The 144,179-nt window shown below is 42.7% G+C and overlaps 4 protein-coding genes across 4 annotated transcripts in view; 1 reads left to right on the top strand and 3 right to left on the bottom strand.

The window, feature by feature from the left end:
• Positions 1 to 2,283: 2,283 nt before the first annotated feature.
• GSC2 (goosecoid homeobox 2) lies at positions 2,284 to 11,525 on the bottom strand (the record flags this gene model as incomplete). The annotated part of the gene is made up of 4 exons (XM_063456423.1): positions 11,201 to 11,525; positions 8,962 to 9,206; positions 8,027 to 8,083; positions 2,284 to 2,313 (listed from the first exon to the last, which is right to left on the bottom strand). Coding segments are annotated over exons 1-4 (657 nt in total), but the record flags the coding sequence as incomplete, so codon positions are not given.
• A 16,110-nt stretch (positions 11,526 to 27,635) lies between these two features.
• On the top strand, positions 27,636 to 66,535 carry LOC134611005 (tRNA (32-2'-O)-methyltransferase regulator THADA-like). The gene is made up of 30 exons (XM_063454480.1): positions 27,636 to 27,795; positions 28,001 to 28,178; positions 29,479 to 29,565; positions 31,389 to 31,416; positions 32,659 to 32,807; positions 37,205 to 37,327; positions 44,724 to 44,844; positions 44,985 to 45,130; positions 45,808 to 45,889; positions 45,992 to 46,128; positions 47,566 to 47,763; positions 48,370 to 49,039; positions 50,507 to 50,659; positions 51,172 to 51,281; positions 51,775 to 51,932; positions 52,646 to 52,788; positions 54,462 to 54,641; positions 57,904 to 58,049; positions 58,174 to 58,302; positions 58,747 to 58,851; positions 58,936 to 59,130; positions 59,221 to 59,371; positions 59,500 to 59,725; positions 59,847 to 60,074; positions 61,722 to 61,926; positions 62,040 to 62,234; positions 62,319 to 62,551; positions 63,387 to 64,066; positions 65,791 to 65,999; positions 66,191 to 66,535. The coding sequence occupies exons 1-28, from the start codon at positions 27,668 to 27,670 to the stop codon at positions 63,712 to 63,714; spliced, it is 4,932 nt and encodes a 1,643-aa protein (XP_063310550.1). The 5' UTR covers positions 27,636 to 27,667; the 3' UTR covers positions 63,715 to 64,066; positions 65,791 to 65,999; positions 66,191 to 66,535.
• A 6,413-nt stretch (positions 66,536 to 72,948) lies between these two features.
• LOC134612636 (somatomedin-B and thrombospondin type-1 domain-containing protein-like) lies at positions 72,949 to 123,376 on the bottom strand. Its single transcript, XM_063457046.1, has 5 exons — positions 122,908 to 123,376; positions 82,258 to 82,440; positions 82,073 to 82,163; positions 74,716 to 74,874; positions 72,949 to 73,525 (listed from the first exon to the last, which is right to left on the bottom strand). Exons 1-5 carry the CDS (start codon positions 123,134 to 123,136, stop codon positions 73,420 to 73,422), a joined length of 768 nt encoding a protein of 255 aa, XP_063313116.1. The 5' UTR covers positions 123,137 to 123,376; the 3' UTR covers positions 72,949 to 73,419.
• Positions 123,377 to 143,891: 20,515 nt separating this feature from the next.
• The window catches only part of SLC25A1 (solute carrier family 25 member 1), a 22,078-nt gene continuing 21,790 nt past the window's right edge, over positions 143,892 to 144,179 (bottom strand). Inside the window, exon 9 of the mRNA XM_063454479.1 lies at positions 143,892 to 144,041. Coding sequence (XP_063310549.1) covers positions 143,927 to 144,041 — 115 coding nt within the window. The 3' untranslated portion in view covers positions 143,892 to 143,926. The remainder of the gene's footprint in view (positions 144,042 to 144,179) is intronic.

Below are 144,179 nucleotides of genomic sequence, written 5' to 3'. Positions count from 1 at the left end.
TAAGAAGAAAATGGTGAGGAAAAATGTAACCCTAAAATGACTGTAGAAATAAGAGGACAGAGTCTTGGTACTTACACCAGAAGAAATATAAAATCAAGAAGTTTTTACAATGTTCCTCTTTTCATATAGTTTATCTGTTACAATGTGGCTGTGGAGCCCAATACGTGGGCAGAACAACACGCAAACTGCATATTAGAATACGGGAACATTTTAACAAGAAAATTGATCACAGTGTCCCCAGACACTGTAATGCATGTCCAGCTTTTCAGTGGCACAATTTTATAGCCATAGGGATAGATAAGATGACAATAAATTGGAGAGGAGGCAATAGATCTTTAGGGCTTGCTAAAAAAGAAGCTCACTGGATCTTTAATTTAAAAACTCTCAAATCAGGTCTGAATATGGATATAGATTTGGCTGGTTTCATTTAACTCTTTTCTCTTTTGTCTGATTTCTGTTTATATAACTTTTTTACTGTATATGGATGGATTACCACCTGGCATTTTCAAGGATAGTCTATATTTTATATATATATATATATGAAACAAGGGGTTTTGGCTGCACTCACCTGAACATGCATAAATGGGGGTGCTGCTGGGGGCCAAATTATACAATACACAAGATCCAGCGCACTCACCTATCCACTAAACAGCAACTTCAATGTTGAAAGATTTTTTTATTTTTTTTTAAAACACCTAATCTAGGGAAAAATAATGGGGGTTTAGTTACATTATATGATCATACATTGTTTTGTTTTGTTTTTTTAAAAAGCAGAAAATCTCAAAAACAAATAAAATCTTTCAACATTGAAGTTGCTGTTTAGTGGATAGGTGAGTGCGCTGGATCTTGTGTATTGTATAATTTGGCCCCCAGCAGCACCCCCATTTATGCATGTTCAAGTGAGTGCAGCCAACCCCCCCTTGTTTCATATATATATATATATTTGGGAGTCTAGCCAACTCCTTGGTTTTGTACCCCTCCCTGTCACAGGTGCCTCATCCCAGGGCCCTATTTAGCCTCGTACTGCAGAGAGCCCCAGATGGATCTTTTTCCCCAAGTAAGTGGGTTAATCTCATAAGAGCAGACATTAGGCTGTTAGTGTAGGACCTGCCAAAGATGGGGTACATTGACGTTGTGGCAGGCTTATGCAATGTATGATCATATAATGTAACTAAACCCCCATTATTTTTGCCTAGATTAGGTGTTTTAAAAAAAAATCTTTCAACATTGAAGTTGCTGTTTAGTGGATAGGTGAGTGCGCTGGATCGTGTGTATTGTATACAGTTGCAAGAAAAAGTATGTGAACCCTTTGGAATGATATAGATTTCTGCACAAATTGGTCATAAAATGTGATCTGATCATCATCTAAGTCACAACAATAGACAATCACAGTCTGCTTAAACTAATAACAGACAAAGAATGAAATGTTGCCATGTTTTTATTGAACACACCATGTAAACATTCACAGTGCAGGTGGAAAAATGATGTGAACCCTTGGATTTCATAACTGGTTGAACCTCCTTTGGCAGCAAAAACTTCAACCAAACGTTTCCTGTAGTTGCAGATCAGACGTGCACAACGGTCAGGAGTTTCTTGACCATTCCTCTTTACAGAACTGTTTCAGTTCAGCAATATTCTTGGGATGTCTGGTGTGAATCGCTTTCTTGAGGTCATGCCACAGCATCTCAATCGGGTTGAGGTCAGGACTCTGACTGGGCCACTTCAGAAGGCGTATTTTCTTCTGTTTAAGCCATTCTGTTGTTGATTTACTTCTATGCTTTGGGTCATTGTCCTGTTGCAACACCCATCTTCTGTTGAGCTTCAGCTGGTAGACAGATGGCCTTAAGTTCTCCTGCAAAATGTCTTGATAAACTTGGGAATTCATTTTCCTTCAATTATAGCAATCCGTCCAGGCCCTGACGCAGCAAAGCAGCCCGAAACCATGATGCCCCCACCACCATACTTCACAGTTGGGATGAGGTTTTGATGTTGGTGTGCTGTGCCTCTTTTTCGCCACACATAGTGTTGTGTGTTTCTTCCAAACAACTCAACTTTGGTTTCATCTGTCCACAGAATATTTTGCCAGTACTGCTGTGGAACATCCAGGTGCTCTTGTGCAAACTGTAAACGTGCAGCAATGTTTTGTTTGGACAGCAGTGGCTTCCTCTGTGGTATCCTCCCATGAAATCCATTCTTGTTTAGTGTTTTACGTATTGTAGATTCGCTAACAGGGATGTTAGCATTTGCCAGTGACTTTTGTAAGTCTTTAGCTGACACTCTAGGATTCTTCTTCACCTCATTGAGCAGTCTGCACTGTGCTCTTGCAGTCATCTTTAAAGGGCCACTCCTAGGGAGAGTAGCAGCAGTGCTGAACTTTTTCAAATTTGTCTTACCGTGCACTGATGAACAGCAAGGCTTTTGGAGATATTTTTATAACCCTTTCCAGCTTTATGCAAGTCAACAATTCTTAATCGTAGGGCAGGGCAGCTGTAAGCAACACCTCCAATCTCATCTCATTGATTGGACTTCAGTTGGCTGACATCTCACTCCAATTAGCTCTTGGAGATGTCATTAGTCTAGGGGTTCACATACTTTTTCCACCTGCACTGTGAATGTTTACATGGTGTGTTCAATAAAAACATGGCAACGTTTCATTCTTTGTGTGTTATTAGTTTAAGCAGACTGATTGTCTATTGTTGTGACTTAGATGATGATCAGATCACATTTTATGACCAATTTGTGCAGAAATCCATATCATTCCAAAGGGTTCACATACTTTTTCTTGCAACTGTATCTATCTCTATCTCTATATATATATATATATATATATATATATATATATATACATTTTTATACAAATATTTTGTATATATCGTTTCAATTTTTTTCGATATATATAGTTTTTATGCCCATGTGTTCATGTATATTTGTAATTTTTTTAGCCATATACATACTCCCCATGATTCATATGCCTGTTTATAATCCGTTCATAGCCTGTACATATTTGTTAAGTGAACTGGAACACACAATAGAATGTATCTTTGTGCATGTCTGTTTATATTTAGGTTGTTTGTTTTAAGTTAGAAGTAGTTCGTGTGCATGTGCAATCTGATCCGCACGTACACATGCGCAAGTTTTATTCAGTGTGTCAGACAGATATAGCCGAAAGCTGGAAATTACACCAGTCTACAGGAAGTGAATATTGTGTTCCACGGTGGAACACACTCGACTGCCAGCTGATCGAATGTCTGAAATTAGGAGGTATATATAAACTGAGAAGCGGTTACAGTGTCCCAGATCCCTGAGGACGAAACGCGTTAGATGTTTATTTGGGACTATTACTTGTTTTATTTGTTTTACTATTTTCACTTATTGGCTATTGTTCCTGCTCCATCAAGCCCATACGAGTGTGCTGTTTTCAAGGTCCACCTTGGGTGGAGATATGTCTGAACATACTGCCATCTTGTAAGTGCATTTTTAATCATTAAAAGCGTTGTTTTTACTTTATCACGCTATTGGCTTTCCTCCTTTCTATAATCTACAGCTGCAAGTTAAAGCACAACCAGACGTACGTTTACCCCTTTTTTAGGGAGACAAGCTTGAATTTACCAACGTCTTATATGCTATTTATATAACCAGGTGGTATTTATCTTCTTAAAGTGTGGAGCTTGTCCTTTTCTTTTACTTTGTATAAGTGTATGTTAATCTGTTTGGCCGAGGAGACTGAGGCTCCAGGCTTCCCTCTCCTTCATGTGTGTGTGTCCATTCCTGCCTCCCAGCAAGGCGCTCAGCAAAGTCAGCATGGAGGAAGTAACCTGAACTCACTTCCTTCCAGCAGGCCATGGGAGAAAACAAATGCTGTGACTGGGGCCCGGCCCTGAATCTTTGACAGACCTGGTGTATGTAGTTTTAATGCTAAATAGAGTCTCCAGCAGCCCGTCCTCCACTTCATACCTCCTAATTTTCAAATGGACAAAGAGGGACACACGTTAATGTAGGGGTGGGGCTATCTTGAGAAATATATGCAACTAAAATGTAATTTAGAACAAGAATAATGTGTCATATACACAGACTGATTTCTGAACACATTTGTCATAGTTTAATTGCTGTGGAACTCTAATATACACACGTAGTTACCTAATGAGGAAGCATTAGCCTGTGCAGCAATGCTAGGCTGTATTTGGCTGAGAGTGCCACGTGACTCTTAAACCAATTCAATGAGATGAAATAGAGTTCCTACACAGTATGCCTTTAATCATTATTTCAGATATTAATATATTATTTCTGATACTTAAAAAACATGTTTGAAAAAATAATGAAATTTTTCCTTTTGACAGCATTTAATCTTTGAACTAATCCACTGCTGCAGACTTGCAGAAATATATTTTCCCTTATATTTTCTAGATCAATGAGGTAGAAGGTTAACTACAATGCAAAATAAAAGATTGTGATTATGCCACTGGCCCATTCCATGTACTATAGGAATTAATTCATATTTGCCATTTCATGTAAAATAAAATATAACACTGATTTATACAAAGCAAATCTGTGTTTATTTTCTTTATATTAAAGGGACACTATAGTCACTAGACCAACCACAGCTTAATGTAGTTATTCTGGTGAGTATAATCATTCCCTTCACGCATTTTCATGCAAACACTTTTTCAGAGAAAAGGCAGTGTTTACATTGCCTCCTAGGGACACCTCCAAGTGGTCACAACTCAGATGGCCACTGGAGGTGCTTCTTGGGGCAGTGCTGCACAGTAGGCAGCACTGCAGTTCAGCATCTCCACGATCTGCATGGAGATGCTGAATTTTCTTAATAGAGATGCATTGATTAAATGCATCTCTATAAGGAGGTGCTGAAGGGCCAAAACGGTGTTTAGCCCCGCCCCCATCCAACCTCCTTGTCGATTTCAGCCAATCCAATGCTTTCGCTATGGGACGCATTAGACTCCATTATAATCTTTAATGGGGCCATGAGAGGACTCTTACTAACATACAGTTTACAAGTGTGTGCAATAAATATTCTTGAAAACATTTTAAAAAATTGCGGGTGTTTTTTTACATTTTAAAGGTGGGGGAGGGCCAAAACAGGATCCACCCCGGGGGTCAAATGCTCCAGGTACTCCCCTGTGTGTATCTGTGTATGTGTCAATGTGTTTCTGTGTGTGTGTGTCATAGGCGTGCGCAGCCCATTGCATTAGGGTGTGCACCCTAAAGCACAAGCACACGCGGCGTGTATATATATATATATATATATATATATATATATATACACACACACACACACACAGCTGTGTGTGTGCTGTGTGAGGGTGCTGTTAGTGCGATGTGTGTGTGAGGGTGCTGGTAGTGTACTATGTGGGTGAGGGTGTTTGTGTGTGCGTGCTTGTGAGGGTGCTGTGAATGTACTGTGTGTCAGGGTGCTGTTTGTGTGTGTGTGTGTGCACTTGTGAGGGTGCTGTAAATGTACTGTGTGTGAGGGTGCTGTTTGTGTGTGAGGGTACTGGTAGTGTGCTGTGTGTGTGTTTGTTAGGGTCCTGTTTGTGTTTGTGAGGGTGCTGTTTGTGTAATGAGTGTGAGAGTACTTTGTGTTTGTGAGGCTGCTGTGTGTGTTGGTGCTGTGTATGTGTGTGGGTGATGTGTATGTCTGTGGGTGCTGTATGTGTGTGGGGGCTGTATGTGTGTGGGGGCTGTATGTGTGTAGGTGCTGTATGTGTGTAGGTGCTGTGTATGTGTGTGGGTGCTGTGTATGTGTTTTGGTACTGTGTATTTGTATTGGTGCTGTGTATGTGTGTGGGTGCTGTATGTGTGTGGGTGCTGTATGTGTGTGAGTGCTGTGTATGTGTGTGGGTGCTGTGTATGTCTGTGAGTGCTGTGTATGTCTGTGGGTGCTGTGTATGTCTGTGGGTGCTGTGTATGTCTGTGGGTGCTGTGTATGTCTATGGGTGCTGTGTATGTGTATGGGTGCTGTGTATGTGTGTGTGTGCTGTGTATGTCTGTGGGTGCTGTGTATGTCTATGGGTGCTGTGTATGTCTGTGGGTGCTGTGTATGTGTGTGTGTGCTGTGTATGTCTATGGGTGCTGTGTATGTGTGTAGGTGCTGTATGTGTGTTGGTGCTGTGTATGTGTGTGTGTGGGTGATTGTGGGGGGTGGAGGTGGGGGTGATTACTTAATATCCCCCCTCCCTTCTTACTTTATGTAGGGAGGGGGGATCTTTCCTTGCTGCTTTCCCTGGTGGTCCAGTGGAGGTGGGGGCAGATCAGTTATCCCCCCCTCCCTTCTTACCTTATGCCTGGGAGGGGGGATCCTGCGGCTGCCATCCATCCCTGGTGGTCCAGTGGAGAGTGAACTCTAGCCCCGCAGGGCTAGAGTTCACTCACGCGAGATCTGAGCGTTGCCGCGGCAATGCTCAGATCTCGCGAGAGGAACCCGGCGGAGCTGCTGGCAAGAGCTCCGCTGGTCCTCTCCTGCCTCCCTCCCTGCATGTGAGCCGGTGAGGGGAGGCTGAGAGCAGAGCCGGCGCTATCCGAGCGCCGGCTCTGCATGAGCCGGCAGGGGAGATCCTGAGATCTCCCCTGCCGGTCTCAATACATAGCGCGTGCCGCGGGGATTAGGGTGTGCCCAGGCACACCCGGCACACCCCGTGCACACGCCTATGGTGTGTGTGTGTATCTGTGTCAGTCAGTGTGTATTGTTGTGTATCAGTGTGTATGTGTATCAGTGTCAGAATATGTGTGTATCTTTGTGTGTGTCAGTTTGTATGTGGCCTTAATAATGTGCTGTTTATTTATTTTTATATTTTTGCCTGCTCAAATCTTTATAGTTTTTGCATTAAAAAAATGTTTTTGCAGAATGCTGCAACATAAGCCAGCCTATTTTGCTCCGCCCCTTCACTCCAGAAGAAGATTACCTTATCATTTGCATGCATACAGCTCAGCCACTGATAGTACTGAATGATCTGAACAACGAACCAACCCACATTAGAAGAAGAGGACATGCAGGAAAGCGTATAGTAAGGATATCACTACCTGTTTATAGTTTCTTTGACTGTCTACAGTCAGGTTGTGAATTAAATGACCAGGATAGATAGGCATAGCTTTACTTGGAGGATAAACCACACCTCTGCTTACCTCTACTCCTCCATCCTTGTTCTGAGCTCCCTGCTTTGCCTCTAGTCCCTCTTCTCTGATCCCTTCCTGTTTTCCCACTTCTTTAGTTATCACACTTGTATTTCTCATTTTTGTCTTTTTTTGTCCCCCCCCCCCGAAAACTCATCTAGGGTCTATTAACATTAAAAAAAAAAAGTTTGTTCATGGATTTCAAACCATGCCCTTATTAAAGTTTTTGTTCATATTTTTTTCTCTTAATTTGACTGATACCTACCTGCATGCCCAATGACGAGTGAGGAACTTCTGAAATTATATGTAGCCACACGATTTGTGATTTATTATCCATTGTAGCGACACGCTGTACTTTTTGTTTGTACTTGACTTTATTAAGAAAGCATGATTGATACGCACAAAACTAAATAAGGAAAAACTGTATTCAAAACACTTTGGCCTTTTACACATATCTTGCCACCATAATGTGAAATTACGAATTTAATTAAAATAACTATTTTATTCAAGACTTTAGCATTTCTTATGCTGAACAAATTGTGTAGTTTGAATAGATGCATGGACAGAAGGATCAACAACATTGAAGGCTTGTATGGTTAGTAAGGTGAGTAAGAAAAATATGCAGTTAAACATTTTGCTTGCTGGTCATACAATTCTAACAAAGACGGTTTTGCACAAAGAGAAATTGTGGATCCGAGTTCTAAAAGTGGGTAAGTGCTCCTCTTTCAGCACTTTAATCCAGAATTGCTTTCTGTACAAAACATTTCTGCTCTCTGTTAACAGCTACAACTAGATTGTATAATTCTGCACAGATCCATTTGTTGAATTTATATCTTTGACTGATGCTTTAGAGTCATTAGCAGGACTCGTTCCTGTCCGTTGTTCCTTGAAGGATGATTACCGAAGAAGTCACTCTCTTTTGTCTTCTCCATTTGGCTCTGCGGTTCTTAAACCATACCTGAAAATGTGAAGATGTAATTATGCACACTATCACATCACAGTTGTCATAACTAGACTTTTAAATCCCTTTAAACTTTAATTAATGACATGTTACAACCTCCTAGCCATCTGGTTTTATTGTCTACAAAAACAAAAACAACAAAAAAAAGGAAATAGAGGACCATTAGAAGTATAAAATACATATACAGCTGCAATCATGTAACAACAGTATTGCTGTTGCCTATAAAAACAAAAAAATTATAAATTCATGGCACTGGTGACAAACTAGAATTAAAAGAGAGATCCTTTTATTTTTTAATCTTTGGTGAACAATACAAATATTTTGAGGATTACATCCTTTCCATATTGAAAATGGACAAGGATACTGAGACATTTCTACAAGGTCAACTTAGGTCTTTATTACCAGACTGGACTCTTGCTGCCATCACTGTTGAGGACTTAAAAAATAAAACTTGCTTAACGGGTTACTCCAAGCACCATGACCACTTCAGTGATTTGAAGTGGTGATGCTGTCTGGTGTCTGTACGTGCAGAGTTTCACTCTGAAATGCTGTACAAACTGAGTTTAACTCCTCTGCTATTGAAGGTGTAACTCCATATCCGGCAGTGTTATTGGAATGTCATCAAAAAGCGTGTCACTGGACCACCAGGGAGTTTTGGAGCCCAGCAGGGACCCACATATTGTGGCAAGCCAGTTCGGTAATGTGGCTAAATGGTTTGTCCCATTACTGGAAAACCAGGCCAGGGTCATTGAACTCTTCCACACTTCATCCAAATCTCCCCTTTTTCTCTATGTTTACAAATATTCTTTATTTTCATTTTTACAATAAGCAGACTCTCACTCTCATTTCCTTGTTACAATCTATCATCCGTGTACCTCCACTCTCTCTTCTCTGAGCTGAATCCTGCCAGCCAGCTGTTCTCGAGCAATCACATCTGGATACTGGTTGTGGTGGAACGTTTCTTCCAGTGCCTGCAGCTGCTCCTCTGTGAAGATAGTACGATGTCGCCGTGTCCGACGCTGAGCTAGTGGCTGTGTGGGGAATATTGTGGATCTGTCATGGACTATTTCATTGCCAGGAATAGTGTGTAGCATTCTCAGAGGCCAATTTAGCTTTGAGGCTGAAAGACAGGTTTAGGGAGTAAGGAAGGAGACTGGCAGGAAGGAGACTGGCTCAAGAGTATTGCACTATTATAGTCATTCAACCGTACAAAAGTTAGTAGGCAGAGATGTTCAACAATACAGAAGAAAAGGGGCAAAATTACATGGAGATACATGTTGGGATAAATACAGAGATATTGGTACAATGTAAAAATCTGAATCTGACCACTTGATTGTGAGTCAACAATAGTAAGCTACAGAAGAAATAAGATAATATTGGAAAGACAACATTATAAAAGACAAAATATTAAGGAGCCTGTTCACATAAGGCTGATTTAACCTGAAATTGAATCCAAACAAATGTGATAATTATCATTTGACATTATTTTTTTTAACATATCTCTTTAGAAATGTACACACCTATCATTGAGATGAAGTGATTATGGTGCCCAGAGTGGTCCTTGCAGCTCTGGAGACCTGCAGAAGCCTGATGACAATCACCTCAACACTCATGTGATAATGAATGACTTAGAAATATGCACAAAATTGACATTAGCCATTATAGAAGTCTTGTTCTGATACCCAAATGACGCTGCCGGAGTTGGAGTTACACCTCTGGCAACAAACAGGTTAAATAGTGAAATGCTGCAAATACAGACTCCAGGCACTGTGACCAATTGAAATCACTGAAGTGATCATGGTGCTTGGTGTAGCCTTTTAAGAAGCCGGGGAAATGAATCATATATTTATGTAAAAGCCTGGCAAATAGACTACACAGTAGTTAGACATTTTTTTTTTAGTTTGTGTTGCCCATTAAGTCATATATGTGAGGCAGTTAACACTTAATTTAAATATATAACTTTTTCAATTAGAGAGCTCTGTCTTACGCTAAAAAGTAAAGCAAATAAGTATGAGAAATAGCCCAATGACGGATATAAAAATTAATTAGATGTCCTTAATTAGATGTCCTGGAAAAAATATAGCCTTCATTTGGTTTTTAAGATTTTCCTAGCCATTTGACTTTGCATATTTGCAATCTGTAATTTTGCAATCTGTAATCAAGTACTATAAACCTACCCAATAATTTCTTCAGCTGTCAGAATGGATGTGGCAGGCTTGTGATTGACATTTAGACAAAGGAACTCATTTTGACTGACGACATTTAGACAAAGGAATTAATTTGCTAAGCAGAGAATTGGGGGCAAATTGAAAAAAGGTGTTTCAAAATACAGAATAGAATAAACGCGTTTTCTCATCCTAGCAAATGTGTCCTAAACAAAGTAATTCCTTTGTCAATTCATAACAATTCACTGTTTAGTAAATAAACCCCATATGACCAGAGAAAATGAGAAGGATACTAAACCAGTTAAAACAGTGACTATGTAACAACTGAACAATGATTCAAGTCATTATTTTTGCTACAGAGCTCATCCTGATGGTTCAATATCACTAGATGATGGAATTTTCACACTCAAACCTCTGTCCCAATAATGAATAAACCATGCATAAACACAGCTACATACACAAGTTAACATTTCTCAAATTTACCTTTAATTTGAACTTCTACTGCAAACTAAAACTGTCCAACAAGCAGAAAAGAACTATGTGAATGGATAAGGTTATTCACTAAAGTAAGAATTGTCAGGAATTCAAAGTGAATTGCACGTGTAAGGCAAACATATTAAAAATGGGAAAATTTGCAAATTTCGCTGTGCTTTCACTTTGGCTATTTTGCCCTAAATTGGAAGTTAAGGACAGTTCTCACTTTCATAAAAACCCTGTAAGTGTTATACTCTCCATTATAATTTTACTGAGATGTCCAACACTTCTAGGCAATAACTATCCAGGGATAGGCAACCTTCGGCTCTCCAGATGTTGTGGACTACATCCCCCATAATGCTCTTACACACATAATGCTGGCAAAGCATCATGGGAGGTGTAGTCCAAAACATCTGGAGAGCCGAAGGTTGCCTATCCCTGAACTATACAGATTTAAGAAGGTTCCTGTACTCACCAAACCATGCTGTTTCCTGTGCAGAGCGATGGTTCGAGTGTGAGCAACAGCAACAGTTGCAGACAGTTACCACTGGCTCATTGTTGGGGGCAAGATCTCCCAAACACTGCTCCTTCTGAACCCACGAAGACTGTTTTGGGCCGCCTGTTGGATCCTCTGTCTTTTCAGGTGAGGGAAGTGACAGAATACTTTCAATGGAAAAGGAACGCTGAATTCGTTTTTTAACACTGTCCTTGGTGGGTGACATGGTGAAAGTCTGATACTTCACTCCACCTTCTGGACCATGTCTCTGTGGTTGAACACCAGGCCTTTTAAAACACCTCATCCCTGTTGCTCACCAAGAGACCCCGTTTACCAATAATACTTTCAGCTTAAAGCATTTTCTTTTCATGCCCTGACTTTCCTGTATTTTAAATACCTTCCCCCTTATTCTCCTAAAGCCTCTGTGTTATAACTCAGACCATTTTATGAAAGTAAAAAAAAATAAAAAGAAAAAATGAAAGCTTCCATAATCCCCCGGACAGAAATGCTAAACCCCTGTGAATACGATAACTGGCCTTCTAATCTCAGCGCGTTTTGTTCGCTGTGAGTTGTGAATCTGAGATCTTGTTAATCCAAACGGAGGTGGGAAAAAAATAAAAATCTGCTCTCTGCATCTGGAGCACCAGGCAGATTGTGTGATGGCCATTGTGTGCGGGGAAAAGGGCTGATATCAGAACTGCTTCTACACAACAGAAAAGGATTACATGGAACAATTATCCCATCTCAGCTCCGCACTGAAATACCTGTGCAATCAGACAGGCCTGTCTTATCAGACTCTGTAATAAAGAGCAGGACTGATTTTAGCACAAACTGGAGACATTGGACTGTTTTCAGTATTACTAGATATTTACTGCTCAATATATACAGTTATATTTTCTTTTTCACTTGTTTGCATTGTGTTTTCCAAAACCTCTGCAGCAGTGTGACTGTATGGCAATTATCTTGGATCTTATGACCAGGATCTTGGTGACAACTGGAACATAAGGCCATCTATTTAAACCACTGTTTTGGTGCAAAATCAAAGGGATAAACACAGCACATGAAATGTATGAGTCTGTGCTAGCCAAGGGTTGTCCATACATTGTCTTGAATAATCTTAATAATCTTGACCTAAGGCCGGTTTTGCAAACCACTATGTCTAAAAACAGAAAGTGTAAGTATATATACACACACACACACACATTTATATAACACAAATAGCAATTAATATAAGGCCAATTAATACAATATACAAGATGCAGCACATTCACTTACTCACTAAACACCAACTTTAAAGTTCAGAAAATGTAATAGTTATTTTAAACTATTACATTTTCAGAGCTTTGCGGTTAATGTTTAGTGAATGAGTGAGTGCATTGGCTCTCATATCTTGTATTAATTGGCCCAGCATCAGCCTTATAATGTATGCATGTTCAGCTGAGTTTCAATATGTAAATATATTTTAGTCCAGGCCAACTCCCTGTTTTTGCACCCCTTCCTGTCACATGTGCCTCGTTCTAGGGCATTCTAGATTGCAAGGATAGGACCTGCCACGAATGGGGTAGATTGACGTTGTGGCTGGCTTATGAAATGTTTGATCATATACTGTAACTAAACTCCCATTATTTTTACCAAGTCAGGTGTTTAAAATAAAAAAATAAAAACGTAATCTTTGGGAGCTTTGTACTTGGTATTCAATTGGATTCATTAATGCGGCTATTTGGGGTAGGATTGAATGGCGAATGAAACTTGCTGGGTGGTTGGATGATAAATGGGACAGTGCTGTGAGAGGGTGTGTGTCTATGTTTGTGAAGGCTGTTTTAAGTGTTTTTTTTATTTTATTTGTGGGGATGCTGTTTGTGGTGTTGTGTATGTGTGCCAGGCTGCTTGTATAGTGACTTACATGCTGCCAAATTACTTCCACATACAGGGAGTGCAGAATTATTAGGCAAATGAGTATTTTGACCACATCATCCTCTTTATGCATGTTGTCTTACTCCAAGCTGTATAGGCTCGAAAGCCTACTACCAATTAAGCATATTAGGTGATGTGCATCTCTGTAATGAGAAGGGGTGTGGTCTAATGACATCAACACCCTATATCAGGTGTGCATAATTATTAGGCAACTTCCTTTCCTTTGGCAAAATGGGTCAAAAGAAGGACTTGACAGGCTCAGAAAAGTCAAAAATAGTGAGATATATTGCAGAGGGATGCAGCACTCTTAAAATTGCAAAGCTTCTGAAGCGTGATCATCGAACAATCAAGCGTTTCATTCAAAATAGTCAACAGGGTCGCAAGAAGCGTGTGGAAAAACCAAGGCGCAAAATAACTGCCCATGAACTGAGAAAAGTCAAGCGTGCAGCTGCCAAGATGCCAGTTGCCACCAGTTTGGCCATATTTCAGAGCTGCAACATCACTGGAGTGCCCAAAAGCACAAGGTGTGCAATACTCAGAGACATGGCCAAGGTAAGAAAGGCTGAAAGACGACCACCACTGAACAAGACACACAAGCTGAAACGTCAAGACTGAGCCAAGAAATATCTCAAGACTGATTTTTCTAAGGTTTTATGGACTGATGAAATGAGAGTGAGTCTTGATGGGCCAGATGGATGGATTGGTAAAGGGCAGAGAGCTCCAGTCCGACTCAGACGCCAGCAAGGTGGAGGTGGAGTACTGGTTTGGGCTGGTATCATCAAAGATGAGCTTGTGGGGCCTTTTCGGGTTGAGGATGGAGTCAAGCTCAACTCCCAGTCCTACTGCCAGTTTCTGAAAGACACCTTCTTCAAGCAGTGGTACAAGAAGAAGTCTGCATCCTTCAAGAAAAACATGATTTTCATTCAGGACAATGCTCCATCACTCCCGTCCAAGTACTCCACAGCGTGGCTGGCAAGAAAGGGTATAAAAGAAGAAAATCTAATGACATGGCCTCCTTGTTCACCTGATCTGAACCCCATTGAGAACCTGTGGTCCATCATCAAATGTGAGATTTACAAGGAGGGAAAACAGTACACCTCTCTGAACAGTGTCTGGGAGGCTGTGGTTGCTGCTGCACGCAATGTTGATGGTGAACAGATCAAAACACTGACAGAATCCACGGATGGCAGGCTTTTGAGTGTCCTTGCAAAGAAAGGTGGCTATATTGGTCACTGATTTGTTTTTGTTATGTTTTTGAATGTCAGAAATGTATATTTGTGAATGTTGAGATGTTATATTGGTTTCACTGGTAAAAATAAATAATTGAAATTGGTATATATTTGTTTTTTGTTAAGTTGCCTAATAATTATGCACAGTAATAGTCACCTGCACACACAGATATCCCCCTAAAATAGCTATAACTAAAAACAAACTAAAAACTACTTCCAAAAATATTCAGCTTTGATATTAATGAGTTTTTTGGGTTCATTGAGAACATGGTTGTTGTTCAATAATAAAATTAATCCTCAAAAATACAACTTGCCTAATAATTCTGCACTCCCTGTATATCAAGATGTTTATGTTTTGTTTATAAACCACTCTGCAATGATTAAAAAAACATTGGTAATATGCCCAATGATATTCAACATATTAATTATGCATAATATGGAATTTTGTATGTAAAACACTCAGAAGAGGAAGATTATTTTTATTATTATTATTATTGATATTTATATAGCACCAACTAATTTCACAGCGCTTTACAATAATATGAAAGGTGGGGAAATTTACAATAAATGAGACAATTACACAGTGACACAGGAACAATAGGTAGATGAGGACCCTGCTCAAACGAGCTTACAGTCTAGATGAGGTGGGGTACAAATACACAACAGGGCAGCAAGGGTGACAGCCACCAAACAAGGTGAAAAAGTAGCAGAGTTGGAGGTGAGAGTGGAGTATGACTCTTTTAGGAGAGCAAGAGACAGATTTGGACAAGTATAGATAAGTTACTTTAGGAGTCCATAAGCATTTCTGAACATATGTGTTTTGACTTCTTAAACAAATTGGAGACTAGGGGAGAGTCTGATGGGGTAGATAGGCTGTTCCAAAAAAAGGGAGCCGCCCGTGAGAAGTTCTGCAAGCGTGAGTTAGCAGTAAGGGTGCGAGCAGCGGACAGAAGTAGGTCACCGGCAGAGCGGAGAGACCGAGAATAAGGGAAGAAATGTAAGAGGGGCTAAAGTTGGTTAGAGCTTTATAAGTAAGGGTTACTATTTTGAATTGACACCTATAGGATACAGGAAGCCAGTGTAAGGATTGACAGAGGGGAGAGGTATGGGAGGAGCGACGGGTGAGAAAGATCAGCCTGGCAACAGCCTTCATTACAGATTGTAGCAGGGCAGTTTGGCTTTTGGGGAGACCAGCTAAGAGAGAATTACAGTAATCCATTCAAGAGATTACCTGAGCATGAACAAGCTCCTTGGCAGCATTTTGCGTGAGAAAGGGGCGAATGCGGGCAATATTTTTAAGGACTGGATAAAGATAACAGTTTAAATACATAACCATTATATTAATATAAATGTACCAAGTTTATTTTCTTATTGCAGAAATACGTATGTTTTCAAATAAAGAGAGAAATTATATTTGATAGTTCATTGAACTGCTTCCCAGTAATCATTTGGACAGCATGAGTTCAAGTTGTGCAATGAGTTGATAATAGGATTTGGCCACGCCAAATCACTGCAACCATGTTTGCACAACCAAATCGCCACTTGTGAAAAATAGGAATGGAGAGAAATTCCTAATTTTAATTGTCAAATATTTTAATATAGTCTAACAAATAGACTGCACCCATGGTTTCCAAGAAGGTGAAGTGGTTATGGTTTATTGGAGTGCCCTTTTTTTTTTTTTTCTTTTTTATTCTTTATTTTTCATGCAATAGGGTTAACATACAAGCCTGCAGTGCCATAACAGCATCAACAAGCATATTAAAGCTTACATTGTTATAACATGGTTATATTGCACATTTTTCTTTTTAAACAGGTAACATTTGTATGGGCAGCCAGAAAAGAGTATGTGTAACGTCGTTTTTGCTAAATATGTTAGTGAATAATAAACGATTATAAGCTGTGTTATTCTTGTAGCAAGAGTGGGTTAGCATAATATTGAAATTGTGCTTTTTGCTGTTCTTCCTAGGTGCGAGTACATATTTACGAAGTTACAGAGTGATGCAGTAGTGGAGTGTAGGCTACTCTCGCTGTCAGTAGTGCAGTGTGAGTTAGGTATTTTTAACAGCTTAACGGGTGTGATGAGAGTTATATTCACTGTATGCTCGTGGCAAGTTGATAGAGGCAAAAGTAAAATTCCACAGTGTGTGATAGGTTATTGAAACAGCTTAACAGTAGCGGTTAAGGTAGTATGTGCACTGTGCATGCCTATAGCGAAGAAATAATAAGAGCTCAGTGCATAATAGAGTATGCAAACAACGTGACAGTAAACTAGCTAGCAAGAAGGCTAACTCAGGGGCAGGCACTGGTTGAGTGTACACCCTCTGTTAGGAAGACGGTGTAGCGTCCATTTTATGTGCCGTGCAGTTCAGGTTATATAGTTTAACCGATCCCTGTCTGCCTCAGTGCTGGTGTCTGGCGTGGTAGCCAGTGGGGGTTCGGGTGCGTAGCGGGCCAGGTCCCCTGTTTCAAGGTGAGTGCGTCAGGTGCCTTTTGTCTGATGTGGGGGTCATGCTGCTCGCATCGGATGGAGGCCTCCGCTGAGGTGAGTGGATGGGTGTAACGAGGTCCCCCCTTACCCCCTAGTGCCTGTTGGTGACAGTATCGGGCTGATTTGTGCTCGGGAGTCGGTGGGCCATGGTATGTTCGCTCATGAGGGGTAGCGAGCTTCGTGGGGGGAGGGGGGATTTGGGCTGATAGTCCCAGGTTTTGTCGCTGTTTCGTCAGTGGACTCACCGCTGGTGGTCTGATGCTGACCTGCTGAGGTGTGTGTCTGGTCTCCCGTCTTCTCCTCCCCGCCTTCCATGCTGTAGTGAGGTCCCTTCGTGGGGCAGCAGGCTGTAGTGTGGCAGCCCATGGGGTGGGTGTCGATGGTGCCTCTGCTGGAGAACTCTTGTGGGCTGAAAGCTTGGCCCAGAATTCGGGCAACAGGCGGTCTAGCCGTTCTGAGAGTGGTGGCAGTGGGGGACTGCGTTCTGGCTGGCACGTGGCGCCCGCCATATTGCGCTGCGCAGAGCTTTCAATGCTGGTGCTCTTGGGTTGGGGCCTCACCCCTGAGTCGCGAGCCGTGTGCCGGGATATCCCTCACCGGCAGGGGTGGGGGGAGAGTGTGTATCTGGGAGACCTCCAACTTGGTTGGCTGCAGGTAGCAGAGGGATCGGCCGCTTCCCCCGTGCCGTCTGAGTAGGCCTATGGGCCTCAGGTCGATCCCCGGGATGTCTTCGCCTTTTTGGCCGCTTGTTTGTTTCCACCTTGTCTCCGTGGTAAGCTCTCGTCCCAGAGGTCGGGGAGCAGGCGATTTTATTATTTAGTTTAGTTTTTTGTTGGTTTCAGTCGATTTTAGTAAGGAGCTCCTCTGATGTGCGGCCATTCAGCTTGGCTGCTAGGCTCCGCCCCCTGGAGTGCCCTTTTAAAACCACGTAGAATGTACTTGTAATAAGTATATGGGCATAGGTATATGCAAACAAATAACCTTTATTGTATTTTCTGGTTTCAAACGCAAGATATATTCTATTTACACAGACAAAATCAGTCCAGCTGCAGGTTCTCAAAGTATCTGTATTCTGTATCTCAAAAATAGGAAGAATGAGACCTGTAATTTCTTTTCTTTTTTTTTTATAATTCTTTATTTTTGCAGTGCAAGAATTAATGTTGGTTAACTTGTAAGAATAACATGAAGAGTTAACTGTTGAGACCTGTAATTTCAAATGACTTTTTGGTTTTGTTATTGGCACTGACAGCTGATCTGAAATTACAGACAATGCTGTAGATTTATTTTCATTATAATTGAGACATCATATACCATGTTTACATATACTTTCTGTCCATCTGTCCCTTTCTCTCTCACCTCTATTCATACTCTCTAAAAAGCCCATTTCCCACATGACCTGCTTGCAAAATACAAGGAAGGCTACTAAAGGGTTACAATCCACAAAACAAATAGGTGAGCAAAGATCATTCTCACTCAGAGAGATCTCAGCCCCAGAAAAAAAAGAACAAATGTCTCTCCTTTTCTACAAAGAATTATGGGATTTAGAGGCAGATCTATCAGAAGGATTTGAGTTATCTCGGGGTAATAAAAGCAGGGAGGAGGGGGCAGGATTAGGCTGGGAACTGTTTACTTTGATAAGATCATTGTAATATTCCATCAAAACAAGAATGATGTGAAGTCAGGTAGCAATATTATTTTATTTCTACAGCATCAGTATTTTCCGCAGTTCTCAGTTTGTTAAGACCATTGTAATATTCCATCAAAACAAGAATGATGGGATAAGATCAATTTAATAAGATCATTGTAATATTCTATCAAACCAAGAATGATGGAAGGCCAGGTAGCAATATTGTTTTATTTCTACAGCATCAGTTCTCAGTTGGTGTATACTCTTGAGCTGAGCTTCCGTCTATGTATATAAGCCCATATCTATGTGGCATTTTTTTTATAGAAAAAATAAATAAATATTTGTTTTCAGCTTAAATATGAATAAGAAGGGTAACAAATAAGGTAAATGCCATACATGGAGATTGACAGATCAAGTGGCATCCTGAGGTAATTGGAAACGTCACGTCAGGCACCCAACATTGTTCCACTATATGAAAGAAAACAAAAGGATTCTGCATGGCCAATCCATTGGGGTTCATCGTGAGAACTGGGATAGGTTGATGTGTCTTTTCAAAGAAAACATTTTGTTTATTATTACATTGTAGGTAACACAGAATTACCATGATGAAACTTAATCATGAAACACACAAAAAGGCAATGGACGAGTTATTTTTTGTTTAGTCATTCAAAGTTCATCTATAGCTCCAATTTGCACACCCTTTTGGCTTATCAAAAAAAAAATTTTCCTGGAAAAATTAGTCTGAACCAAAACGTCACGTGGACAAACTTTGGTCCAAGCAAATCGTGTGATGTCTCTTTTTTGGGTTCAAACAAATCGATTCAGCCAACCAAATTTTTCTCACATACAGAAAGACACACAGACACATGCAGACACAAACACACACACAGACAAACATATACACAGCCACATATATACACATACAGATGAAATGATAGATACAGACACACCAGCAGATACACAGACAGACAGACAGATAGACACATATACAGATACACAGACAGACAGATACACATACAGACACACACACAGATAGATACACAGACACACCAGCAGATACACAGACACACAGAGGCGTAACTAGAAACCACAGGGCCCCGGTGCGAAAATTGCCCTGGGGCCCCCCCATACATCTATCTCCTACCCCACACATGTAGACAAACAGATACACATACAGACACACACACACACACAGAGACCCATGCATACAGTCACATGTAGAGACACAAACACACATACACTCATAAACTCACAGACACACACACTCAGACACACACACTTACAGACACACACACTTACAGAGACACACACTTACAGAGACACACACATACACTCAGACACACACACTCACGGACAAATACATACACACACTCAGACACACACATACACTTACAGACACATACACACACACACATAAAGAAACATACACTTACAGACACACACATACACACTATCAGGCACACATACACTTACAGACACACACACTGAGACACACATACACTTACAGACACACACACATACACGCACACTCACATACACACACACACACACACACATACACATTCAGACACACACAAATTATTAATACCAGACAAGAGCGTTTTGGGGGCATGGCCTTAAAGCAAAAGACGCTTCCTTACAAAAGTCTTGTTCCTTGCTCTATTGTGGTTCCTTGTGGTCCCTTTAGTGCTAGTTTGATCTTCTTATATTCTTATAATTGTTATTCCTGTGTTCTGACCGGACTTGGCTTTATTGACGTTCCTGTTTTCTGGTTCCCTGACTCGGTTCGACTTTTAACCTCCTGATCTCTGGTATCCTGACCCGGCTACTCTTACTCACTCTCCAGATTTCTGGTATCCTGACTTTTGGCCATTGGCTATTTTTGGACTATTCTTTTCTCTTACGTTAAATCTGACCATTCTAAGGTTCAGTAATACATATTGGGTTTTCTGCGTTGTGGGATATCACACGAACGTGAAACAAAGACAAAATGAGGCAAAGATTAGGTTTGTCCAAAAAGGACATTTGAAAAGCAATTTTGTTAAGTTCTTTGTACGACAAGAGATGTCAAACCCAATACCCTCCAAAACAAAAGACCATACATTGAAATCCAGAACCCACACATTCTTTTACATGAAATTACGCAAAACAACATAAGTAATGTAGCTGACAGCGGTTTCAAAGAAAGATCTGAATTCAGATGGCGATGCCAAGAATCCAAAAACATAGAACCATATTGACATTCAAAAAGGCCAAGTATCGAGGAGCAGGAGGCCTAGAGAAGTGAATGCCTTTAAGCAATCTCCAAGCTGACAACCAACAGGAACATCATCTAGACCGTGGTGACGAGCTGAAATTGCCGACCTATAAAGATTAACCATCCAATAAGCTCTACCATTTTGCAAGAGGATAGTCAGGAATTCAATAACTGCAGCTAAGCTGACATGGGATCCAAGTTCCTTCCCATGGAGGAGCTAGATCAGGTATTCTAAACCAATCAATAAGATCAAAAAAACGCTATTGTGCAAATGCATGCCAAATAGTGCAAAATGTGGAGCGCTTTAACAATAAAGTAAACACTTACTCCTGGAATTCTCAGGAGATATAGGTAGATAATAAGGAGGTCCTTATTAGTCCATGATAGGTAGAAAACCTTGTCAGGAGCCAATAACTGGGCTCCAAGTATGCAGATGTAGTGTCAAATAAAGAGTGACACAGCCCTTCTTTGCAGCAGCATAAATATATCACTAGTCCACTTGAATGAAAAATATAACATTTATTGTAAATATAACTTTAAAACAATAAAATCAATATACTCAAGTGCTAGCGCTTGGTCCAAGACGCGTTTCGCCTATGTGAATCAGCTTTATCAATTGGTAAATAAATGCTGCCAATACAAATTTTAAATATCCCCTAGTGGGAGCTAATTGGAGGATGGCGTCCGTGATACATCCAATCACACGCGGAAGTAAACCCTTCGTATAAGTCCGTCCCACATCAGTGATGCTTCCGAAGAGTATTGCGCTTGTCTGAAATGTCCAGAATGTCCCCTCCAGCTTCCAGTCGTGACGTGGGCGTTTTGCTTCTCATGATAAAAGTTCGCCATTTTTCTTAAGGGCAATGTATTGAAAATCAATGTCCATGTATAGTCCGATGTTAATCCAGTGTCAGAAGATATTCCTAGATGTTATTAGTTCTCCAAAGAACGTACCGTATTCATAATAAAAAATGGAAAAGGAATTATACATTATCTATAAATATAAGATTGTACAAAAAATGACATCCTGTATACATATAGCAAATTAATAAATGAACATCTAGGAACATCTTCTGACACTGGATTAACACCGGACTATACATGGACATTGATTTTCAATACATTGCCCTTAAGAAAAATGGTGGACTTTTATTGTGAGAAGCAAAATGCCCACTTCACGACTGGAAGCTGGAGGGGACATTCCGGACATTTCAGACAAGCGCAATACTCTTCGGAAGCATCACTGATGTGGGACGGACTTATACGAAGGGTTTACTTCCGCGTGTGATTGGATGTATCACGGACGCCATCCTCCAATTAGCTCCCACTAGGGGATATTTAAAATTTGTATTGGCAGCATTTATTTACCAATTGATAAAGCCGATTCACATAGGCGAAACGCGTCTTGGACCAAGCACTAGCACTTGAGTATATTGATTTTATTGTTTTAAAGTTATATTTACAATAAATGTTATATTTTTCATTCAAGTGGACTAGTGATATATTTATGCTGCTGCAAAGAAGGGCTGTGTCACTCTATATTTGACACTACATCTGCATACTTGGAGCCCAGTTATTGGCTCCTGACTGTAACGAAAATATACCCCAACTCGCATGATTCGACTCAACAAAAGACAACACAGAGAGATATGTCTACCGGACCTTAGAATGGCCGGACTCGACGTATATGAGAGGAGACAGAGTCAGGAAAAATCCGAGGTGAAGGGCACAAAGAGACAGCGTAAACTAGGACTAGCCGGAGTCTGGTACACAGTAAACAGCAAGCCGGCAAACAGAACAGATAAGGATAAAGAGATAACGTAGTCAGAAACAAAGCCAAGGTCAATACGAAGGAACACAACTGAACACAACAAGCGCTAAAGGGAACTGCAACAGAAACCACGATAGGGCAAGGACTAAGGGAAAAAGGTAGGGGGGTGGAGGGGCTGTGACAGGGGGAGGGGATTCATAAATACCTTCCCTGGTGGTCCGGCCGGCGCCCTCTCTCTCTCCGGTCTGCAGCTCTGCCGGGAGTGAGCTGCAGACCACGTTGTAAATCTCGCGATCTCCAGTCAGAGCGTTGCCGTGGTAACCCGCGACAACGCTCTGACAGGCGGGAGATCGTGAGACACTTTAGTCTGCAGCTAACTCCCGGCTACAGATTGGATGCTGGCTCTCTCCCGGGCAGACTGACAGGAGGAGCCTCACACCCGGCGGCATTAGGGGCACGCCGCCGGGCCCCCTCCTAGAAGCCAACTAAAAAAGTTAGGAGTCAATTTACTTTTTCAAAATAACAAAAATACAATTATTAAAAGAACACTATAGTCACCAGAGTTACTACAACTTAAGGTAGTGGCCCTGGTGACTATAGATTGTTGCTGCAAGCTTTTCAATGTAAACTCTGAATTTTCAGAGAAAAGGCAGTGTTTACATTAGTGCATAGTAACACACTCACTCACACACACACTGACATACACACACTGACTGACTGACACACATTGATTAATTGACACACACACACACACACACACACACTGACTGACACACACACTGATTGACAAACACACTGACTGAAAAACACACAGACTGATTGATTGACACACACACACACACTGACTGCCACACACACTGACTGACACACACTCTGACTGACTGCCACACACACACACACTTTCTCTCACACACTCACAATGTATTTATTTATTATTTGATACAGTCAAATAGATACACACACACAAAGATTCATGGAGACACACATAAATGTCACACACATGACAGATACACAAAGAAATAAAAAACAAACATATTATTAGCCACCCTCCTGTTTCCTACCTTTTAGGCTCAGGAGGGTGACTTCCCTGTGGTCCTGTGGGACTGGGCTGCATGTGACATTAGATTAGTGGGTGATGGGAGATGGCTGCGGCTGGTCCAGACCCCCTCTCCTCGCATTTCTCCAGCCCCTTCCAGATCTCTATGCGCGAGGAGTAACTGATGGGAACTGTAATCACTTCCTCCTGGCGCTGAGGCAGAGCAGGGGAATGGGCAGGTGAGCGAGGTCTGAGGAATGGGCAGTGGGCTGGAGGCCGGCACAGTGGAATGGGCGGGTGAGCTTAGAGGAATGCGGGCGGGTTGGAGGCCGGCTCTGTGGAATGGGGGCGGTCAGCATGCAGAACAGACTTTACCTTATGCCCGGCTAGCTTGCCATTCCCCTGCGTGGCCTCAGCGCCAGGAGTAAGAAATTACAGATCCATTCACTTCCTCCTGGTGCACAGGCACACAGAGAGCTGCACGGGGATTGAGGAGGAAATAGGTCAACCAAACCCAGGGGACCTGGCGCCTGGGATTTGCCAAGCACTGACCTACCTTTAAGTGATTAGAAATAATTACCCCTAAATCCCTTTTCTCAGGTGTTGAGGTTAGGAAGGACTCAAATATTCTATACCCTGCCCTTGGGTTTTACGCCCAGGATGTATTATCTTGCACTTATCCAACATATATATCTGTAGAAATGCTAATCTAATGATTGTTAACCTTGACACTGCACAGGTTTATGACTTATCATCATGGGAAATACATCTGCAGCGCCAGGGTATGCCATCACTCATATATAACCATCCACTGACTGCACACCTCTGAAAATATTGCATTACATATTAGTGGCATAATTGTGCCCTCTAGTGTTTATTTAGCTGTTCATTATACAGTACTACTTTAAAAGTAGGTCTGCATTGATAGGTATTCCACATACATACACATGTAACCTGATTTCAAAAAACAACATGGATAATTAATCTCAGATCAGCATGACAGGTACAAAACAGGTGTGTGTGTGAGGGTGCTGTGAGTGTCAGGGGTGCAGTGTGTGTGTGTGTGAGGGTGCTGTGAGTGTCAGGGGTGCAGTGTGTGTGAGTGAGGGTGCTGTGAGTGTCAGGGGTGCAGTGTGTGTGTGTGGAGGTTCTGTGAGTGTCAGGGGTGCAGTGTGTGTGTGTGTGAGTGAGGGTGCTGTGAGTGTCAGGGGTGCAGTGTGTGTGAGTGTGCTGTGAGTGTCAGGGGTGCAATGTGTGTGTGTGCTGTGAGTGTCAGGGGTGCAGTGCGTGTGAGTGTGTGAGTGAGGGTGCTGTGAGTGTCAGGGGTGCAGTGTGTTGTGAGTGTCAAGGGTGCAGTGTGTGTGTGTGTGTGTGTGCTGTAAGTGTCAGAATGCAGTGTGCGTGTGTTGTGAGTGTCAGGGGTGCAGTGTGTTTGTGTGAGTGAGGGTGCTGTGAGTGTTAGGGGTGCAGTGTGTGTGAGTGAGGGTGCTGTGAGTGTCAGGGGTGCAGTGTGTGTGTTTGTGTGTGCTGTGAGTGTCAGGGTTGCAGTGTTTGTGTGAGTGAGGGTGCTGTGAGTGTCAGGGGTGCAGTGTGTGTAAGTGTGTGAGTGAGGGTGCTGGGAGTGATAGTGCCGGCCCTGCAAAGCCATTTGCCCGGTGTGCCCGGTGTGCCCGGTGTGCCCGATCTGTAACCTACCCTTAGCAACAGAGTAAGTTGTCCTTACATCTGTGGCGCAGTGTTGTTTCTCTTATAAAATGGATTCATCTAACTTTTTTCCTCAGTTTTTTTTTTTTTAATCAGGTTTCATTTTTTTTATTATTATTAGTGGAGTCGGTTATTATGGACTTTTATTTTTCCTTTTTAGGGGCTGAAGATAAGAAAAATTAGAAAAAGATTTCTGATGGTAACTATAATTTGTATAACCCATTTATTTACCATTCCTCACTAATATTAGGGTGAGGTGACTGGGGACCTCATTATTTGATGGTGTGGACAATAGCATAATTGAATTAATTAGAGCCCTCAATTAATTAGTGGCAATTGGTAGGGCTGGGGTTGGGGCACTAGGTCCTTCCCTCTTTAATATTAGAATTAGGGCCCCTACCCACCACAAATGGATGGGTGCCAGGGGCAGTAACAGACTGACAGTGGCCTGGGCCCCCGGACAAAATTAGGACCTCGGACACCTGCAGACCAATATACATGGAGGTGTAGATGTACCGTGTATTTGATTTGAGTGAATATGTTTGTGAACATATATATGTCTGTGTGTGTAGTATCACCATATTATTATTATTTTATTATTTATATAGTGCCATCACATTCCGTAGCGCTGCACCATATGTGGATTCAGAGTATATTTAAATACATTTAAATACAAATGTGTATTTCTGACACTATAGGTTAACAATAGCCCATAGGAAAGCATTGGAAGGCTATTGCACATGAACTGCAAAATGCCATACTGTGCCAATCAGCATCTCCTCACAGAGATACATTGAATTAATGTATCTCTATGAGGATAGTTCACTGTCTCCATGCAGAGGGTGGAGACCCTGAACGTCAGTGCTGCACATTGTCCAGCACTGACCCAGGAAGCACCTCTAGTGGCCCTCTGAGTTACTGCCACTAGATTTCTTCCTAAGCAGCAACATAAACACTGAGCAGTGTTTACATTAAAAAGCCTGAAGGGACAGGCAGTAGATACCAGAACAATTACATTAAGCTGTAGTAGTTCTGGGGACTATAGTGACCCTTTAAAGGATTGTGAGTGGTTTAGTTTTTTTTTAATTCATTCAAGTATGTCCATGACATCAGAGTGTGTATGCAGGGACATATTTGAGGGTCTGTATGTGGGTAAAGGCAAGGCCATATCTGCATGTAGTTTGTGTGTGTGAGTACAGGTTTGCATGTGTGCAGGGTCAGAGTGCATGAACACCAGGCTATAAGTGTCTGAATGCAGGGTGATGTGTGTGCACAGTGTGTAAATGCAGGGTGTATATGTGCAGAGAGTGAATGTGCTTGAATGCAGGGGAGTAGGTGTGAATAAACACCACCACTAAATCACATTAGTGGTAATCGCAGGGGGGATAGTGTAGGAGAGGGTTAGGAAAGTGTGGACAGGAGTTAATGGGGTCTGTAGAAGGGGCAAGGGGTAATCGGGGCTGCAGTGGGTGCATGGGGATAGGGTCTGTAGTTGGTGCAGGGGGAAGGGGCTGTAGTAGGTGCAGGATTATAGGGGCTGTGGTTGGTGCAGGGGGTAGGGACTGTAATGAGCGCAAGAGGCAGGCATTGTTGATGCAGGGGCTATAGTTGATGCAGTGGGTAAAAGGGCTGTAATGGGTGCATTGGGATATGGTCTGTAGTGGGTGCAGGGACTTTAGAAGGTGCATGGGGGTAGTGGGTGCAGAGAGTAGGGGCTGTAGTAAGGAGCTGTAAAGGGTGCAGGGGGTTACGGGCTCCTAGTGGATGCAGGGGGATATAGGCTGCATGGGGGTAGTGGGTGCCTGGGGGAATAGGAGTTGTAGGGTTTTAGGGTTGTTTTAGGGTTTTAGTTGGTAAGGGGGATGGAGGAATACAAACTGTGAAAGGGCAGTATTTGGGAAGATTAGATACTAAATATGTATATATATATATTTTTTTTTATTGTTATTATTATTTTTTAAATGCCCTCTCCATAGGAAGTAAATAATTCAATGGTTTTCTATGGGGGGAATTTCAACACTAGAGGCAGTCTTAACCCTTTAATGTAAACATTACATTAAAACATATTTTACAATGCAAGCTTAAGGGGACAGGGACTGTGCACCCAGACCACTCCACTGCAATGAAGTGGAGTGTGTGCCTAAAGTGTCCATTTTATCCAAAAACCTCATGCATTCTGAGGATTGCTGAAATATTTCTCCTGCCGACTGAATTCTGACCGCTTTAGTAAATATGAGAATTGCCAATGCGGTCGGAATTCAGTCATTTTCATCCGGTGTTTACTGAATAACCCTCTTTACTGAAGTCAGCCTTTGGTTATTACACAGTTTACGTGTGTAGCTATCCTCCCATCAGCAGGTGGCGCTCTGTTCTAATGAAGTAATCTTGACATCTCTCTTGTGGCATCTGAAAGTGAGCCCATGGCTGCTCCCACGGTGGCACATGTGGAGAAGATGTTGAAAAAGGCTGAGCAATGTGCCCGTTACTACCAAGACCAGCAGCTCAACATACTGGGCTCGATGATGGCAAAGCTGCAGCTATTTACAGAGTGGGTGATTCAGAGTGCTATTTCTGTATTATTGAGATATAGATTGGCAGACCTGTCACCATGGTAACATGGATACCACCTATTACATATAGTCTCAGATCATTTGTATAAACCGCAATGTAGTATGCATTCACCAATACCACATACCATGTTAAAGCTCTTCGTTTACAGTCCCCCTATTCTTGCTTTCATCTTTTTCTCCCAGTACCTCGGCAAAACGCTGTAAGGATAAACATCTTGATGAAGCTGCACAGTTATTAGGGTCTCCAGAGCACGTTTTGGGGCAACTGTCTGATGGCGACATCCTTCCCTTGCTTTGTTATATATTTAAGTGCCAGCTTGATTCATGCAATAGCACCTGCTCGTTCCAGAAATTGGAAAAGGTAAGTTAATTTGTACTTCTTGGAGCTGGCAGTGTGGACCTCGGTTTCTTGAAGTCCCTAATAATGTATTCTATTTGAAGGGGAAAACAATTCTTTTTCTCAAGAGGTTTCTGTTTGGGAGGATACTTGTTTATAATTTTTAATAGTATTACTTATGTTCTAAAAGGATTCACTGTTAAAATATTAGAGTTTAATCTTTAAACAGTGACCTGCAAAATGTTGGATCGAATAGCTAATTATGAAATAAACTCTACTATAGTAATTGATTGACCACTTTATCCTACATTTTGCAAGTCAGCTTTCAGTTCACCAAAATTCACAGTTTACTGAATATACCCTGTTATTGTAAAAAAGCAACAAAACAACAACAACAACAAATAACCTTTACAACACATTATTGCAGCACCATGGGACTTGTTTTATTATACTCCAGCTAGTATTAAGGATGTATGTGAATGGTTAAATGGGAAAACAAAATGTCCCCTACTCATATTGCAGATAAAGCCAGCACTCATTAAAGCACTTAAAAAATACCCCTACTTATTAAATATAAGACACTTGGAACTCCCACTACTCTTAACCCTGCAAGTGTAATTATTGCAGTTTTTTATAAACTGCAATAATTACCTTGCAGGGTAAACTCCACCTCTAGCATGCGCATTAGGTCTCCTCGGTCGGTGGGCGGGATCAGTCTTGCCCACCGGCCGACGGAGTAAGAAGGAGGAGGAGACAGCGACGAGGGACATCGTCGCTGTCTCAGGTAAGTGACTGAAGGGGTTTTCACCTCTTCAGTAACCGGGGATTGGGGGGTGAGAGGTAACCTCCAGTGCCAGGAAAACTGATTGTTTTCCTGGCACTGGAGATTCCCTTTAACCAAAGGTAAGCACTAAAGAGGTGGTGCTTTGTTACAGTGCACAGCAACTTGGAAAGCACGTCACTCTCTGTCCATGAATTGAGCCAATGCATTGTAGGACTTGGCTTAGGAGAGTTAGAAAAAGCTGTTGTGGTTATGGTGGATGAGTGTTCCTTTAAAGGTTAAAACCCTAGAGTTGTTTTTAGAGAGGACGGCAGTGCATGCTTGTCCCTTTTTGGTCGTACATGTACACAGATTTACAACCCACCACTGATTTGAAGGATCAAATCATAAGGTCAGAATCTTAAATGAGAAAAGAAAACTTAATTAGCAACCACATTTACAGTAACTGCCAGTGAGGCTGGGTTTTCATGCACAGTCCTGCTTTTCTACGTTTTAAAGTTTGAATATTACTCCTAGTATTTACATTTTTCTCTTCCTTTTTAGCTTCTTTTGAAGTTCTCCCAGGTTAGGCCACACTTGGTGTCACAAGAACGAGAATCCTTGTTGACCAGTCTGTTACAGGGTGTAGAGGTGAGTGTGCAAATGGCGGCAGTTGCTAAACATTTAGTACAGGACAAATGATAACGCTGTACTTTTCTTATTATAGCAACAGGAGTGCATAAGATTTTGCATCTTCCATTTCCAGAAACTGAAATGATTAAAGGAACACTCCAAGCACCCTAACCGAGCTATAGGGATTATGGTGCTAAGAGTGTCTTTATGCCTGTTGTTGTATGTAGTCAAACCAATTTTACAATCGTTTGATTTCTTACCTGTGGGCCATCTTCACTTAAGTCCTGCACTGTCAGATGTGGCTCAGAGAGCTTCCGGGTCTCCATATAAAAGCAGTTCCCAGCAGACCCCAGGTAAGAAGTCAAACATTTCAAAAACTTTTTGACTAGTTACATTGTGGCAGCGCCGGGGCACTCTTGGCACCATAACCATTACAGCTCACTGTAGTGGCTTTTGTGCATGGAGTGTTTCTATAAACAATGTTTGCAAAATATTGGAATAGGAGAAACAATCTAATGAATGTAGTGCTGTATCAAACACTCTATTATCCCCCCAGTACAATCAAACTTGAATAATTGACAAAAGTTTACATGGTGTCTGAAAATACATTTAAAGGGACACTGTAGCACTTGTAACTGCTTTTTCTCATTGAACTGGTTACAGAGTCTGCAGTCTCCTGGTGCCATCCTTTTATTCGAAGTTAAACTTTTTTTTTTTTTTTTAAATGCTAAACGAGAGTCCCCAGCAGCCCATTCTCTCTGTGCTACTTTGGACAATGAGGAAGCATCAGTGAGCAATCTATAAGCCACACCTCCAGTGGGGAATGGGCTGTGGGTTGCCAGGGACCCTTATCTAGTGTTCAACTGCTTAAAAATGTTTTAATATGGAATGGAGGGACAGTGGCAGGGAACTCTTGGCACTATAACCCATTCCTTGAGAAGAAATGTTTATAGTGCTTACAGTCTCTGAAAAGGCAGTGTTTACATTGAAAAGCCTGTAGAGACAAGCTGTAGACACCAGAACCACTACATTATGCTGTAGTGGTTCTGCTGACTATAGCCTGTCCCTTTTTTAATTATGTATTTATTTATTTTTTGTTGAAAATAAAGCTTTGTTAGTTTGAAAAAAAACAAACAAACAAACTGACTACTAACTTTTTTAACTGTCTCCCTACATTGAAGACAAATGTGTCAAGCTCTGGCATATTCAATGGAAAATACAAATATTTACTCACTTTTCCTCCATTCCAGAACCACCATCTTCTTGTTATATGGGTGTTACTCTTTGTGTAACACCCACCTCTGGACCGTCCTCCACTCCATCTTTGTTCTTCTTTGCTTTGCCCTTTTTGGGACGGATCCACAAGCAGGGAAAATGTCCTCAGTGATGTCGGTACACTTGCTTCGTTGCCATTGTCGGAATGGAATGAAGTCCGGCTAGGGAGTTTCCATTGCAACCACAACTGCATGCTCTGTGGTTGCTATGAGAGGAGAGTAGTGGGACCTCCTGTGGGAGGTCTTTTCTGCTCTCTCTTGCCAGTCAATACCTTGGCACTCCGATGCATTGATGGACAGCTGGGAGAAAAATCTGTTTTTAAATAGGTTTTTCTCCTAATCTATACATTTGTTAGCAAAACTGCTAGCACAATGTATAAAATCATATGCCTAATCTAATGAGCATAAGTTGTTTGGGGCAAGACAGGTGTCCTTTAAGGGTATAACCCCAGTGGGTAAATCCATGAAGGATACAATCTAACAGGAAGAGTGAATGCAACTATTGCTGCAGCCGATATTATCATTTTATCCTCCCATACAAGCACTCCTCTGTATTTTTGTCTACAGGTGTTACAACTCAGAGATCTTCAGACAGGTATGTCTTACTGCGTGTATCACAGTTTTCTATTTAACATATTTCTATATAGCTTTAACTAATTCTCTCCTAACTCATTTCTCTTAAATAATTGGATCTTATTTTCTTTTGCTGGCTTGTGTGTTTTCAGTGTACGCTTGTTTCAATTTCACTGTTTCAGATGTATAGAGCTAAACACACATACAGATAGTGGATGTGTATTAAATACAAGCTAAAACTATTCACTAAAAACCCATTTTAGTCCTGTGATGGACATATTTTTTTTGTAAATGATAGGATTCTGACTAAATATGAAATTCTCATGTGTACTAAAGGCAAATACCATTGAAATTCAGTCATTCATAAAATGATGTGTCTGGTTTGAAATCACTTTATTAAATATCAGAATCCTATATTTTATATAGAAATCACATGTGAAAATGACCGGATGTAAGCCAGAATATTCTTGGACACCAAAAAAAAAAAAAAGAGATTTAAATAGTTTAACTTACTATTTAGCAAGTTCATTTTAGAAATCTTGACTATATGCCCACTGACAGCACTAGTACCCAGTGTGCAAGCAGCTAAAAATAACTCTTGGCAGCATGGGATGGGGCTTTTTTAGGAAGTGAGCAGTAATTGCTTCCAAGCCCAGTTTAACAGATAGGGCCAACATTATGGGAAATAATTCCCACTATGGTTAGATGGAAATCATATTGACGCCTGTATGCTTTTATTTTTATTTTTTTTATTTATTATTTATTATTTTTTGTGGCAGCTGGCCAGTTGTTGCATACGAAACCATTGCACTGCTGTTGATTATTTTGAACTACTGCAGCTAGAACTACCAGTGGTAAAGTAAATTGGATATTTTAAAAAACATTTTACATCTGGGCCCAGATTTCAACCATCCGGTATCATAAGAACAGGACGAAAACCAGATACAATTCTGGTTTGCTCAAAGCCAAAATCACAAAATCCAGACATTGTTAAATATTGTGAGCCTGATGACTTTTGTCCAGTTCGATTTTTCTTAGATTCTTTGGAGAAAAAAGTTCAGGCACGGAAATTCCGTCATTTGCCAATTCAGGAGCAAACATCATTGCACCAAAATTACTTAATTAGGTTAAGTGGTTTTAGTGCTTAGATTGTCCCTTTAATATACAATGTATCTATTATTTTTATCCCTCTGTTACTCTCTCACTCCACTCACCCTTGCCACATGATATATATATTTTTTTTTATTCTTCGTCCTCTATTTAGTATGTATGTATCTGGAAGGGAGCCCGGCAAGCCAGAATTACTTTAAGGAGCACATCCACTCTGTACTTTCTGTAGTACAATCTACTTTTTCTGTAGTTCTTCAAGACAAAACTACCAAGGGCAGTGAGCAGTGCTATCTGACTGTCAAGGTAAGATGTTAGGATTGGGGTGGACAGGCATTTAGTGAAAATAATAGGATAATTCATTAAAATGCCAATAGTTGTAAATTCAAACTGAATTTCTAAATGTAGGCCCAAATAAACACCACTTACAAGAACATTTATCTAGTCACCATTGACATTACGAGGCGGAGATTGACTTATACACCTGTATATACAGTATATTGACTTCTTATATCATAAGAAGTATATAGTATAATTCAATTAAAGTCAGAGGTTTTGTGTGTATTCGTTTGGCAGGTAGAATAGCATATACTTTTATTATTTTTTTTTTTTATTAATTCTTTATTTTTGTTGTGCATGTAAATATGTTGCAAAAGCAAAACGCCACAACAGCGTACAAGTTGTATACAGGTTATACAGTGGCAAGAGTTCATGCACAATTTTAGTTTTTATAGTATGTAGACAATCTTATCTCACCCTGTGACTATACATAATAAAATAAAGTATATGTTCAGTATATTGAGATAACCAAGAGGTTATGCAGATGAACCCTCGTTAGGTACAAACTAATAATAAGTAGCGCAGTCGTTTAACTTTGATAACAGGCAATAGTATAGCATCACATTCATTGCGTTTTGCAAAAGTTTATACATGTCGCGACCCAGTCAGGCAGGCCTACATATTATTTCTCGCGATAAACACCCCTGGGCCTTCCCATCGTATCGTAGCATGTGGCTTGGAAAATGTATGCATTCAGGGAAAATTAAGCAGATATGTGATGCACATTTAACATTTATGAATTAACGTAGACTAACAGTTATGAACTTTTTTAAATAAAACAAAATAGAATAAAATAAAATAAAATAAAATAAACACGCTTGGTGTAGCTGGATAGGCATGTTAACCGTAAAGTGGCCAATGTGTTCTAAAATATACGCTCCTGCCAACGGTTATGGATAAGTCTTGTGACCCCTGGTATTTGTCAGGCTGGTTAGAGCTATCTGTTCTGCTGGCATATGTGCTGCGGGGTTAATCCCCTAATGCTGGAAAGAGCATTTCTAGGAGGTGTGGGGTCAAGGAGTGCTGTGTTTAGCTCTGCGGTGTACCCACCGTTCCCATCAGTAGGTATTAATATGGCTCGGTAGGTGTCTGGGTCCCGGGTGTGTTATAATCTCGCTCGTCTGCCGTGTGGGGTGCTGTAGTGCCTTATTTCTGCCTGGGGTAGACTTAATGGGGGGGGGGGGGGTGTGAGCTGCAGAACCTGATATGAGGCGGTCCTGTGTGTGTCTGACAGGTAGCTAACTAGCAACGTTTACTGGTAAAGTAATAAATTTACGAATAATAATACACGTAGAGAAACAGTATAAAGCGAAGTTATAAGGTCACGGGCTATGTCCGTGGTAATGTGATCTTACAGTCCCGGCAAGTGTCTTGTTGGGATTTGTTTTAACATAAGTAGCTTCTAGGTGCGGCGGCTACCTTTTTACACTGGTGCACGCTTTGTCAGGCTAAAAATGCCCTGTTGTGAAACATAATAAATCTGGCTGGGTATTACTGAGCATTTGACAGACTTAGGTTCCAGATGAAATTTAGCTAAACATGCAATTAACACTTAAGTTACACAGAGAGGTGAGGGAGAACGCTTCATGAGAAATAAGATAAAGAGGAAAGACATATTGTACACTTGAGAGATAAATCTGGTATTAGTTGCTGGCGTACCAGGTCGGCAGATGGCATTTCAGGATTTGTAGTTCCATCGTTAACATCGATCAAGAAGTAGCCAAGCTAAACTATTGATTACAGGCAGAGAGAAAGTGTAGTGTATGAGTAGTGCATGAGCCTATGGTCCTGCCTGTGTCGGTGTTGTTGCCTGTACAGGCGACTAAGGGAGACGGCTATTCTCAGTGTGACTGAGTGCCGGCGAAGCATAAATTTGTAAATTGGTTGCGAGAGGGTGAAAGAATGTATGGGTATTCATGTGTTGCATAAGTAATTGTATGTCGTTGCCTGTGTAGCTAAAGCTGCGTTTGGTCCTGATCAGGAGATCTTGGCTGGAGATATAAGTGTGAAAACATAATAGAATGAAAACATAAATAATAAAGGGATGGAACAGATCAGTATTTGCTTAGGGAAGATTCACGGATGTCCGTAACATTTATAAAATGTACATATTATGGGCTAGTATTGGCGTTTGAGCGGCCGTCCATAGTGTGGAGAAGTCCGCTGTGCTTCTCGGTGTCGGCCATTGATGCTGATCTGTTGGCGTGGAATGCTGTCACCCCTGAAGGTAGAAACCCTGGCAGTGTCCTGAGGGGAGAGACATGCAGTGTGTCCCGGGTGGTTTAGGATGTAGACACATCGGTCAGTCCAACCAGGGGACAGCTTGGGAAAGAGCGTGAGGGCCAAGCATAAAGAGAAAAGAAAAAGAAAAAAAAAAAAAAAAAAAAAAGAAGGTCCTGTGCTCCATCGGGAGCGGTGTCTGTGGGGCCGTCTGGCTGATGGTTCCGTTAGGCAGATATGTCTGCTGGGCAAGGAAGGAGGGTAATCCTGTAGGGTCAATCCGGAGGTGTCATAGCGGGTGGGCAACATTCCCCGCGTGTCTGTTTAGGTAGTGACAGATGCGTATGAAATTGGTGTGGTATTCCGCGGTATGAATGGGGCCGTTCCTGCCGGATCCCAGTTGTGGGTCTGGGGGTTGGGGGTCAGGGGTTCCCCTTGTGAGATCGAGTCTCGAGGCAGTCCTAAGGTATGTAGGAGGTTGGTAGCGTCCTGTATGCCCAGGATTTGGTGCGTTTTCCCATCATGTTGCACAAATAATGTGGTGGAGGCTCGCCAGCGATATTGTATACTATGGCGTTGGAGTATGGAGGTGAACGGCCGGAGAGATCTGCGCCAGGCCAGAGTACCCTGAGACAGGTCAGTGTAGAAGGTGATCTCCGAGTTCTCGAACCGCACGGGAGTTTTTCCCTTGAGGGCGGTGAGGACCGTTGTTTTGTCTGTGCTGTTCTGAAAGATCAGTATGGTGTCTTTTGTGGCTGTTGGCGGTGCTCTAGGGGATTTCGGTATCCGGAACATGGCTGTGGGCGCAATAGCCTTGGCGGGGCCTGGGGGTAACACAGCGTGTAGAATGCGGGTAATCACTCGTGGCAGTTCCCCCTCCGGTATCCCATCCGGGATCCCCCTAACCTTGATGTTGAGCCTCCGGCTCGCGTCTTCCTGGGCGGCGAACTTTCTGTCATGCAGCGCATTTTGGTGCCGCAGGTCCTGGATTTCTTTATGCAGCGAGGCTATGGTCCGCTGCTGTTCCTGGGAGGTTTCCTCAAGAGTTGTTAGGCGGCTTGTGAGGCCTCGTAGTTCTTCCCGGAGAGCAGTGACATCCGTAAGGATGTTCTTCTGGAGTTCCGCCAGCAGTCCTTTAAGCACCCCAGTGGTCACCAAATTTGTATCGGGGTCTGCTGTGCTTTTCCCAGACTTCGTTCTCGGTGTCGGGTCTGGAGCTTGGAGGTAGTCATCTTCGGCTCCCCCTGAGCCGTTATCCGAGAAGTCCGAGCAGCCTCCATGGAGCGCCGCCATATTGGCTCCGCTCAGGCCGCGTGCGTGTTGCCACATTTCACCGATTGTGAGCCCCGGGGCCGTTTTTTCTGGGTGTTTTTTGTGTTTGCGACCCATGAGGTGTTCCCACAGATGATCGTTGGCGTTTGGGGGTGGTAATGGCTATTTATGCGCCGATTTTCGTTGTTTGCAGCTCGGAGCTTCTGGATCATGCGTCCGCTCTCCTTGGTTGTCAGGCTCCGCCCCCTCCATACTTTTATTATTTAATGTGATTCTACATTTCTTTTTTTTATTTACATTGAAATGAAAACATGGCTAACTTGGAGAATTTTTCCAATTCACATGTTGTGACTTAAAATTTTAAATTTATTTTTTAGGGTTGTTTACTAACTTGAGAATTGTCGGAAATTCAGTGTGAATTTAGACATTTAATCTATACAAACTGAATTAGAAGATTTCTCCAAGTCAAGTCTGTGTTCAGTTTAGTTTTTTTGGCTCTAAATTTAAAAAATCACTTTGAACTCTCACTTTAGTGAATAACCCTCTAAGACTTCCTAACATTAATGAATACATCTTTTTGATTAAGGCCTCGATTTAATTATCTTTCTAAATGGTTTGATACCATTTTTGAAGAATATTCCAAATTCTTTATAATCATTTATTTAAAAATATTCTAACCACATTATATCACTTTGGGAAACTTATTAAATTGAAAACTAAGTTGTGTACCTATTTGATCATTATTAGATAAACTTACATGTTGAAGAGTATTCGCCCGTTATGTTATGCATGGTTCTGTTTTGTGATTAGAATTGTAAAGAATATTGGTATTATATAGAGCCTGAACTGTTTTCATCATGTTTTCTCTCCAGATATGTCTTCAGATATTCAGGGAACTGGCAGAAGAGATCATTCCACAGATTTGGACCCCTGCTTCTAGTCCAAACTCCATCCAAACCATCCTGGAATTCTTGGTGCAAGTCATGATAGCTCAAGTAGGTATTGCATTTGAAACCTTTTTTGTGTTTATATAAGATTATCAGTTTGTTCACTTTCATCAGTTTATACTAGAGCGTTGTCCCTTCATCTCACTAGTCTTTGTGATGCTGGGTGCTTGCCTGCCATGTCATTATTTTTTATTTTTTTTTGTAAATATAATTTTTATTTTTGTTTTGGTTACGTTCAAAGTTTGGAGACTCGCAGGTCTCTAGTCAAGTTAGAATATGCAGACAGGTTTAACGATCAGTATCAAAAAGATCTCGGGCTCGCAGGCCCTCATGGGTAAGTAAACAGGTTGATACAGTGTCACAGGTGTTTGAGCAAGAGCATAATGTGTGCCCTGTCCCTTGTTGAGGGCAGTACTTTTGCATGTTCAGTTGGGCTCGCAGGCCCCTTGTAATGTCTGGCTCGCAGGTCCCGTATAACATGTGGGCATGCAGCGTTATGTTAGTCAAGTTGCGTGTGCTTGGATTATTTGCATCCCTAGTGTGTGTTCGAGGCTCATGGTAGTATGCACCTTCTGGGAGGAGTGTTGCAGTACTTGGTATTGGGTCTCCTTCCCGTTCGGGATCTGTTAGCTATGTGTGCCACAGCGGGGCGTTGCGTGTGACCGCTGTGGTATACTTAAACCTGTGTCTGAAAGCGTGATATGTTGAGTGCTGCTGTGTAGGTAGCAGCGCAGAATGAACGTGTCTTTATTTTAGTAGAGTGGAGGTGCGCATTGGAGCTCCAGGGTGGGCCGGTCCTGGGTTCCAGTCTCGAGTCGCGTTCAGTCTAAGCCGTGGTGGGGGGGGGAGGGGGGGGTCGGGGTCCAGTCGTGTCTCTGTCTTTGAGCTTGTCCAGGAAGGTGTCCTTGGCGGTTTCAAGGAGCCACAATGTCCAGGTCTCAGCGTATGTCTGGGGTTTGTCTGAGGCTGACATGAGCAGGTTTTCTGTGGCCCTAAGTTCTTCCATCTTGGCAAACCATACCCTCAGCGGGGGTGCGGTCTTTTGTTTCCAGTAGAGGGGGACTATCTGTTTAGCTACGTTTAGGATCCTAACCGTCATAGACCTCTTGTATTTGGATTTAGATACTGTGGTGTGGTGAAGGAGCATTGCTGCCGGTTCCAGGGGGGGGGGGGCGTCCGAGAACATCTTTACAATTTTGTGTATGTCTTCCCAGTATGGTCTAATTATTTCGCATTCCCACCATACGTGGATTGCGGTCCCTGTTTCCTTCTCGCACCTCCAGCAGAGATTGGTGTGTTCTGGGTCTATGTTGTGGAGGAGGTGTGGGGTGCGGTACCAGTTTGTCAGGAGTTTGAATGCTGTCTCCTGGGTCTTGCTGTGTGTCGAGCAGTGGTGGGTGAGGTAGCATATCTGCTCCCATTCTGCGTCTGTGAATGTCGTGTTCAGCGCCGCTTCCCATTTCCCCATGAATAAAGGTTTAGCAGTAGGTGTCCCTGTTAGTAATAATGTGTATATGAGGGAGACCCCGTGTGTCGTTGGGTCTGGGCTATCGCACAGTGTCTCGAACGCTGTCCGGGTCCTGGTGAGTGCGGTGCCTTGCGGTAGGGTGCGTATGAAGGCGGTAAGTTGAGCGTGTTTGAAGCATTGTGTGAAGGTGGGTGTCTCACCTCCTAGCATGGATGTTAGTGGTATGCATTTGCCGTTGGTGAGGACGTGGTGCAGTCTCGGAATCGGGGTCTGGGGGGTGTTTTGAAAGGCTTTCGGGTCGAAGCCCGGTTGGAAGTCTGCGTTATGTACCAGAGGTGTCAGGGGGGATGGGTAGGGTGCCAAGCTATGTGTTTTCGCCGTTTTGCGCCAGATGTCCAGAGTGGATTTAATGTACGGGGACATGGCTCGGGTGTCTGGGTCCTTCCTGCCCCAGGGTATGGTTGCGAGCGGCATGCTCGCTTCCGATTCCTCCGCTATTTTCCACATTTTATGGACTCCGCTTTTCGTCCATTCCATCACCCTCTGGAGATGTGTGGCCGTGTGGTATGAGCGGAAGTCCGGCAGTGCTAGGCCCCCCATGTTTTTCGGTTTCATTAGGGTGGTGGTTTTCATCCTGGGACGTCTACCGTCCCAGATGTATTTGATCATGGCTGTGTTTAGTGTGGCAAAAAACGCCCCGGGGAGTTTAATTGGGATGGTTTGAAAGAGGTATAGTAGGCGTGGGAGGAAATTCATTTTGATGACCTGGACTCTCCCGAGCCAGGATATGTGTGGGTGTGCCCATTCTTTCATGTCTTTCTGGAAGGTGGTGAGTGTGGTGGCGAAGTTGGCTTGGAAGAGGTCTTTGCTGTCCCTAGTCAGCCAGGTTCCTAGGTACCTGATTTTTTGGTCTGCCCATTGGAATGGGAAGCTCTGGCGTAGGGGGTCAGCGCGTCTTTTGGGGATATTGACGTTCAGGATGTGGGATTTAGCATAGTTGATTTTTAAGTTGGAGATCTCTCCGAATTCCTTAAAGGCCTGTTGGATGTTGGGCAAGGTTATTTCTGGGTTGGTGATAAAGAATAACAGGTCGTCTGCGAAGGCGGCCACTTTATGGTGGACGTCGCCCGTCGTGATGCCTGTGATGTCAATGTTGCTTCTGATATGTGTCAGGAATGGTTCTAAGGCAAGGACAAACAAAAGTGGGGATAAGGGGCAGCCCTGTCTGGTGCCGTTGTGTATTGTGAGTTCGGGGGTCAGCGCGCCGTTAACCAGGACGTGTGCCGTCGGCTCATGGTATAGGGCGGTGATCCAGCGCATCATGTGGGTTCCCAGGCCCGCGTGTGTCAGGGTGTCGAAAAGGTATGTCCAACCGACTCTGTCGAAGGCCTTCTCCGCGTCCGTGGATAGCAGGAGAAGGCCCCCGGCTCCCGCCCCCCTGCCGTGCATGAGGGTGAGTGTGCGAATGGTGTTGTCCCTGGCCTCACGACCTCCCACAAACCCGACCTGGTCTGGGTGGACCAGCCTGGGGATGTGCGATTGTAGCCGCGACGCCAGGATCTTTGCAAGGAGTTTGACATCGCAATTGATGAGGGAGATTGGCCTGTAATTCCCGCAGTGTTCCCCATCCTTGCCCTCCTTGGGGATTATGGTGATGTGGGCTGTCAGGGCTTGTTTGGGGATGTGTTGGCCCTCTCTCACCGCGTTAAAGGAGTCTACTAGTGGCTGGTATAAACTGTCCGAGAAGGTCTTGTAGTATTTTAATGGGAGGCCGTCAGGGCCTGGGCTCTTGCCCGGTTTGGTTTGTTTGATCGCCTGTGCCAGCTCTGACAGAGTGATAGGTTCGTCTAGCATTGCTGCAGTTGTGTCATCTATAGTCGGGGATGTGTGGGTGGTGAGATATGTGCGTATTTTGTCTCGTAGTCGTGTTTTCGCCGTCTCTGTGTGTGGTTGTGGCAGGGAGTAAAGGTCCGCGTAGTACGTCCTTATAGTGGTCAGTATGTCGGTCGGGAGGCGATGGAGTTTACCGCTTTTATCTCTGATTTTGTCGATGTATGTGAGCTGTCTCTTTTTGGTAAGCATCTTGGCCAAAAGTTTTCCGCTCTTGTTCCCGTGTATGGAAAAGAACGCTTTGTGTCTTATCGCGTCCCTGTGGAATTTAGAGTGGAGCAGCGAGGTTAACTCGCGTCTCAGCTGTAGGAGTTTCGTTTGGTGTGTGGAGTGTTGTGAGTGTTTGTTTAGGTCTTCCTCGTGTTGGATGTCCGTCAGGATCTGGGTCAGGCGGGCCTCGGAGCGTTTCTTGAGTAGGGCCCCTTGTTGTATAAAGTGTCCCCGAATCACGCATTTGTGGGCTTCCCATCTAAGCGTCGGGGACGTCTCTGTTGGGGGGTTGTCTAGGAAATAGTCCTTGATTTTTCCTCCGATGTGGTTTGTGAGGTCTGTTCTGGTCAGGAGATACTCATTGAGTCTCCATTTAGTGATGGAGGGGCGGTAGAGCGGGGATTTTAAGCGTAGGGTAACGGGTGCGTGGTCCGACCACGTCGCCACACCAATCGTCGCGTCTTCCACTAGAGGTAGCGCGTGTTGTGTGGTGTAGAAGTGATCTATTCTGGAGTATGTCTGGTGGGGGTGGGAGAAGTGTGTGTAGTCTTTTTCGTCGGGATGATGAGCTCTCCAGCAGTCTACCAGCCGGTGTGATCTAAGGAGTGACTTGAGGGAGTGTAGCTGTTGTGGTGGGGTATGGGACGTGCCGGAGGAGCAGTCCCAGGTTGGGTCCAGTGTGATGTTAAAGTCCCCCCCTAGTACCAGTGTCCCTTCAGCGAACGTGTGGAGTTTGCGTAGTGTCTGGAGTAGGAAGCGGCACTGACGTCTGTTAGGGGCGTAGATGGTTGCAAATGTGTAAGTCTGCTCGGCTATCTTGCCCTTGAGGAAAAGGTATCTACCTTCGTCGTCGGTGAGGCACCCCCCCTCCTGGAACGGCACTCGTTTGTTAATGAGGATGGCAGTCCCTCTAGATTTGCCTCCTTGGAAGTCGCTAAAGTATCCGTGCGGGTAGTGGTGGTCCGTCAGTTTCGGTCTGTCACCTTTCCTGAAGTGTGTCTCCTGGATCATGACCACTGAGGCCCTGCGGGCATGGAAGTCCCTCAGGGCTCCAGTCCGTTTTTCGGGCTGGTTGAGTCCCCTGGCGTTGACAGTCATGATAGTGAGGGGGGCGGGGGTCAGTGCCATGTTTTGCCTAGTGGGGTCTCTCCGTCAGTAGTGGGGGGGGGTGCGGGGTGAGGGAGGGGGTATAGGGGCGTGGTGTAGGGGGAGGTGTCAGGGGTAAGGGGGTGTATAGGTCTCGTCACCTTACGGTGGCGTCTGGGTGTAGGCGTCGGGGAGCTGCGGCGCACGGTTCCACTTGAGACCCGTGTGGGCAGCCCACCTTGGATTGACGCCTTGTCCCGTGGGGTAGTGAAAGGAGGTCAGGGCTCACCTAGCGGGCACGTCTGAGTCCGGTCCGTAACCGTCGGATCTCTCCTTGGTCACCTACTGCCGTCACAGACCCGTGTCGATCCCCTGTGGCTCCAATGCGCGTCTCGTATGTGGCTGGTGTCGTAATCCTCGCCCGAGGTTGTGTGGCCTCGTGGCCTGTGTGGGAGTAAAGTCAACGAAATTTAGCAATATCATCGAGAACATCATTAAAACATTAACATTAACATTGCATACATTAGACAACGAGTCTATCAAAACGATAACAAAGTTTTGGCCAACTAGCTGTGGACATCGTGAAGCTTGCCTGTAGAGGCCTATTACTCTATGTCATGACCCGGATCCCTCCCTCGCCTCCCCCTCCCGTTCAATCCCCCCCGTCCATTTGGTCTCTATTTCAGCGGGTAGTGTGCGTTGTGCGCTCCCTGTCTGTCAGTGGTCTGTCCGCTTCGTCTTGGCTCCGGGGTGTGCTTAGTGAGTGGGCTTGAGGTCACCCCCGGTGTCGTCGCCCCTCTGTGTGCGTTGGCCCCGTGGGTCCCTGTCGTCACTCCATCAATGTTTGTCAAGTCTGCGATCTGGCTACCCCGGGTTCCAGTATCTCCGGGCCACCCCGGAACCCTCTCCCCAGGTGTGGCCCGCCGGCACCACCCCTCCCGGTCAGCTCGCCGAGGGTCATTACTGGCCGGGTGGGTGGCGGCGACAGGCCCCAGCCAGGGAGTCAGGTCCCCCCCCTCCCCCCCTCCACCCCCCTCCTTAACGGCCCTGGGGTACTTGCGAGCATGTGCTCTCAGCAGTTCTGTATGCCCGGTCTGGCAGTATTAGTAGTAGCCAGGGCTCACAGCAGTTCTGTATGCCAGGTCTGGCAGTGTTAGTATTAGTCCACCAGCGTTAGTCCATCTCAGTTCTCGGTGGTTCCGCTGGTGTGGTGGCTCGGCCCGTCAGGGGGGTCGCTTGCGGTAACAGTTCCACATTGCTGTGCTGGTTCCGTGTGGTAAACAGTTCAGGCAGTGTCTCGGGAAGGCATGTGGTCGGGGGTGTTCAGGAGGGCCGTGCAGGGTTAGGCCAAGTCTTTCACAATGTCCAGTCTCGGGTAATATCCACTTCGGGCCGTTAGTGTGGTGCGCCAGACGGTCTCGTAGCTTGCTGTCGGGGCCTCCTCACTCGTTGCTGTTGGCTTGGGGCTGGGGGGTTCGGCCCCTGTGGAAAGGAGTAAAAGTTCAGAGGGTCTGGCCAGGTCATTTGGACCGGCGTGAGGTGTAGCTCCCTCAGGAGGTCTTCCATGTCCTCTTCGCTTCTCACAGTGAAAGGACCGTTCTGTGTGGTTGCTTGTAGGCCCGTAGGGAAGTTCCATCTGTAGCGGACCTTGTTGGTCTGCAGTGCCCGTGTGAGAGGGCGCATCGCTCTCCTGTAGGCAAGTGTCGCTGGTGATAGGTCGGGGAACAGTTGTACCTCTACCCCATTGGAGATCACTTGTTTGGTGTCTCTGGCTTTGTGTAGGATGTCTTCCTTTGTCTGGAAGTGGGCAAGGCAGCAAATGATGTCTCTAGGAGGGGCGTCAGGGGGTCCTCTCGGCCTGAGGGCCCGATGTGCCCTAATAAATTCTATGTGGGTGGTTGGCGGTCGGCCGAGGAGGTTGTTAAAGAGCTCTGACAACGTGTCCCTGATAGGGGTGGTGTGGTCTAAGTCCTCTGGCATACCTCTGATCCGTATGTTTTGCCGCCGCCCACGGTTATCAAGGTCTTCAATGTGCTGCGCCATTTGCCGTAGTTGGACCCCCTGCTGTTGGAGTTTGCAGGTGGTTGCGGATTGCGCCGCTGCCATGTGGTCGCAGTCGGCTTCCAATTGGGCCACCTTCTGTTGGGTGCCCTGAATGTCTTCCCGCATGGTGCGCAGTTCCTCTGAGAGGGACTTGTGTAGGGCGGCGTTGGCCTCTTTCAGGTCGGCTTTAGTGGGTAGGTTTCGGATCATCTCGATCCATTCAGGCTGGGGGTGATGAGTGCTGTTTCCCCCTGGGTGCTCAACATGTGGTGAGGTCGGGCGGGAGAGGCCTGAGGCCTCGGAGTCATTTGAGGCCTGGGCTGGCGGCTCGGCCGGCGGCACGAGAAATTGCCTCATGGCTGGTTGTTGTGCCCCCTTCGGGGTGCTGGAGGGCTGACTGGCCTGCGATGTCCGATGGTTTCTTCCCATTTATGCGGTCGTTATCGCTTGTCGGGCGAGGATTTGTGCTGAGCCTTTGGGGAGCTCCCGGTTTACGCCGCCATTAGCCTCGGCGTCCAAGCCACGCCCCCGCCATGTCATTATTTTAGCCACCATTATGTTGTCCCATTGAAGATGGTGTCAGTCCCGCTTTTGGACAGAAGCATAGTCTCAGATGTGTTGGCATGTGTGCATTACAGTTTAAAATGTAATTTTATACCCGGTAATACATTAAACCACCGAGATACATATAAAACTTCTCAAAAATGTCTATGCTTACAGTGTGTTGCGAACATTTGTCTTTTATAGGATGCAAGTAGAGATACCAGGCTATTGGCTGGAACCGCAATGGCTTCACTAGTAAACACATCACCCTCGACGGAGTTAGGAGCCCAAGCTGGATTGAATCTGGTCCTGTGGCTAAGAGACTGTGAGTCACCTGCTTACTTCTGGCAGAGAATGTAGCAACTTGCTTTTTAAAGGATTGGTACTTTTTTGGTTTAGAAGAGATTCTGTAGTATAATTCAAATTCTAGGATTTAGAAAGTGACTAATGACTTGTTTCTGGCAGGTACTGGAAAGGTGAGATTTGGGGGGCTGTCTGTGTCCATGCCATGCTCCCCCACAGATGAAGTTGGACTACTGGCTTTGATCCGTGGACTGCTGACATGTAGCCGTGCAGATCTCCTTTCCTATGTGCTATTGGCTTTTAGCCAGGTTAGAATACTAGAATTATCCTTGTATATGCTAGTTAAATTAATAACTCGTGCATAAATACATTTTTCCCCAAGTTATGTATTTAATTTGTATATTAGCATACGTAAAAATACTATAAATGGGGACATCAGAGTTGTGGTGGGAAAGGTTTCATTGTGTTTTTTTTTTAGTTTTTTTTTTTAATTTGTTTTTTTAAATCATCTGGAATCATCGAAACAAAAAAAAAAAAAAAAGAACTCCAGCAAGATTTTATGCATGATACATTAGAGACATACATCTTTTATTCATGGAGGGTCACTTTAAAGGGTTACCTCAAGCATCATGACCATTTCATTGATTAGAAATGGTCATGGTACCCAAGTCTGTATGTGCAGTGTTTTGCATTTAAAAGCTATACACAGGTAGATTAATTTTTAAGCTGCCAGATGTGTAACTCCATCTCTGTTAGTATAATTTGGCAGCCCAGAACAAAGGTTCGGGCTGCTAATGTCAGTGCTGTTCAAAATTTGCATTGGATTCTATTCTAGGCATGCTGGCACCAGAGAGCCATATAACAATCCAAATCCTCGTTTCAGTACATTAGCTGTAATGATCATGGTGCTTAGAGGTTTCCTTCAATGAATATTTCTTACGTATTGCCTGTTATTGGAACTGAGTCAGTTTTGTTTATTGCTCAGGAAAAGACCATGCTGGAACATCTCTTTCCTGCTATTAGCTCTATATGTAGGGGACAAACCGAAGAATATTACAGCTTCCAAGGTGAGCAGCCAATGTTTTTAATATATAGAAACATTTTTTTTTTTGAGTTATTTGAATTTAGGTTAGATAAGATGTACTGACCTGGCTCCGTCATTTTTGCAGTTTTGTGCCTCTGGTTACAGCGCGTGCGTGACCATATAGCTGAGATCCTGCTTGTACGGAATGGATTATTGGTGGCAAACAATGGGGAGATCCTTTCTGAAGTTACTCTGCTGCTTTGGGCTGGTGCTGAAATGCCCGTAAGTTTAACTTATTTATTTTTCTCTTTTGCTGTAAATTTGCAATATCCTTATTTAGCTTTGCATTTACCATTCTAGGTTGCATGTAATCTGCACAAAACCATTAAGAGGAGCAACATATTAAAGGAACACTATAGTCACTTAAATTACTTTAGCTAAATAAAGCAGTTTTAGTGTATAGATCATTCCCCTGCAATTTCACTGCTCAATACACTGTCATTTAGGAGTTAAATCACTTTGTTTCTGTTTATGCAGCCCTAGCCACACCTCTCCTGGCTATGATTGACAGAGCCTGCATGAAAAAAAAAAACTGGTTTCACTTTCAAACAGATGTAATTTACCTTAAATAATTGTATCTCAATCTCTAAATTAAACTTTAATCTCATACAGGAGGCTCTTGCAGGGTCTAGCAAACTATTAACATAGCAGGGGATAAGAACATCTTAATTAAACAGAACTTGCAATAAAGAAAGCCTAAATAGGGCTCTCTTTACAGGAAGTGTTTATGGAAGGCTGTGCAAGTCACATGCAGGGAGGTGTGACCAGGGTTCATAAACAAAGGGATTTAACTCCTAAATGGCAGAGGATTGAGCTGTGAGGTTGCAGGGGCATGTTCTATACACCAAAACTGCTTCATTAAGTTAAAGTTGTTCAGGTGATTATAGTGTCCCTTTAAACATATCAGAATCAATATACTGCTTATTAATAACCACTGTAGCTCATATTATAGTTAAAGGGAATGTCAAATATCTGAAATGTACACACATGACTTATGTTAGACTTTTAGCAAAGTACATCATGATCTAGTTCAGAGAAGGTAAAGCCAGGGGAAACATTGCAAATGAAGAAAAGAAACATCGTTTAACGGGATATTGTAGTCACCAGATCAACTACAGCTTAATATAGTTGTTCTGGTGTGTATAGTGTGTCCCTGCAAGATTTTCAATGTAAACCCTTAGAAAAGGCAATGTTTACATTGCTGTCTAGTGACACCTCCAGTGGCAGTCACTAAGATGAACACTAGAGGTGCTTCCTGGATCAGTGCTTTCCAATGGGAAAGCATTGGATTGGCTGAGATCTTAAATTCTGATTAACTCAGCAAAGGAGGCTAATAAGGAGCGAAGTCAGTGCCGACAGACCCACGCAGCACTGGAATAAAGGTACGTTTTACAGCTTTTTAAGGGGGACGGCCACCTAAATACAACCTGACCTCATAGTGTTCCTTCAATTTCTCCTCTTCTTTGTACATTTCCTCTCTGCCAGGTGCAAAGGACAGAGCTGTGGATTTATGTATTTAATTTTATTTTTTCACAACTTACTAATGCATATTTGATAAATATAGGAATAGGTAAAAATAACTATAAACTGTCCATAGGATTTTTAAGTCTGCTTTTTTCTTACTCCCACATTCAAACTATTGTCTTGCACATTTGCCAGATTGATGGTATGTCTGGATTGATCCTCAGCTGCTTCCAACATTGCCTGCATATTTACCACACAGAATGTCAGCTCATGGAGTTATCAGAGGATGTGTTTCTTCAGGATATGCTGCAGAAGATCATGAAAACCTCATGGCAGTCCCGGTCAAGATATACTCCGCTCTGTGCATTGATACCCTTCCTAGGACCTAATCTAGTAGGATCCTAGATTTGGATAAATAAAAATTAATGGAAAATAATGTAAAGGAACCTGGCGGAAGCATTAATCTGCTAGATGCTGTATTTTTATTGTCTATGCCTTTAATGACTAATGGTACTCTTTCCAGCAAACATTTTTCATAGTGAATCATGTCTGGTTTTCGAATTTTGAAATTGACCATTGACTGTATTTCCACTCTGAAAACCTTAAAAACCCATGTTCATTGAACACGTTAAGGCTCCCAGATTTCCCTTGTCAATATGTCACTGTGTCCCTGCATTCTGTGACTGGAGACTGCAGTAGGTAGTAAATGTTGCTGATGATATAGAACTGCCCCCTTCCCCTGTGACGTCAGTGGATGACATTTACTTTTCCTTCTTTGCTGACCAAGATCCATCCAGATTTTTACTAAGTGAGGGCATGCGCATCAAATCGGCTTACTGTGCAGTTCCACTGATGACTGGGGATTGAACCCTTTTAAACCCTACTGAACAATAGTTTATGGGATAGGAAAAAACATAGACCAACATGCAACTAGTCTGTATTATTTTTAGTAGTGTTATTGGATGTCAGATGCTCAGTAATATTCTGTTTTTTTTACAGACCCTCACTATGTACCCAAATCTCCCAGCTCACCTGTTCAATTGCCTTTCCACAAACTATTTGTGTCCTCCTGCTTCAGAGACCTATCGTATCCTCATAACACTGCAACGGAAGGAGTGGAGCCTAGAGGTCCAGCAGGATGAGAAGGAGTTGGGCAGATGCTGGGCAATGACCTGGCTTATTCATCTTTGTGATGCACTTAGATCCACGGAAAGCTCCCTACAAAGTAATGCTGCCACACACCTTCTGCCTTGCACCCTTAGCTGCTTCTCAGAGTCTTTTACTTTGCTGTCAGAGCAACTCAGTGGTCCTAGTCCTTCAGATCTGTGTGGGTGGATCTGCCTCCTACGTGCACAGAAAGTGGTTTTGGGTGGAGTGACTGAAGATGTGGAGAAGAGGTTGCAAGCATGCCTGGAGTCTGCTGATGATGGAGTTCGTCTAAATGCTCTGAGTTTCCTCTGCTGTGGTACTCGAACCAGCCAGCCCCTTTCTCCACAGGAGCTCCGTCTTCTCAGAACCTTTCTCCCATATAACCTGGGATGTGACAATTCTGGTTTCAGGCAGCAGCTACAGGCAGCTCTTCGCAGAGCCATTGAAAGACTACGAGATGGAGCTTTGACTGCTCTTCGCAAAGGACAGAGCCAAGAAATAAGCCTTTGCCAAGCGATAGGTACAAGCTGCACCCTCACAACAATTAACCGTTCTTTTTTATTTGGCCAAACTTGTTGGATGCACTACAGTGTAACTCTAACATCACCCATACGATGAATAAATGGAAGACTAGTAGATAAAGGTGATCAGAAGCTAGCTTTTATAGGATCATGTAATATTAGGGTATATTGAGTTTATTAACAACCCCACAAACCATTAGATGGTATGTTAGTGTTTTAAAAATGAATTATTTTTTTTACAACCATTTTACATGAATTGCTGCCACTCACACATCCTAGAGTAGGAATGTTCAGGAGATGTAGAGCTATATCGATCTCTGCTATTTTATTTAATTCTGTATTTTATAAATATGTCTACTTATTGCTACACTTTTAGGATTGTCAGGAATTTATTTTAATTTCATAATTTGCATATAGCATGATGGTGCTATATTTTAATTTCATCATTTGCATATAGGGATGATATGTGCAAGAATAAAATGAATTTCCTGCGCTGGTTTATTTAGGGCTTCTCCAACCAAAAACCAATGTTTTCATAAAACACTGTTTTTTGATTAGAGAACTTTTTTTTAACTGGTAAGCCCCCAAACTTTTTTTATTTTTTCTAAAGGAAGACTTGCCAGGTTCTCCCTGAAGCCCAATCCCCCATTGCTATCCTCACTCCCTGCGCTGGAGAAGTAGGGAGGTCAGAAAGAATGGACTGGAGGGGGGGCATGCCAAATTTGACTCTCTGATGCCAGCATGCCTAGGATAGCATACAATACCAATTTTGCACAGCACTGACATTAGCAGCCCAAACCTTTGTTCTGGGCTGCCAAATTATGCTAACAGAGGTGGAGTTACACATCTGGCATCTTATAAGTTAATCTACCTGTGTGTAGCTTTTAAAAGCAAAACACTGCACATACAGACTTCAGGCACCATGATCATTTCAAATCAATGAAATGGTCATGATGCTTGAGAACCCTTTTAAAGCGACCCTCGATGAATAAAAGGTGTATGAATGTCTCTGATGTATCATGCATAAAATCATGCTGGAGTTTTTTTTTTTTTGGTTTTTTTTTTTTTTTTGGTTTCGATGATTCCAGATGATTTAAAAAACAAAGCAAAACATTTTTCATTCACGTTTTCCCCCCAATACCAAGAGGAAGCTTATGAGACTCTTAACAGGAAATGTACAGCCATATATTTTACATACAACCGCATAAAGCTTCCCCCAAATCAGCTGAAAGAGAAATTGTGTATAATGTCATACATGTGAGCGTTCTCGGTAATTCTCAGTGGAATGCTAGAAGGTTATAATTGACTCTGTCATTTTATAGTAAACCATGTTTATTTCATACATTATCTCCATACCATATGACGTAAATCTACTATGGCCTGTCTCCTTAATGCAGTGAAATTGAAACCTGAATCTGAATAGCATGCCGGGTCATGTGACCTTTTCTCTCTTATAACCTAATCAGATTTTTTGGAGTGGTTGCTTCAATTAAGTGTCTCTACAATCTCCACTGCTGGAAATTACCAACGCCGCTGCAGTGGTCTGCTCACTTTCTCTGCTTTGCTAGAAAGCTGCTCTGACTGCTGGACCCCCCAGAAGAAGAAAGGACAACCTCCCCGTGAGTAATTTTCAATACAAAAGTATGTTAGGATCCCGAATAATTTAATAGTCCATAGATGCAGCTGTAAGATCCAGATTAATTGAAATTGTTCATGATGCCCCGTGAACGGTCACTCAATGTACCTACCTGCATAATTAGGAGCTGAAGTGGACTGTCACATTTAAATGTAATTCTTACACTTTATTAGCAACTGGGTGCCTGCTTTCATTGTCTTTCTCAACAGATGCAGAATGGAGTGTGCGGTGTTGTTTACAAGGCATTCTGTTCTTTATTAGTGTGTATTTTGGGAGTGCCCACACACACACACACACACATACATTTAATACGCAGAATAAAAATCGCACATAAATAGTATATAACTTTTAACCGGTACTTATGCAGATTACTAATTTTCAATCACATTGGATGAATGCAGTGTTTTTAGCACCAACAAACAAATTGTATCTGCTTCAGATGCATTTTGACACAACTGCCCACAACTTTCTCCATTTTTCCCTATCTTTTAATAGGCGATATGTCTGTATTGCTCACCTATGCAAGACAGAGAGGATGCTGGGATTTTTTCTCTGTGTCCAACATGAAGGCACTTCTTGGATGCATTCAAGATAGCACTAATGAGGTAAACAGGCCAATGCTTTTCTTATTTTTTTTAACATCAAAATACATTGTTCTATTTGCATGTTTTGAGGGTAAAATCTTTCAAAACAGAAAAGAGTGTCGCATGTATAATACTGCTGTTTTTAGGCTGTGTCTCCCAAAAGGACTTTATTAAAATGCGCCTGATCAAAAAAAGCTTTTTTTTTTTCTTTTTTTTTATATTATTATTCTATGTATAATGTGTCCCCCAGCAAGCTTTAAGTGCATGGATAAAAAACAAAAATCACAAGCTGGCAGTTTTTTAGATTGTCACGCAATCTAGCACAATTTCCTCTATTCTTTATCTTTAGCAGACATATAAATATTTTCATATTTTAAAAAAATAGGTTGTTTAACCTTTTTTCTTATTTGAATATGGTCCATTACCACTGCTCACTTCTATTTTAAACGTTGCAATATGTCGAGTGAAGGTTTGCCCTGTAACTATTGTTTTGGCACTGTTACCCATTTAACAGATCCGCGAGATGGCATCTGATTTGTTGGTGCGTTTTTTCCTTCCTGCCCCAGAGCCTGTTTTCCTCCCACTATATGAGTTGGGCAAAGCCATTCTATGCAGTCCCAGGGTGCCTTTAGCTGAAGTTGGTGCTCTCATAATGAAGACGCTGATGCAGAGGTATGTAGTAAATGGAGAAGAACAGCAGGATTTCTGTAACATAGAGTGCACTTGTCTTAATTTTTATTTTATTTTAACTCTAAATTAACATAGATGTGAAGGCTCCTACATGTCAGTTTATGACTTACCTTACTTTAATGCAGGGGTTGACATCCTTCAGTATTCTACATGGTGCTGACTCCCATAATGTTCTTACAGACATCATGCTGGCAAAAGTTAAGGGAGATGTAGTCCTACTTTAATTTCATCTACGGTTTTACAAAATTCAAAGGGTCACTCCAACATTGACCATAAATATACCTGTTCTGAACATTGAAGTGGTGCTTTTGTAATTAAGATTGAGCCCTCATTGTCCGAATAGAAAAGTAGGACCGTTTCCTCCCAGCAGCTACTCCACCCGCAATAAGATCAGAATTGGTGATCTCTGGTGCAATCCAACGCTTGTCATAGAGAAGTACTGTCAATCAACGGTGCATGCGCAGCTATTGCCAAATCATTGACATGTTCAGTATTATCTTGCTATGTGTGATGAGGCTGAATGTGGAAACCTTCAAAAACTTAAGGTGTTAAGAAAGATGTATCTCTAGTGGTTGTCAATCAGTGTGTTTTTTTTGTTTTCTTGGGCAAATGTAGGCATTGCCATCTGCTTAGTGTGTCCCTTTATGTCATGACATTTTAAGTAGTGACTAATTATTGTTACCACTTTGGTACAGTCCACAGGGAGTGGTGGTGTCGCCAGGAAATGAACCGGTCACCATGCTGCGCCTTGTGACCTTTCTTACAGAGATGTTACAGGAGCACTACAACTGTGCCCGGGACAATCTTCTTCTGGCTGCAACATCCAAGCCACTTCATGGTGAGCATAGATTAAAGGAAATGCTAATGACATGCTACACACTAGAAAATGGTAAACTATAATTCACAAATGTAAACAAGCCAATCAAATGTATAAAGGCTAATTATAATACAAGAACGAGCCACTGTAGACTAATGACTTCACAAGATGAAGATTTACGTGTGTTTTGGATCACTGGTTTCAACTGCTTAATCAGGTTAGCAGCAGCTAGCAGACCACATATTTGTCTAATACGTGGTTGAATTCATTGCACATATAGAGTTTAGTATTCTGTATGCTTTTATATACATTCTAAAAATTGTTTTAGTAAATACATCTTGAAATTCTTTAGCACTGACAGTATATCTATCTATCTTAAAACCTGTATCATCTATACATCACAGGGCTAGTAGATGCTTTCTACAAACTGTATATCGTTTCTAGTCTAGTTGAGCAAGGTTCAGTGACATGTGAGGCAACCACTATTTGTAACTGCCCATTGATATCAAATTCCATAATTATGATTATGGAGGAACACTGTAATCTGCAAATACTGACAATTGATTATTGATGTCTACTTCAAGATAATTTATAAAAGGATGAAAGAGAAGTGGACCCAGAACAGAACCCTGAGGGACACCACTTACCATTTTTGTCCAATTTGAAAATGTTTCATTTACAACTACTCTCTACACTCTGTTGTGTTCTATCTAAGAACACGATTTTTCATCTAAACCAAATGATTTCAGTTTTACTAGTAACCTTTTGTGTGGAACTGTATCACGTGCCATGGCAAAATCCAAGTAGAGCACACCTACTGGAACATCCTGATCTATATTTCTACTTACTTCTTCATAAAATGCAATTAAGATAGTTTGGTATGACATGTCTTTCAAAAAACCTTATTGATTCCTGCTAATTATATTTTGGTTTAAAAGCAATTCTTGAATATTCTCCCTTAACAGTCATTCAAATAAGTTTCCAACCACAGACTTTAAGCTCATGGGTCTGTAGTTTTCTGTTGAGCTTTGAACCGTTTTTAAATATAGGCACCACACACACCCTTTTTTCCCAATCCTCTGGTACAATTCCTGAAGGAAACAAATCCTGAAAAGTCAAAAGCAGTGTTATGGCTATATCTATGCTAATCTCCCAAAGCACATGTGGGTGAATACCATTGAGCCCCTGTAGTTTTTTTTACATTAACTTTATTTAGTTTCTAAAGCACTTTTATTCTATGTTACCTGATCACCTGTTCATTGAAAGGCCTTTGTAAAATATATTTTCAAATCTACAGCCACAGATTTTTTTCTTCCCTATGTGCTGAAGAAAAATGTAATTATTTAGAATCCTCCTTGATTAACTCACCCATCACACTTTCCTATAGACCAACATTTTAACTCTTTTAACCTTTTTAGTATTAAAAATACTTTTTGGGGTTGGTCTTGCTCTCTTTGTCTACTAGCTTTTCATTATCAAGTTTATCTAATCTTTCTCATGCAAACCCTATTGGCATATATTTGTTGTAGGATGCAATCAACCCATCTGATTTTAAATGTTTGGAATGCCTTTTTCCTACCTTTTTACATTTGACTGATCCTTGTACTTGGACACATTGGATTTAGTTTTGCTTCTTTTATATTTGTTTGCATATCTTCTCTAATTCTAACAGCCAACCCTCTCTTCCTGTGTAGGGGTGCTTTCAGCTCTACGTCTGTGTTTGCTAGAGGTGCCCGCTGTGTCGCAATCCTTTTCACAGTCTAACCTGACTCCCAGTTGGCGCCCCCTCCTTTCGTGCTTGGTGAGCACTTTGCAAGAGATCGCATCCTTTATCCTGAGTGCTCTGCAAAAAGCATGGGATGAGGACATTCCAGGTGAGAGATGGGCACCTAATGCTCATTGTTTGTATCTCAAACTCCAACTTATCCAGACATCACACTGAGGTGTGTCATGTTTCACAGACAGAAACTTTACTTTAATACACCTAAGAAGCCACAACATATTAGATTTACATAATTATCCTGTTATTTATATATATTTTAAAGACTGTAAGGTTTCTCAACATTTGCATGTTATGTGAATTCCTTGATTAGTTTTAGATATAGAGTTGATGGCATCTACCACATTTTATTTTTCAAGCATTAATGAATAACAAAATACATGTATAATCCCATTCACCCCTGGCACTTCTCTGTGTCCAATAATGAGGTCCCCAGTCTATCCAAGAGCCAAATCCCTCAGTCTAAGTATTGAATCTAGCCATAACCACTGGTGACATTTTTAAGAAGTGATGTTAACAAGCTCAGACATGTAAGCACACCTTTGCAAAACATTACAGGTTAGACCTACAAGTCTTTGAAAATACTGTTATTGGGCACAAGGTGTGCTTCGAGCTGTTCTTTTCCTGCCCTTAAGGATTGATTTGTTTATCCCTATTGTTGCACTGCCTCTAATTTGGGGGTACTAACTGTAAATCTCCTTTTGCTTAAGATTAGAGGCAGTGCACATCTAATTCCCTCCCATGTTTAATACATTTCTACTTTTTCAAGAGTTTGGCTTGTGTATTTTCTGGGGGCATAATGGTGAGTTAGAAGGTGGAGGATGAGGAGGGGCTTAATCTTTTTAAAGCGGCACTGTCATGCCGAATCCCGTTTTTTTTTTTTTTTTTAACCCCCCTCCTGCCTCCACTACATCCAATTGACCTCCTAGTCACCCCCAAATGCCCCTAAGCCCCCCATATTACCTATTTTTTATTCTTTATTTTCTGCCCCGATCTTTATTCAGGGCGCCGCCATCTTTGTGTGAGTAGATGAAGTCCCTGTGGGACACGTCATCTACCCACACTACACAAACTGTGAGATTCCCGCACATGCCCAGTGAAACACCTGGACATGCGAACGGGAATTTCACCTATTCATTCATTCATTCATCAGACAGACGAATGAATGAATAGAAAAAATCAGACGAACAAACTAACACTGAGTATCAGTGTTAGTTTGTTCCTTCAGTTTATTACAAGGAGGGAGCTACCGGTGTGCAGCTCCCTCCTTGTAATATGTAAAGACAGAAGCCCCCACTTCATTAGCCCCCAGATCCTCCCCTCACTCTATGGGGGTCAATATGACCCCCATAATAGCATAAGGGAGATTCAAATCTCCCCAATGCCCCTACTCGCTATACCGCGAGTAGGGGCATGTCCACTAAACAGTGAGCAGCCTGTGGCTGCTCACTGTAAAAAAAAAAAGAAAGGGTAATAAGGGGGGGGGACCTACTGTGGCGGGTGGGGGCCATAATGGGATGAGGGGGGGGGGGTACCTACTGTCCGCCCCCACCCCTGGGCGGCGGGTGGGGGCCATAATAGTAATAGGGAGGGGGGACCTACTGTCCTCCCCCACGGCCCCCACCCCTGGGCGGCGGGTGGGGGCCGTAATAGGGAGGGGGGGACCTACTGTCCTCCCCCGGCCCCCACCCCTGGGCGGCGGGTGGGGGCCATAACGATAATGGGCGGGGGGGGCCTACTGTCCTCCCCCCGCCCCGACCCCTGGGCGGCGGGTGGGGCCACTAAGTAAATTCCCCCCTCCCATTAAGGTGACTAGGGGTCCCCAAGCCCCTAGTCACCCACCCCCCACCCAAATAAAAATGCCCCTACCTACCCCCCTCACCCTAAAAAATAGTGAGGGGGGAATAAAATTGCTAACCTGTAAAGTAAAATTAAACTTGCCATTCGACGTCTTCTTTTTTCTAAAATCTTCATTTTTCAGCCCCGAAAAAGGCCAAATAAAAAACCATCATACCCGTCGAACTAAAAATAAAATAAAAAACCCGAGTAGGTCCCCCCCCCCCCTTATTACTATTATGGCCCCCACCCGCCGCCCAGGGGTGGGGGCCGGGGGGGGAGGACAGTAGGTCCACCACCCCCCTATTACCATTATTGCCCCCACCCGCCGCCCAGGGGTGGGAGCCGGGGGGGAGGACAGTAGGTTTCCCCCCCCCCCCCTTATTACTATTATGGCCCCCACCCGCCGCCCAGGGGTGGGGGCCGGGGGGGAGGACAGTAGGTCCCCCCACCCCCTCATTATCTCTATGGCCCCCACCCACCGCCACAGGCGGCTCACTGCTTACAAGACATGCCCCTACTCGCGGTATAGCGAGTAGGGGCAGATTATTTACGAATACTAAGTCATCTTTACTTAGTGTTGGTAAATGTGGTTGAAAGACCAATTTAGGTCTTTCACCCTTTTAGTATATAACTCCCTAATTCCCACGGTATCAGGGAGCTATCTACTAAGCGGCTGCAAGATGCAGCCACAGCACAAATAGGATCGGAGTGTCATTCATTAGAATGAAATTCCGATCCGAACAAAGTGCCGAATTGCATCCTAACACCAATGGAGAAACTCTTCTCATTCTGTTAGGATGCAATTCGGCAGTTTCGTCTAAAATGACAGGAAGCATCGCGGGAACACAGAGGAAAGGTAAGGATTATGGGAAAATTGCTCTGACCAGCGGAAATGAAGCACACTTTGCTCCTCCGCTGGTCAGAGCTGGTCAAGCGGAGGAATCCTCCATAAGGCAAAGAGTCCCTACTTTGTCTTATGATTTTAAAGAAAACTAAAGAAGACAGGAAGAAAAGAATAACAGATCCCGAGAGAGGGGGAGAAGAGGAAGAGATTGAGGAAAGGTAAGTTCGGCATGACAGTGCCGCTTTAAGTTGTTTACAGTTCTGCTTGCCTATTTTGCTGCAAAATTTTAAAAAATGTCTTTCTTTTATAGCCCTATTCCCGTAATTGATATGCAATAAATAATTCTGGAAGAGTAGGCCTCTTTTTGTGTGGTCAGCCCCTAAAAAGTCCATGCAGAATATATGATAATGGAGCATCTGCCAGGGTTCATTTTACTTGTTTGAATTTGTTGGCAATTGTGTACAAATTAGTCATAAAAGAAACAAACAAAGTACCCTACAATACTTGTGTCTCCTATTCATGTCAAATGAAATATATAATAGCAGTGGCTATGGCAATAAGGCTGCAGTTCTTTATGGTGCTAGAGAAGGCAATTATTGCAATCCTTTTTTTTGTATTTTTTTTTCGTAAGTTTCTTATTCTAAATTTTAATATTGTGTTTGTGTGTTTGTAGATGCAGTTGCACCATCTTTTGAGGATATGGGGAAGGCAGTGAATGCTTTGATTGCACAGGGATGTGGTCTGGATGAAGTACATGGATCAGTTCTTATATCAGAAGAGCACAGTCTCATCATGACTTGCTGTTGGGTCTCATTAAAGGTGAATATTGATTGCACGTATACAAAAATATTTTATTTTTCTGTAAGTGAATTTGGTAACATGATACTTGAAATGTGTTTTCACGTGTGGGATTTATTTAATTTTTTTTTTTCTGCTGTCCCAGGAAATCGGAGTGCTATTGGGACCTCTAGTGGAGAGATTGATTTCTTCCCCAGTTCCTTTATTGTCTGTCTCTGCAGTACAAGAATCTGTTGCAACTTATCAGGATATATTTATGCGATGCCGTCACTGGGTGAGTTATGAAAACGTCTTGCAGCAGAGAGATGGCAGCCTTTGACATTGCCATGCAAATGTAATTGGTCAAAACCGTATGAGGATATTTTCACATTCTTTCCATAGATCGAATTGTCTGAAATGTTATTATTCATTGATACAACCAAATACATAGGATTTTACAAGTGGCTAATCCGAAAACATTGCTTTTAATATATTGTCTTAGAAAGGTCTGAGTGTGAATTGCACATATATCCTATTGCAGATCAGAATTGCAATCCCTTTATTTATATTATAAATTACTTTTATCTTACAATAGATATATGTAAAGTAATAAAAAGGTGATGTAATTTTCTCATTTATTTAGATATAAAGGCAAAACTATGGAAAGTGGAGATGGCTGTTCTGTGTTTTTAATCTTTTATAACCGGATTAATAGTGTAATTTTATTTGCATCCTTTAGGGTGCAGTAGAGGGCTGCATTGCAGGATTTACTAAGCTTTGCTGTGCGTTGCTTTGCAATGAAGATCAAAAACTGAGCACTATCCCTGGAAACATAATGGAACAGGTGCATGATACTTTTGTACAAATTTATCCCATTTTAGAAATTTTTCCTCTCTGACTTTTATTTTCACTCCATCATTTTGCCCAGGGCCTGGCTGAATGTCGCTCTCAGCACTCTGTCTCTGTCACACGTAGAGGTGCTGGTTTCCCTGTTCTCCTCCAGAGCATTCTGTGTGCAGAAGGGTCACCGCACACCTTGTTAGTATCCTGTGTGAGTTCTTTATTAGAACTGGCCAAGGAACCACTGCCTTCTGACTGGGATCTGACCAGAGATCTTCCACAGGTAACTTCTCTATAAGGCATAAGCATATTATTGAAGCCTGTTTGAGCACACTACCACCAGGTTTTGTTTTTTTATTTATTTTTTTAACAGGTTTCTGCAGTGCACGCTCTTCAAACGATGCTGCGTTCTTCTGTCCTTCGATCTAATCTGCTCACCCATGCTGTTAAACTGATGTCTCTTGCTCTCCACAATCTGAGGAGCCCATGCTGGTCCATGCGTAATGCAGCTTTACAACTTTTCAGTAAGTCTTGTGTTCGAGTTGCAGTATTCTCCAGACATCGCCAATGGACATTTGAAAGTTGCATTATAATTTGCATGTTTTTCATCTAATCTGTTTGTTCAGTCTGGTATTTTGTGTTGCCACCACAGGTGCCTTGACAGGGGGTATGCTGGGCTTGTCTCGCAGTCATGGGGACAGTTCAGTGAAGAGCACTGTGTCTGTGGGTGCTTTGCTGAGAAGGTTCCCAGGACTTAAGAATGTGCTCCGGCAGGAGCTACAAGACTCTCAGCAGTCAGGGAAGGTGCTACACCCCAGTTTACATCCAGTCCTAACACTTCTTGCCAGACTGCAGCCAGGAGGAGACAACGAGGCTGAGTAATTCTGGGTTATCCAACTAGTTGGGAGGTTCTGGATTTAAAAGTTCTATAGTACAAGTTGTTTGCAGCCTATGTGCTGCTTATTGATGGATATTTTATTTATTTATTTATTTATTTAGCTGTTTTCTGGATCCTCTGCTGTGCCTGGCTGGAAATCCTATATATGCAGTACGAGTCATAGCGGCTCGTGCAATTGTACCCATTGTCCAAGAGGACAATTATCATCATCTGCTATTACAGTTGGCTCAGAGCATACCCAAATCAAGTGGAGTAGTGTCCCACAATGCACTACATGGCTGTCTTCTACAAATCCATGCTCTGCTGGCTGAAACATTGAAAGAAAACCGGTAAGGGAGAAATAAGACAAATACAGCTAATGTAGCACGCAATCATGTGTCTTTATATGTACAAGCAACTTAAAAAACAGTTATGTCATGGTGTTTCATTACCTTTATTGGGAATGTCTGAACTAAAATGGATTTGCTGCCACCTTACCAAGATGTTTCTAGTGAAGAGCTGGATCCCTGATAATGTTGTAGGCTTTGACCACACATTGTGGACAATGGGGCAAATGGCGCAATTAATTGGGTTTTGTGGAGATGTCTTCCTAGTAAGAGGAAATTTGTGTTCCTTGTGAACAATAACTTTTTTGTTTAGTTTTCATTTTTAGTGCAACAACCTCTGCTTGTAGGATAGTTTCCCCATGTGATAATTTCCGTATGTATTATTGGTACGGATTCACAGCATTAAATAGATACTTTAAGCACCAAAACCACTATATCTTAATGCAGTGGTTTTAATGAAAAAACCCTGTCCTTGCATTCCATTTGGGCGAAAATTGCCATTTGCTGAACATGTCCAGTAAGTCCCCAATGCTTTTCTATGAGAAGCATTAGCTTGGAGATCGTCTGTCGCAACTTCCACTGCAGGACCGGGACAAATTTGTTTTAGGCGGTTTTTGAGGGGCTTTAATATATTCTATGAATGGGAGGGACACTTGAACCTATAAAAATATATATAATTAAAGGGTTAGCTCAGACACAATATCCACCACAATGCAATGTAGTGGCTATGGTGCAGAAAGTCCCTCAGCACTGACCCACAGTAAGTAACTAAACTATTTTAAATGGATTGACACCTGAGTCTCCTGGGTACCTGCAATCTGGTCCGTTTCTCTGATCTAGCCAAAGCAAAAGAGTGTGTCGTCCTACAAATTCCATACAAATACGGGCAGAACTGATGACAGTAATGCAAAAGTCAGAACATTTGCTTTAGTCATATATGAAGAGAGGCTGAAATGTGAGTGCTTTGGAAACCCAGGTAAGTGTTGAAAAAAGCTGTAGTAGTTATGATGGCTAAACTCACCCTTAAACCCATCGGTCACTGAATCATACAGTGACCATGGGGTTGGTTTATGTATTCATTTATTTTGGGAGGGGTTGGGGTGTATGGCGAGGTGTAGGCTCTGGATTATAGTCCAAGCCTCTCTGATCACTGAGAGTGACGAGAAGCTGTAGAGCATACAAACACAGCATTTGCTAACTGTATGTGTCCGGGCAGCATCTCCTCACATGCTTTCACTCTCTGAAATTGATTGCATGTCAGGAAATGCCTTTAAATGGCTGAGACTGCTGCTCCTCTTCCTGAACCGTCCATATTAATATTAAGCTGCAGGCCCTGGCATGCATGTGGGGCCAGGACGTCGCTCATCTTCAAGAGACCATTTTTGTGATTATCCGAGCAAGTCTCATGGCGTGAAGAGGATAATTACGAATTATTGGTGTGTCTGACTATATCTGATTTTGAAAATGCAAACACAAAAGAAGTTGTAGTGCAAAAATCTAGGTAGTTGATTTTAATCTGATTATGAGTCTGTGATAAAAATGAAACTAATCTGAATATATTCAGTCTTCTTACGAGCTTTACCTTTCTTTCATTTCCCTTGTGTTTCCTCCTTCTCCCATCGTCTTGCTTTTTCAATCTTCCCTTGTCAGCCTACCAGAGAGTTTTGGATGTGACTTTGCCCAGAGGTTGCTTCCAGCCCTTTGGCTGCTTTCTCCAAGTCAAAAATGTCCTTTGATTCGAGCCTCATTCCTTGATGTGCTTTCTCTGTTGGTGCCAATGAATGGTGCGGAGTATGCACGACTGGTGGATGAGGCTGTTTGCACAGCACTCAAAGCACAGGATTTCGATAAACAGGTAGATATATACGTGAAATGTTTTGTTTGTTTAGTTTTCTTTTCATTCTCTGTAGACCTTTTCCTTTTTTCCCTCTCTTCTCATCTATATTTTTTTGCTCCCTTGCCTTACAGGTGGGCTCTGATGTTTTCCATGAGGCATGTGTTCTGTATATGTGCAAAGAGTCTGACCGGTTGTCTGATCATGTCAACCAAGTTGTGCTCCAACTTCTTCAGGATGGCGATCCTGCTCTGTACAAATGGCTCAAGGGGAAAATTAATTGTGATATGTCTTCAGCAATGGGCAAGGCTGTGAGAGATGCCCTTCAGGTAAAGTTATGCAAAGATATTCTCACTAACTAAAGTGTTTTCATGGCGCTGTTCTTCACATTCAAGGTGTTTTTTTTTTTTTAGGACAAATTCTGTTCAGTGCTGCTTTCTGGTAGTGCCCCTGAGGATCTAACACCGTGCCTGGAGGCTTTTGTTCATGTGCACAGTGTGTGCTTTCCATCATATGTTCTCAACTTGCCTGAAAAGCAGGAGATACGCTGTGCACACATTCTTCTTGGTCTTCTGGAATCTGGTAGAGAAGGACCTCAGCTTCAGGGCCAGGCCCTGCGTGCCGTCGGCTTGTTGCTAAAACATGGGTAAATTTAATATCTTGTAGCTGAGTATTACAAGAGAAATTAAAAATGTTAATGTTTACCGTACAATCGTTTTTGGGGTGGGGGGCGCATGTAATTTTGCTAAATTATCAAAGTTTCAGGTGTGTTTTGCCATGCAGAAAACTGGTTTAGACCTGTATGACGTCCGCATGGTGATGAAGTATTATAATATTTTGTAAAGATCGCAAAAGTGGAAACTTTGGTCTATGTTAATAGCCAGAGCCAATTATGATATTACTGGGGTTTTCTCTGACCTATTGAATGTAGAGAGTGTTGATTTCAGCTGACATGAAACACTTTATGTGACTTAGAGTTTGTGTTATTCAGAGAGTAGGTTTTTGTGTGTCTTGTTGGCTTACATCCCTTAACCCCTTAAGGACACATGACATGTGTGACATGTCATGATTCCCTTTTATTCCAGAAGTTTGGTCCTTAAGGGGTTAAAGGGACACTCTAAACACCAAAACCACTACAGTATGCTGTAGTAGTTTTTGTGCCAGGAGTCTCCTAGTGTTGTTGAAAAGGGTTTGACACTTTGCCACATGGTCTGGCTCTTCTTCAGATATCAATGCAGAAGTTCCTACTGAAACCTTCTCCAATTCGTAATATCCAACATTAGTATGCTAATATGTAAGAATAAACCTGCGCTTTAGCATAGCTATGCAGACTGGAAGGCTAGAAAGTCAGGTAAGTGTCAAATTATTAATAAACCGTTTGGCAGCTTACCCTGGGATGACACTAAGGGACTTCTGGCATTGCGCTGTTGTGAATTTTAGTTTTAGAGTATTCCTTTTAGTAATTCCTGTATCCCAATCAGGACCATGCTACAGGACATCTCGGTTTGCTCAAGATGGCTGGATGTTCTCTCATCTTGTGCTGACCCGGTTTCATCCTGCGAGGAGCTAAGGCTGGCTGCTGCACATGCTCTACACGTTGGCGGAGCTGACCTAGTGAGACAAGCACTTGGTGACAGTACCTATGGGTTGACACAACTGGCTGTAAGGCAAGAAGGGTCTATACTATGGATGTCAATATTTCAAAGTTTTTCTCTAGGCATGCTTACATATTCCATTCTCCACCTCTTTTTCCTGTTCCAATTTGTGTGTGCTTGGATTTTCTTGGTTCTCTCTCCTTTAAAGACTTAATTCCTTTTAGCTGTTTCTCCACATTTATATAGTTTAAATCTTTCTCTCATCCTGTAACTGTCACTTCACTTTAGTATTTTCCACAAAACTTTACTTTTTTTATTAGGGCCCTAAGCAATGGAGTTGATCTCTTGCAAGATGAAGAACGGAGTGTAAGAGATACTGCTGCCAGATTTGCTGTTGTTGCCCTTGGTAAGCCAGTTGAGATGACTTTGCAGAGTGATCGGGCTCTCCTGCATCTCCTCCAGCTCTTGAGGGACCACTTCTGGGATTGTGAGGAAACGTTTCATTCACTTTTACTTAGATTGCCTCCCTGTGATCTTCACACAGCACTTACAACTCTCCAAGACAGGTAAATGAGTGAGGAAACATGCTTTACTATAACACACAGACTGTGCTAAATACTTAATCATTGATGAAAATTACATGTGGTTGCATGTCTGTTACATCCTGCCTATCCATGTTCAGTGATGCATCTGTACATTTTTTTATGAGAGAGCCCTGATTTGATATATTTTTCCAACTGTTTCCTTAATACTTGTGCTAAGGTGACCAGCAGTGTGGGGCAACATCTGCACAGGTCAGCATTTTTTTTATATTTATATACAGTACATTGATCAGCCACTCCATTAAAACCACTGACCGGTGAAGTGAGTAACATTGGTTATATTGTACAATGGCACCTGTCAAGGGGTGGGATATATTAGGCAGCAAGTGAACAGTCAGTTCTTAAAGGACCACTATAGGCACCCAGACCACTTCAGCTTAATGAAGTGGTCTGGGTGCCAGGTCCATCTAGGATTAACCCTGCCTGCTGTAAACAGCAGTTTCAGAGAAACTGCTATGTTTACAAATGGGTTAATCCAGCCTCTAGTGGCTGTCTCATTGACAGCCGCTAGAGGTGCTTCCGCGCCTCTCACTGTGATTTTCACAGTGAGAAGATGCCAGCGTCCATAGGAAAGCATTGAGAATGCTTTCCTATGGACTGGCTGAATGGTACGCGGCTCTGGCCGCGCATGCGCATTCAGCCGATGACTGCCAAAGGAGGAGGAGAGTTCCCAGCGTCGAGGGAGCCTGGCGCTGGAGAAAGGTGAGTTTTTAACCCCCTTCAGCCCGGTGGGAGGGAGGCCCTGATGGTGGGGGCACCCTCAGGGCACTATAGTGCCAGGAAAATGAGTTTGTTTTCCTGGCACTATAGTGGTCCTTTAAATTTCATGTGAATTTCTGGTGAATTAGAGTACCCAAGGCTCATTGATGCACATTGGGAACAAAGGCTAGCCCGTCTGGTCTGATCACACAGAAGAGCTACTGTAGCTCAAATTGCTGAAAAACGTAATGATGGCCTTGATAGAAATGTGTCCAAATACACAGTGCATCACCGTTTGCTGCATAGCCGCAGACTGGTCAAAGTGCCCATGATGACTCCTGTCCACCGCAGAAAGCACCTACATTGGGAACCTGAGCATCAGAACTGGACCATGGAGCAATGGAAGATGGTTGACTAGTCTGATGAATCACATTTTATTTTCGGTCAGGTGAATGGCCGCGTTTGTGTGCATTATTTACTTGGGGATGCAGTATGGGGAGAAGACAGACCGGCAGAGGCAGTGTTATGCTTTAGACAATATTCTGCTGGGAAACCTATGGTCCTGGCATTCATGTGGATTTTACTTTCATACGTACCTACTACCTAGAGATAGTTGCAGATCACGCGTACCCTTTCATGTTCCCTGCTGGCAGTGGCATCGTGCAACAGAATAATGCACTCTGCCACAGTGCAAAAATAGTTCAGGAATGGTTTGAAGAACATGACAAAGAGTTCAAGGTGTTATGGAGTCCATGCCTCGACGCATCAGAGCTTTTTTGGAAGCACGAGGAAGACATACACGATATTGGCAAAGTGGTTTTAATGTTGTGGTTGATCAGTGTGCGTGTGTATATATAGCTACATTATTCATTTTGTGTGCTTTTATTTATCTTCCAAAAGCAATAAAATTCAGTGTGGGGAAACTCCAGCCTGCATAGACTTTTAATATTAATTTTTTTTTTTTTTGGTTCACCTTACATCCCTTGTAGGTCAGTCAGCCTATATGAAGAGGATGAGCCCAATGTGTTTGCAGATCCATTGTTTCTTTCATCGCTAGTATCCCCAATACTACGTAGTCTGCTTTGCTCTATGTCCACCAACTCCTCATTGTGTTCAGTCGGGCTGCAGTGGGTGACACACACTTTCCCTATTGTGCAAGAGCAGATCCAACTCTGTCTTCATTGGGTGCAAGCACAAGGTAGGTGCCACTTACAATTCGTGTTATATTCTGTATGTCACTATCTACTGCTCACAGTTACATTTTTGTATATGTCCTTCTGAGTTGATTCTGTGTGCTTGCTCGCTTTTGTAAGTGTAGAGAGTGATGCTGTTATAATGCAGGAATTCTGAATATCACCAAATAAATGACATGGGTTCTCTATGTTGCAGGGTCTGCCTCCCAGCTCATGTTGAAGGCCTCTGGGTGCCCACGTGTGCAGGCTGCTGTTCTGGGATTGCTGGAGCATGGGCAGATACTTCTAAAAGCTATGGAAATATTAACCCCTCTGCAAACTGCACAGCTAGGAACGAGGTCAGACTGTCTTCATGAAAGACTTGCAGTGCTGCAGGCAGAATTCAGACCACAGAGGATTTTACTCCCATTTATGGAGGCAGCAGAATGAACTGAACTATGTTTTTGTTCTACCATTGGTATATGGAATCTTGATCATCTGATTTGATCCTTGATTTGGGCCCCTCATGCTGCAATGCTAGCAGATATTTATTCATCTATGTTTATATTTTTTTTTACTTTCCTTACCTGATATGAACAATGTCAAAAAATAAGATATTTGCAACATACTGTATTTTATAATGGAAGCATTTATGTAATTACATGTGATTCAGTTGCCACATAGCTGCAGTCTTGTAAATATATTTATTTTTGAAAAGGTTTACACAAATATTGCTCATGATTGTAAAAGGGAACATGTTTCATTTACTTTCTGACGTGTATTAAAATATTGTGTCTTGGGAGGGTCACTGTTGTATATATCCACTGGTTATTGTATGACTTCAAAAAATGATTATAGCTTGGCATAGAAACTAGTTTGTGAGTAGCGATTAGCGGCTCCCATTAATCTCTATGAGAAACATTAGAACTTTCATCAGCTGCTTCTTAGCAGGTACCAAACATTCGATTATTGCAGCATGGAAACGGCTAGTAGTTGCTAACCTTAGTGCATCCATTTTGATTACCAGCATATTGGTTAATGATTGCAACAATCATGGAAATGAGCCCTCGGACGGCGTTTATTAGCAACAACTCCTTTTATCAGGGACTATGGGAAAAAATGCATCTTTAGTGTCAAGAAATAAGCCATTGTACATATTATAATACATCTTTATTCATGTAATTCTCTATTTTCTATTAAAATGCATTTAGCAGTTGGTATTTGTGTTCCCTCCACCCACCCACACTATGCAAGTGAAGAGGAGAAACATGATATTCCAAATTTTAACTAGGGCCAGATTTGAACATCCATTAATGTTCCTCCTTATATAATGAGTTATCTATAATGGTAGACGTAGGTCAACCCCTTTCTTTCAATCTATGCCTGCTAGGCTTCAGTCCCAGTCATGGTCTAAAATGTTAAACTTACTTTCAAGGCACATGGATTCTCACTTTATTGAATATCCTTTCTTTTTAATCAATGCTGCTCTCATGAATCAATGAGACCCCATACATATGTGGTATAAAATGTTGCTTAACATTCCCATTTCTGGCAGATTTTTATCTTGTGACTTCTTAGCACATTAAGGAGCCAGGACAATCATTATGAATTGTAATGGGAAATTAGAGTTTGACTAATATTCACAGTGTCAGAGGTCCTTCAGTGAGCTTTGTCTGCATATTAAGTTCATTAACCTACAGGGTGGGGACTCTGAGGTCAGTCCCTCCTTTCTCTCCAGAATTTACCTTCTTGACCAATGATTTAAAAGCTGCTTTTCTCAAAATCCCTGCAAACCCTGTTGACTACCAGTTCGTCCAATTTGCATTCTTGGGCCATTGTTACCCCTACCCCCTCTAGAGTCCCTATGCCAAATCCTTATTGGATGCAGGCAGCGCCTTCCAGCTGGTGCAGGGGCGTGTATCCGATCATTGCCATCGCTTTGATATGTTAAAAGGAGGAAAACCAAGTTCTTCCACGGCATCCGTCTAGCCTGAAAATCTAATTCACCGGACAAAGAATATGACAGAACATCAGCCATCAAATTACTGATGGTGGGGGGCCTTGTGGAACACTCTTGAGATAATGCCTGTACTACTGATCAGAGTAGCACTGCACTTTGACTCACTTTTTTTTTTCCCCCTGTTGCAAGGGTCATTGCATGTAGTTTTAATTTATTTAAAAAAATTATTTTTTTTTTAATTCTTTCTTTTATTCGTGCACAAATAGGTGTACAAGTATACACTGCCACAACAGCAGGTGCTTACATAACATCAGGTAGAGTATAACAGTTGTGTGACAAGCAGGGCAATGCACTTTTTGTATTGTTGCCGATAGGTCTGGTTTTATTTATACAGTATGCGGTTACTTTCGTTGTACATGTTATACATTGTGCGGTTGAGTTTGTTGTATGTACTAAGCGTTATACGTCTAAGCTCATTGTACTTTTAACTTGTTACATATACTAAACATTCTATGTTTAGACTCGTTGAGTCTAGTTGATTATGTTGAGTGAGGCCCCCCCCACTGTCAGGAGTGAAGCTGGGTGCGTAGTTAATGACCTAATATATAAAACAGGCATGTGGACAAACATTTCATAATACAATCACTTAACTGAGGTGGACGTTCAGGTATTATGAGGTACCCCCGGGCCATGTAATAGCCTCTTGTGTATCAATAGGGATTAAGGGGATGCTTTGGCAGGGTACGTATAGGTACTTGGCAAATATACAGTAGGTTATGGTATGAAGGTAATATACCCTGAGTGACTTTAGTAGTAGACGCTAGTGTGGGAAAATTTGGGACAAGTGGTGCGGTCAGCGGGTGAGGGGGACAATCGTAAGGAATGTTGATCGTAGCTTGCGATTAGGTGGGGAGGGGTGATTTCTCCTGGCTGTGTCTAATGCAATAATGGGTATAATGTCCCTCTGTGCGGATGGCTTATGCCCTTTGTGGCCTAGTGCATTCCCCGGTATTGGGGTGAGTTAAGGCAGTTAGGGCCAGTGTCGCTGGGTGGGGATGGGATATAAGGCTTTGCTGTCCTGGTATCGTGGGTGTTTGTGGTTGCGTGGGGATTGTGTGTGGCTCGTTGCTGTTAAGCAGCCGAGGTATCTCATTTAGTGTATGGGGGCTTCATTGTGGAGGGTGCAAACAGAAATAAACGGGAAACTTCACCATAACTGTTCAGCAGCAGAGGTATCACATCTAGTGTGTGTGAGCTGCATTGATGAGGATGCAAGCAGGAATAAATGAAAAAATTAACCGTAGCACATATTCTATTTTGTAACGGCACTAAGACAATGGTAAGAGTGGGTGACTTGGCCCTGCGGGTCCACAAGGGGTACTCAGGCCGGGGCCATTTTCTGAGAGTCGTGGGTGGACCCTCTTGGGACAAATGTCTCGGAGGTAGCCGGGTTCCACTCATGGGGCTTAGAGGATAAGCGGGGTTGCTGTAAAGAGTCTTGTGGTAGGCCCACGGTTGATAGGTGTCTTCTCGCCTCCTGCAGGTCTGCTATTGAGTACGCGGTGTCTCCGTGGAGTACGTGAAGCTTATAGGATGAGCGCCATTGGTATTTGATATTGTGTGCGCGGAGCAGGGTGGTGAAGGGCCTCAGGGCTGTGTGCGCCTTGCCATAGTTCCTCTAGATAAGTCTGTATAAAATGTAAGGGCCATGCCCTCAAAGATGTACGGTGTGCTGCCCCTGATGGCTGTCATTACTGCTTCTTTGTCCTGTAATTTCTGAAATTTAACAATTCGGTCCCGTGGTGCTGCCGCTGGGGCCGTTGTTGGCTTGGGGATTCGAAACATGCCATCCAGGCACACTCCCTTGACCTGCTTCGGTGGGATTATTGTGCTCACCAGGCGCCTCATGAAGTGAGGCAGTTCGGTGTCCGGGACCGCTTCTGCTATGCCTCTTATTTAGATATTCTGAGCGCGGTGCAAGTCCTCCAATGCCGCCATCTTTTGCTCCATAAGCAGGTGCTGCTGTTGCAGCGATTTTAGTTCCTGCTGTATTGTGGACACCTGCCGTGTGTGGCTGCGGGAGTCTTGCTCCAGGGTTTCAGTGCGGCTTGCCAGGCCCCGGATGTCTTTTCGCATGTCCGCCACATCAGCCTTGATGTTCCGGCGGAGGTCCGCCAGCAGTTCCTGCATGACTGCTTTCGTGACCAGGGCCGAGTCCGGTTGCGGTTTGGGTTGTGCTGGTGCCTGTGTTGTGGGTAGGCCAGTTTCTTCGGGGTCCGAGATTTGTTCATCGGAGTCGTCGAAGTCGTCCATGTAGGCGGCTATGTCAGGCTCCAGGGCGCCATGTGCTCGCCGCCATAGATCCCCAATGCTTGTGCCAGGTCGTGGTTGGTCTGTTTTTTGCTTTTCCTGCCCATTTCTGTCTTGTTTGCCAGGTAGGGTCAGCTTCGTTTTTCTAATTGGGGGTGAATTTGAAAGTTTTTGTCTGTGTTTTATGCTGAAGAATCACAGAGCTCTCAGTGCATGCGACCAGTCTGTTCAGCTGTCGGCTCTGCCCCCCAATTTATTTTTAAATTTACTTCAATCCTGTTCAATTGCAATGTTGGATACATATATTACTCTCTAAAGCTCAATAAAATCACTTATTGAAAGAAAGAAAAAATGCAAACAGCTGCTTAATTTGGAAGAGAATTTTTGCTTTATCAACAACACCCAGTTCCGAGATTTATTTCAAATCATTTTACATTAGTAGACACTGTTTGCATTACAAGATTAGACAGCATAAAATCAAACCTGTTTTGGCACATAAGAACCTCACTTCAGTGTTTTTATACTTTAATATTGTGTTTAATAAGCACCATATTTAAAGGAAGAAAATAAAATGAAGTTTAGTTTCCTGTTATGCAGCCAATGTAATGTAATATCCTGAAAATAAACAAACACATGCAATTTTTTTTTAATTTTTTTTTTAAATGACCAGTATTGAATTCATTTTACCACAGTTATGAAAAACAAGAGGTGATACAGATTTGGGAATATATATATTTACATGCAATGTATATACTTATAGAGCAAATAAAACGCTAACATGATGAGCAGCTGGGAGTCTACATTGAGGTCCTGTGGTTAAGCTAGGAATGAGTTTAAATGTTGGTTAGAATATAGCAGGGTTGGCCTTAGGGGTAGTGTATTTAAAGGGACACTTGAGCCACCAGAACCACTACAGATTAATGTAGTGGTTATGGTGGCTATAGCTTGTGTCTGGAGGCTGAGCACTGTCAATGCTGCGTTTTCAAAAGGAAAAGGCTGTTTTTACTTGGCAGTCTGAATGACTAGAGGTGTTACTAGGCAGCTATTAGTGGTACTTCCCAGTCCAGCACTAGCGTTTAGCACTGAACGTTCCCTATAGAGATGCTGATTGGCGCAGGGAGGCATTTTGCCCTGTGTGTGCAATAGTCTCCCAATGTGTTTCTATAGATTGATGATCTTAGCCATGGAGGTTGAGCCAGCAGTCTTGAGAAAAGAGAAAAATAAACTCCCCCCCCCCTTGTGATCAAAGGGGGACCAGGACTTAAATGGTTAGTTAAACACTATAGTGACAGGAAAACATAAACATGTCTGTATTTCTGACATAGTGTTTATTTACTATTACTTGGTTGGACTGCTTACTTTAATATAAAACAATGTTATTGTTATTGACACACCCTAATGCTGGCCTGGTGTGTCCATTTCATGTGACCACCATGTATGTTATCTGCACATCATAAAATAGCAATAAAACAGACAAACTTATTTAAATCTTGTAGTAAAAGTGACTGAAACTTTAATAATTCACATTATAAGAAGTGAAACTTTTTTCCTGACATCAAAATTGGGATGATTTAATTAAAGAACTGACACCGTAGAAGTAAGGGGGCATTCTAACAGCCAATAAATATTTAATGCATTTGCTAGATTTTGGTCTCATAAATATGCTGTATTCTTTGCATGCTCAAATCTTTATAGATTTGCACAAACTAAAAAAGCAGAATGCTACAACATAAGCCTGCCTCCATAACCACACACCCTCATTCCAAGAAAATATTTGTTAATCAGGTGTATGCACACAGCTCAGCCACTAATAGTACTGAATGATCTGAACTCCAAAACAACCTTCATTACCGTGTTTCCCATGGAAAAAGACATCCCCCGAAAATATGCCCTAGCTTATTTTTGGGGGATACTCGTAATATAAGCCCTACCCTGAAAATAAGCCCTAGTCGCTAGCTCACTAATCTATGTTCGGGGAAGATTCCCCAAACAGATTTGCAGGATTCCATTCGTGAGTAAGCTAATCTATGTTTTGGAAAGTTTCCCTGAACATAGACTTGCATGATTCCATGAACTGGTCTATGTTCGGAGGTATTTCCCCAAACGTAGACCTACTTTGTAGCACTTGCTTGCTACCGTTTTTCGTTAAAAAAAAGACATCTCCCAAAAATAAGCCCTAGTGCGTCTTTCGGGGGAAATATATAAGACCCAATCTTATTTTCAGGGAAAGTCAGTAGAGAGAGAGGACACCCACCAAGGCAAATAGCATCAGGCCTCCTAACAGTTCCGATTTCAGGGTCCTGTGCCGCATCTCAGAACCCCAGGTGATTGACCTCGCCAGAACAGATTGAGCGCGTAATTAGACACGCTTGCACTGTGAACAGGCACTAAAATGCTGCAGCAACAATCTCTGCAAGGTCCTGTAAGTTGGGGGCTGGCCAAACAGGTCCCTTTAGTGAGCAGCTGCCCCTTTTCCAAGCAGGCCAAGCCATACTGGGCATCAGCTCACATCACTGGAAACGCCTCCCCTCACAGCCTGGCCCAATGTTGGCAGATATGTTGTATGAATATCAATACCCGGTTTTATTTTCCCAATGGGCTAAGAACTTCAGCTCTTCCTGCTCTGTATAGAAGTTACACAAGAAACTTTTCAAATTATATTTATATTAATACATAATCTTCTTAATACTTATAAAATAAATTCCGGCCTGGTGTGTCCATTTCATGTGACCACCAGTGCTTCCCCATTTGTGATGTCATGACATCTCCAGCATTCTATAAAGCTACCTAATTGCAGTTACTAAATTAATTTGCATATATGTTTTGTGAAGTACATCTTGACATACATTTTCAGGGGAAAAAAGCAAAAACATGCTGCAAAGACTCCCGAGAGTGAAGTTGCCAGCCACCTCAAACACTAGACCAGAGATATCCATAGCTAGAAATACATTTCACACAACATGGAAATAATCATTTTTAAAAATGTAAGGATGTTTCCTCCTGGAAGCATATTGCAGAGGTAGATATCTGAGAGGTAAGTAATCTAGCTTTGTGCTTTACTAAACATGGTGGCTTCTGGTGCCCTGTGCATTAGAGATTATTGGTCAGCCTGGTGTGCATTATCACTAGCACTAAGGCAGTCCACTGCATTCCTTAGTCTTTAGGGCTCTGCATCATCATACAAAGAGGAAGGAAAGCAGTTGGCATGTACAGTCCTCACGTAGATCCTCTTGCACCCAGGATCCCTGGCAGCCCGGAAGAGAGGCAGCAGTCCAGAATGTCCTGTATATCGATGAAAAATAGTATATTTTTAGTTATTTACAAAACACCAGATTTGTATGGATGTGCAAAATCCGTTGAAAATAAAAGAATTCTCAGAATGCCAATTCTCAGATTTGCTAAAGCAAAAATACGATTAGAATTCAGTCTCTGAGTGAATCTGCAGCAAACGCCAGATGCATTTGGTGCATGGACAAAATTCTGTTATTAGGCAACTGAATACTATACAAAGTATAAGATTCAGATTGTTCACAAAGCACCAATTTCAAACTGAATAGGGACGAAATGCATTCAGCAGGATGCACATTTGCAAATTATCATTCACTTGTTTTCATGCAAGTGAACGATAATTTTAAGTACGGTTTGCAAGCACAATTTTAATATTTAGGTGGACGAACTAGTGTCCATCCATGGACCACATTCATTGGTGGCATGTGTCCAGTCAAATAATAACAAGAAGAAGAATTAGGGCAGAAGACCTATGTCCTCTCCCCGGCCCCCTCTCATGTGGGGTGGGGGCTCTAATTAAATAATGGGCGGCGAACATGCTATTGACCACCCCCAAACAACTGCACTATTTAAAACTGTAATTAGTTCCCCACCCACCACCAATGGATGGGACTGTGTCCCCCTTGTTAATCACATGCCCCATTGGCTGCCCAGTCGCTTTAGTGGATATCCTGCCACCTGGCAGCTGTGTTTATAGGGAGGTCTAATTATTCTCCATAGCACTGCCAGCAGGCAAATAGTTTATTTGGGTTTTTAAAATTTAGGCCTGGATTGAAGCCTCCAGCCCACATTTAATAATTAGGTCTGGATTTCATTAATTTATTCGGTCTAGCAGTGTTCGGCTGAAATCCAGACCGAATTCAGTCCTGTTCAAGGCCTGATTTGCAAATTCCAGATATTGTTAAATAGTGTGAACAATGTCTGAATTTTGCAGTCCGAATGGTACTGTACAGCAGTAAATGGTTTTGTCCCATTCGGTCTGGGGCCATTCGGACTTAAGTGAATAATCCGTACAACATCAAAATAACTAGTGGAAATGGTTCTTTAACCCCTTTGTGACATAAAAACAGTCTGATCACATAATTTTTATATATTGGCATTTAATTGGTAATAACGGGCACAGCAAAGGTTTCCTAAATGCGGAGAGCCAGTTAACCCACCAGCTCACAACAAGAAATCCCTACCTGGTTCCAGCCAATCCATCCCCCAAGCATCGACCATTGCTCGCCACAGCTTCGGCCTGGCATTCCACACACACCAATTGTTCTTGCATCAACTGTCTGCTCCACCCTTGAAGGCGACAGACCGGGCCCACATGCTTCATACGGAAATACACACAGTAACTGGACAGAGAGAGGAACAAAACCAAAATCTATAAAAGAGGATCAGTATCATCAGGACAAAGCAACACATTCAGAAAAGCTTGACATGTGTTTTTAACAACTGTATAGGGGAACTGGAATAAAAGTGGCTGAAAAACAGCAATCCAAAAGTGGTTTACTGACTAAATGAATGGTGGTGCATTAAAAGTCAAGTTGCAAAATTTAGGCCAAAGTGGTCTGACAAATAGCAAACAAAAAAGGACATTATGGTCTAAATATTGCAATTTAGTTTTCATTCACCATTCCTTATATTAATATCAGAATATAATGACTTCTGGCAAAAAATGTGTTGCCTATGCTACATGTGCTATTTCAGTCTTGGCCACCTCTCTGGTGTGGAGAACATTCCTTTTGAACTCATAAGAAAATTCCTAATTTGAGTGAAGTCCTTCCTATTTCTTCCTGAATGGCTGAGTGCTGGGTTCTTAAAAGCGGTCAAAATGACTAAAAGTGGTGAAATCACCATGGAAACCAGTTGAACTAGCAAGAACATTCCATTGATGACTTCAGACCTTTTGCATCTTTGCACCAGTTTTCAAATCATAACACTTTGTATACACAACTCCCCATGGTATCAGTAGTGGGATGAGGTAGGTGGCATTAGAAGTATGGCAAGGGATGTGAGCATGACATGCACTGTTAAATGCCAAGTGCACTAAGGAGATATGGAACTGGTGCCTGTGGAAAATGGAGTCTGCTAAACTGTCTACTTTTATTATACAAAAAAAATAAATAAGAAATACATTTTCTGTGTGTACACTAATGAAAAGTGTGGTGCAAAGCAATGCAATGGAACGACAATGTTTGTGATGATTGTGAAGATTCCAGTCATACTGCACAGAATGCAGTGTAACATGTTCATTATCAGTGTGTGTTTATACAAGAGGCAGCTGTTTCCCCCCCTGATTATTAGCAGCACATTTTTCCTCACTCGCTGGGGAGCACAGCAGGCGATATTGGCAGCGAGCATGGAATATGTTTTGCATGCGGAGGAGGTGTAGCAAAACATGAAGGATTGGGTCAGTTGAGAATAGCAAGTCAGAAACGGTACAATGCCATCTGTACTGTGACCTCACACACTGGCACAGCCAGATGACAGAACATGCCATTCTGTGGCATTTACCAGCACGAACACAATGCGGAGATTTACATTTACATCATGCAGAACGGTCCCTGTGAATATTTGATAAGCAGAACCTTTCACAGCAATTTACAGAGCTGTTAAATGGCTTTCAGAGGCTGGTCTCAAATTAGAATTCTAATAACGTTATAACATTGCAGCCATACAGGGAGTGCAGAATTATTAGGCAAGTTGTATTTTTGAGGATTAATTTTATTATTGAACAACAACCATGTTCTCAATGAAACCAAAAAACTCATTAATATCAAAGCTGAATATTTTTGGAAGTAGTTTTTAGTTTGTTTTTAGTTATAGCTATTTTAGGGGGATATCTGTGTGTGCAGGTGACTATTACTGTGCATAATTATTAGGCAACTTAACAAAAAACAAATATATACCCATTTCAATTATTTATTTTTACCAGTGAAACCAATATAACATCTCAACATTCACAAATATACATTTCTGACATTCAAAAACATAACAAAAACAAATCAGTGACCAATATAGCCACCTTTCTTTGCAAGGACACTCAAAAGCCTGCCATCCATGGATTCTGTCAGTGTTTTGATCTGTTCACCATCAACATTGCGTGCAGAAGCAACCACAGCCTCCCAGACACTGTTCAGAGAGGTGTACTGTTTTCCCTCCTTGTAAATCTCACATTTGATGATGGACCACAGGTTCTCAATGGGTTTCAGATCAGGTGAACAAGGAGGCCATGTCATTAGATTTTCTTCTTTTATACCCTTTCTTGCCAGCCACGCTGTGGAGTACTTGGACGCGTGTGATGGAGCATTGTCCTGCATGAAAATCATGCTTTTCTTGAAGGATGCAGACTTCTTCCTGTACCACTGCTTGAAGAAGGTGTCTTCCAGAAACTGGCAGTAGGACTGGGAGTTGAGCTTGACTCCATCCTCAACCCGAAAAGGCCCCACAAGCTCATCTTTGATGATACCAGCCCAAACCAGTACTCCACCTCCACCACCTTGCTGGCGTCTGAGTCGGACTGGAGCTCTCTGTCCTTTACCAATCCAGCCACGGGCCCATCCATCTGACCCATCAAGACTCACTCTCATTTCATCAGTCCATAAAACCTTAGAAAAATCAGTCTTGAGATATTTCTTGGCCCAGTCTTGACGTTTCAGCTTGTGTGTCTTGTTCAGTGGTGGTCGTCTTTCAGCCTTTCTTACCTTGGCCATGTCGCTGAGTATTGCACACCTTGTGCTTTTGGGCACTCCAGTGATGTTGCAGCTCTGAAATATGGCCAAACTGGTGGCAAGTGGCATCTTGGCTGCTGCACGCTTGACTTTTCTCAGTTCATGGGCAGTTATTTTGCGCCTTGGTTTTTCCACACGCTTCTTGCGACCCTGTTGACTATTTTGAATGAAACGCTTGATTGTTCGATGATCACGCTTCAGAAGCTTTGCAATTTTAAGAGTGCTGCATCCCTCTGCAAAATATATCACTATTTTTGACTTTTTCTGAGCCTGTCAAGTCCTTCTTTTGACCCATTTTGCCAAAGGAAAGGAAGTTGCCTAATAATTATGCACACCTGATATAGGGTGTTGATGTCATTAGACCACACCCCTTCTCATTACAGAGATGCACATCACCTAATATGCTTAATTGGTAGTAGGCTTTCGAGCCTATACAGCTTGGAGTAAGACAACATGCATAAAGAGGATGATGTGGTCAAAATACTCATTTGCCTAATAATTCTGCACTCCCTGTAGGGTTATTCACTGAAGTCCGAATCGTCTCTTACCGAATGGGGCAAAATCTTTCGCTGCTATACAGGCCCATTCTGACTGAAAAATCTGGAAACTGTTGATGAAATTCACCAATATTTGTATTTCTTAAATCAGGCTCCGAACGGGCTTGAATTTGGTCCTTATTTCCGTATGACCAAAACGCCACAGAACATGCCGTTCTGTGGCATTTAGCAGCACGAACACAATGTGGAGATTTACATCATGCAGAACGGTCCCTGTGAATATGTGATAAGCAGAACCTTTCACAGCAATTTACAGAGCTGTTAAATGGCCTTCAGAGGCTGGTCTCAAATTAGAATTCTAATAACGTTATAACATTGCAGCCCTATATTTGTTGGTTAATTTACTAAACAATAACAGGGTTATTCACTGAAGTCCGAATCGTCTCTTACCAAATGGGGCAAAATCATTCGCTGCTATACAGGGCCATTCTGACTGAAAAATCTGGAAACTGTTGATGAAATTAACCAATATCTGTATTTCATAAATCAGGCTCCGAACGGGCTTGGATTTGGTACTTATTTCAGTATGACCAAAACGCTGCCAGACACCTGAACTCTGGACCGAATTTATTAAATTCGGGCACGGAGGCTTCAACTAATTAATGAAATGTGATTGTAAATTAACTGTGAATAACCCAATTAGACAAATTATATGGAGATTTGGCTGATTACAACTGGAGCAGAATGGAAGTGCAAATTTGCCTGAAATCTCCAAATTAGCTTTTTATGATAAATCATGTGTGTCAAAACAGCCAAACTGTCAGAACTAAATGGCATTCGGCTGAATTCTTCCATTTAGTGAATGGAATCCTTACTTACTGTATACTAGTTTTAGCAAATACGTTTTCAATTCCTTATTTACTGTATAGTGAATATAAATAAATTGAGTTTACTCACTAAACGGCAAATTGTAGTCAATCAAAAACCAAATAAAAAAATGTTGACAAAATAAACGCATTTGGAAAGTCCCCACTAAAGTCAGTTTGTTATTTTAATTTAATTTTGCAATTCAGTTAGCAATTCACCGTTTACTGAATAAACCCAAATGTGTCATTCAAGTATGTTTGGCCTTAGGGAAGAAATAAGGTAGCACAAGGGAACACTGATATCTAAGGTGAGTAGGATCACCAGGAACTCCAAATAGAGGGCCTTAATCTAGTTTTCTCTGTGTGGATTCTCCTTTGAACGTACTGTAGGGAATACAAACCAAATTAAACTGTAGAATGCAGGTAATAACGAAACTGTGACTAGATTGGTGAAGGAGAATTGTTCTACATTTTGTAATTTAGTTTTCAATGGATACATTGTCGCGATGATAAAATAAGAGAGAATGTACAGTTGTTCTACAGAGGGTAATTTGATTTATTTCAAAAGGCATATATTTTATTCAGAGCAGTTTGCATACATTTGCAGTAGGAGATGCAGACATGTTACAGTATAAGCTGGTGTACGACAATAGTGTTGTATTACAATGCGGTAAGATTAGTCGTGGTTGCAATAATGTGACTGCAGAACTTAAAGATATTGCAGCAATAAAAGTAAACTACGGAGAACGTATCAATTTGCTGACATTTGCAGTTGATAATGTGAACGTATTGCATTAATATATGACATACAAAAATATTACCATAGGTTATTGCGTGTATGAGGGGTGAACGCAATTACATTTAACTTAAGAATAATGGTACCTCATTGTGGTTGTGCGTACAGTAACCAAAAGAGTAAGATATGCATCACTAACAGTGGTAACTTCAGGTACTGGCAGAAATACTCATTTAAATACACAAAAATTATATGAGCGCATACATTGTAGGTTTAGCGAAAAACGGGAAGAAAGTCCTATTACTAGGACTCGATACTGCGTAAGATGTCATACAGGTTGAATGCCAAGTTAACATTGGAAGCGTGTACCATTCTACGGTGTATTGCTGATTGGTATGTCTAAATAAAAAGTGTAACACTAAGAACTAAATCAATATATGAGATTACAGCTATAAACATTGAGCCTTTAATGTGCGGGAAAGCAAGTACAGAGCATAAGTAGCTCGTGTGGTAGTTAATATCTGTGAGCCAGTGATGGCTTGTGATGTATCGTGTACCAGAAGCGGTGTCATCGACTAGGCTGTATAATCTACCCTATTCTGTTGCTAGGGTTGTGGATCTACGGCTCGAACTGTGTGTCAGGTTTGTAGCGGTGCATATCTCCCGCAAAAGATCGGTACAGTTATAATGCGATTGACTAAAAATAAAAAAAAAGGAAAAAGGGAGAAAAAAAAAAAAGGGGAAGGGGGGTGCCCCCAAGAATGAGGGGGGCCTGAGGGATAGGGCCCAACGTGAAGATCCCTAGCCGAGTCCTCTCATGGACTCCAGGGATCTTGGCCATGCACGTGCCGCCAGGTTGTATATGAAAATTAAAAATAAATAAATAAAAATATAAGTAAATAATATTGTGGGGGGGGGGGATAATTACGGGAGGATAACTGACCGTCTGAGGTGGAAGCTATCACTGCGTAAGAATGTGTCTCGTGCCTCCCCTCATGCCTCTGTTCCCAGATGAGACTTAAAAGTAGCATAGAGCCTCTATAGGGCCATACTCGATGCATCAATAACTAGCACCCGGGGGTACTGACATATGCAGTGTCGCCCGACATCAGGTAAAGCCCCCCACCATGAGCTTCTCGGCACAGCGGGCATTCAAGGTACCCCCCAGTCCGTAAGACCCCCCTCTCCTAGAGTCCACCAACTGAACGGCCTCTGCACCTCCACTGTCCCGGCAGAGTCTCGGTGTTTCAGATAGGGCGCCTCCATGAGCCCCCTCTATCGCCGGCCACTCCTCCGAAGCATGGACCACACGACCCGCAGGCCCCCCAAAGTCCACCACGGCCGGGCTCACAGCAACGGGGAGCAGCACCCTCCAGGCCTCCAGATAACCTAGAGGTAGAGGTCACCGCTGTCCAACCCGAGACAGCCTGGTTCTCCTGGCGCCACCGCTTCCTGCAGTCCCCCGAGGCACCTGAGTGATGCCTGGGCAGTTTCTTAGGTAAGTATGTTGAGTCATCTCATCCGTTCCCTGGTAAGGCAAGAAGGGAGTGTTCACGGTGAGCACGCTGCCTCTCGGTCTGCGGTTGGGGACATAGGGGCAAAGCTGTATCCAACGTCCAGCAAATGCAGGCTGAGAACTATAAACTCATAAGTGGAAACTTGCAATTCAGAACCAGTAAACAGATGACCGGGGGGGGGGGGGGGGCCGCAGCATGGCCTCTTTGGTCGCTGTTTGCAAATTGGGGAAGACAGGTCCCCTCAGATTATGTTAGTTCATGAAGCGTGTGTCGAGCCTTTCCAGCTTCAGTAATAGGCCACAGGCTTATGCCATCAAGTAGGCCCAAGGCTTCAGATTCCTTATATTTGTGGAGTCTTCAGCTACCGTTTGGTCTTTTTATAATGCTTACTGGTTCCCCTGTTCATATATATTAATTTGAGGGAAAGACGGTCGGTTTATGAGCGATAAATCAGTGTTTTTTTCAGGCTCAGGACCGGAGCTGCATGAGATGGCTTCATTTCAGCTCGATGGTCCTGCCCGCCCCTTCAGAGGGTAATTTGGACATCTACAGTATATTGCATTGTAAAATGTACGCATTTTAAAGTATTCTTTCTTTGATGTAAATATTCCTAACTACTTAAGCAAAGTATATTCAAAAATGGATCAAGCAATAGCCCCCAATGCTAGAAAAAGCATTATTTCATGATCACTCTGTGGTTATTGCTAGTGTGGTCCTAATTCAGAGTTGCTCTTCCTTTCTATTTTTTTTTAATGTTTTTTTTTTGGGGGGGGGGGGGGGGGGGTGAGAGCAAGCTCTTCCTTTCCTGCCAGATGTTATTACCACTCAGCGTGCTTGTTAAGATTTCCACTGCTAGAGAGTCCTCCCCTGGCCATCAGATGAAAGGATTGGAAGTGGAGCTGCTCAGACATCTCCTGTGGCTACAGAACATGGGTTCCTGATTAAAAGAGCTCACTCTAACACTTTAGAACAGGACAAGTGACCCCTCACACTTCCCACTTCTGCTCACTTTGGGTGATATTTAGAAGAAGTAAAATGTTGAAGAAATGTCACTCCTACAGATTATTGTGAGATTCACAAACAAGCAGACTAGTATGCTTCATAGAATTACAGTGCAGCCTGCAAAAGAGATCTTGGGTCATCATAATAAATCTAACCCTTGCTATCATATTATGCACCCTTTGCTTTAGTGAAGATTTGTACCTTGAGGTTCTCGCTGGTGTTTTGGCATGATGTCTTCTCCAGGGGTCCCTGAAATCCCTTTTGAAGGAGTCTGGTAAAATCTTGGCCACCTCTGTGAAGTGCAAGTAACAGCAATATGAGTACTTTCAGTAGAAAGTTCCAAAAATATTATTTTCCCAAATATTCAATAAGAGTTCCATAATAACCTTTAGAAGTATGACAAGAGGGATCCTCTCCATAGCAGCCACGCCGCTGCCTAAGGTCTGGACAGGGGTTTCTTCCACTTCTAGGGGGCACAATCACCTGCCGTGCACGTTCCCTGCTCCCAATCCCACAGCGGGAATTGCACTCGCTCCACATGCCCCAAGGGCCTACTACACAGTTGGAAACTGCAGGGGAGAGGAGAAAGAGAGAATGTAAACAAAGTTACTATAAAAATGCAACTTCATCTGACTACTAATGTATTTAAACTATGGGCTACCTGAGGCTTGACCAAGCCAATGCATAGATCATCATAAACATTTATCAGAATATTTATACCCTCTCCCCTTAATTCCACACTACCGACAGTCATAAGCCATATACTCCACCAGGTCACTGTGTCAACTAGACATGAGCATTATTTTTTGATCAAATTTGTCCATGCAATTATTTTATACATATTTACTTGCATTTATTACAAGAAGGAAGGTACAGGCTTCCTCGTTATAATTAGTGGCTGGGGGACGTGTAACCTCTTCACTACTGAGCACTCTTTGACTGAAAATATTATTAGCATAATATTTATTTCAAGCAATGAATGCATAGCTTGCACAAAAATACAAAACCACAATTTTGTTTGCAGTCTACTTGTCAGACATACATTCAATTTATGTAAATGTGCAATTTTTTTATTTTTCACTGATTCATTCAGCATTACACCCAACTCTGCACACAGGGCTACCATCAGAAATTTTGGGCCTCCGACACAGCCCAAGGTCTGGCCCCCTGGGGTAAACTCAGGGGTGGCCCTATGGGCATGCTAGGGCCACTCACTAGCACGCCCATAGGGTCACCCAGAGTCCGCCCACAGTGCCGCAGTGTGTATACTGAATGTAGTGTGTGTTTAGTGGATGTAAAATGTGTGTAGTTGATGCAGAGTGCGTTTGCAACGCAGTATGTATAATGGATACAGATTAAACGTTTGTGTAATGTATGTAGTGTATATTAGAAGCAGAGTGTGTGTTTGTGTAGTGGATGTAGTGTGTGTATACTGAATGCAGAGTGTGTTTGTATAGTGGATAAAGTGTGTGTCTAGTGAATTCAAAGTGTGTTTGTGTGTATTAGATGCAGTTTGTGTAGTTGATGTAGTGTGTATATAGTGAATGCAGAGTGTGTAGTGTGTAGTGAATGCAGAGTGTGTGTTTGTGTGCAGTAAATTCAGAGTGTGTGTTTGTGTAGCGATTGTAGTGTGTGTATAGTGAATGCGGTGTGTTTGTTTGTGTAGGCATGATGGCAGCCCTGTCTGCACATCCTGAGTTAGGCAAACTGGGGCAAAGCCAGTGATCTGAATCTCGTCACTGCTGCCACAAAAAAGGGGACAGATTCACCCTTGTTTCAACCTAAATGCATATGAATGCACACTAGGTTGCCTATCAATCATACAGGCCAGCCAATGAGGGCAGATAATGCACAGAGCACTGTTTTAGCAGTCTCTGCATGGCCCTTGTGCCCTTAGCGTAGCATGAGTGAAACTATGTGATGTGCTCCTGCTACAGTTTGTGGGGACAGCTCCCTGGTGTGGAGAAACAAAGCCAGAACGTCAGGACATTGGGTCTGTCCCATTGAAATTGGGATGATTGGGAGCCATGGTTCAGCCTTTATAAAAATATTTAGGAAATTAAAAAGCTCTAAACAATATACAGTGTCCTTTATATTACACACATACAATACATGTGACAAAATAGATATATAAAAATGGTCAAATACTTTGCCTATATGTACTAGCAGTACAGACAAAGTGGCAACATAAAATAAATAGAATATATTTTAACATTATTACGATTAAAAAATATATTACTGAAATAAAAGATATCTAAAACTGTAAGAATGATATGACCCTTTGAAGCTTTCTTTACTGTTTGAAATCATGAGGTGAGCTTACATTTTCAGCACAAATGCAACCATTAAATTATTGACTAGTGACTTCTGGCAGAAAAATGTGCTCCTCTACAGGCTAATAATTATTCCTAGAGTATATATATGCATATGTAAGTATATATAAGTGAGGCTTTATTTACTTAAATTAATTCTGCAAAGTACATGAAAGTTAAAATATTTCTATTTGATTCTGGAAGTGAAGTAATTAATAATGGGAGTTTGACTTTGCAATTGAGTGCTATTTGTTTATATTTGTGGAACCAGGTAGAGTGCCCTCTCCGTGCCCCTCAACTTGCGTTGCTGGGAGGTGAGAGGTTAAAAATGGAAGTGGCAGGCAGACAGGCTACCCACCACTTCCTCCCCTCAATCATGTGTTTAGCAATGGGGTACTTAGTTTATTGGGAGTTGGGGACCTGTAATAGTTCCCTCCTCTTAATTTTAAAATACCAAGGAGGCTGCAGCAATGTCCTCTCATCCATTGCCTTTACCCCTACGCGATGAGGGCATATGGCAAGGGTGGCTTGTAATAACCCCACTCATGCCCCTCAGCAATTAGTCGGTTTTGGAAGTTAAAGTGCTATTTAAAACATAATAACCACTACAGCCTGCTGTAGTGGTTTTGTTGCCAGGGGACTGTGGCCCAGTTCCCTGGTAATGGGTCAAAGAGGTTAGCAATGGTTTGCCCCCTTACCTGGGTCCCAGTCTGGCTCTATTATCCCCTGGGTGGTCCAGTGACACACTTTCATCTTATGCAGAGTTACAGAAGCCATGGCGGTTGCCATTCATTGGCTGAGAACATCAATTGACTGCGCTCAGCCAATGACTGATTTTCTGTGCAAGAAAGTTGTATTGACAGGGCATTAGCTAACCCAGAACTATAGTTTAATGCTAGCTGTGGGTGCTGCCAGAGGTAGAGTTATGCCTCTGGCAGCTAGGGGGTAAATCTTTGTATGTACAGAGTTTCATAGTGAAACGCTGCACATAAATACTCCTGCCACAAATCACTGAAGTGGTCACTACTTGGACTACAATGAGTGAGTGGGCTGCCCCTAATACCCTTTTGGTCTGATCCCATCCCTGGGCTGTGGATGAGGCCAATAATGTAAATTTGCTCCACTCCTTCCTGTTTAGGACTAAAACACACTTTGACTGACAGACAGAAACTGACACAACAACTCAGTTAAAGTTAAAATACACACCCTCTCAGATATACATACACTCACAGATGCACACTGACAGACACACATTCACAGACATACACTGACAGACACACACTGATACTGACACACTCACATACATTGCCTCACATACTCTCAAATTGTTTTTTTAAATTAAAATCCACCCAGCCTCCCTACATTTTGGGAGAGCTGGAGTGACTTATTTACCTGTTGGTCCAGAGGGGCTGATGTCCCTGGGATCCAGTGTAGGTGCTGGGCTGGATGGTCGACTGTGCAAGCTCCTGTGCTCCTCAGTGGATAGACAGGCCGGAAGGTGTTCGGTCAATGATGGCGGCGAGGGAGCTTTGATCCTCCTGCTCAGCTTCCTCGCGCGCCACTTAGTGATGCTGGGAGCCGGATGTGACGTCATATTCCGGCTCTGATATCATTGCTGGGCGCGCGAGGGAACTGAGCAGGAAGAGCTCAGTGGACTGTGCTCCCTTGCCGCCCGTAATATTTGCAGCCGCCCAACTCGAGTGGCCCCCCATGAAAGAGGCTGACATGACATCTGCCAGGGCGCTTGGGGGCGGTGTTTTTTGCCACCCCCCTGAAAGTGCCTCTCAAGGCAAATGCCATGTCAGCATCGCAGAAGATACAGCCCTGCTGCCAGTTGCACTGTGCCCCTCATCATATTGGGGTTGGATAAGCATTAATAGAATTGTAGTTTTGTAACAGCAGGGGACCAGGGACCTTATTTCCATGCAGGCAGCAGATTTCCACATGGAAAGAAATATATAACATAGAAAATCCAGCACACTCACTCATTCACTAAACAACAATATCAAAGTTCACAGAATGTAATTTAAAAAAAAAAATATTTAAAACACCTAATCTAGGCGAAAATAATGGGGGTTTAGTTACAGTATATGATCATGCATTGCATAAGCCTTCCATAACGTCAATGTACCCCACTCTTGGCAGGTCCTACTCTAGCATCCTAATGCCTGCTCATTCTGGGTTCTTATAAGTAAAAGTATGCAGAAATTATGGAGATGCAACAGCACCAAAAGTGATAATGGCAGCTTTTGCCTGTGTCACCGTGACACACAGTAGGGATGCAGTGATTGTGGTGGCACTGAGGGGAGTAGGCAGGATGTTTTGTTTGCACTCCATGTTTCTGTTTGCACTCTGTGTTTCAAATCCGGCTGGACACTCTTTCTCACACGGGTCCTGTCTGCGTATTTAAACATGCTTCGGCGCCTCTCTCAGCTGTTATTTTTGGCCTGGGGCCAGCACCTCGCAGCAATGCAAACACAATTCTTCACTACATATAAAACAGGTGATAATAAATACTGCAAGCATGGAATAGCCTTTCAGCAGAGGTGGCACATAGTAATTATTTATGGTATGCTAGAACTGCACCAGTCTAATATGTGCCATTCAAAGATTAGCAGTGTAATTAATAACTGGTAATCTATGATGGAATGCATGCTCATTAAAGTTAAAATTGGCTTGTTTGAAATCATGGTAATTATAGATCACCTTAACAAAAGTCCCCATTAACATCTGCTGAGAGATAATCAGGGGAGCACTGTAAATATTTGGCCGGAGTGAGGGGGATGGGGGGAGAGTAGAAAAGAATGGCCTTTTTTCCTCACAAATGTATTTCAATGTGGATAGAGTTGTGATCTCATATATCCCTGAACCCACCGAAAAAAATGCCGTAGAAGGAAAAAAAAAGTCTGGCAAATAACAGGGTAAAATAAGGCAAACAATATGAAGGCTCCAAAATATTAGCAGTAGAAAACTTTGTACCCATAATGCCTACTGTTGCAAAAGGCATCATTATGTAAAGAAACTACACTCTTGGTTATGGGCATTTATGAGTATCTATTTATTTAAGTTATGGGCATTTCAGAGTATCATTCAAAAGATGCTCTGCATTTTTAAACTATACCATTCCAACATATACCTTTACATAATGGTAGCCACAGTCAATTCTTTCCCACATCCACCTAACTCAATAACAATCTATACTAAATAATTCTAAAACCATTAGACTTGCTTTGTAGCTGAAAACATCAAACTAGTATCTAAAGGTTAAACCTACCAGTCAGAAAATAATAATAATAATAATAATAATAATAATAATAAAAAAGCTAATACTCAATTAAATTAAAATTAAGTATAAAAATGGTATGTCTCACTGCAATAGGTTGCTGGCTATATGAAATCTGGATAGAACCCACCCACTCACACATATTACACCAGAGATGTTTCTTTTTTGACATTAAAGTGGCATGTTTTGGTTCTCAGGTTCCGTAAATGTTGAAGTGACCAGATAACTACAACAGAGGAAACCAGATACACAACAAAGGGGGTTGGCATTGGCTAAAGCAGAGCATGTTTCTGTCACACAATAAGCTTGGCACGTGGAGCCTGACTGTAATGCCCTAAAATTCATGAGCACAAACTGTCCCATGCCATACAATGACACTGCTGCCAGGGCACGAGAACATTTGGCCAAAGCTGTTCTCGCCCTCATTATGCGATGTGAAACAGACACAGACAAAAACAACGTGATATTCAAGACCGGTCACAGGTCTGTTACCACAGAATAACAAGGTGACAAGTAAATGACAAGTGACAGCCTGAGTCTTCTTCCTCAAAGGGTGACACAAGGATATGCACAGGAGCTGTCCAAAATAGAATTCCGTTTACAGAGCGAAGATGGACAAGATGATAAGGTGTCACTATCTTCAGAAATGGCTACATGACCATTAAATTGTAGCCAAGGGCTCCATTTAGTTGCTAAGGGAAATGGAAAGAGCATGAATTCTGAGTAAAATATCCATAACTTGTCACACCCATTCTTCACACTTATTCATCTGAAGCTGACAGGACTTCTCAGGTTCCATCAAAGTGTCCTAGTTACATCATTTATTGAGCATATAATGATGTCTGCCCACAGTGAGATAAACAGCTGGGTAGAGCTGGATCACCCACAGGGCAGGCTAGGCAGCAGCTAAGAGGGGTGGCAAGGTCAACTTAGGGCCACTCCAAATCCTTAGCATATCCCTCTTAGTTTGCTTGCAGGCATACATTACCAGACCCAACCATCTATAAACTGACTTGACAATAAACTCACTGTAGTTCTACCCACTTCCTACAAGACTGCCATGATCAATGCTAAAATCGTGGACTTCTTTGCTATTGGATTTATGTAAGCTCATTTAATGTTCCCTTTTCTAAGTACCATTGAGCATTATATTTTTGATAATAAACTCTTAAACAGTTCAGACGCCTCAAGATAATCTTAAAACAGTATTACCCATGTCAGACTTATTTAGGTGTAGGTGCAGGGATGTATAAAGTACAATAAGCTGGAAGAGAGTACAGACACCACAATGTCTTGTTCTTCAGCCACCTATGGGGTTACAATCTAATCTCCAATGTCATATCAGGTGGACTTTGTTAGAACATCTCTCCATCATTACTGGCAGCCTGGATCCCTTGAAGAACTACTCCACGATGCATGGGACAGGAGAAGGCAGGGAATTAACAGCATAGATTGTTAGAATACTGTCTGAGACATGCCAATAGGTGCCAACAGTTCAAAATTTGTTAGAACAGTCCCATATTTTGGGGTACTGTCCCAGCAACAGTAGCTTTGGGGGACCTTTCCCACTTTTTGAAATCTGCAGACACTTTTTAAAATGCAGGTGCTTCCGCATGGGTAGCTTGAGTGGGCAGCCCACTCTTTTACCTGCTCACATACGTCCCGGAAGGTTGGCAGGATTATTCACTAAAGTGAGAATTGTAAATTCAGAGTGAAATTCAAATTTTAGGTGGGCATGGCTAGTCTGGAAACATAGCTGACTTGGAAATGTTGTCATTTTACCTAGTTTGGACTAAAATGTGAAATAAATTTGTAATTCTTAACAATTCACACTATAGTAACCCTGATGGTGTTTGTTGCACTATATATAATAAGTAAACTGAACAGTAAACTGATCAGAATTCAGGATGGAGGTGTCTTTGAGGAAGCCAACCTTGGGGGCTCTTGTATCTTTCAATGCTCAAAGGACTTTAAATGGACTAAAACTCCAGACAACTGCATTTCATTATAGAAAGTGCCAACATTATCCAAAGGCTTTATAATAAAATTGGGATAGATACAAACAAATTCTTATTTGTATGCTATCTGTAAAACAAATGTATTGCATGCTATTTATAAAACAAATTCTGATTTCATGCTATCTGTAATACAAAGATTTTCTCATCTTACCCCACGCTGATTTTTGCATCCCACTATATTTTGGTCATTGCTTAAAGGAATACTCCAAGCACCATAATCACAGTAGCCAACTATAGTGGTTATGGTGACATGAGTGCCCTGTCACCTTCCCACAGTAAGTAGTCAAACCATATTAGGATGGAAGACCTGGAGGCACTCAGGTAAGTTGTCAAATCGTACTAAAATGGTTTGATGAGTGATAGTGGCATGGTGCCAGGTTACTACAGGTACCATAAGCTGTTGTGTTCCTTTAAACTTCACTTCTATAGTGTGTGCAAAATGTATGCTAGTATATTGTATCTAAAATCCAAAAGTGATTTCATGTCATAAACCATTATTAAATCTCTCCACTCAACTGCATGTTGCAGATATAGTGATTGTTTATATACCAGACAATGTCCTCCACTAACAGCTGTCTCATTGTCTTGTCTTCAAAAGCATTTTTAAGCAATGTATCCTCACCATGAAGTACCTGTGTGTATGTGAATGCCAGGATGTGTGTAAGGTATGTATGTGAGTTATTTTCTCCTCCTATGTCACATATTATTACAAAGGGAGTATGAGAAGTCATGCTGATCAGAATTAGCTGAAGCACTTTTACTACCAGCAGGGGATCTGATGCTAGCTCCTCTGCTTGCTTCCACCTGAACCAATGGCCACACACGGTATGCAACTGCAGGTTACCTATTTCGCCAGAGGATCTTAGCCCTGTCATTCTCAATTATCCTTTGTGGTATCTCCCATATGGACTGTGGCAGGTCCAGCCCATATTCTGTGCAGATATTTCAGTATATAATTCCAGCATCTTTGTTGTGCCTCTCAGTGTATGCTATTACTGTGATGTGGGATTATTTAAAAAACCTTATTGTATTTGTATTCAATTATTGCACTAACTCCATTTTAACTTTATACTGTGACAATCCTCCATTTTGTTCCCCTAACCTGACTTCTTCAATCCTCCATCTTGTCCTCATAACCTAACTTGTTCATTTTAAAATCACCTTACATGACAGAATTTCCCAGCACATCTAATACAATAGAACAAAGACTGTATTTTCTATAAAGATATGATTAACACAGGAATTGCTGACTTTTCCTTAGATTTGCAACAAAGTATAATTTGAAGGCCATGCGAACACAGTAGTAATGAAATGTTCTATTCATAAGAGACCTTGCACCTGGCCACGAGGCCTGAGATCACCGACCGTGTAAAATGACGCTCAAGACCCCTTGTCCCCCACCCGTGTCCAGAACAATCCCACCTCTTGGTGGGTGGACACGGGATTAACCACTTAGTCTTTTGAGCCAATTAATAATATTGATAGGTGGACACTAATCCCGACACTTAACAATTAATCCAATTAATGATGTTTATTTACTGATATTCTAATAAGCAATGATGACGTAAAATGTCTCTTAAAAGGACCTGCGTGTCCGCTTTTTAATCACTTGCCAATAAATTTTCTCGAAGTTATTTTAACCTGAACCTTGTGTGTCAGACTTAATTACTTCAGCGTATATACGCAATTTATTTTATTGATTTGGACAGGAACAGATAGACATTTAAACATTTTGGTTTACTGCAAAAAGTACCATAACAACTTGGCGCCCAACGTGGGGCATCGGGCTATGTCCGGCCGGTGAGCCGTCCTAAGGAAGACAAGGGTGGACGGAGGAATCCAGGGGGAAGGAAGGGAGATTGATCACCTCCAGATACACGGTAGAGACTTCTGCAGAGCCACCGGTACGTTCCGGCCCCTTTGATTGACCCGTCCACGTGTCTGTGACTGCTTCCCGGGAGGACATCAAAGACAGGTAATATCTTGCCCGGTGTCTCGTTACTCATTTGTTTACCTGCATTTTAGTCTATCTGTTGCCTGGGTGTGTTTGAATTGTTTGCCTGTTTCCCCATTTTGAGATAAAGGGGGGGTGGACCTGCAGGGGATTTGCCTGGGGTTCTGTCTTGCTTGTTTTCCCCTTTTTGGGATAAAGGGGGGTGGACCTGAGGGGATTTGCCTGGGTCTTCTGTTTTGTCTGTTTATCTGTTTGTATTTTGCCCCTTTTGGGATAAAGGGGGGTGGACCCGAGGGGATTTGCCTGGGTCTTCTGTTGCCTGTTTTACTCCTTTTAGGAACCACGGTGCCGTGGTTGTAGGGAAAAAGGGGGGTTGACCTGTGGATGCGTTCCTGGGGGTCTTCTTTGCCTGTTTACCTCTTTTAGGAGCCTCGTGGCTGTGGCTGTAAGGAAAAAGGGGATTGTTGGAACTGTGGATTTTGTGTAGACTCATAATTTCCTGTGATCCTTCTCGTGACACTCTGAGAGCTTAGCTAGCCTCATTGTGCACGTGGTAACCCACAGTTTCGAGTACTGGGGCTAGTGGAATTCCAATTTTGGTAACCACTGTCCCGAGTACCGAGGCTGGGGGGATTCCAGTTTTGGTAAACCTCAGCTTCGGCTGGGGGGATTCCAGTTTTCTCTTGGTAACCGCCGCCCTGAGCGCTGGGGGCTGGTGGAATTCCAGTTTTTCTGTTTATTTGTGGTAGTGAGACTTATAAGTGGGTCTTATAGGGGCACTACGGGGTTGAGGGAGGTGACTTTGGAGTAAGCACATGAGTAAAGGAAAGGAATTACTGTTGATTTCATTTGAACTGTGATGCATACACTGTATTTCAACTGTATTGTTGTCTTGTTTGTTTAATGAGGAGTCTCATGTACTCCTGTGTCTGTCTCTAAGGATTTTTTTTTTCCTTGCCTTTCATCTTTTCTACACTTTCTATATTATTATACTATCCACTCCCATTCCTCTTAAAAGAGAAGTGATTGGTCACACACTTCTCACCTCGCTCCAATCCGTGTCTACCACCCCGGGTAGGCGGATTCAGTGACTAGTCTACGTTTTGGGAAGACGCACCTGAGAAAGTCCCAAGATTCTCGGGTGGCAGTCGAGCATTGTAGACGTTCTTGTTCAAATTTCCCTCTCTCTCTCTATATCTAGGACGCTGGTATAGGGGTAAAGGGACTATGGGACAGGATTTAGATAAGCCCAGCAAGGGCTGGTTAGCATGTGATTTGGTAGAGAACAGAGAGGGTGAAGAGATGGTTAAAGGTGTTGAAAAGATTGCAAAAGTATGTAAAATTGCTGTACCGACATGTGGGAGATTGCAACCAGAAAGTTGGCGCAAGTTACTAGCAGAAATGAAAGGCAAGCTTACAGATAATGGTTTATTAAAGACTGCTGAAGCATGGTACAGAGTAGCGAAGGCTATTCAGTTAGAAGGTTGGGTTGAGGAAGAAGTAAATCACAAAGGTGTAAAATTGTTTGTGTATCATAAAAATTGTGTTGCTGGGGTTTACCCTCAGCCAGCGCCCCAAAATGGCGCCCCAAGGTTCAGTCAGCCATAGGTGATAGCCAGCTGACTATGTTCCCCACTCCCGATCCTCCCGAATCCCATCCCATCACCTCCCCTGTCTGCCCGGTCCTGAATTCTGATGGATCTTTCTTTACCCCTTCCCTTTCTCTAACGGTCCCATCATCCTCAGCCATCCCCACGCTTCCTTCCATGCCTAATCCTAACATCTCATCTGCCGCCTCCTCCCTGCAATCCCTCTCTATGGTTAATCCCCTTCCATCAGCACCCGTCCAGCTAACTACCCCTCCCTCCCATGCTACGACTCCTCTTTCTGCATCCATCCCTACTAATCCTGTCCTGTCTCCTCCGATAACCAGCTCCGCCCCAGTCCAATATCCTACCTCCTTAACCGTACCTACCCACCCTACTCTTTTGCCCTCCCCTGCCTGGCCCTACCCCTTCCCATATCCCATGGCCCTGCCCTACCCCGGTTACCCTCCCCTTCCCCAAGCCGCTCCCCAGGTTCCGGTCATGCCCAGTCCGGCCCAATCTGCCCCGGAAGTGCCCATATCAAATATGGCCGCCGCTTCTTCCCTTAATCCTGAAGCAACTCCTTTCCCCGCCTCCAATACGGCGGCTCCCAGTTCAGCCCTGATGCCAGTAATTCCCGGCGACTACCTGTCCCCAGGTTACGACTCGCTAGCCACCCCTGCATCTGGGGCTCATTCCCAGCCACCGACCCTTTCACCTCACGCGGGACCTGCACCGCGTAGAAGAGTCAATATCATAGAATTCGATGATGACGAGATGGACAGGGTGTCCCATGTCTCATCGGAACTTGCTGCGGGAGCCCCATCTCATCGTTCTATCGATGATCCCTTCGGCCACAAGGGTCGGGGAGAACAGGCCCCTCCTAAATATGTAGCTTTTAACCCCACTCAAGCTAGTGCTCTGATGAAATCACTCCCGGACCCAGAAAAGCAGCCCATGCCCTTCTACCGAGGGATAGTTCAAATTCAAAAGACTTATTCAGCCGCATGGCGTGATCTATTGAGCATTTGTGCTATTAAAGCAGGGGATGCATATTGGCCAAGTATGGCCCGACACCTCAGTACAGATCAGCTCAACAGTGATGTTGATTACCCCTCTGGAGTAACTTTTTGCACCCAATTAAAAGAATGGGCTAAGGACAAACTTGCAGATCAGGCTGCTGGCCTTACTGATGTTATTCAAGATAAAGGAGAATCAGTGGAAAGGTTTCATGCAAGACTGTATCAAATGTTTACAGATTTGGGGTTTGATCTTACTGACAAAATTCATTCACAAATGCTGTCAGGTGCGTTTGTCCAAGGTGTTAAGGACTCTATACGCAAGGGAATCATTGCTGCACGCCCTGAATATAAGGTTGTTCCCCTGGACACCCTACTTTTAGTTGCTAGAGGTTTGGAATCCGCTCAGACCCCAAGAAGATCCACTTCAGCGCCTCTCATGGTATCCCGCTCCACCCCAGTCCCAAAAGGTACTAGACCGGAGGAGGGGGGACATTGTTTTAATTGTGGAGCCAAGGGGCACTTTAGAAGTGACTGCCCAGAACCTAAAAAGGAGCCAAGGGAGCCCAGAAAGCCCTCCAAACCTGCCCCAGCTCCCAAAGCCACCAAACAGGTTCCGATAATTGAGGAACCAGATGATTAGGAAATTGGCAAGCCTGTGTCTGCAACCCCTGTTATGGCAGTGTCTACAGGGGATAAGGGGGGGCCACTTGCCACAGTGACTTTGCCCATTGAAGGCCACCCTACCACATTTCTAGTTGACACAGGTGCAGCCCGTAGTGTTCTGCGAGAACAAGACCTGCCAGACCCATCCTTTCTGTCAAATATTGACGTCTCTTGTGTTGGAGTGGATGGCCAGCCAAGACATAGCCCTTTAACAACTCCATTACGAGTTGGCTCTAGCCTGCTTGCTCGCTTTGTGGTATCCTCCACATGCCCAATTAACCTATTAGGTGCTGATGTTCTCTCACGCCTGCAAGCATCCATCACCTTTACCCCGGATGGGCAGGTAGAAATGTCCACACCTCTATCTGAATCAGACACCTCAGCCTTGTGCTCCTTGCCTCTAATGCTGCATTTAGAAAAGCCCCGTGAGAAAGCAGCAGAATTAAGGTCCAATTTCCCAGAGGCATTAAAGATACAGGTGCCCGCTAAGTTATGGTCCTCAGGCCCAGAGGACATAGGTCACCTAAATGTTCCCCCTGTGGTGGTAAAGCTCATTCCAGGAGCTAAATTACCAAGAAAACCACAATATCCATTAAAACCAGCACAGGCCGCTGCCATTTCTACCCACATCAAGGCACTCTTGGAGAAGGGTGCCCTGGTGAAATGTAAATCTGAATGTAACACCCCATTATTCCCTGTGAAAAAGAAAACTCCAAAAGGTGAGCCAGAGAAGTACAGGATGGTTCAGGATCTCCGTGCTGTCAATGAAGCTACCGTCCTGGACACCCCTCTTGTACCAAACCCCCATACTCTGCTCTCTGGAGTCCCACCATCTGCAAAATTTTTCACAGTCATTGACCTAGCAAATGCTTTCTTCAGTGTCCCACTGGACCCATCCTGCCAATACCTGTTTGCTTTCACTCATGAGATGCAACAGTATACCTGGACTGTCATGCCCCAAGGGGCACAAAATTCACCAAGTCAATTTGCAAAGGCCATGGCCACCATCCTTGACCCATGGCAAGCCGAGCACCCAGAAGTTGTTCTGCTTCAGTATGTGGATGATTTGCTGCTCTGTGGAGATGATATACCCACTGCTGAAAAGTGCTCAATTAGCCTGCTTTGTTATTTGGCAGAACAAGGATGCAAGGCTTCCCTCATCAAGCTACAGTTCTGCCAACCCTCAGTAATTTTCCTTGGACATTGCCTATCTCAAGGTACCAGACATCTTACCCGGGACCGGGTAAGAGCCGTACTGGATATTCCAACTCCAAGAACTTCAAAATCTCTCCATGCCTTCCTAGGCCTTATTTCCTACTGCAGAGCATGGATCCCAGAGGCCTCCCTGCTCATGCAACCTCTCTATGACGCACTTAAGTCTGACCCTTTCTGTTTAACTAATGAAGCAATAGACAATTTCAATGCTCTAAAACGTGCCATTGCTTCTGCTCCTGCCTTGGGCCTGCCTGATTACTCCAAACCTTTCAAATTATTTGTCTCTGAAAGACAAGGCCACGCAACAGGAGTTCTCACCCAAACTAATGACTTAAGAGGCCGCCAGAGGCCTATTGGATATTTCTCATGTCAACTGGACATTGTGGCCAGAGGGACTCCTTCCTGTCTCAGGGCTGTTTTTGCTGCAAGAGAGCTCATAGAAAGAACCTCAGACCTGGTCCTTGGCCACCCCCTGGTTGTTTTGGCCCCTCATGACATTTCTGCCATCATCAACCAAGTCCAGCTCAAGCACGTGTCTCCAGCCAGACACCTACGCCTCCAGTGCCATCTTCTTCTACCTGACAACATTTCCATCCAAAGATGTCAAGTTCTTAACCCATCCACTCTTCTTCCACTCCCTGAGGGGGGTATCTATTATGGATTTGTCACAGATGAAACCTACATTTACCTGCTTTGTGGATGTATCAAGAAAGTCATGCATCCACATTTGACATTTTATGAAGATGAGAAGCCTCTCTGTGAAGGCCCAGATTACGCCTTCTGTACCATGTGGTACAAACCAAACATTACTCCCGAACCTTGCTATGAAGATGAGCTTTACCACTGGACTGATGTGAAGCTCACTGCTCAAGATTTCTATTGTGACTCTGAAGGCAATAGCATGGTCTTGGTCCAACTACCTCAACAACTTATCTACCTCTACCGCCATTGGGATACTGCTATCCCACATATTCCTGTTACCAAATTGAAGACAAGGTCATGGAATGACCTTGGGCCCATGGCAAAGCTATGGGCCACCATGGATGAAGAACAGCTACAGGAAAATGGTATTGTCAAATACCCAACAACTGACCTTCTGGAAGCATGGCCACGCCACTTCCTAGAAAAGGAATTTCAAGATCTGGTCATAGTGAATGATTATGACCCCGAAACACCTCATGACTGTTTTGAACAGATGAAAATGGAGACAGTGCACCTACCAACTGTGCATGAGAATCCATTACAAAATCCGGATTTTACCCTGTTTGTGGACGGCTCAAGATATGCTGATGAAGAAGGAAGATATCATACAGGATATGCCGTAACCACAACAGACGAAGTTATCAAATCATCATCTTTACCGCCAGCAATGTCTGCGCAAGAAGCCGAATTACAGGCTCTGACTTCAGCATGCAAAATTTCCGAAGGAAAACGTGCCAACATCTATACAGATTCAAGATATGCTCTGGGTGTGGCACATGACTTCGGCCTAATTTGGAAGACAAGAGGATTTCTTACCACCGCCGGTACACCAGTCAAACATAGTACTGCAATTAAGGAGCTAATGGATGCCCTCCTACTCCCTGAAGAAGTGGCCGTTTTGAAGGTAAAGGCCCATGGGAAATTGGATACAGATGAAGCAAAGGGCAACCATTTGGCTGATCAGGCTGCTAAGCTAGCAGCCAGGGATCTGCAGGAAGTGGATGAAGAAGTGTCCGGACAAGAAGAAGAAGAAGAAGAAGTCCCTATTTTTGCTCTGCAAACTCTTCCTACTGATTTGCGAATTTTGCGAGAACAGCAAGCTGCAGTCACTCCTGAAGAAACCCAAAAATGGAAAAATAAAGGAGCTGTCCAAAAGGACGGAGTATATTACAACAACTTCAAATTTTGCCTTCCAAAAAATTTATATCCAGCAGTTGTCCAATGGGCACATGGGCCTGCACACCTGTCAAAAGAATTGATGGCCGCCCTCATACAGAAGTATTATGAAGCACCCGGAATCACAACATTGATCAACAGCTTCTGTAAGGCCTGTGTTATTTGTGCAAAATGCAATCCAGGAAGACCAATCAAGGTGCCTGCAAAACACCTGGCAAAGCCCATGTACCCCTTCCAGCGAATTCAAATTGACCACATCCAAATGCCCAAGAGTGGGCCCCATGAATATGCACTAGTCATAGTGGACATGTTCTCAGGGTGGCCAGAGGCCTACCCAGTGGCCAATATCACTGCAAAGACAACCGCAAGACGCCTACTTACAGAGATAGTATGTAGATTTGGACTCCCAGAAGTCATTGAAAGTGATCAAGGCCCAGCCTTCACAGCAACAGTGACTAAAGAAATTTGGACTGCTCTAGGGGTGACCCTAGCCTTCCACACCCCTTACCACCCACAAAGTAGTGGTAAAGTAGAGCGCATGAATGGCACTCTAAAAGCCAGAATGTTAAAAATGTCGCAAGAAACAAAGATGCCCTGGCCAGAAAGCCTGTCAATAGCTTTATTTAGTGTTAGGCACACACCTAGAGGGAAGCATTCACTGTCCCCATATGAAATTCTATTTGGGACAGCACCCAGACTAGGTTGTTATTATCCGCAGCAGTTACAGCTCCAATCAGATGTTTTAGTAGATTATGTAACTGAACTTGCAAGTGCCTTGAACAAAATACATGCCCAAGTTTTCTCTTCAATTCCAGATCCCGATTTGGATACAGGTACCCATAACCTGCTTCCCGGAGATTGGGTTCTGGTCAAGAAGTTCGTGCGGAAAAATACCCTGGAACCAAGATTTGACGGTCCATTCCAAGTTCTCCTGATTACCGCAACCTCCGTCAAACTGGCCGGCAGGCCAAATTGGATCCACGCTTCCCACTGCAAGAAATCTCCAGCCCCTGAGGAAGCAGATACCGCACAAGCATGTACCTCTGGTACACCTTCTCCTTAATCAGCCTTATAAAGGCCCAACAAGTAGCCATCACCAAAGATATTAGTGGGTATACCTTCTGGTACAATTCATCATGCACCCATGTGGCTACTTATACCTTTGACTATTGTGACATTGTAGAATGCCCGTTCCCCACATCACAAATCCAGAGTATTTACAGAGATATCCCTCATTCAAAAGACCCATATGTTTGTGTAGTTGACAAACAATGGGGGCACAATTGTAATCATTGGGGGGCAGCGGGATGGAATGCCGGGCCTGCCTGGGGTTACAAACCAAAAAGTGCCTTATCTAAAGTAGATGAACAAGGTAGATCCCTTCTCCAGAGAATGACTTTGAGAAAGCCTGGGGGAGGTACACCAATGAAATTAATCCTTAACATTGAGCATCCAAGCCCAACGGATGCCGACCAGTATGTGATGGGAATGTATTGGAAAAAGGGTTCCTACCGTAAATTAGGGCATTTCTTCCTAAAAGATATGTGCAACTCTTCCGAGTGGCAAGGGGCCACCCATATGGTCCCTAACCCATTAAAACCTCATATCCAGACCTTTCAAGACATGATGGCCATTGCTAACCCCACCTTTGAAGATACCATGGCCGCTGAAACAGGTTTTAATGATGTAAATTTATGGTTAGAATGGATGAAATATAATGCTAATAAGCATAATAAGACTGCATGTTATGTGTGTGGTGGTGCCCGGCCTCACCTGGGCACTGTACCTCTAATCCTGCCAGTAGATATAGAGGAATGTGTTTTAAGCCTTTTTGCCTATCACTATGATTTTAACAGGTCCATATGTATTGCATGGACAAAGGAGTATCCTCTCCTAACCAAGGATGTCAAACCCCCAGATGGTATTACCGTGTATAAAGGTAATTACACTTGTTATGCTAATTATGATGGAATTGGTAAATTCTTGGGTAACTTCTCTAAGGGGTATTGTGCTACCTACAGGAGTGTCTCTATGAACTTGTTGCAGTTTCACACCAGGTCATTAGGGGATATCTACTGGTTGTGTGGGGATTTACAGTTAAGATCCAGAATGGACAAGGAGTGGTGGGGGGAGTGTACTTTGGCTAAAGCTATTATGCCTATACATATCATCTCTGACACACACCTCAACACCCATGAGTCCAGACACACTAAGGTTAAGCGTGATGCCCCAGTAAAAGGAAGTTTTGATCCTCATGTCTATATTGACGCCATTGGGGTGCCTAGGGGGGTGCCTAATGAATTTAAAGCAAGAGATGAAGTTGCTGCAGGATTTGAATCACTTTTTGCCATAGTTACCACAAACAAGAATTTAAATTGGATAAATTACATTTATTATAATCAACAGCGTTTTGTTAATTATACCAGAGACGCCCTCCAGGGATTGGCCGAACAATTGCAGGCCACATCCCAAATGGCTTTCCAGAATAGAATGGCCCTAGATATGATCTTAGCCGAAAAAGGAGGAGTTTGTAAAATTTTGCCCGACACCTTGACATGTTGTACCTATATCCCAGAAAACACAGGCCCTAATGGTAAAGTTACATTAGCCATAGAGAAATTAAATGACCTGTCTATAGAGTTGAAAAGGAATTCTGGGATACAAGATCCCTGGGAAAGATGGTTTGGCTGGATGACGGGATGGCAAAAGGCTTTAATGCATATTGGTATGGCTATACTAATTTTTCTTTTTCTCTTTGCTCTTCTCTTTTGTTGTATTCTCCCATGTCTGAGAAAATCCCTCCTGAAGACTGTTGACCAAGCGGCACCCACTTTCGCCCATCTTGAAGTTGATGACCAAGATTTCCAAGACATCAACTCACCCTGTCTGCCGCTGCAAACAATCCCTTTTGTTGATAAAGTGCAGGAATTCTAGGAAGGGACTAGCTCAGGGACAGCATCTGTCAGTGAATGGTAAAGGCCCCATGTGGAGAAGTGGTGGGTTAGCTGCCATGGGATACCCTTGGGTGTGAAGTGTTCGAGAGCCATACTGACGGATGAGTTAGCCTATTAGGGTCAGATCTAGGGACAGCCTTGCACTTTGCATTAACACCTAGCTAGCGGCCACGGGGTTTCTGTGCCTTTGGGTTAACACGTCTTCCTGGTACTAACTTAATAAAGTTTTATCTCTTAGAATCTAACATTTCATAGGGGGGACTGATGTGGGATTATTTAAAAAACCTTATTGTATTTGTATTCAATTATTGCACTAACTCCATTTTAACTTTATACTGTGACAATCCTCCATTTTGTTCCCCTAACCTGACTTCTTCAATCCTCCATCTTGTCCTCATAACCTAACTTGTTCATTTTAAAATCACCTTACATGACAGAATTTCCCAGCACATCTAATACAATAGAACAAAGACTGTATTTTCTATAAAGATATGATTAACACAGGAATTGCTGACTTTTCCTTAGATTTGCAACAAAGTATAATTTGAAGGCCATGCGAACACAGTAGTAATGAAATGTTCTATTCATAAGAGACCTTGCACCTGGCCACGAGGCCTGAGATCACCGACCGTGTAAAATGACGCTCAAGACCCCTTGTCCCCCACCCGTGTCCAGAACAATCCCACCTCTTGGTGGGTGGACACGGGATTAACCACTTAGTCTTTTGAGCCAATTAATAATATTGATAGGTGGACACTAATCCCGACACTTAACAATTAATCCAATTAATGATGTTTATTTACTGATATTCTAATAAGCAATGATGACGTAAAATGTCTCTTAAAAGGACCTGCGTGTCCGCTTTTTAATCACTTGCCAATAAATTTTCTCGAAGTTATTTTAACCTGAACCTTGTGTGTCAGACTTAATTACTTCAGCGTATATACGCAATTTATTTTATTGATTTGGACAGGAACAGATAGACATTTAAACATTTTGGTTTACTGCAAAAAGTACCATAACAACTGCTAACATCTTGCACCCAGGTGAGAGAGAGAGAGAGAGAGAGAGAGAGAGAGTATGTATGTATATATATATAACCAAATATTTTCATGTTTTTGGTGCGTTTTTTTTTTTAGAACTCCAGATTGTTAGATATTTATAAAGTAATACATTTTCCACTGCAAATTAAATCACATCATTCTGTGTAGCACCAATCGTTTGTTCGAGATTCTCAAAGACGGGAATTACCTGTGACATATTATGATATATGATACTATGACAGCCACAAAAAAACAAAAGAACTGTCATAGGACGGCCAGCAAGAAATCCTGTCACAGGACTGCTCTAATTTGAATAGGGAGAGAGGGTAAAATTGCTCTTAGTCGTACTTTCGACATCTCTGCTATTTCCTGATGTGCCTGTTGGAAAGTAAATGATGTAGTACTGCAAAAGATGTTTCCTTTGTCTCTGCTTTGTGTGTGCAAACACACTGAGGCCTTGTATGGGGCAGAGTCTGAGATATTTCATTGTTATTTACACAAGTCTAATTGTGGCAGACAACATGTGACAGACCAATGCACACACGTTCACTACTAGAAATTGACATACTGAATGTTAAAACCAAGGCTGGCTCTGGGTTAAACTCATTAATACAAAATGTATTCTTTACTTTTTATTTATTTAGTTTTGTTTCACAAAAATAAATAGTTTATAAATAGAGTATTCACCCCATGAGACATTGTGAAAGGGCAAGCACAGCAGGAACTAGTTTATTATTATTATTGGCATTTATAGAACACCAACTTATTCCGCTGCGCTTTACAATATTATAAGGCGGAAATTGACAATAAATAAGACAAATACAAAATGTTACAGGAACAATGAGGACCTGGCTCAAATGAGCTTACTATCTAGAGGTGAACTACATCAGGTTATATTTCCTGATATTTTAAATAACTTGGTTAATTCAAATGTTCCACTCTTCCTGCAAAATTTTTAGAGGGACACTAATCTAGTACCTGTCTATGCCACCTTGTGAACCAACCCAGTGCTTCTCATAGATAAGCATTTTATAGCTATGAGCTGGGAAGGGGAGGGAATATTTAAAAAATAAAAAACTATCAATGTAGGGAAGCAAGGAGGTAGCAAGTGGTAGGTAGGAAGCCCAAGGCTTCTCCTTGCAGGCAGTGCTGGAAAAGAACCTCATTACATCTGTTCCCAACACACTGGCCTTTGAAAATCAAAGGTCTAAAAGAAGGAAGTGCATCAGTTGGCTACCTGTCTCACTGCCACGACAACATTGTTTTTGGCCAAATGTAAACATTGACACTGCTCTGAAACTGCAATGTTTTCACCTTGTTTAGAGAAAGAGAAAAACAAAGTAGAATCAATGCACCAAAGTCACTATATCAAGTAATAAATTATTATTCAAAGAATTAAGTCTTCCTAGCTGACGGGAAGAGCATCGCACCAAAAATAAATAGCTAGATAGCCGCATTGGTGATAGTCACACGATGCCTGAAAAAATGCATCATGCGTTCCAAATCTTCTGGCACTGACACATTAGGCTAACAACGGACTCCCAGTGTAATCCAAGAAAAATAATTTAAGAAGAAGGTGAAAGTCCTAGAAAAACCAAATTGTCCATGAGTACTTATACAAACTTTCCATAGACAATGAGTAATCTAAAACCGTAACAAACATGCACATAAGTGTACTCCCCTGTGGCACTGACAATGAAGAGTCTGAAACTCAGAAACCATGAAGAGACTTGCAAAATAGGATTTAAAAAAACATCATCCCATAATTCCAATAATCCATTCTTGATAGCCCATGTTTTCTTTCTCTACCCTGTCTTTCATCTTCTCTTTGTTCCTCCATCATGGGATGTCACCTTATGTACCCTACTCCCTTATACTCTCCCTCCACGTAAGCCTTTCCCACCAACAGTGAACTTGCAAAAGGTTAATGTTCCTAGTTGGCCTCTCCCCGTGTTATCCCACCATACTAAATCCCCCCAGTTATATCTCAAATTAATTCATTGAAATATCTCAGATGAAGTCACTGAAATGGCATCTACCTGCTATATATTGGTTACATGAGTACAGTTTGTATTCACCATTCTGGTTTTGATAAATAACTAGCCAGTCTATTAAAAGAGTTTATTATTGTTGTCATAATTGGATTTTCTCTTAACCTGTCACTTCTACATAATCAATGTAGTCTGACAGAAATGTCTAACTAATCAACAACTCGTAATACCTTCTCTGAGATTATGTTTCATGAATTGTTATACCTGTTTTGATTTATTTGTTAAGATTTAAAAAAGAATCTTGTGTTGTGATAATATTACGAGATAGATAGATAGATATGTATATATATATTTGTGTACGGGATTATGGAAGGGGCGCACATTAAAACTGTGTGTAATTTTAATATATGAGAGTCGGTTGAGGTGTGCCGAAACCGACGTGAGGTTAGGCCTGCAAAAGAGGGCCCACCCAGGTATAATGATATATGAAAAGGGTGTGGTGGGAGGGAATTTCCGAAATCGTCGCAGACAGGTGAGTGGGGGGAACGCAGGGTTTAAATAGGCATGAAATCCCTCCCACAATTTCAGGCATAACGCCTTCTATTTGTGTACGGGATTATGGAAGGGGCGCACATTAAAACTGTGTGTAATTTTAATATATGAGAGTCGGTTGAGGTGTGCCGAAACCGACGTGAGGTTAGGCCTGCAAAAGAGGGCCAAAAAGTGTGTGACATTTATTAGACATAACAAATCACTTAGACATATTATAGAAAGCGAGCCTGATTTCTTTCTGGATTTGGAATGAACCGGTTGTATGCCGAGGACTACCAGCGACCCATCTTCTCTACAAGAAGAGTTGGAACTGGATGACTTGAGGCTGCTGTGGCGGCCCTAACACGGAATGAATGTACCGAGAAGGAACTTTGGATTGAGGCCAAGACTAACAAACAAGGAGCGAATGTATAGCATGAACTGTTTGAGAGATGTGGCAAAAATTGTACGTGCAACCATTATAATCGGAACGCATTTAGCATCTTGAAACCACATACAATACTTACACATATCGAAAGCCGTAGAGTACGTTTGCTTAGTATTAGTGGACAAATCTTACCTGCATAGGCTCTAGCTACAGGCATGATTGATACCTTTTTTGACCTGCAGAGGAAATCTGGACTGCGTGTTCTTTTATCTCAACCGTTACGTTTAAGCAAGGTCCGACATCAGGACTTCGGAAGTGGCTAAAGCGGAGGAAACTGCAGGGGAACTTGAGACGTCAGGGTTAGCGTTTATTAAAGATAATACGATACCTGGAGCTATTTCTTGTAGCGTGCTGTGAGGAGGAAGGAAACGTGATAGGTTTAAATTATGCAAAACTCAGAAGCTCATTGAGCTTTCTCGTGTAGTAGGGCTGCTAGCTAATGGGAACCAATAGGTGAAGATAAGGACTATCCCGTAAGAGTTGAGGCCGTGCCAGTAGCCCTGTGTTTGAGAGAAGCCCTACCTACGATTTAGGCCATGTGGACTTGTACCATCTAAGCGTGGCAGGGTATAACCTCTTGTGGAAAAGTGATTAACCTGACCGAACACGTGCGATTACCTGCATTAAACCATAGCGAAAAAGGACTATAACAGGCACCTGAAGAAACTGCCGTGACGTGAAACGAAGAATAGAATGCAAAACCGTGACCCACCGTAGGGAAATGTTTGCACGAGAGAGGAACCTGAAGAGGAGCTTTGACAAAATTTGAAGACGATATGTGTTCGTATAGCAAGTACCCTATAGCGGTTACTTGGTAGGCATGAGAACGTAAAGGATTGAACTACAGGATGCATGAGGTGTTACGCCTTGAATCTGAACATCCAGCATGACCGAAAGTAACTCCCGATGAGCTACTTAAGCTTACATAAAGAGAAGCGTGGACGACAACAAATGCGAGCCGAATGAATTGACTGCGCATGGAGGACCCCGTGAATGTCGGGCGTGCAGACAAGTCCCTAATTAGCAGATAAGGATTCAAATAATATTAGTTTGGCCAAAAATGGAGGTGGAGTGATGCCTCTGTGTACGATATGAAACAGGTGGGAATTCCGTTCACCCGGTCCGATCAGATCGCTAAAGCTTGTCCTGCATAGCTCGTATAAGCGACGCCGACGTGAAAACTGAGTGATAGTATGAGTCGATAAACGGTAATTGAGAACACAGCATACCAAAGTGCCGCCAAAACGTTGTGAACAAATAAACGGTATATCCGTGATACATGAGTCCGGAAGCAGTCACTGTACGTCACGTCAGCGCCTGGAGGACCCGACGATGGTCCGATACGAGGCCGAATCTGTACGACGTGCAATGCGGAGGGCAACGTGAGACCCAACATACCAATTCGACTGAATAAAAGCAAGAGATGCCCGAAACACGTTGTTGGAGGAACCGCTGGTCTTGGAGTCTCCAAGCTTGGACTGGGCACGTAGTGTACGTGGTACCTAAGGATCGCCAGCGAGCGACAGGTTGGGGTAACATATATATGTATATATAAATATATACAACCATATATACACAGGTATCCTCGAACAGCTTAGCACTAAGCGTCTAGCAGACCCATTGCCCGTAAGAGATAACGTATAGAAAGCACCGGAGTAGCCGAGTAAGATAGGTCTGAAATACCGTTTTGCATCAATGTAGGAGTATGTGACGCACAATCGAACCTAAGGCGGGAAATAAATTGCTAGGATACCTGAAGCGGTTAAGGGATCTAAAACATAGTGACTATGCTTGACGGGTCTGGGGTGTGCCGCCCCCCCCCCCAGCTTACTAGGAGCGCGAGCGTGAGTGCGTGCGTGCTGGCTGACTAGCTAGTGCCGTGATGCGGCGAAACGATTACACTAGGTTGGTGACAGGTGAGGCCCTGCTAGTTGCCAAGCGGCTTGAGAGGCTCTATCTATGCGATGGGGCGAGGGGGTAGCGTGGCCACTGAATGAGGTGGCGGGGTGTCGGCCTCTCGGTGACAGTTAAACATAAGATAGAATGGGAGTGACGGATGAGGCCCTCTCTATGCCACAAAGCGAGGCGACTAACTATGATTTGGCCCGAGGGGCATAGTACCTCCGAGTATGAGGATGGGTGTTGGCCTCGCGGGACCACTAACCTATGGCGAAGAAGCCAGGGGGAATAACAACTAGTGGACACCTAGGAACCTAACAGCCAGCAGTTGCTAACTAAGATGGAAGGTCGGGTAGTGAGAGAGGACATGCTACAGAGCGAAACGTGGGTAGCAATGAGGTAGGATCGTACGTTCTGAGCAAAACTGGAGTGCACAGCGAGCATGTGGGGTCCAGATGGTTGGGACGTATGAACTGGAATGCGTGTATGATCGTATGTATGGCCCTCGGGGCTCGTGGTGCCAGACCGTGGCCTTGATTCGAAAAGCAATACGAATAAACGTGTATATCCGTTGTTTCGTTTTTAAACATATATATATGCGGATCTTGTCCGTAATATCGTAAGATGCGTATTTGCCCTAGCCGAGGCTCGCTCACCAGAATTGCAATATGAAAGTAGACGCATTTGTCCAGTAACGTATGTGCTTGTCTGCGTAGGAGTACGCCGGGTATTACACGTAACGCAAATTGCCGCACTGACTGAGGACGAAGTAGGGCTGGTACAGACAATGCTGCGTTTGCCGTGTACATACAGCGCTTCAAAGACCCTCACAACGATGAGCAGGTTAAAGAGAGTCAGAATAGCCGATTATCCAAAAATTCAGCCATAACCAAGCGAGCAGGCAAATATCCGTAACCGCCAATGCGTGTCACTGTATGTCAGTATATCAGTGTTTATATTTGCGTATGTGTGCGTACGTGAACGTCAGGGATAATATATTAATATAATTACGTAATTATTATAGTAGCAAAAATTTTTTTTATTTTTTTTTTTTTTTTTTATAAAATCAAACTTCCCTAAGAGAAAATGTCAACGCACACATACACATTTTTAGGATGACGGTAAACAAATTACAGCCATCAACACATTGACATCATTGCATTCACAGCACACTTTAAGGAGACTTGACGCACAGTGATCGAAAACCACTGGACAATAACTCAACAGGAGCGTCTATAAGATTTCTCCCCCAGATTAAAATTGTAGTTCAACACCTGACGACCCACTGGTGAGCACCCTTGCAATGAAATAAACCTTTCGGACGCAGTAAATTGCAAAACGAATCATGTGTGTTTGACTTCCCCAGGCCATCTTTAAAATAAAATAAGAGTGGAGAACACTGTACGGGGTTATTCACTAAGGACCAAATGTGATTAAGATGAATATTTAAAATAACAACATTGCGACTGAATCTTCGAAACCGTCTACTAAAGGCAGATCTGGTTAAAATAGAATCGGCACATTCCATGTTAGAACACCTAGTGTGTCTGCTTTAACATCACAATTCCTGAGTGCAAAACTATAGAAAATATCCTGTCTTATGTCTTTCAAATTAAATCTGGTAGAAGGCAAATTTGATAAATAAAATCACAATCTTTTTGCAGGCGAACCTACAGAAATCCAGGGATAGTTACCAACCTGCAGGCAAATAGTTGAAATAATAATTTCATCAAATATTATGACTTCAACGCAAATGCAATAAACGACATGTTTATTCATTTTAATTATTTGGCGTCGGAGAGATGTTGTATGTAGAAGAGAGTTTGAACATTTTCTAGCGCGTAATCCTAACCCAGCTGCACTAAGTCACTGGTCGCGTAAGTGCCGAGTCACGTCCTGAACCGGGAGCGCTTTACTCTTAAGGTATAAGGATATTAACCCTAAGCTGTCCTCAGTCATTCGGTGGGGTGCAAACATTAACCGTAACATGGGCAGTACAAGGCAAACTCTTCCCGGAACCACAACAGCGCTCTCAATAGATCGTCAAAGACCACGGAAAGGGGATACATGTGTATACGTGAACGCCGAACAGTGAATTGAGACGAACTGGCTGAAGAGAGAATTGCATACCGTTGAAAGATAGCGTTGAAGAGTACTCGAACGGACTTACGGTTTGGATGGACCGACGAATGAAAACGGAAATGAAAGCGAATTTCCGAAATCGTCGCAGACAGGTGAGTGGGGGGAACGCAGGGTTTAAATAGGCATGAAATCCCTCCCACAATTTCAGGCATAACGCCTTCTATATATATATATATCTCGTAATATTATCACAACAGGAGACAGTACAAATGTATAAGAAAACACTTAACATGTATAAGTTCATGTGTGTCTCTTTATAGTATACTCACGTTATGGTTACGATGTATGTTTTCATTCTGTCTTGATATAAATAAAGAATTTTAAAAAAAAATGCCATCAAAGTGATCTCTTACTAATAATGGAATGGCTCAGCATATCAGGGTGTTAAGGTGCAAAGATTTTGTCCACATTCCAACTTGGAAGCTAGAGGCATAGAATTGATACTGGCTGCACCAGAAGTCAGAACAAGAACTATAATCTCAAATACTAAGGGAACAGCAGAACCAACAGCAGTCCAGGATTATTTTAGGCAATTAAAGGGATACAATCTGGAAATTATTATATATACTGCTAAAACCAGTGTAATACTTGAAATGTTATCCTAGGAAGATGTTACAAAATTATCTAAAAGTGAATTCAGCAGCTTTACAAAAAATTGTAGGAGTAGCAACATTATCCATAATGAGTGTGTGTGGCAGACTGGACTGTAGGTGTTTTGAAAGAATTACATACAGGATTTTTTTCTTTTATCAGTTATTCTGACTATGACAAACTCACATACTTGTAATAGATTTAATTCTCCCTTCCCTTGCTGTTGACTTATTTTGGCAGTGGGGAGCGCACTCTAAAGTGGGCAGTGAGCTATTTCTGCCACAGCAGAGACAGCTTCAGGGGTCCAAATCTCTCAGTCACGTCTCATTTCAGGGTCTTCAAAGAAATCCAGCACCAAGGATTTGTCAAGCCCTCATATACACGGATTCCTATATAACTTAGATTTAAAGAAACACTATAGCATTAGGAATAAAAACATATAATGCTATAGTTTTCTTCTTACTGTTTAGATTCAGGGCCTCTCCCAATTAAACATTTTTTAAAAAATAAAAAGGGTTTTAACTGTATTAATTTGCCAGTGCCATAACTCACTTGATGCAGCTGCTCACTTCTCCTGCAATGTAAACATTACTATATCTACTAAACGACAGTGTTTTACATTGCACGGCTCCAACACCAGGGGCACTGCACCCAGACTACTTCATTGAGATTAAGTGGTCTAAGTGTGTATAGTGTCCATTTAAAGATAGAAGACACACTTTTTTTTCTCTAAACAATTATACACACATTTGAAAACACAAAGTATATAACATCTATGTTCAATTTAAAATGTTTTCTAAGAGAGAGGTGTCATGTTATCACCATTACCTGGAAACTCAAGATGTGATCCCTTATTTGAATGAGTGAGTTCTCAAAATTTGTTCCATCTCTGACTGGATGTCCACAAGCTTTCTGAAACTCAATCTCTCTAAAACTGAGCTCCTCCTAATACTGGTCCTCCTCTTTCGCTCTCCTTTCAAGTTGGTGGAACACACATTAGCCCATCCTTGCAAACACGCTGTCTTGGCGTTATACTTGACTCTGGCCTCACCTTTGAGCCTCACATCCAGTCTGTCACCAAATCCTGTCGATGCCACCTTAAAAACATAGCCCGTATCCGCCCCTTTCTTACGCAAGATACTACTAAGGAGTTTGTCCATCCTCTAGTAATCTCTTGCATGGATTATTGTAACCCTCTCCTAATTGGTCTTCCCAGAAGCTGCATTACCCCGCTACAGTCTGTAATGAGTGCTGCCGCCAAACTGATTTTCCTCTCCAGGGGCTCCTCTCACACCTCACCCCTCTTTCAGTCCTTACATTGGTTTCCTGTATCCTATAGAAATCAATTCATAGTACTAATCCCTACCTATAAAGAACTGAACGATTCTAGTCCCTCCTATATCTCTTCACTGATCCATAAGTTTGCCCCTTCACGGTCTCTCCGCTCTGTCCATGACCATCTCCTGTCCGCTGCTCGCACCCATACGGCCAACTCACGCTTGTAGGACTTCTTGCGGGCGGCTCCCTTCCTTTGAAATAGCCTGCCTACCACCATCTGACTCTCCCCTAGTCTTCAATTGTTAAAAAAGTGCCTTAAATCACATCTCTTCAGGAAAGCTTATGGCCTCCAAGACTAACCTCTACCTCACATACCTGTCTCTTGCTCTCTCTCTCCTAAAGGGCAGCACTTTACTCTCTCCTCCTGCCTCACTCACACCTTGTTTGATTGCTATCTCCTGTCCTATTGTGTTTTTCTATTGTGTTTTATACCCCACCACCTCGTTTGAGCAGGGTCCTCTTCATCCTATTGTTCCTGTAAGTTGTCTCATTTATAGTTATATCTGCCCCTCCTATAATATTGCAAAGCGCTACGGAATTTGTTGGCCCTATATATATGGCAATAATAATAATAAAAATGGTAAAGATGTAATGGCCAAAGTTCAAAGACTGGGGATCAAATAATCCCCAAAGTCCTGCCATTTAGCAATCAGAAAGACCCAGAGCTGTTTCAGAACATACACACTACCAAAATACTCTCACCATAACCATGCCAAAACTGCATTAAAAGTTGTCAATTAAATGGAAGAGGGTTACATGTTTGGGATGCCTGTCTTAATAAATATGGTCTACCAACACTGACATGTCCTTTCTTCTTTCACTGCATAAAAATAAAAGGTTTAATGCTGTACCACCTATCAGGACAGTGAAATATAGATGAACGTTCTGTGTCTAAAGCAACATGGCTGATACAAAGGGTTAAACAGCCCAGGTCCACATTATGTAAAGAGGGGGGCATGGGAGGGGGATCTGGCCTGTGCTTCTCAGCATGGCCTGTGTACACTCAGGCACGACCTCTGACCTTTTGTCAATGTGAGCAGCCATGTGAAATAATAGAGATGGGCCCCATTCAGAAGATAAGGGGGGGGATGGTTGCCTGGCGCTGGGGGTGGGGCTGTAAATTTAATACATAATGGAGTAATCATTTCTTGCTAAGTTTCACAGTATTCATAACCACAGGTGTAGGCAGCTCTCCATGTGACCATCATTTCACACACAATGCACACGCTATTTTACTGCTGTGCAATGTCTGGCTTTCAGAGGGTCTGCTTCCCAGAGTGGGGTATAACACTGTACAGACACAATTCTCACACTCCTTTACCAAGTTTGGTGTCCTCGTAATGTACAGTTAACATAAGCCATATAAGGCAATAAACAGAATAAAATAAAACCAAGTGTCAGGCAGAACTTTTTCCAGGCTCAGTCGTCACAGACTCCCTCAATGCATCCACACAATACATCAAAAGATGTATGTGCAAAATTACCCATAATCCCTTTCCAATGCTTTTTAACAAAACCTGAATTCAGATTATAGGGATCAGAGTGTCTGACTTGTCAAAAATAGATTAAATATCATTACAACAGAATAGGTGGATATATAGACCCTGTCAATGTGATCAGAGCTGTCCACATAATGTAAATCATATTCCAATAGCATTTTTGTAGTTAAAGCCATTTGCTCTGTATGTGATAAAATGGCTAGCTTTCACCTATATCACGGCTATACAATATTTAGAAGTATCCAACAATATTTAAGAATGTTTTTAATTTTTTTTTAAGAGAGCACCTGCTTTCTGTTATGTCATTATCTAAGATTTACTGTAAATTGCTGGAGAATTTGTTCGTCACTACAGCTTTAAAAATAAAGTTTCTGCCAAAGTGAATGTATTTATAATAGGAAATAAATGTATAAACTGTTGAGGTTATAACTTACTGTGAGTTTGCTTTAACATCCTACTAAGAGTGAAATAAATATCTTTATTGGAAGGTCTGAACATGAAAGGAAAAGTTGACCCTAAATATACATTTCCATGGACATATTAATCAAAATATAATTTGGATTCATGTTCAATATTACAGGCTGCCATTTTGGGTATTAAGAAAAGGGCTAAACAATCCCTTGATATGTCCATTTTTATGATGCACCATCCTTGGCTTCCATTCTACAGGTAGTGATACGGTTCAGTTTCAGAACCACTGGATTTACTATGTGGAGCTGTGCTCAATCCAATGGAGTGATGAAAATGGCCTCATCAAGGTTCACAATGCAAGATAACAAGCATCTCAATTTAGATCACGTGGCCTGCACTGATATGTTCATGTGTGCTCACAGTGAATATGCATATGTGCACCTTTACTAGCACTTGTTTCCCTGTACCTGATGATATTAGGGAAAGTAACATGTTCAGTACACAACTAGTGTTCCTATATAAAATACAGCTCTGAACCCAGAATTCTATCAATGAAGGAAGATATGATTTCCTTGACAGAATCCACCAAACGTAATCCAAGTTTAAAATTAGGTCTTCCCAGAAACTGGTCAAGTCTAACCATCCCCACAATATGGGAGGCGGTGTCTTAGTGTAACTTAAAGAAGTACAAAACACAGACTTTACTGTACATAACACAAAGAGGGAATACAATAAGATCTGAAAATGGTACCCAGAATCGAGCCTAATGGGTTAAGACACAACTTTAGCTTGAAGGGTCACTCCAGTGCCAGGAAACCTCCCACCCCTAGTTGCTGAAGGGGTGAAAACCCCTTCAGTGACTTACCCGAGACCCCCGCCGATGTCCCTCGGCGGTGGTTTCTGCTCGCCGCCGCTCCTCCTCTTCCTTACGTTAGCCGGTGGGCGAGACTGATCTCGCCCGCCGGCTGAGGAGACCTAATGCGCATGCCCGGCAATGCCACGCACGAGCATTAGAGCTCTCCATAGGAAAGCATTGAAAATGCTTTCAATGCTTTCCAATGGGGAATTGAGCGACGCTGGAGGTCCTCACATAGCGTGAGGACATCCAGCAATGCTCTAGCACAGAAAACCTGTGCTGTAGAGCAGGAAGTGCCCTCTAGTGGCTGTCTAGTAGACAGCCACTAGGGGAGGACTTAACCCTGCAAGGTAATTATTGCAGTTTATGAAAAACCTCAATAATTACACTTGCAGGGTTAAGGGTAGTGGCAGTTGGCACCCAAACCACTCCAATGGGCAGAAGTGGTCTGGGTGCCTACAGTGTCCCTTTAATGAAGATGTTTTGGGGTACAGAACATACCCCTGCAGTCTCACTGTTCAATTCTCTACCAATTAGGCGTTAAATTGCTTTCTCGTTGGTTACGCAGCCCTAGCCACAACTCAAATGGCTGAGGCTATCACACCCTGCCTACACACTTCCTGAAAGAGTAAGTTTTCAGCTGCCCTTATGGCACAGTGTGTTTAATTCAGAAAATCTGATCTTCTTATCTATTGCTTGCCTGCTAGAGCCTCCTATACGTGATTAAAATTCAATTAACAGAGCAGGAGATAAAACTTCTAAAAGTTATTCTACTCCTAAATGGCAGGGAATGGAGCCGTAAGACCGCAGCAGCATGATCAGTACATCAGAACTTCTTTAAGCTAGTAAGTTGTTTTGGTGCTTATAATATCCAATTTATTTAAAGGGTTACTCCACTCAAAGAAACTGTGTTTGGTCAGTGTAACCCAGTATAACACATTTTATCCCCTATTGAAGCTGACAGAGATGGTGTTATACCTCCGACAGCAGACGGGTAAAGCTCTCCATGTGCAGTGTTTCATTGTGAAATGCGGCACATATAGACTCCAGGTGCTATGACCACTTGAAATCCCTTTGACTGGATTAGTATGCTATGATTGAAACAGTTACTTTTATGGTTAAATTCTTAGTGTGTCCTCAAGTTTTTATAACAAGAACGGCAGTCACTTTCTCCCTCTTTTATTCATTATGGTTTTACAATATTTCATAGAATAATAAAAAATATCTGGAAATAAAAGGTGGCTTTCTTGGTAAACTCTCTAAATGATCTAATTAGGGTTCTTACGTGAACTACTAATTCTTCTTGCAAACAGTAGAATGTTTTTAGTCTCAAAGGGTCCTGTGCAAAAAAAAAAGGGGGGGGGGGGGGAGATGGACTTTGTTTTACTGTAATAAAAGGTTTGACGCCACGCAATGTGTGACCCTAAACGTGTCAGTCGGTTTATTATTGGGGAGAGTTTAATTCCTAGGTGATGTACCAGGAGAGATGCTGAGAAGAGAGAATCACACTTGATCAGTCTATCCATGTAGTCCTGGTGTATCAGTAAGAGGAAATAGTCTGGTTTAAAGATTGCAGCTGCAAATATGGCATCTCCCACCTATCGTCTTGGGCAGGCCAGGACTTGTAAATCATGGTCTCATAAAATTATAGAAATGCTAAACCTATTTTTAATTTATTTTTTTTTTAAATATAAAATGATATATAACACTGAAGCCTGTATTAACTATCCTAGTACAACAGCAATACAGTGCACAGTAGTGGTTAAGGAGCGAGGACCAAGCGTTCTCGGTCTGAGCTAAGCCCGGAGTGACAGCATGCAGTTATGGTGCTTCAAAATTTAATTTAATGAAATGCCATATCAAGAATTTGAAGACATTCATACACATATTACAGTGTATTTGAATCAATTAATGCCCAACATCCATGTCTTGAATCGGAAAAATAAAAATTGGATTTCAGTGCATCCCTTTTATAAACATTTGTAAAGTGGATTTGATGATAACCTCAGCAAAAACATGTTTCGTAAAAGAGGGCTGACAGCAGTAAACTGTATCTCTAGGTATGGGCCTCACAAAAAAATATGCCTAAATGGCACTGTAACCCCTTCATATAGCATTACAGCATATACTGGCACATTGTAAATAAGAGCAAGAGCGATAGACAGAAAAAGAGTGTGTGTGCCTCTAAACAGGTAGATAAAAAAAGAGACGTAGAGGAGTGTGTAGGTATAACTGATTAGCTGCCTCTCTGTAGGCAGAATAAATCAGCTTACATGAGTTTTGAGTGCAGAACAGTAAAAGGATATGAAATATAAATCAACATGCCGAGGTAGTGTCCTTGACCTTGCATGGCCCTCTGACATTTTACCTCCATGCTTCTCGTTAATTGTACATCTGCTACAGACTGTATCATCCTTGTGGGAGTTGGGAAACGTGTGCCAAGAAACAGAGGAGGCAGGACTAGACTTTCAGCTGCACTAAACATGGCCCTTCCTTATATTCCTTCACATAATGAAACACCTGTAAACACTACATAACATTGCGTGATAAAAGTGCATTCCTGCAAAGCTGCATCACTGAAAACACCACAGGTAACTGCTACCCACCATCGTTTAGAAAGAAAGGATTCTACCATGTTAATGATGTCAATACAAGTACTCAGGGGTCAGGGGTTCTCAACCCAGTCCTCAGGACCCCCTACCAGTCCAGGATTTGGGGATTATCTGGGTGTGTCTAAGGTGTTTAGAAAAAGGGGGGGAAAAACACCTTAGACTCTAAGGTGTTTTTTTTTCATTTACTAAACACCTCAGACACACCCAGGTAATCCCTAAACCCTGCAATGGTAGGGGGTCCTTGAGGACAAGGTTGAGAACCCCTGTACTAAGTGAAGCCCCGATGCAAGCTAGTTGTTTTGTCTCTATTTAGGATGGACAGTCTCTGTTTGAGAATTCATAGTGAATTTTACATTTAAGGCCAGAATAACCAAACTGAAACCATATCTGACTAAGATTATTTTTCCTTTTAGACTATTCTGGCCTTAAATTTGAAATTCACTTTGAATTCTCACTTTAGTAAATACTCCTGTTAATGTCCCTCTTTTATAAGAGCTCCATACTGTTGGTGTGTCTGAGTGTATAACAGAGCTCCACAGCAATAACACTCACAGTGATGTGTCTTTAAATTACAACAAGTGTGTTTAGAAATCTGCCTGTGTAAATAGGATACAATGTTCTTCTTCTAAATTACATTTTAGTTGCACAATGTATTAGTCAGTCCCATAAATGTAAGGTTATTTAAGGTGGTAACGATAATTATCACAATTTATTTTTTTTACAAAAGAGGTGTCTCACATCTCAATGAGTCAACCCCTGGTTAACCTACTAGTCAGCCAGCCATATGTTAAATCTTAACTGTTTCTTGACATTGAAGGCTGAAGTGGTACCCTTACTAGTAAAAATACACAGACATATTCGCAAAATCCAAATGGCAAAATTGAGGCAAAAATAGCTGAGCTAGAAAAATTCTTCAATACAGCTACAGTGTTAGCCTGACTATTTCAGCATCAATTTTATCATTTGGAATTCAGTAAGATTCAGAGTTAAGTGGATAACTCTCTTAGACTGTGACAGGGTTATTCGTTTAAAGCGGATATATCACTTTTGGGGGTCGTTGCATGTTTTCTATTGACCCCTGAATGTTACATTTCTGGTGATGGTCTGGTGGCGACAGGGTACAGGGGAATTAGTTGTACTTACCTGCCATCTTCGATGTCCGCATCCTGTTCAGCTCCGGGCTTCATCTATCAGGAGAAAAGATCGCTGAGGTCCGCAAGAACTTCCACAGATTGATGTCTGAATTTCATAGCCACCAAATGTGACAACTGCAAGAATTGGAAAAAAGCTGATGGTAGAGCTCCACCTTATGTCGACCCAAGATTTACCATAGGACAAACTAGGGCCTTCTTTATCATATGTTATATTTGGACCGGCGCAGTGAAATTCGAACGCAGTCAACATCAATATTTCATAAAGATTGCATCTTTATTGTATCTGGCCCACTACAGCATTGCCCTTAGACAAGCTCCACTCTACAAGACCCCTGTGTTAGAGCACACAATTCCTGAGCTTCATCTTACCTAAAATGGTAGAACGCATAACATGACAGTTCCTGAACGTCACACCAAGCATATGAAACCTTTTGGCTGAATCTTATACTTGTTTGTTTGTGTGCCACATTCTGGGGACTCCTGCAGATGAAACAAGAGCTTGAGGAAGGAGCACAGCAATGTCTGATGCAAACACTCTCTTCTTGTGGAGATGTTTCAGGAACCTCTGTGCAGGGCTGCCATCAGAAATTTTGGGGCCCCTGACAAAGCACAAGGTCTGGGCCCCCCCCCACCCGACCCCTCCCTCCCGGGCCCGCCCACGCCCTACCTAGTCCGCTGACAATGATGCGGGACTGAATGTGGTGTGTATAGTGTAAGTGAATTAGAATGTGTGTAATGGATGTAGTGTTTGTGTGTATTAGATACTGTTTGTGCAGTGAATGCAGAGTGTGTTAGTGTAGCAGATGCAGTGTGTATAGTGAACGCAGAGTGTGTTTGAGTAGTGGATGTAGTGTGTGTACAGTGATGTAGTGTGTGTTTGTGTAGTGGATGTAGTGTTTGTATGTACTAGATGAAATGTGTTTAGTGGATGCAGTGTCTGTAGTTGATGTAGTGTGTGTATTAGACGCAGTGTCTGTGTATAGTGAATGCAGAGTGTTTCAATTTGTGGTGGATGTAGTGTGTGTACTGTGAATACAGGATGTTTGTGTAGTGGATGCTGTGTGTACAGTTAATGCAGAGTGTGTGTCGTATAGTGAATCCAGAGTGTGTGCATAGTTTAGTGAATGCAGAGTGTGTGCATAGTTTAGTGAATGCAGAGTGTGTGTTAGTGTGTAATGAATGCAGAGTGTGTGTTAGTGTGTAGTGAATGCAGAGTGTGTCAGTGTAATGAATGTAGTGTGTGTGTGTTAGTGCAGCGAATGCAGAGTGTTTGTAAATGTGTAGTGAATGCAGAGTGTGTGTTAATGTGTAGTGAATGCAGAGGGTGTGTTAGTGTGTAGCGGATGCAGAGTGTGTGTTAGTGTAGTGAATGCAGAGTGTTAATGTGTAGTGAATGCAGAGAGTGTTTGAGTAGTGGATGTAGTGTGTGTACAGTGATGTAGTGTGTGTTTGTGTAGTGGATGTAGTGTTTGTATGAACTAGATGAAATGTGTTTAGTGGATGCAGTGTATGTAGTGGATGTAGTGTGTGTATTAGACACAGTGTCTGTGTATAGTGAATGCAGAATGTTTCAATTTGTGGTGGATGTAGTGTGTGTACTGTGAATACAGGATGTTTGTGTAGTGGATGCTGTGTGTACAGGTGATGCAGAGTGTATGTTAGTGTAGTGAATGCAGAGTGTGTGTCAGTATAGTGAATCCAGAGTGTGTGCATAGTTTAGTGAATGCAGAGTGTGTGTTAGTGTGTAATAAATGCAGAGTGTGTGTTAGGGTGTAGTGAATGCAGAGTGTGTCAGTGTAATGAATGTAGTGTGTGTGTAAATGTGTAGTGAATGCAGAGTGTGTGTTAATGTGTAGTGAATGCAGAGAGTGTCTTAGTGTAGTGAATGCAGAGAGTGTGTTAGTGTAGTGAATGCAGAGAGTGTGTTAGTGTAGTGAATGCAGAGAGTGTGTTAGTGTAGTGAATGCAGAGAGTGTGTTAGTGTAGTGAATGCAGAGAGTGTGTTAATGTGTAGTGAATGCAGAGAGTGTGTTAATGTGTAGTGAATGCAGAGAGTGTCTTAGTGTAGTGAATGCAGAGAGTGTGTTAGTGTAGTGAATGCAGAGAGTGTGTTAATGTGTAGTGAATGCAGAGAGTGTGTTAATGTGTAGTGAATGCAGAGAGTGTGTTAGTGTGTAGCGGATGCAGAGTCTGTGTTAGTGTAGTGAATGCAGAGAGTGTGTTAGTGTGTAGCGGATGCACAGTGTGTGTTAGTGTAGTGAATGCAGAGTGTGTTAGTGTGTAGCGGATGCAGAGTGTGTGTTAGTGTAGTGAATGCAGAGTGTGGTAATGTGTAGCGAATGCAGAGTGTGTGTCAGTATAGTGGATGCAGTGAGTGTGTTAGTGTGTAGTGTATGCAGAGTGCATGTTGTATTAGTGAATGCAGTGTGTGTATTGTATTAGTGTATGCACTGTGTGTGTTAGTGTATGCAGTGTGTGTTGTATTAGTGTATGCAGTGTGTGTGTTTGTGTATGCAGTGTGTGTTGTGTCAGTGTATGCAGAGTGTGTTGTGTTAGTGTATGCAGTGTGTGTTGTGTTAGTGTATGCAGTGTGTTGTGTCAGTGTATGCAGAGTGTGTGTTGTGTCAGTGTATGCAGTGTGTGTGTGTTGTGTTAGTGTATGCGGTGTGTGTGTTGTGTTAGTGTATGCGGTGTGTGTGTTGTGTCAGTGTATGCGGTGTGTGTTGTGTTAGTGTATGCGGTGTGTGTGTTGTGTTAGTGTATGCGGTGAGTGTGTTGTGTCAATGTATGCAAAGTGTGGGTTGTGTAAGTGTATGCAGTGTGTGTTGTGTCAGTGCATGCAGAGTGTGTTGTGTCAGTGCATGCAGAGTGTGTTGTGTCAGTGTATGCAGAGTGTGTGTTGTGTTAGTGTATGCAGTGTGTGTTGTGTTGGTATGTGCAGTGTGTGTGTTGTGTCAGTGTATGTAGTGTGTGTTAGTGTATGTAGTGTGTGTGTGTGTGTTGTGTCAGTGTATGCAGTGTGTGTGTGTGTGTTGTGTCAGTGTATGTAGTGTGTGTGTGTAAATTTGCAATGAGGAGGGAGAGGGGGGGTCATTTTAACATTATTTAAAAAAAAAAAAAAAAATGTAATTAATTAAATTGTTTCTCCCCCCTCCCTGCTTACCTGTGTCTAGGGAGGGGGGAGATTCCATCCCCGGTGGTCCGGTGGCATGGTGGGGCCCCCGGCTCCCTGTTACCGCAGAGGGGGCCCAGGCCTCCAGCTTCTCCTCTTCTCTCCTCCAATAACTCTCGCGAGACCCGCGGAGCGTTGCCATGGCAACCGGGTCTCGCGAGAGTTATTAGCAGGGAGGAGAAGAGAAGAGGCTGGAGGCCTGGGCCCCCTCTGCGGTAACAGGGAGCCGGGGGCCCGCGGCTGCACACATAGATCGCGATATTCGCGATCTATGTGTGCAGGGAGGGAAAGTGGGGCCCAGGACTGCCAGAGCAGTCCGGGCCCCCCAGGGCCGCCGGGCCCGTGACAACTGTCACGGTTGTCACCCCCTGATGGCGGCCCTGCCTCTGTGGCTAGCATGACTATAGCCTATCAAGGACTGGGCAGTGAGGGGGGTTATCTTCCAAGTTCAAGGCAGCGAGAGCCTAGGAGTTCCTATCTCGACACAGCCATCCCACTCTGAGGAACCGTAAGCCAGGAAGCTAGCACCACTGGGAGATGCTTCTTACCTTGCCTCTCTTCCTGGGGTTGGAGGTTTGCAGTCCTTGTACGGTACCCCAGCTGAAGATATATCTCGGCCTTAATTCCTTGCTCAAATATCAAGCTTCCAAGGTGGGCATTGGCTGATTGTTATGGACTACTCAGGCACCTATTCCAGTTCAAATATATAGTTATGTTGTATAGTCTGACCGCACAGTATATAGGTTGTTTCTTGATTTGTGTCTGCCTTTATGTTTTTCTTTGTTTTATTGTTTGTACTGCCTACACATGTCCCTTACCCTCACTTCCATTTGAAATGGATCATATGAGCCTTTTTAGGAGCTTTATTAGTGATATTTTATCAGTAGATGGGCCTCTCATAATGTGAGCCTTTCAACTGCATCTCATCTTATAGAATATATGTTGTGAACGTTCTTCTCGCTATTGAGGTGTTACACGCAACAATACTCCTGTTATATCTTTTACATTACAAAAACGAGCTGTCTTTAACTTTGCCAGTTTTCTTTATGACTTATTTTGTGAATAGTCATTAATATAAGACAGGTGTATGCTGGTACTGCTATATGATATCTCAATGACAATTAAATAACAAAAAAATATATCAAAATTATATATTATGTAAAATATTTACACACACATCACATATACATACTCAAACAATATACAAGATAGAAGATATATATATCTACACACACTGCTCGATAATGATTATTGCTTTTTTTAATGTCTTCTGTAAATAAGACATTAAATAAGAATGTGTAAAATACATTGCAAACCATTATTAATTAAAAGGAAGTACTCTTCTTCCAATTGACCTTATTTGTTGCTATTCTCCATAGAACAGGAAGCGACTGAGACTCCTCAGCCAATCCTGGTCTTCCCATTGTTTTCCTTGAGCTCTATGCACATATGGATATAGTATTAAACAGCAGTCACATTGTAGTCTCTATTACTTTGCCAAAAAAATTCACTCAAGTTGTTGTTATGAACAAAGATTTTTGTTGTTAAATACAAAATCAGCCGACTTTTTTTGATTACACACAAACACTATGGCTGCACATGTAAAGTCACAATGGGGTTCATTCACTAAACAAGCAATTGTAGTAAGTGGGTAACTGAAACGTAAAATTTAAGCTAAATGAGACTCCGTGACTAAAGCCAAGCTGGGAATAGAGTTGAGTTGTGGAATGTTTCCAAATCAATCAGCACTATTTCCAAAATTCTACAGCTCTGTTTCCCATTCACTGCAACTCAGCACTCAGTGATTAAACCCACAGAAAGTGTGATTGCGAGGGATCTGAACTGGATGGAGGGACACCCTTTACTGTGCAATAATAACCAGAAGATATGTGGTTATGGGGGTTGGAGACTTCTTGAAACTTGGCCCCAACACATTCATTATTCAGACTTTATCTTTGTAACAGTGATCCCATGGCTCTTGGCAATGTATAGCAATTAATAATAAACATAATATATATTTCTAAAGAAGAAAAAAGGAAAACAGCAACAACAAAAAAATAATAGATGCAATTTTTCTATAAAATATTTCGAATTTAAATAAATATATATCCTACTCCAGAAAGGGTAAAATGTATTGGGGTATAAAAATAAAAATTAAAGTGTGATACGTTCTCTGTGGAAAGAGTGGAATGTTATTCCTATTTCTAATATTTAGCTAGAACATTTATTCCCAGCACCTGTAAGACTCTATACTGGGCTGGTCTCATCATTCAGCTCCTACGAGAAGTCTCAGCTTTTGACTATTTGCTGTAGAGAAATACTTTCTGATCAAACTGTGTTTTATGTATCCACTGTAATGTGACTAAGACATAGTGAGTAACATGTAAGGTGCTTGGAGTGATTGGATTATTAGTTGTGGTTAATGGGATGTATGTTAGCATCAGTCCCCTCCCGGGGTACTTACCGCTCCCCCCGCACTGCCCGCGGTAATCCTCACAGCAGTCTGCGCTCCGGTGACAGTAAGTATCACAGTAACACGTGGTACCGGCTGGACTCACCCCGGTACATGCGTTGTTCCGACCCGTGCAGCACCTGGGGGGCCCTCGCCTGGCGCACACTGACTGGCCCCCAGGCACCTGCACAGCCCACACGGCGAACAGAAGCAGCCACAGCCCGGAGCTTCGCAGCTGCATCCCGGTAGGGGCATCCAGGGTCAGGTGACGGGGATTACTGGATGGCAGAGGTGGCGGGGGCTGGCAGTGGGGCACAATGCAAGGGGCACCGAGGGGTGTACTGACTTATTCTAAAGACTGGATGGGCGAGACAGCATGGTGTGGGGCATCAAGCAGGGCACTGTCAGGACATACAGAGCATGAACCCAATTAGTCGCAGAGGTGGAGCATGTGTCCAAAGTGAGAAACTAATAGCCAAGCCCATTCACATCCTAAATTCCGTGTGTACTGTATCTGGGATGCTCCCTATATAGGCTGTGGGTGGGCCTATGCACCTCTTCTATTTGCATCCCTTGCCGTAGGATTGGCTTCCTGAGAGTAAGGGGCAGCTTGAACCCCTACAATGTCACTTCCTAGTCAGACAGGGTGAAGCAGACACTATGGGAATTGTTTAGGAAGAGAGATTCTAAAAGTATAACTAGAGGCCAGCCTTAACATTCCATTGATTGCTGTGACGTTCTGCTCCACTTTGGAGAATGTAGGGGGAGAATCAGCAAGGCAAAACTTTACATGAAAAGTACTTAAATGTTGGTTTCCATGGTGACGGGTCCTTATTTAGCATCTTGCCCCTAAATAGTAAAAACCAAATAAAAAAAGTTACCTGCGCTCTCTCCTAAATCCCTATGTATATTTAGACAAACGGAGGTCATTTAGTTACTCCAATGGCCATTGGACTAAATAACCTCCATTTGTTTAAATATACATACGGATTTGGGAGAGAGCGCAGGTAACTTTTTTTTTATTTGGTTTTTACTGTATGTATTGGGGCTGATGTATACTATGGTCATTGCTTCCGCCCAGGAGTGATGGGAGTTTGAGCGCAGAACTTGTTTTACATGTCATGTTCTGAACAACACTCCCATCAGTGCATGGAGACCCCTAGTTAATAATTCTGCTATGCCAAATCCAAATTGAGCACACAAGAAACTTTGCTAAGCATTTCAGCTTCAATCTAGGTAATAAGAATACAGAGAAAATATATAGTAGCACTATCACACCAAACTTCTCTTTTTCCAATCGGTTCCTTTTCTCTTACTCTCACAAAATCTGTTCTTCTTTTATTCCTTTCTGAAGTACACTGAACAAAATTAAAAACTCGGCAAAAGATCTAAGACTTTTTCTATGTACACAAAAGGCCTATTTCTCTCAAATATAGTTCACAAATCTGTCTAAATCTTTGTCTCCTTTGCAGAGATAATCCATCCACCTCACAGGTGTGGCATATCAAGATACTGATTAGACAGCATGATTATTGCACAGGTGTGCCTTAGGCTGGCCGGCCACAATAGGCAGGCCACTCTAAAATGTGCAGTTTTACTGTATTGGATGGGTTCGGGGAGGGTCCGAAAACCAGTCAGTATCTGGTGTGACCACCATTTACCTCACGCAGTACAACACATCTCCTTCTCATAGAGTTGATCAGGTTGTTGATTGTGGCCTGTGGAATGTTGGTCCACTCCTCTTCAATGGCTGTGCGAAGTTGCTGGATATTGGCAGGACCTGGAACACACTGTCATATACGCCGATCCAGAGCATCCCAAACATGCTCAATGCGTGACATGTCCGGTGAGTATGCTGGCCATGCAAGATTTGGGATGTTTTCAGCTTCCAGGAATTGTGTATAGATCCTTGCAACATGGGGCTGGGCATTATCATGATGCAACATGAGGTGATGGTAGTGCATGAATGGCACAACAATGGTCCTCAGGATCTCGTCACGGTATCTCTGTGCATTCAAAAGGCCATCAATAAACTGCTCAGAGGTGAGGGCCGGAGGACATTAGGTCCACCCACCCCATTCTCATTTAGGGCCCCCACCTGCCACTCAGGGGTGGGGGCCGGGGGAGAGGACAATAGGCCCCCCCCCATTGTTATCCCCACCTGCTGCTCAGGGGTGGGGGCCGGGGGGGAGGACAATAGGTCCCACTATCATTGTTATTTAGGGCCCTTGCCCGCCACTCAGGGGTGGGGGCCGGGGGGGAAGGGACGCAAGTTCCCCCCTTCTGTGTTAATAGCCCCCACTCGCACTGCATGGGTGGGGGCTCGGGAGGAGGGATACTGTTTACTAGACATGCCCCTACCCGGTATAGCGAGTAGGGGCAGAATTTACTAATATTAAGAAATCTTAGTATTAGTAAATTTGGCTGAAAGACCAATTCAGGTCTTTCAGCCTTTTGGTAGATAGCTCCCTAATATCGTGGGAATTAGGGAGTTATCTACTAAGCGGCTGCAAGATGCAGCAGCGGCACGAATAGGATCGGAGTTTCATTCATTCGAATGAAATTCCGATACGATCAAAGTCCCGAATTGCGTCCTAACACTGTTGCATCCTAAAACTGTTCTCATTCTGTTAGAACGCAATTCGGTAGTTTTGCCGGCGTTCTGTCTAAATGATAGGACATTCGGGAAAAGTGAAAGGAGGCTTCGCGGGAACACAGAGGAAAGGTGGGAATTGTGGGGAAATTGCTCTGACCACCGGAAATGAAGCACACTTTGCTCCTCTGCTGGTCAGAGATGGTCAGTGTAGGAAACCTCCATAAGACAAATAGTCCCTACTTTGTCTTCTGTTTAAAAGAAAACTAGAGCAGCCAGGAAGAAATTAAGAACAGATCCTGAGAGAGGAAGAGAAGAGGAATTGATTAAAGAAAGGTAAGATCAGCATGACAGTGCCACTTTAAACAACCCTTATAGTACAACTTTAAACTCTTTTAAAGCGGTTAATCTTTTTAACACTAAATGGCCTATGTAATCTAACTGACATTAATCCCTCTCTAACCATTAACTTCCCTTTACCCAAACAACTTCTAACATTATCTTTAAATAGACACTATAAGCACCTAGACCACTTCATCTCATTGACATGATCTGGGTGCAGTGACCCTGTCTGTTAAACCTTGAAATGTAGAACATTGGAGTTTCTGTGAAAGGCAGCCACTAGAGGTGCCTAATGGAGTTTTAATCCGTGAAACGACGTTGGACATCCTTACGCTTTGCAGAAGGACATCTAATGTCTTCAAATTTCCCTTGGGAAAGCATTGATTCAAAGCTTTCCTACAGGAAAGCTTCAATGCGCACACACATGCACATTAGTTCCCATCATCGCTGTGATGTTGTGGGAGGAGGAGACCTAGTCAGCGCCATTGGAGCCTCGACTCAAGAAAGAGGTAAGTGAAAAAAGGTTTGTATTCCTAATGCTATAGTGTTCCTTTAACCCTGTATGCATTTACATAGCTGCATACACTCACAGATTCAAAGTACAAAGTAAAAAGTAGAAATACACACAACTAGGGTTGCCACCTTTTTTGGAAAAAAATACCGGCCATGCTAATTTGCATAATTAATTATATAGGCATGACATCACAGCACACAACGTACATAAAAGAACGAGAACATTTGGAAGCAGAAAATTCCCTAAATCACTAATAAAATACTTACAATGTTTGTACTTTGTCTGACTGTGTGTATATATTGTCTGGATAAGTGTATATGTGTGTATAGCAGTGTGTCGTTGTCTAAATGTGTATATATAAACACACACGCAGATTGCTAAATGCACACACACATATGCAAACTGCTGAATACATGTACACAGACTGCTGAATAAACACACAGAGACTGCTGAGTCCACACAGACTGCTGAGAACACATACACACAGACTGCTGAATACATACACAGACACTGCTGAATACACACAAACACACATGTACCTGCTCTCAGGACTCAAGTCCTGCTGCCAATCTGCCATCTGCTTGTCCTGTAGCTCCTGCTGCTCCCACTCCTCCCATGCGGACTCTATTAGTGGAGATGGCACGGACATGCTGCAATATCCTTTGTCCTGGCGACCGGTCCTAAATGTGAGGCCTCTGAACGCTTTCATCAAAAGGAAAAGGTTCAGGATGGAGGGTTTATCAGATCTTCCAGGCTTAGTACAGAAAGCCTTTTTCTGCATAAAGTTAGACCTAAAAGATGCCTTCCATTCAGTCCCCATAGCCAAGAAACACAGGCGTTTTCTCAGGTTTCAGTGGAAAGGGAAAGTGTGGCAGTGGACCGTTTTGGTGTTTGGCCTATCCAACGCACCATACACATTCTCCAGAATTATGAAATCAGTGATAGCTCATGTCAGACTAAAAGGTTTCATGTGTCTATACTATCTAGACGACATCCTGCTCATGCATCCAGATGGGGAAGCCCTTGCTTCTGAAAGGGATTACCTTGCTTCCCTTTTACAAGACCTAGGATTTGTAGTAAACCTACAGAAATCAGTCCTAATTCCCACTCAAAGCATCCTCTTTCTGGGTTTCATACTGAACACCATGACTATGTCTCTTGGAATCCCTCAAGACAAATGGGACAAACTACTGGTACATCTCAACTCATCTCTCAGGCACCAGAGTTGGTCCTTGAGAGACCTAGCAAAGATTATCGGGAAATTAATAGCTTTAACACCAGCATACAACAATTCCCCCTTACTTTGCAGAAGAAGTCAGCTGTTTTTAGGGAACCGACTAAGACAGGGTGGCCATTGGGAATCAAAATTTGTTCTCCCCAAGAAGGTCAGAGAAGAACTGAAGTCCATTCTGGAGTTAGAAATTCCACTTCCTCGTCAACTGTTAGAGCAGCCTGCGACAGTCACTCTGACGTCAGATGCCTCAAGTCACGGTTGGGGTGCGTTTACATCCCAGAACGCCATAAGGGGAATCTGGTCAGACCAAGAGAGTCACCTCTATATAAACATTTTGGAGTTACGAGCTATAAAATTAGCTCTCAAGGGCCTAGTTCCTCTAAACCAGTCACCGATGTTGGTAAAAGTCCATTCGGACAACAGGACAGCGGTGGCTTATATAAACCACAGAGGGGGTACAAGATCAAGGGGTCTTTGCTTAGAGGCTCTAGATCTTTGGTCCTGGGCCTTAGCAAACAACGTTCAGGTCTTCGCAGAATATGTTCCGGGAGAGGCGAACGAGCTTGCAGACTCTCTCTCTCGCCAAAGTCTGTCCCTGGCAACGATTCAATTAAAGATTGCTCTTTTCCAACGGATAGAAAGCAATTTTGGCCAGAGACGGGTAGATCTGTTTGCATCCCAAACATCTGCTCAAACCCCCAGGTTCGTCTCCCGAACCTGGACAAAGGGAGCTTGGAAAATGGATGCAATGTCTTTCCAATGGACGGATGTTCCAGACCCTTATGCTTTCCCCCCTCCATCTTTACTGATGAAAGTGCTGGAGAAGATCCGCAGGGACAGGGTGCAGAGTTTAGTTCTCGTTTATCCAGTATGGACCTCCAGACCCTGGTATCCCTTGATCCATCAGTTAGTCAAGGGAACCAAGATCCCATTAGGCATGACAGGGGACTGCTTTCAGGGAACCAGCGATCTTCTGCTCAAGCTCCCGCAGCTAATGTGGATCACAGCCCTGGTAGGCTGTTAAAACATCCCCTTTTATCGGATCAGGTCTTGGATATTATTAACTCATCTTTAAGACGTAGAACTAGGGTAAGATATAGAAAGATGATAGAGGAATTCAAAGAATGGGAGGTTTCTTTTCTGTCTAACACACAAGGATCTGATACCATTCCTTTGGCGTTAGAATTTCTTACCCTTAAGTTCCATTCTGGTTTATCTGTCAGTTCAATCAAGACCTACGGATCTGCCTTAAACTTCCTGATCCCCAACCTTACTCAGGATGCCCTGTATTTGAGATTACTAAAAGGGTTAGCCGTCTGCCGCCCATATACCCCACGCTACACATCTACTTGGGATGTAGATGTCTTATTAAATTTCCTTAAGTCTTTGGATAATGCTAAAATTGATTTAAGATGGACTGCTATTAAGTTGGCTTCTCTGCTGTCCTTGGCCCTGGCAGCTAGAGGAGCAGAGTTAACTCAAATCCATATTTCAGAACCTTGGTTGTCCAGAACCCCGGGAGGTTTCCATATTATACTAAAAGGCAGACAAAAAAACATCCCATTTTTCTCCTGGTCTGGTAGAACTGGACTTGGTCCAAGATTCTTCCGATCCAGGCTTATGTTTAGTCAGTTTGTTACAATCGTACCTTCAACTTTCTGCTGTATTTAGAAATTATATCAGTCAATTATTCATTACATCAAGGAATCCCTTTCGTCCAGCCAAGGTTAATACAATTAGAGGCTGGATACTTTCCGCCATGTCTACGGCTGGAATTGATGTTTCAGTGTTCAAAAGCCATTCAATTAGGGGAGCCTCGGCTACTAAAGCAGCAGGAAAGGGCCTTCCTCTCCCTACTATCTTAAAAGCTGCAAGATGGTTGTCCAGTAAAACCTTTGTTAGATTTTACTGGAGGCCATCAGAAGTTGAACGCCTTCAGTTTCTTAGGACCACCACCAGGTGTGTGCTATTCTACCCACTAGCTTTGCTAGGTGGTTATGCCTCCCGGAGGACAAATCAGAGTTTGCAGGAATCTATGATCTGCAAACTTTCTTTGTCTTAGGGATGAGCATAACCACCTAGCAATAGCGCCCGTCCCACCCTCCTCCAAGTTAAGAGTTTTGCCTGCTGGTGGTAGTTTGCTTTCTAAAACATAAGGTTATCTGGTGCTTATTCAACATTTGATAACCGTTCTCTGTTTTGTTTTTTACAGACCATAGCCGTACTCCAAGACAGGACCAACAAACCAAAGATCCACCTAAATAGGAGAAGTGGATGCAAGTAGTCTCGTCGGTTCAATATTCGCATGGACTCCCTGCATAAAGAATATGTTTGCTGAGACTTGTTTCAACATTTCTCTTCTCTTTTATTGAACTTATTTTGTTGCAATTTGTTGAATGTTTCCACTATTCATTTGTTACTCTCCTTTGGCATACATTGTTGCCTTGTTTTTCAGTTCAGCTGTTTTATACAAAGTTTCAAGTCTATCTTGTATGTCTTCATGATTTATTAAATATTTTCTTGTTCCCCTGTACTATTGGCATCTTGAACTGTTTTATTTGTGTTTAGACGTTTAAATATATTCCCGTACACTGTCGGAAATATTTATCCTTAGTACTTCGTGGGATGTGCTAACCATCCGCAGTTTCCCAATTTGAAAAATCTGAGGTAATCAGGAATCCCGCGCTCAGCACGGCTCTCCTGATTACCTGATTGGCTGAAAGGCTGTTGCTGTGCAGATGCACAGCGCGAGCCTTTTCAGCTCTGGCATTTGACTCCGGGAGGCTGCCGCATACCCACTTGCTTTGCTAGGTGGTTATGCTCATCCCTAAGACAAAGAAAGTTTGCAGATCATAGATTCCTGCAAACTCTGATATCTCAGCCTGCGCCACACAAGCTCTAGCACCAACGAGTTTTCCTAGCATGGCCTTAGAGCAATGCACACCCTGGTGGCCGGTGCCGATATTGCAGCACATTCTCTTCAAAGAAAAATACTACCGGCAATTGTATTGTCGGTATTTTTGCAATACCGGCACCGGCCACCAGGGCCGGCCTTAGGCAAATAGGCGCCCTGTGCGGAAAGTCTTCATGGCGCCCCCCCACCACCCACCAAGTTGCCTGAATACAGTAACACACACAGGCACCAGGGACGTGTATATCGTGAGGCAAACAAGGCATCTGCCTTAGGTGGCACTTTGCAGGGGGTGGCAAAAAAAGCCGCCCCCAAACCCCCAGGCAGATCCCTTGCTTGCCTCACGTCCTGGGGGGCTCAAGAGCTGGCTGGCTGGCCATGTTTGAGCCCCCCCCCCCCCCGAGGCTGGCAGCGGGCAGCAAAGGAGCATACTCACCTGAGCTCTTCCTGCTCAGCTCCCTCTGCGCCGCTTAATGAAGCCGGGAGACGGAATATGACGTCAGTCCGGCTCCTGGCATCACTAAGAGCCGCCTACTCAGTCTGTGCGCCCCCTGCCTGCCCGCCCAGCAGCCACACTGGACTGCAGGCAAGAAATCCACTCCAGCTCTCCCATGGAGGCTGGGTGGATTTAAAATAAAATTAAAAAAATATTAGTTTGTGAGTGTTAGTGGAAATGTCTGTGTGTGTGTGTGTCTGTGAGTGTGTATGTCTAAGTGAATGTGTGTGTGTGTGTGTCTGTGAGTGAATGTGTGTGTGTGTGTGTGTGTCTGTAGGTGTCTGTAAGTGTGTGTGTGTGTGTCTGTGAGTGAATGTGTGTGTCAGTCAGTGAGTGTGTATGTGTCAGTGAGTGAGTGTGTATGTGTCGTTCAGTGGGGGCGTGCGTCTTTCAGTGAGTGCATGCATCTGTCAGTGAGAGTGTGCATCTGTCAGTGTGTGTCCAAGTAATAGTGTGTGTGTGTGTGTGTGTGTATGTCATTGTTTGTCAGTGTATATGAGAGTGTGTGTCTGTCAGTGAGTGTGCGTCTGTCAGTGAGTGAGCGTCTGTCAGTCAAAGTGCGGCCTTGACAGGAAGGGGTGGGGGAAATTTAAACTTGGTTACAGGCATGTACACACACACACACACACACACACTCAGTTAAAGGCAGTCACACATACAGGCACAGGCACACACAATGGCACAGCTACAGCGACACACACAATTAGAGTCACACACAGACAGTCACACACACACACACAGACAGTCACACACACAGACAGACAGTTATACACACACACAGGCAGTCACACACACACACAGGCAGTCAATCACACACAGACAGTTACAGACAGACAGACAGTTACAAACAGACAGACACACACAGGCAGGCAGACAGTCACACACACAGGCAGGCAGTCACACACAGGCAGTCACACACACACACAGGCAGTCACACACACACACACACACACACAGGCAGTCACACACACACACACACAGGCAGTCACACACACACACAGGCAGTCACACACACAGGCAGTCACACACACAGGCAGTCACACACAGACAGGCAGTCACACACACACACACACACACACACACACACACAGACAGGTAGTCACACACACACACACAGACAGGTAGTCACACACAGACAGACAGTCACACACAGGCAGTCACACAGACAGACAGGCAGTAACACACACAGACAGGCAGTCACACACACACACACACACACACACAGACAGGTAGTCACACACACACACACAGACAGGTAGTCACACACAGACAGACAGTCACACACAGGCAGTCACACAGACAGACAGGCAGTAACACACACACACAGAGACAGGCAGTCACACACACACACACAGTCACACAGCCACATGGGACATGTGGGGGGGCTATAGGGACACATGGGGGCTATAATGAGACACATGGGGCTGGGGAGGGGGCTACACATGGGGCTATAAGGACATATGAAGGGCTGGGAGGGGGTACAGGGACACATGGAGGGCTGGGGGGGCTATAGGGACACATGAAGGGCTGGAGGGGGGATATAGGAGCATATGAAGGGCTGGGAGGGGGGAATAGTGGGACACATAGAGGGCTGGAAAAGAGGGCTAACAGGCAAACAGTCACACTTACCTCTATCCAGTGGATGCAGCTGGCTGATGGGGAAGCAGGGACTCCTTCCCTCTTCCTGTGCAGCAGGGGCTTCGGGAGGTATTAGCCCCGCCTCTGCCTCACGATAAGCCCCGCCCCCGCAGCTCGGTAAGCCCCGCCCCCTCTGCCGCGATTTTTTTTTTTTAAATTTTTTTTTTTTTAAATAGACCCTGACACCGGCCATGTGCGGGCTGTGTCGGCTGTCAGGGCGCCCCCTGCTCCATGGCGCCCTGTGCGGCCGCACAGCTCGCACACCCCTAAGGCCGGCCCTGCCGGCCACACAGCCTCAAACACCGACTGTGCCGGTAAAATACCGGCCAGTTGGCAACCCTATGTCACAGCACAACATACATGTATACATATGCAGTTATCAAATAGAAATATATGTTTTTAGGCTTGCAACGTCCAGCTCCTAAATCCACTTACTTTATCTGCCTTTTTAGGGGTTTGAGAGCAGGGGCTCCTTAGAATTGTGTGCCTACAGGCACCTGACATGTAACTCTGGCTTTTCCACTCACGTAACAAAGTCCATAACCAGAATACAGAAGGGAGGGAGCATAATGCTGTTATGGAAAATAGCCAGGAAAAGAAAATTACGGTAAATAAAACAATTATACCACAAATGGGTCAAACCAAAGAAGAACCGGGGGGGGGGGGGGGGGACGACACCACACGTAATTCTGCAAACACACTTCGTTTAAACAAGTAACAGCCATCAAAAGGCCTTTACCAAAGCAAGAGTAAGAACTGTTAGCTATTTACCATTTGTATTGCTTAAAGAAAGTCAACAGGGATGTCCATGTGGCTGCCCTGCATATATCCGCCAAACAAAAACCCCATGACATAGCCAAAGATCTTGTAGAATGAGCTTTAATACATACTTGAGCTGTTTCTACCTAATAGATGTGTAGGCTTTAGAAATTGTCAGTGAAATCCATGTTCTCAATGATGCTTTGGAGGCTGCTTCCCCTCTTCTGGATCCCAAGGGTAGGATGAAGAATTTGTTTGATTTCCTGAAGTCTTTGGATTTCTGCACATAGGCTTGCAAAAATCTTTTAATGTCTGATTTGTTTCATTTCTCTTCTTTCAGAGAAGGAAGCTCTGGAAAAACTGACAGAAAAGAAATCTCTTGATTTATACAGAAATTCTAAACCATCTTCGAAAGAAACTCTGGAGATTTATTTTTTTTAGACCATCTTTATTTTATTTTTTTATGTCAATATAAATAGTAACAAAGCAGTCCGTATACAGTGTTATATAAAGTAAACTTAAAACAGGTAAAATAGTGTATACACATTAAATAAAAAAATAATGAATTCAAACTGGTAAACGCTTTGTATCTCAACCTGGGGTAAAGATTTCTAAGAAGCATTGAGCAGCTTTGGAGCTACTCTGTTCAGTAGGGAACCGCGTCATTACTTGGGTGTTTGCCATGATCCCCCATGTATGCAGGGTTTTTCTCCCTTCCTCCAGTAATGAGACAGAGTGTAATTTGCAATGAACCATGAGCTTGGCTGGGTAACCCTAGTGGTACAGTATCCGCTGCTGCTGGAGTGCTTCAGTGACATCTCTGAACTCCTATCTCCTCTGTAGTGTAGAAGCAGACATACAGTTGCAAGAAAAAGTATGTGAACCCTTTGGAATGATATGGATTTCTGCACAAATTGGTCATAAAATGTGATCTGATCATCATCTAAGTCACAACAATAGACAATCACAGTCTGCTTAAACTTATAACACAAAGAATGAAATGTTGCCATGTTTTTGTTGAACACACCATGTAAACATTGTCAGGGAACAGAAATGTTGGTTTCAGCAACCTGTGAATTCACTCAATCAGCAGTACATAGGCAAATCAAGTGCCAGAAAGCTGAAGTAGCCCATAATCAACCCATGGAGATCACGGTTTTTAAACTCCTTTGGGACCCCTCTCAGACGGATGCTCTGTCTCCTGGATTTGTCTTCCAGGTCCATCAACTTAATTTGGCTAAGTTTGAGGTAGAGATTTAAACATTTGACATGTTCCGCCATGTCATTGTGTGCTTCGGCAAACTTGCCCATTCTCTGCTCCACACAGGGCCGGTGCAAGCATTTTTGGCTCTCTATGCAAAAACAAATTTGCTGCCCCATTTGCTTCACCCAATCATGCAGACTAACACATACGCTGACTCAAGTAGACACACACTGACCATGCAAACTGACACACATGCACTAACCCATGTAGACTGACGCACACAGACTCATATATACACACTGATCCATGCAGACACACTGACCCATGCAGGCACACAGTGGTCCATACAGACACTGGCCCATACAGACACTGACCCATACAGACACACACTGACCCGTACAGACACACTGACCCATACAGCAGCCTTTAGTGCCATGCAAAGACACCTCGAGTGCCGTGCGTGGCACACATGCCATAGGTTGCCTGCTATAGGGTCTGGAACACAGAAAGTGAAAATCCACCATTTAGGTGGCTTGCAATGGGTTAAAATTCACCTTATTTTCAGCTCTCCACGGGTCTGCCGGTGCTGGCCCCGCCCCCTTGGTGACATATGAATTGACGATTTTTAGCCAATCAAATGCTTTCTCATTGGGAAAGCATTTTATTGGCTAAAATCATCAAGGGGCAGGGCCAAACACCATTCTGGCAAATCAGTACCTCCTCATAGAGATACATTGAATCAATGCAGCTCTATGAGGAAAATTCAGCGTCCCTATGCAGAGTGTGGGGATGCTGAACGGCACTGCTGCCTACTGTGCAGCACTGCCATAGGATGCACCTCCAGTGGCAATGCAAACACTGCCTTTTCTATGAAAAGGCAGTGTTTGCATAAAAATGCCTGAAAGTAATGATTATACTCACCAGAACAACTACATTAAGCTGTAGTTGTTTTGGTGACTACAGTGTCCCTTTAACCAGCAAAATAAGACCTGTCCTTAGTTTCCTGGCTTTAGCCGAACATTTACGACTCCTATACTAACGCCATTACACCTTAAACACTCTCAAGACAACCTGCTAAGATTGAAAGCCACTTCATACCAGATGAGTGGGAAAGCAAACATATATTTAGCTAACCGGCTTAGGGATAAATTAGCTCCTCCAGGATATCACATTTGATAGACGAAAATGGCAACAAACAACTGGGTCCCCAAAACATCATCAAAGAGTTTGCACAATTCTATGCCAAACTGTATAACTTGCAAACAAACCGCAATACCCACACCCCATCCCCTTGAGAAATACGATCCTACCTAGACAGTAGTCCATTGACTCACGCCCGAACAATCCCAATCCTTACTTAGACCGTTCTCATTAGAAGAAATTAAAGAAACCATAAAACATTTACCATCTGGCAAATCCCCAGGTGCAGATGGCCTAATTTATACTATAAAACCTTTGTTGACGCTCTGGCCCCGAAACTCCATAAAATCTATCAGCTAACGACGGAGACTGACACACTCCCCAACGATTTGCAGATGGCCACAATAGTCAGCATACCAAAACCAAACCCACAGACTCCTGCAAGAATTTTAGACCTATTTCCCTCCTTAATACTGATGGCAAAATTTATGCTAAGATGCTCGCCAACAGACTGACGCCCCTCCTCCCTTATCTTATACGTGACGACCAGACGGGGTTTGTGACAGGACGGCAGGGATTAGAGAATACTAGGAAGCTTGCAGTATGGCTTGACAAGCTTAGGAGCCTCAGTCGGGTTGGACTGTTGCTGGCCCTTGACGCTGAAAAAGAGCTTGACCGCCTTTTTTAAGAAACACACAAGAAGCTTACGGTTTTCCCCTACCACTTATTAACCAAATATTTGCGCTATACGCTAACCCTATGGCACAAGTAGTGCAAGCTGGGTTCCTCTCACCCCCTTTCAAATCACAAACGGTACAAGGCAAGGTTGCCCCCTTTCCCCACTCTTATATGTCCTGGCCTTGGAACCATTACTGGAATCCATTAGACTTAAAAATGATATATCCGGGGTCGGAATCTGCAAACAAGAGATCAAAGTCAGTGCGTTTGCGGATGACATCCTGTTGTATGTTACTAACCCTGAGATATGCCTTCCTAGCATTATGCAAATGATTACGGCATACGGGCGAGTGTCTTACTACTCGTTTAACACATCTAAGACACAAGTTTTGCCGATAAGCCTGCTGGAGACTACCCTTTTCCACCTATGTCGAATTTTCCAATTCAAATGGAGGTCACATACAATCAAGTATGTAGGCAATATAGTCACCAAAAATCCTACAGACCTCTATGCTGTTAACTACGTAAAAACTTGGAATTCCTGTAAGTTATTATTACAGAAATGGAACACATTTTTTTTCTGTCCTCGACAGAGAGAATCACAGCATTTGAAATGATAATTCTGCCCAAACTTATGTACCTATTTCGGACGATCCAGATTACACTTCCCCCCTGCTTATTTCAAAACTGTCCAAAAAGATATCAACAACTTTGTGTGGGCTTGGAAGAGACCGCGAGTGGCTCGCAAACTACTGACAGCCCCAAAAATGGCTGGAGGCTTAGACCTATCAGACATTCAAACTTACTTTCATGCAACTAGCATCCCGCACCTATTGTCAGGGTCTCACCCCCATTGGGTACAGATAGAGAACCGCCTGCTATCACCACACACGCTCTCCAAAGCACCTGCGCCCAATAATTCAGACTTCTCTACAGAATATTATTTTTTTCCTCCAAGTGTGGGACAAGTCTAGAGACAGTCTGTGCAATCATGTTAAGATTTCACTAGCCATATCGCTACCGTCCCTCCCATACCTCATGCCTACATCCAATGCTAGACTGTGGTCCGAGAGAGGTGTTACCCACCTTTAGCAATTATTTCATTTACACACTCTTTTTGACTTCGAACCCTTAATGAATAAATACACACTCCCAAAATCCTCCCACTACTCCTACGTTCAATTACGGTCCTTTTTAAAAAGTGCTCCCAATCGAGATACCCTGACACGCATCTCCACAGCAAAAATCACGGAGTGGGAACAAATGTGCATTTATCAATCCTTGCTATCAACGTGTAAACCAATCTCCATGTGCTACAAGTTATTATCGCAATACCTACATTTTGCAAACTCCAACCCAGCTACGCACTGGGCAGATGATTTGCATTGCATATACACCCAAAAACATTGGGAATATATCATTAACCTGTCTAGGAGGCTGATCAAATCAGCAGCTCACATAGAGCAAAATTGTAACACCCTTTACCGGTGGTATATGGTACCTAGCCGCATACACAAGTTATACCCCAATTCCTCCGCACTGTCCTGGAGATGCAAATCGGAAGTGGGATCTGCGCTACATGTGTGGTGGCTGTGTAGAGTCCTCCTAACCTTTCGGAATGCCATACACACCAAAATCACACAGTTTGTGAAGTGCACACTCCCTTTCTCACCTCAAACATACCTTCTGCACGATTTGCAGATTTGCCGACCACCATACCAAAATGCAAAAGGAAATTGATGACAGCGCAAAGAATAATAGCAAGAACCTGGAAATCAAACGCCGCTCCCTCTGTTACAGAGGTACTGTCCGAAATTGATACACAACGCTTGTTTGAACAGAACCATAGCCCCATATTCCCCCCCAATAGAATTCACCTTGACTCATCTATGGGACACATGGAGATTGGGTAAATAATCCCACTATGTATGAACCAAATTAAACTCATCTTATGATTGAAAGGTCTCTGTACATGCACCTGCTTGCAGTTTTATGTCAATGAATATTGTACGTCAACCCATAAAAGATTGTACATATAATCACTATTTACTACTGCATTGTGATGTGAAAAACATTTATGTATGAAACTGAAATGCGGACCCCTTTACGCTCCTCCCCCCCCCCCTTTCTCTTATTTTAAAAATCCGAATAAACTTAAAAAAAAAAAACACCAGGATAACTAGTAGCATAGCTACTAGTAAATTTATAACTTATTTCTGTATAACCTTATAGCATTAGGTATGTTTGTTTTTCTTTATTACACCCATAGCTTACAATGTAAATTAATTTAACCCCCGTGGTTTCATGCACAGAGCAGGAGAATGAACCCAGAGAATCATGGGACAATGGCATCACCCAGAAGTGTGTTTAATATTTCTCTCCACTATGCTCCTCAACCTAGGCAAGAACATTTGTAGGGTTGAATAATAGAGGAAATCACACTTTCAGACTTGGTAGTTCCTCTTTCACTATTTCTATAGGATATCAGTATTCCCAACCATGTATGCATTACCGCACTCACATTACTGTAGTAACTTTTTTTTCTTTTACACAGCCCAACATTAAACAGCTCCAGCTAAGAAAATAAACAACCTTTCAATGATTCTTACGTTCAAAGAGTTAAATTCAGGTTAACATTTAAAAGGTAAAATATTTTATTTTTCTTCTGAATTATTTAACAATAATCTATTATAATTAGGCCTCAAATATATTTTTAAGTGCATTTATCCGATATGGTAACATATGGCAGTAAGTAACTAAAATGGTCTAACAAGCATATGGTTACAACTTTTACATTATTTAATGGGTGGCATAATGCCCCTTATTGGTCTAATATTTAATCACTAACAAATACCATGTGAGAACACTTTTTTTTTGCACACAAATTCGTTTTAGTGGACACCTAAAGTGTAAACATTTAAGATGTGGCAATTCCAATATTGTCATCTTCAGAAAAGTAATGCAATGGTTGATATTCTCTAATTACACTCTGACCAGCATGTGGATCCAGGAGGCAAGCCATATAATCAGTGTGCTGCTCACAGCAATCCATGTGTTTGCTGGCTGGGAGTATAATTAAAGCAGTTCTACCACTTAAGGTGTTTTGTTAAGATATGTTAAACTCAAAGTGACTGCATGGCATTTAGGCATCGATGTGACCTGTGAAGGCTTTTGTGAGACTCTCCATAGACGTCAGTGTTGTACTCTAGTACATGCGCGAAAGCACAGTACTCACGGCTCCTGGCAGATGAAGCGGCAGAAGCAGAAGGTGGTCTCAAGGAATAACATGGTTGCAACCACCAAGGTAAGCTACACTTAAATATACCTACTTTCCACTGCACTGTGAGTGGAGATATCGCCTATAAGTCTTTGCAAAATACGCAAAGACCCTCACAGATCAGCTTTAGCTTAAAGGACCACTATAGGCGCCCAGACCACTTTAGCTCAGTGAAGTGGTCTGGGTGCCAGGTCCATCTAGGGTTAACCCTGCAGCTGTAAACATAGCAGTTTTAGAGAAACGGCTATGTTTACTTTAGGGTTAATCCAGCCTCTAGTGGCTGTCTCATTGACAGCCGCTAGAGGATCTTCCACGCTTCTCGCTGTGAAAATCACAGTGAGAAGACTCTGATGTCCATAGGAAAACATTGAGTAATGCTTTCCTATGGACTGATTGAATGCGTGCGCAGCTCTTGCCGCGCATGCGGCGGATTACGTCGGAAGAGGGAGGAGATTTTCCCAGCGCCGAGTGAGCCCAGCGCTAGAGAAAGGTAAGTGATTAACCCCTTCAGCCCGGCAGGAGTGGGGGGGGACCTAAAGACCCTATAGAGCCAGGAAAACGAGTTTGTTTTCCTGGCACTATAGTGGTCCTTTAACAAGAACCCAAATATTATAAAAACAAAACCATCACAGTTAAAACAAACAGAATGTTCTTTCTGATTAGCAACACTTCATACATTTCCTCTGCTGCAAACCCATGGCAACAAATGAAGAGCTTAATTAAAATGCCATTAGCTTATCCTAAACCCCAACTTGACTATTGCTTCCTCAGCTAACTAAGCATTACTGAACTATTAATGAGCATGCTTCCCAAATATTTCAAGGATACCCAAACCGGCACTGCGCAGCTGCATAAAGCTCAAATATGAAAGGAAAAGAACAGATTTTATAATTAAAGGGATCCTATAGTCACCAGCTTAATGTGTTTGTTCTGGTGAATATAGTCAGTCCCTGCAGGCTTTTTGCTGTAAACACTAAATGCAGTGTTTACATTACAGCCTAGGGATACCTCCAGTGGCAGCCACTCAGATGGCTGCTAGAGGAGATTCCTGGGGCAGTACTGCACACATTCAGTTTCTCCACCCTTTGCATGGAGACACTAACCTTTCCTCCTAGAAATGCATTGAATCAATGCATCTATATGAGGAGACACTAATTGCAAGAGTGGCATTTGGCTCTGCCCACAGCCCGCTTCCTTGGCTGAGATAATACGAATTGACAATCTCAGCCAATCTAATGCTTTCCTATGAGAAAGCATTGTGATTGGCTAAGATCACTTCTGATGATCTCAGTCAATGAGGCAGATCAGGGGCAGAGCCAGCACCAGTAGTGTTCGTTTAATTCAAGTCTCACATAAACTCTCCTTCATGGTGTTTGTGTGTGGGTGTTGGTTCTGGGGAATTAATGAGTGAGTGGCCTAAGCTAAATGTGTGTGAACTAGCATGAGGTCTGCCAAAATTGCTGCTTACATAGTTTTTAAAAAGTTGGTTTTAAATGGGTACAGTTTACAGTGTGATTTTACTTATCACAATCTGTAAACAGGTTAGCTTGCTGTCTGTGCACAACGGATACAAAACATTGTTTAGCTTTTGCATTTTGTTTGTTAGTAACATTTCTAATCACAATTATGCTGCTTTAAAAGAAAAATTAAAAATAAAATATTGGAATATATAAAATTTATAGACAGGCGTAAGAACAAAGGTAGTAGTCAAAGCTTTGTTGCTCATTCTAACTTGTTTTATTGTCTCCAGGAGTTCACTCTTCCACATTATCTTAAAACATATATGTGTGTTATGTATGTATGTATGTATGTATACAGAAGCTGTGATAGTTTTACAGTAAACATTAAACATTCAAGTATCAGACTTAAAGATATGTGTTTGATGGAAAAGCATATTTATTCTGGATTTGTTTCCCCTATTAGGTAGCAACTTAAATTATGTGATGCATGTACTTTGGATTTACACTTACACTTTTTATATTTTCTATTTTTTCCCAAGGATATAAAGGAAGGCAATAGGGATTGCATATTCTTGCACATACAGACAAAATGTTTATACTCTGCTGGCATTTTAGCAATATACCTAGAATATGAGCAGATATCCTGCAAATGTTGGTTACATTAGATTGTCATCACTATCTAGGTCCTAGGACAAATTAATACAAGGAAACAAACACCTATAAATGTACATTTTTATTTTGTATCCCCTAACATCAGTTTACAAACAGACAAAAAATGTGGTTTTGTCTTCATTTCAGTGTTCCAAATAAATGTCACAATTCATTTATTCTTTTTATAAATGCGAAAGGAGGTTGAATTAAATCACATGGAAAAATAGCACCTAAGGCAGTGGGGGAGGAGGAAGAGGCAATGCTCTTGAGTGGCCTGAGAGTTGGACAGCTTTGCACCAGGGGTCATTGGAACCAAACATATCAAAGTATGAGAGTTGTAGCATAAGCATTACAACAATTACCACATTCTCAGTATATAATGTTCATACCACACAGATACATCCACTGTACACAAACACTGTATAGACGCAAAGTATTATATGTACAAAATAGATCTCGTACAAATTCATGCACCACACATAGGTCAAAAAGAAAATTATTTTTAAACATTAGTACAAGGGGTGAGTGGCTAAAAAAAACTCAGTGAGATTTTATAAATCTGCAAATGTATGAGCCTTTTAATCAGATATTCATGGACATTTTCCAAAATTACTACCCCAGTCTTACCAAGCAGTATGAACATCATGGAAGGTAAGGAATGTTGTCTGGCTACCATGTTAAGATTAAGGTTTGTAGAGTTCAGTAATCAATTATTTAAAACTGCTAAAATCTTGGGGAGGTGGGGGGGAGGAACTGGATACCTTAAAATAGTGATCATAAAAATAATATAACTATCCTAAGTAATGCAAGCCAATCATCTCCTACCTCATATTTTTGGTCTGACAATATGCTTGTTGAAATCTAACCAGGTGAGTGTCATCTGATAACTAGGGCTGACCTGCCATAGGCATTCTGTAGTTACTCATACATAAAACCTGATGGTATGATCAGTTTCTCTCATGTTGTGGTTATGTATGCATCCTAGCATCCTACTGCTTTACATCAAAATGGCTTAAATGATCTCTATACAGAACTTCTAAGAATAAAGGGGATAGTATATCACCAGAGAGTTTCAGGTTTAACTTTTTTCTTATTAAGTAAAAGTATAAGCTGGCAATAATTATTTTACAAAAGAGGCTACGTAAAAAACCTAAAGCAACATTGAATAATGCAGCAAATTCACAGCAAGAGGCTTCTTATTTTAGATCCTCTGGATGTGAAGGGATGCATGTCACATTAATAAGGCACGTTCCATCTCTACACAAATTGATCCTCGCAGCTACAGTCTGTCCTGAAATATGGGGAGGTTGCTCTGTTTTTTTTTGGCTTCTGGCTGATATTTTGGCACTAGAGTAGTTCCAACAGGCAGCTCCCCAGAAATGAATTTGGCACAAGTAAAGGAAAAACAATGTTCAAAACACAATTCATGGCAAAAAGATCCACACGGTGTGAGTGCCACAGCTTCAACCTACTTTAAGTGTCTCCTGCAAGAAAAAAGGGCGTTGGCTGTGTCACAAACAAGAGCCGTCATCCCTCCCTTAAAAGGCTTAAATTTTAATCACACTCACTAACTCCTTATAAAAGTTAAACTTCTAAACATAAAAAACTTTGTAAACTCCTTAACTTCCACTGAGGGCATCTTATCTGCTGGAGGCTATTTGACTCATTCTGGAGGGGGTATAAACCATCCCACCACTTCCTAACACATTTGTGTTTAAGTCTCAAATGTGCACAGATATTTAATTTCAGATATAGAAAAGAAATCCTGCATCACGCAGCATATAACCTCCACATGGTTCAAGAAAAAAAAAAAAAATGTTAAGAAAAAAACGTAGGATACTTGTAAAAATAACATACTTTAGGGGTATGAATTAAAAATAATTTGGCTAAAATCCCCTAAAGAATTCTAAAAATGTATCATATTAAATTTTGTGTCCAAGACCATTTGTAAAACTATGACACAGTTGTTTCAAGCGGAGAAGGGGAGGAGTTAAAAAGAGAAATGGGAAGACATTATCCCACAGAATGAAGGACATTGTGTACATAATAGCATAATTCAGTAAAGCTTGGAATAATGTTTGGCAATAAAAAGATGACACTCTTTTTCTGTTATGGACAATTCCACAGGAATGTCTTAGTCCGTCTTCCAGACCTTGTTCAAAATCTTCACCACCTCATCATAAATAATAAAGACAATGGCCACATCAAGACATACACGTCCAAGACGGGGCACTGTCCCCTTGTAAAACCTGCAGAAAGACAAGTTAGAGAGAAACTAGATTTAAGACCAAGAAACCAACAGCAACAGATACAAATGGTTTAATTGGGGTATATAGTAAGCAATAAGGAAGAGGTGATCAGTAGGCACATGAAGGGCCAGTTGAGGA

The sequence above is a fragment of the Pelobates fuscus genome, chromosome 5, assembly GCF_036172605.1.
Source record: "Pelobates fuscus isolate aPelFus1 chromosome 5, aPelFus1.pri, whole genome shotgun sequence".
NCBI lineage: Eukaryota > Metazoa > Chordata > Amphibia > Anura > Pelobatidae > Pelobates > Pelobates fuscus.
Note: the sequence above shows the minus strand (reverse complement) of the source record. Positions and strands in the feature narration are given on the sequence as shown.

Excerpts from the sequence above, each read along its gene's own strand:
- LOC134611005 (XM_063454480.1), top strand. The coding sequence starts at position 27,668 with ATGGCTGCTCCCACGGTGGCACATGTGGAGAAGATGTTGAAAAAGGCT. Across the intron at positions 47,764-48,369 it reads CCTTCCTAGGACCTAATCTA|ACCCTCACTATGTACCCAAA; the intron begins GTAGGATCCTAG and ends TTTTTTTTACAG. Across the intron at positions 54,642-57,903 it reads ATGGGATGAGGACATTCCAG|ATGCAGTTGCACCATCTTTT; the intron begins GTGAGAGATGGG and ends GTGTGTTTGTAG.
- LOC134612636 (XM_063457046.1), bottom strand. The coding sequence starts at position 123,136 with ATGCAGCTGCGAAGCTCCGGGCTGTGGCTGCTTCTGTTCGCCGTGTGG. Across the intron at positions 82,164-82,257 it reads CTCTTGTCATACTTCTAAAG|AGGTGGCCAAGATTTTACCA; the intron begins GTTATTATGGAA and ends TGCACTTCACAG. Across the intron at positions 73,526-74,715 it reads GATGGATTGGCTGGAACCAG|GACATTCTGGACTGCTGCCT; the intron begins GTAGGGATTTCT and ends ATCGATATACAG.